The sequence below is a fragment of the Eublepharis macularius genome, chromosome 10 (assembly GCF_028583425.1).
Source record: "Eublepharis macularius isolate TG4126 chromosome 10, MPM_Emac_v1.0, whole genome shotgun sequence".
Classification (NCBI taxonomy): Eukaryota; Metazoa; Chordata; class Lepidosauria; order Squamata; family Eublepharidae; genus Eublepharis; species Eublepharis macularius.
The window spans coordinates 71,669,578-71,813,756 of record NC_072799.1 but is presented as its reverse complement, the minus strand read 5'-3'; the positions used below and the strand labels follow the sequence as shown (position 1 = coordinate 71,813,756).

The 144,179-nt window shown below is 41.3% G+C and overlaps 1 protein-coding gene across 2 annotated transcripts; it reads left to right on the top strand.

The window, feature by feature from the left end:
• Positions 1-71,382: 71,382 nt before the first annotated feature.
• On the top strand, positions 71,383-135,627 carry VEGFC (vascular endothelial growth factor C). 2 transcript variants are annotated; one of them, XM_054990189.1, is made up of 7 exons: positions 71,383-72,123; positions 109,780-109,999; positions 113,526-113,716; positions 119,535-119,686; positions 123,107-123,216; positions 123,499-123,832; positions 135,127-135,627. In XM_054990189.1, exons 1-7 carry the CDS (start codon positions 71,977-71,979, stop codon positions 135,239-135,241), a joined length of 1,269 nt encoding a protein of 422 aa, XP_054846164.1. In that variant the 5' UTR covers positions 71,383-71,976; the 3' UTR covers positions 135,242-135,627. The 2 variants fall into 2 exon arrangements, with proteins under 2 accessions (XP_054846164.1, XP_054846163.1); XM_054990188.1 differs by having other exon boundaries at positions 109,777-109,999.
• The last annotated feature ends 8,552 nt before the right edge of the window (positions 135,628-144,179 follow it).

Below are 144,179 nucleotides of genomic sequence, written 5' to 3'. Positions count from 1 at the left end.
CTTCCCCCTCCCTCCCCTGGGTGTCTTCTCCCAACTTGTGACTGCTTTGCTGCTTCATAGTTGGAAGGAAGCCCTGCTGATCAAGGAAAGCTGGGCTTCCATTCGGGTTTCCAGGGCGACAGAAGGAGGTCAAACAGAGCTCAGGCATTCCCCTGGTTCCGTTGCCAGGGGAATACATTGCTGGCGCCTGAGTGTCTGGATCCCTAGATCGAGCCCGAACACCCCCAATCCAGGCCTCTCCTGACCGCTGGATCATTGGCCATGGACGATCACAATCCGCCGGTTCACAATCGCGCGATCGCCATTATCGTGGGGGGTTTTCATTCATAATGCAGATCATGCCCATCTCTACGGCTTACCTTCTGAGATCTGATGAGATCAGGCTCTCCTAGTCTATCTGTCTAGAATAGCCCTCTTCAGTAATTCAGTCATTGGTTACATTGCCCAAATGATTGCCCTTATGCAATAGACCTTGTGTAGAGGATTCATGATTCCGTAAGTGTGAACTAGCCATTAGTACTGTTACCTCTAGAAGTGATATATTTTTTGCAGTTACAACTCAGCTGAATATAGGATATTCTTCCATTTTTGAGCTTCCACATTCTTTGGCTGCCCCCAAAAGTCCAACACTAAGGAAAAAACAACTGAGCAACTGATTGACCACTGTGTGAAATGGGGTGCTGGACCTTGTGGACCACTGGTCTGATCTGGTAGGGCTCTTCTTAAGTTCTGCTTAAAGACCTGCATACACCATTTTGTTAAACAAGAGAGACTGAGGAAAACTGAGAGACCAAATACATGAGATGCTGAAATCCTGTGATTTGGATTTCCAGAAGTAGAATTTGGCCCTAGAAACCAGTTGTGTGAGTCCAGTATGGACTGAGGCCATGGTGGTAGGAAAGGGGTAGTTTCACACTTCCTTTGCATTATTTCCTTGATCAAAAAAGAACCGCTCCGGTTGCTTTTAGCCCACATAGGGAGAAAAGACAGGCGTATGCATTGTACCTATTTCTCCGACAAAGTCTAAAGTGGTGGTGGAGGGTGACTGGGAAAAGGTGTTGGGGGGGGGGGAGAGTTAACATCTTCCTTCCCTGACGCTGCAACTTTGATCTATTACCTCCCTAGACCATTAGGTATTCAGCCCTAATATATGCATTTCATTCATGAATGTGCAGTTTTTGAAAATTCTTAGCATAAAACAATTCAGATATCTGGATCAAGGGGAAACGTGCAGGTATTCTGTCTCCTCTCCTTGAAAAACGCTAGTGGAAATACATACCGTTTCCATTGGCCTTTCAGTATTCTTGCAGCCGGTAGTGCATTTACATACAAATGAGGTGATATTAATGAACTTGCTGTGCTGAGGTTGGAAAGCCTATGCATTGTATAGCACAGGTTCATTTCCTGTAAACTCAATCCCACTGAGTTCTGGTTCATTAAGTGAAAGTTATGACACGCTGCTTGCTTTCACTGTTCCCACCAGTGTGGCAGAGCAAAAAAAGACTTGAGAGTGAAAGAAACCATGAATAAAAGGTCGCACATTCCAGAGCAAGGATGCACTTAAACATGGGGGGGGGGGGGAGAAGTTCTGTGTGTGTGTATGTGTGTGTGTGTGTGTGTGTGTGTGTGTGTGTGTGAGAGAGAGAGAGAGAGAGAGAGAGAGAGAGAGAGAGAGAGAGAGAGAGAGAGAAACATTTATTGCAGAGAAAACGCAGACCCTTTTAAAATGGAATTAGTTGGCTAAGAGCTGGGTTTTGTAACTACTGTAGTCCCAAAGCACAAGCACTCTATTTAATGAGAACGGAGTTTGAAAGCATTTGTGGAATGTGTGGAAGGATCAAGGCTGACGAAAGGGTTCAAATTGGCTGATGTTACCCTCTGTCATTTGACTCCAGCAACTTATGCATTGATCAAACCCAAGCACCCAAGGGCTTCTAAGCCATATCAATCCAGAACAAGACTTCAGATGCCAGCTTCACTGCAAGCTGGCTCACCCAAAAGGAAGATTTGTATGCTGAAGGAAAGGAAAGGAAAGGAAAGGAAAGGAAAGGAAAGGAAAGGAAAGGAAAGGAAAGGAAAGGAAAGGAAAGGAAAGGAAAGGAAAGGAAAGGAAAAAAGAGGGATTCTTTCTGGCCAGCAGGAATTGTGGAACAGTCTAGGAGTAAAACATCTATGCAAATTGCTTGTTTGTCTGATATATTTCTATAGGATGTGATTACTCCCTTTTATTCTTTTAGTGTAATATGTGACTATGGTCATTTCCCCATTGTCTAAAAATAGCACAAGACTCACATGATTTCTGGCGTTTTGTAAATGGATGGTGTCAAAAATCGTGCTAAGAAGCCGGCAGCCTTCTGTGAGTATCTTGCTATTTTTAGAAGCCCTATAGAGGAAACGGCCTATAACATGCTGACCCGCTCACTCCCCCACTGAGAGGCAGATTTTCCCTCCAAAACCGACAAAGTTGTTTGTTGGGGCCGGGAAGCCTCTGGTAGCATGTATCTGGGTGTAACTTAGAAGTCCTTTGGTCCCACTTTTAAATATATCTATGTAGATAAGCAGGGAAAAGAAAGCTGAGGTAAATTTTGTTTATGGAACAGAATACTTCACAAGCATTAGGTACAATAGTATTCTTAAAGCTGAGTTTCAGTACGTACAGATTTTAGAAATGAGAGGTTGGTAGTTTCAGACTTAAGTTACTTAAACTAGGTTCCTTCATAGACTTCACAGCTTAGGTATTCTGACTTCAACACAACACTCTTTTCCTTTTACTCCAGACCTGGGGCATTTCACAGAGCCAAAAACCCCTTTCCAGGCACTGGACAGGAATTATTCTTCCACACTGAAGACATAACTCTGTTCTCTTGGCTCAATGGGAGTCTCCTTTTACTACCCAGTTCCTTTGCAAACTACCCACTCCCAGTTCTATCTTGTCTGAGTAAAATTAGTGCTGACTTTCCCATTTTAGTTTATCAACTAAAGCCTTTTCATAAACCTTAAGCTGTCCCAGTTAGGGCAAACTTTCCTCCTTTTCTTCACCTAGAGGAATCTCAGTCTGACCCTCCCTGGTTAGATTCCAAGCTGACAATCCTGTCAGCTCCAATTTGTAACCTTCTCACTGGCCAATCACAGAGAGGGGGGAGCAGCATGTCAATCATCCTCCCTTCAGGCAGTTGTTTCAACCCTTTACCTTCCACCCTCTGGATGCAGCATTTGGTAATCTTTGCATTTAAACCCCATTCTGTCACAGTGACTCTTGAGGGAAGAGCTATGGTTCAATGGAACATGCATTGCATGTAGACGGTGCAGGTTCAATCCCCAGCATTTCCAGTTACAATTATTCAGTCATAGGTGATGTAAATAAATACTTCTACTTGAGATCCTACAGAACCACCACCAGTTGCATTAGACAATGGCCGTTTTCACACAGCCACATGCCTGGAAGATTGCGCGAAACTCACAACATAAAAGCGTCTTCCTAGTGCGATTTCCTGGCATGATCCCATTTAATGGCCCTTTTTCTGATGTCATCAGGCCATCAAAGGGGATCGTGCCAGGAGATCGTGCTAGGAAGACGCTTCATGCCATGAGTTTGAGTGATCTCCTGAGGTGCGTGTGAAAACGGCCAGTAACCAATCCTGATAAATGAGTGTCTGACTTTCTATAAAGCAAATTAATGTGTTCATGTATGTACTCTAATTTCAGTGGATCCTTGTGTTCAAAGCTGATAAAAGCATCTCTTGGGGGTGGGATACTGATAATGATGACAAGACTGTAGGATACAGTGATTCCCTTTTCACTTGAAGTGGCCTGTTTATTATAATACATATTCTTGTTGTAACATGTTCTTTGCCCTGTAAAATGCTTGTCCCATACAATGCCAGAGACTGTAACTTTCATGTTCTGTCCTAAACAAGAGACGCGGAGTAGGAGTGTGCAAAATGTGGAAAAAATGAGCCAAAAATACACCTGGAAGTTGTTGTTTCAGTTTGTTAGAACAGCTTCTGGAACAGTGAACCAAATCTGGGAAACCAACTTATTACAGCACATTACTTCTAAAAAGTTTGTGTGTTTCATTTCTGTTTGTATATTGGCAACAGCAGCACTAGGCACTGGGCTCACATGGCAGCATCTTTCTTTCCCAAACAGCATTCAACAATTGGATCCCAAGGGGAGAGTTATGAATTAACTCTGTTGGCAGGAAGGGGAATGAATGCAACCGTGCATGAGTGTATCTTTTCCCCCCCCATCGCTACCTGGAAATGGCATTGTCTCCCTGCCAATCAGGTCTTTGCAATGAGAGACACTCCTTCCCACCTATCAGCTTTGGAAACTTTTGAAAGGGGGGGTGGGACTCCAGATATCAATCATAGGCTGCAATTCTTAAGACATTTCCCTGGGAGTAAGCATAACTGAATAACATGGGACTTACATCTGAGCGAATCTGTTTAGGATTGCTTCCATACTCTTTCAGGGATCTCTCTTTTTCTGAGTCAAACGTGTTCCTACTCTGCCCTTTCAAAAACAATCTTGCCTGCCCCCACAGCAAAAGGAAAACTTACATGGAAAATATAGATCTGTTTGGAAAGGGTGAGGGGGTTCAAGCAATCAGTGTGCCTGCCTGCCTGCCCACCTGCCTGCACTTGGGCGATGGAGATTGTTGGTGAGGACACCCTGTTTTGGAGCAGGATGCTGAGCATCGAAAGGAAGGATTTGGATTTGCCCCTCATCTTGAAGACAAAACTATAAAGCATAAGGAAACATAACAGCAACAGGCAAAGGCAGAATGCAACGGTGATGATTTATTGGCACTACAGAAAAAGAAAAAAGTGAACATGATGCAGGATTGTTTTTAACTTTGCTGCCTTGCACTAGTTGGAGTTCTCTCCTGTTTGGAAAGAACTTGCCCATGAAACTTGCCTTCTACGGGTCTGGTGTGTGTGCGTATATGTGTTATTGTGCTGGAGGAAAATCTCACTGGCTCAATGATTTAGACTAGGAGAGGGACTAATAGTTGGGGTGGTTTCTGGTTAAACATTAAAACAGTTACCCCAGAGCCTCATTTCCCCACTCCACCCCTTGAAAAGAACAGTGATTGCATGTGAAGCTGCCCAAGACTCACCTCAATACTTTTCCCAAGCATTCTTCGGGGTCCATAAACACTGGACCCCATCGTTTTGTGTACTCAAACTCGGTGGCTCAATGGTTTAGAAGGAGGACAGTAGCCTGTGTGATTTTGGTGCCATTAGCTGCCAAAACAGCTGTTCCCAAGGGCTTGGAAACCTACATTGCAAAGAACGAGTCTGAAACTCTTGATAATAAAACACCCAAGTAGATTAAATCTAAGCCAGCAACACTCTAGCTAGAAAAAAAGACAGTAAAGGTGCATTGTTGGTGTGGAACACCTAGCTCTGAAACTGAAACTTAAATTTTTCAGTGCACACCCCTAATGCAGATTTTCAAATCAAGCAGACAGTGTGGGTAGATAAACAAGTGAACCCAAGAGATAAAGAAACACCATGTGATTTATCACTGCCCTTACATCAGAGTTCTTTTGTCTGCAAAGGTATTTAATGTGCTGAAAATGTGTATGGCACCTTACATCTTCTCAGGTTCCCTAGGCTGAAAAAGATGTGGGTTCGTAGCTGTGAAACTTTGTGTTTGTGTGTATTTCAGTCCCTTTGTGAATTTTGTTTATTTCTGAGCTTGCTCCTATTTTCAAATAAAAGGTCTTTCACCTATCACTGTTTTTGGGTTCGTGGGTTAAAATTGCCACAACAAATTTAATAAGTGATCCTAGGCAATTTGTTGACAGGCACATTGTGAGCCTGACCTCTACCTAACTCTCATTGGTCAAACAAGACCTATTCAAATATAGGTGTACTTATAAGCAACCCTCTCTCTCTCTGGCTCTCTCTCGCTCTATACTCAAATGGAGTAAACAATGACTTCATATTATCTGAGATGGTTGGCTTCTGAGTCACACAACAACTAGGCCTAGCTGCTATTGTACCCAGGGCTTTTTTTCAGGTGATGTGTGCAGGTATGCAGTACTGGCACCTCTTTCCACAGTACAGGCACCTCTTATGGCTGGCAGGCTTGGGCCCCAAAGGCAGAAAACATTATGAGTCTGGAATCTCTTCCTTTGGGAAAAAGACACTGATTGTACCAGAGACAAAAAGAGTCTCTACTCCAAGCAAACACTGAAGCTTCCATTCGCTCATGAAGACCCATGTCTACAGAACTCCATTCAAATACACAAAATTCCCCTTGTTTGGTGTCAGCCCCATCTCTTATACGCTCCAGCTCCATCTCTTATATGCTCCACCTCTGGAATGTTCCATTCATGGGGTATGGCCATCAGGAGGAGAGTAAAATAACCATTAAAAAGAATGATCACACACCATATAAAGTAGAGCCTTGCTGGATCAGACCAAATTCAATATCCTGTTTCTGACACTGACCAGCCAGAAGTTTCTTAGACATTTACCAGCCAGAAGTTTCTTGGAGCAGGAAGGCGACAGCCTGACTTTATTGCTTGTCTCCATCATTTAAAACTGTGAACAGAATAAACTGTCTGGGGAGGAAAAAGAAATAAACGAAAATCAATATGGAATAAGTCAAAGGTATCAAATTCCAAGGTTACTATGTATTTTCACAATGGAAACATATAAAGTATATGTTTAATTAATATAGTCAAGCAAACAAGCCACTCTTATGTAGCAATACAATATAGTAGACAATCCAACAGGTAAAGTCCCATAAGTCCAGTGATTCCAAATCAAAAATAGTCCCAAAGGTAAGTGCTCCACCAAGGGAGCTTCTACAATACCATTCCTGATGCATATGTGTTCAAGCAGGTGAATCTTTGTCTAGTTGTGCTGCCCATGTATTACACTTACATACTATCAAATATACCACACCCATGGAATGGCATGTAGTGAATCCATTAAGATGTACTGTAAAGCTAGTTTCGGGGATAGTAATGCGGTCCCCGGTTAATGCCAAAGGACACAAATGACAGTGTCCACATTTAAAGTGCCAGGAGAGCAGGATAGAGTCTCCATTACTGCTCTTAAAGTCTACCACAATGTCTTTAAGGTTATTGGTTCTCCTAAAGCCAATTACAGGTGGTGATTTGCAACCCTTGACTTCACTTAAAAGGAACCAAAATTTATAGACAATGTGTCTGATCTTCTGAGAAAGGGGTGTAAAGTCTAAGACCCATTTTAATATATTGTCTTGATTTCTAGGTTTCTTTGTAAAGAATTCACCTCTAAAGACTGAAGCCACTCGACTTTGAGCCCTCCTACGGGTGTGTTTAGGATAGCCTCTATTTTAAAAAGCCTGTAGCAAGGTTCTAGATTCCCTCATGTAGTTACATTCCTTGGAGGAATTTCGCTTGATGAGGAGAAGTTGGCTATAGGAGATGTTTTGTTTTAGCATTCTAGGATGATGGGAATTATAACTTAAATAAGAATTGCAGTCAGTAAGTTTACAAAAAGGTCTGACTGCAAGAGTATTGTTCTCAGTTTTGTACACAACAGTGTGTAAGAAATTGAGATTAGTCCCACTTGATGCCCAAGTAAGTTGAATATTATCATGGAGAGAACTCATCCACATACCTAAGTCCTCAAGTAGGTCTGATTGGTCCAGAATCAAGAAAATGTCATCTATATAGTGACAGTAATAAATGTCAGAGGTATAATATGGATTGGCAACAGAGTTATGTATGTGGTTCTCTTCCAAATGTGTGATAAAGACATTCACCACATTAGGTGCTGTAGTGCATCCCATGGCAACTCCTCTTATTTGAAAATAAAACTGATTCAAGAAACAAAAAAAGTTTTTTTCTACCACGAGATCAAAGAATTGTAACAAAAATTCAGTAGATGGTTCCTGGTTAGACTGAGATCTTAGGGCTGATTTTACGACCATATGTGCCCCCTCATGTGGGATAGAAGTATATAGGGATGAAACATCCATGGAAATTAGAATGGAGTCCGTCCCAACTTGTAATCCATCTATGTGCTGAATGAAATTGCCTATGTCCCTAATATAAGAAGGGGTCCTGGTCACCACCGGTTGCAAGAACTGATCCAAAAATATAGCCAGTGGTTCCAGTATAGAGTTACTCTCCAATATTATTGGGCGGCCAGGAGGGGGGGAAATATTGGCTGATTCCACACACATTGGATAATGCACTTTCAATGCACATTATCAGTCGTTTAATGTGGATTTTTTGTTCCACCCACACAAAAATCCGTTCCAAATGATCTATAAAGAGGATTGGAAGTGCATTATCCAACGTGTGCGGAATCACTCATTTTATGTATCTTCGGTAATATATAAAAGACGGGGTTCTGGAAGATGGATTCATTAAAGCCTTATGAAGATTATCATCTATTTCCCAATTCATCATCCAGAACCACCCAAATTAAATGCTCAATATGTGAAGCAGGATCTTGAGGAATCGTCAGATAGGATGTATCTGATAACTGGCGCTCAACTTATTAACATAGATTGTTGTATCCATAATTACAATCCTCCCTCCCTTGTTGGCTGGTGTATTGGGACCTGCTCCAATGAGTTTAGGGCATTCCAATATCTCTTGGACAAATTATACCAGAAGTGTAAATCTTGTTGTTCAAGCCTATCAATTTCACTGAGTACCAATCATTCATGTGTTTCTATCTTAGCATCCACTCCAGAGGGAATAAAGGTAGAGTGAGTTCTGAACTTCAAACAAGGTCTAGATGACTTTGTTCTGTCACCAAAAAACTTCCTTATTTTTATTAATTGAATCAGTTTGAATAAATCGATACACATTTGAAATGGTTTATACAAGGGAGTGGGATTGCTGGCCCTGATTGTCAGGCAGCCATGTGCATCTCCTTGAGCGATCCGTTTCTTCCTACACTACCTACACCTGTAAAAGAAGAAAGGAGAAAACACCTGTTATTCAGCATCATACAGAGTATCCTTGCTATCTTCATTTACTTACCTTTGGAACTATTTTTGATTTGGAATCACTGGACTTAGGGGACTTTGCCTGTTGGATTGTCTACTATATTGTATTGCTACATAAGAGCGGCTTGCCTTATGAAGATGTTTGCTTGACTATATTAAGCATATACTTTATATGTTTCCATTGTGAAAATACATAGTAACTTTGGAATTTGATACCTTTGACTTGTTCCATATTAATTTTGGTTTAATTCAGTTTATTCTGTTATTCATACAGTTTATTCTGTTCACAGTTTTACGTGTCTCCGTCATTTGGCATTCAGAGACTCCCTTTAGTCATCATAGCTCACAGCTATTGGGAAACCAGTCTTCGATTAATTGTTCTAAGCTTCTTAAAATGTCATTCAAGGTAATGGACATCTGGCAGCACATAAAGGACAAACCAGAACCTAATGGAGAAGATCCACTACTGAACTGCCACATAAATAGATGCATTGCTCCTTTGGTTTTTTAGAATACCAGCCTAATAGTATCTCAGTTGGCATTGCTTGGAAACACAATGAAGTAAATGCCATTCTGAGATTATGCGCAGTAATATTGACCAAGTAAGAGGCTCTAAGATGGTCTTTTTTATAAATCTGTACCACAGGGCAACCTTTGTCTGGGTAATTGACACATTGCCAATTAACTTGCCACCTTTATATACCCACTCCTGCAGGCCACAATTCTTCCCTGAGGGTTGGAGCAGATCATCTGGGACAGTGTAGTGGGCAATAATGTTATCAAGAAATCCTAACCGATCTTTAACCTTGCTTTGCAATAGCTGGTAGATGAGTTTACTAAATGAATCCTTATTTATTAGTGAAAGCCAGTTTGGTGTAGTGGTTAAGAGTGCAGTCCTCTAATCTGGAGAACCAGGTTTGATTCCCCACTCCTCCACTTGAAGCCAGCTGGGTGACCTTGGGCTAGTCACAGTTCTCTGGAGCTCTCTCAGCCCCACCCTCCTCACAGGGTGTTTTGTTGTGAGGATAATAGTAACATACTTTGTAAACCACTCTGAGTGGGTGTTAAGTCATCCTGAAGGGTGGTATATAAATCAAATGTTGTTGTTATTATTTGGGTCCCCCCCCCGCATGATTTTAATATAGCCAAGTGAGTGCAAGTCCTGATTTAGGGAAGGCCAAGTTCTGTCTGTAGCAGTGCTACTGCAGTGGCTGGTGCCAGGTAGAGCTTTTGGTCAGCAGGGCTTCTGGCTGGCTGTACAGATGAAAGGGCATCATGTTGAACAGAACTTTTGCCTGAAATGGTGGCTGGTTACTACTACATCTATTCATAACCTCACTACCTGACATTTTGTAATTGGCTCCACCTCCAATGGCAGCCATTTTGTGGTGGCACTCACCAACCTGTGCCAGAATTAATAAGGTGCCCACAAGCTCAAAGGGTTGGGGACTCTTGCCCTGAATCAGAAAATATTGAGGGGAGCAGTGCCACTACTTGGAACCCATAGGTACTCACATGCAAGAATCTGCAGGGGTAATGGCAGATCTCAGTAGATGTCTGTCTGACACCCAGTCCTGATTTATGATAAGGACCCAGTCTATCAAGCTAGACCTAACACTGAAATGTTTAGAAATGGATTTATGATCACAAGGGTTTTATCAAGTACAGCAACTCAGTATGGCTCACCTTTAGCCGCAGTATTTCACAAGCTGATTTCTCCCTGACGTCTTTGCATAATGCAACAGTTGGGTAGCATGTGGGTAGCATGTTAGCAGTCACTTTTCTGGGAGTCGCTTTTTACATAATTCATAGCCCACTTTAAAAGATATTTGTTGGGAAGGAAGTCTCATTGAGTTTAATGACACTTCCTTCTTGATAAACATGAGAAGGATTGTACTCTAGGTGTGGAATCAACAGAAACAAAAGTGTTTGTCATTTGCCATCAGACAGCATAGCCCAGTGGCCCTTTGCCTTCTTGGATTCCATATATTAGATACTAGGTTGGCTCCAGACTAAATTTTCTGTTCATGCAAGGCACCGCTGTCAGTGGAACAGAATGTCCCTGCCTCCTCCCTCTCCTGCTGCAGCCCACTGATCTCCCCAAAATACTGCTTTGGGTGGATAGAGGGCCCTCGGGGACATCATGAGAGACAAATTGGGGGGGTTGCAGCAGGAAGAAAGAACTGGTAAAAATTACCACACCCATTAAAACTGAGTTTGGATCAAACCCAATATTTTTGGGCTGAATCCTGACCCTGAGCAACTGTCTTGAACAGGGCTTTTTTTGTGGGAAAAGAGGTGGTGGAACTCAGTGGGTTGCCTTCAGAGAAAATGGTCACATGGCTGGTGGCCCCGCCCCCTGATCTCCAGACAGAGGGGAGTTTAGATGGCCCTCTGTGCCACCGAGCGGCATGGAGGGCAATCTAAACTCCCCTCTGTCTGGAGGTCAGGGGGCGGGGCCACCAGCCATGTGACCATTTTCAAGAGGTTCCGGAACTCCGTTCCCCCGCGTTCCCCCTGAAAAAAAGCCCTGCTCTTGAATATATTGTTATCATTTTAACAGGGCTACAAGTCCAAAGGGGTCATTTAATAAACTGATTCCCACAAAATAATCTCTAGTAGATTGCCTGGTATGTTAAATTCTTGGGTTGCATCATGAAACGAGTTTTATTTTGTCTCCCCAGTGAGCAAGTGAAACTGCCTGTTTCATAAACACAATCAGGTTGTTTTTATTACTATCACCATTTTCTCCTTAAGCGGAAATCTAAGAGCCAGATCTGCAGCATGCTGAGGTCATTACAAAAAAGAAAAGGTCAAAGGTCTTTGGGCATCAGGTCCAAAGCGCTGAGCTCATTTGTACCGCAAAACACATTCTGGTTTACAATAAAAATTCTCCAGCTGGGACGAGCTCAAATTCTTAAGACTGAAACTTAAGGACAAATTTAATATACATAAACAATATACAAGGATACATTTAATATCTTTAGTGTGGCAGTACTGAGATGTAGAACTATTGGACTATCTGCAAAGCAACAGAATTTGACAAAGATCTTCGTGCTTTTTTTTAAAAAAGTACAGAAATATGCAAGGTGCCAATCCAAAAGCAAAGTACTGTGTGTTCTGCCCTGCGAATAGTTTCAAGATACAACAGATATAAAATGGATAACATATGTCTTGTGCGTGCTGTTGCCTCAGCTTTCCTGAAACCATTAATTTATCAGCAGGTCATATATCAGCAACCTTGTAGCACTGCTGTTACTTTTTTTGACTTCAAACATCCTCTAGCGCTTAAAACATATAGGGCCTTTTTCTTGCATTACCTTTGCACCGAGGCACCACTGCAATGTGGTTCATTTCTGTGGTACAATGAGAATATCTGAAATCTGGTGGGGAGGGCAATGAACCTCTGAGCCAGCCCTTCGCACCTGCCCCAAGCTTAGGTTGACACCAGAAGGAACTACAGTGTAGCAGCTTCCACACATCAGATCCAGAAAGTGAAGGAACTCTAAAATGATGTCGACAGAATGTAAACATTTAAAATATACTTAAGGAAGAGAAAATGTGACAAAAATACTCCATTTAACCCCATTGGGGTGTAATATTTTATATTTGTCCATTGAGATGTATTTTATATCCATTCTACAGTCTTTATAAAAAGAAATAATGCAAGAGGGAGGGACTGGGAGTGTTTTGAAAGTGCAGGAGTCAAGAACAGGTTTCAAGAGATACTTAAAGGGAAAGTATGCAATTTTCTTTAAAAGGGCATCATGCAAGTTTCATCTTCTGTCATGCCACAAATAACAAATTCCTTGTACTTCTTGTTTAAATAATGCAGGTATGTTTGTGTTGTTTCTAAAGCAAACTATTCCAGTTATCTTGGCTTGCTTTCCTCTGATTTATAGCCATTCTTCTCCCCCAAAGTAAGTATCTTACTGTAATTCCTGACATATTGATTCCGTAAGTTAAAAAGTTGTTGCTTTCACTATTGTCAAAAAGTCCAGATAAAATTGTCATGCCACGAGTCTGTATAATAGTATCATTGCTAAGCAGAATTGTTCAGCTATTTTTCTTCAATACTCTATTGACTTTCTCCTTAAATCAATATGATTTTTAAGAATGTTTGTAAGGACTTAGTAGTAGCACCGATGCTTCCACTTCATGAACCCAATGCAACCTGCACTTTATAAAACTATACTACATTATCTGTGCATAGTGAAATAACAGGACAAAGATTTCATGTCTCAAACGAATAAACTGTCAAATTTTAGAGAGCATCATTTTACTTTTTGATATCTGCAGAAGGTGTTAGTATAAAGGATGCTGCAATTTACAGTGAAGTTTGATGGCCTAGGAAAGATGCATAGGATCAAAGGTGGGAGTTCTTTTTCCAACATATTATTGCCACAGAATAATTAGGGAAGAGTAGAATTTTTAGCTTGTTCTAAAAAGTCTTGACAGAAAGTATTCATTCCATTCCACTGAAACTCCAGAGGGGATTGTGACATCATGAATGGATTTCACATTCCACTCCAGACAAGCTTTGTGATGTCCCACTGTGCATGTTTAGATGCTTCCATAAGGCCAAGCAATAAATTACCCTATTACTCCTGGAACTTTTATAACAAATTATTCAAGACCTAGCACTGCTAGCAAGGTCCCCGTGGACTGCTTTAGGCCTCCACTCATACAGCTCCAAAGCTATTGACATACCAAGAAGGAAGATGGACAACAAGATTGAGGATAGGTATAAATGAGAGAGCTTCAGAGATCAAGTGTCAGCATTTGGAAAGGGAGTAGTCTGGTCTAGGAAGCAAGAAGCGGCAACTGGATCAGCACTGGTGCAGTTTCTGGTGGTAGGATTTGGGGATACTAAAAGGATCAAAGTTAGATTGCCCTTGGATGTAGAATTAGGAAAGCTGATACCATAAGCTGGGATAATCAAAAGGTCCAACTTTATTTTCATTGCAGAAGAGTGTGCCACATCTGATCCCTCTAGCCACAAGGTCTGTGGGCCAAGGAAAATGGCATCCCTCAAAGGGGTCCAGTCCCAAGTCCATAAAAGCACAGATGCCCCCGGTTTCTGGATCACCCCTTCATTTTCCCAAATGACACCTCACAAGGTGCTCACCTAAACTGTACCGTGTACTGCTCAAGCAATATTTCCCCTCACTGGTATCACCACAAGGAGAGACAAGCTCAGTGCTTGGTCCCCCTCTCCCTGCTGCCCCAGAGTAGATTGAATGACCAAGGAAGCTATTCTTTTTCTGAGGAAAGTCCAGATGAGTTAGGAGCCTATAGCCACTTCCTTCCTCCCCTCATCCTGATACTTATTCATTCTGTCTTCTCCAGGCTGTCCATGACTACGTACAGCCACAGTATCAGCTCAGGTTGGCCCTTACTTACAGCCCTCCCCCCAGTAGTGAGGTCAAACTCCCCCCTCCCCCCACTTGGAGTAGAGGGGGTGTAGAATGGACTTGGATGGCAAGTGCTATGTTTATAAATTAACCAGGATCCTGGGGGTGGAGGGAGATTAGTTAACATATTTGGGTATGGAACTTGCATATCTACTAGGTGGAAAATTTAACTTTGCCGCTTTTTCAGCAAATGTTTTTTAATTCAGAACAATTTAAGAAGCCCTTCAAGATCTCAAAATAGAAGAGTCCAGTAGTAGCTTTAAGACTAACAAACTTTACTGTAGCATAAGCTTTCGAGAACCACAGTTCTCTTTGTCAGATGCATAGAGGGTAAGAAGAAACTGGCCAGATATATAGGTGGGGAGGGGAGGGGGGAGTAGATGCAAATCAGTTGCTTTTGATAATGAGATCACTTTGCTTCTGTTAATGAAATCAGTTACTTCTGATAATGAGATAACCATGGCTTTTTTTCAGCTGGAACACGATGGAACGGAGTTCTGGCATCTCTTGAAAATGGTCATGTGGCTGGTGGCCCCACCCTCATATCTCCAGACAGAGGGGAGTTTAGATTGGAGCAGCACGGAAGGCAATCTAAACTCCCTTCTGTCTGGAGATCAGGGGGAGGGGCCCAGCCACATGACCATTTTCACCGAGGGCGATTTAAACTTTAAAAAAACTCCTCCCTTGTTCCAGCTGACCCAAAATAACATCATCGTGCAGTCCTGAGTTCCACCACCTCTTTTTCCAGAAATAAAGCCCTGGAGATAACTATTCATAGTTTCTATTCAATCCAAGTCTGACTGAGTCAAATTTACATATGAATTCCAATTCAGCAGCTTCCCATTGGATTTTGGTTTGAAAGAGAACACTTCAATCTACCAGGACATTCCATCAAGGACTTAAAGGTCACCATAGTTCAACAGAAACCTTTCAAAAACAAAATCCACACAGAAATCTGGAGTTCATCTACCACCACTTGTCCAAGCAGTTTGCAACAAAGTTTAACTTCAGACCAATAGTTTGATAAGCCCCGGACCAGGACTCACCTGGGGCCCTAGTTTGTGGCCCATGGGAGTGGAGGGATGTGGTGCGTGGCAGCCACAATTAATCTTAGAGCTTGGCCAATCAGCGGCAGGCTGGCCAGGCTTGAGCTGAAGGCTTTTCAGCCAGTGGACTGGGAGGATGCAGTTTCCCTCTAGTCTGCTGGCTGGGTTTATATTCAGGAGCCAGCCATGCCCCCTTGACGCTTGACTCTTAGCCAGCTTCCCACCCATTCCTCTTTCTCTGCACTGCTGGTGGTTGGAGGTTCTGTAAAATTAATCTTGTCGGGACATCATTCCTTGGCTGGTGGTTTCAATTCCTGTAACTTGCACTGGAGGGTTGGGTTTGCTAATAATTTTCTTGATTTGTCACAACTAAAGGTAGGGATGGTTTTTGGCATTGGACACAGATCCATTGGAGGAGGCAAGGGGATCATCAGCTGGCAGGCGAGTCAGCTGGTGCTTGGATACAAAATCTATGCATTGCCAAAGCTCCAGAAACTGTAAACCAATAAATTGAAGCCTTTCTAATTCCAGCAAGTCGTCTTGTGTCTTTTGTTGCCTTGTTCTCACCCCTCACCCCCTTGATGCTGGGCCCGCAAATTGTTACAGTACAAGGAGGGCTTTTTAAAGGAGTGCTCTTATTGCTGTCTCTTTTGATGCAAGCGTTATATCAAACTTTTAATAATCAGTATAAAATGCAAAAGTGCTCAGTGAAAATAGTCAATATCACAAATCAATATAATTGTCAACAAGTCCAACTGGTGGAAAAATACAATATCAATTTTATATAGTATCTAGAATGCACGCAGGCATTCAAAAGTAATGCCCAAAGAGAATTGTAGGCAACAGTCTCTGTAGCACATTCAAAAGCAATTTACAAATTGAATTGTAGGTAACAGTCTTTGTAGCATGCGCATCAGACCGTCCTGAGCTAACCGACATGGTGGTGTGCTTGTGAATGAAACATAATGAATTAATATTGCCTATGAAGAAGTGATTGGACGAAACGGGGTGGAGACTCTATGCTGGCAAAACCCGTAGGCGTGGCTTGGCGTGGCTTGTCCATATGCAGGTCTAAACGCTGACTTCTGTAGGTATATGCTACAAAGACTGTTACCTACAATTTGTAAATTGCTTTTGAATGCCTGCCTGCATTCTAGAGACTGTATGAAACTGACATTGTATTTTGGCATGATCTATCTAAATGCTGGTTTATACGCTGACCACTGCAGGCGTGTGCTACAGAGACTGTTGCCTACAATTCTCTTTGGGCATTACTTTTGAATGCCTGCGTACATTCTAGAGACTGTATGAAATTGATATTGTATTTTTCCACCAGTTGGACTCGTTGACAATTGTATTGATTTGTGATATTGACTATTTTCACTGAGCACTTCTGCACTGTATACTGATTATTAAAAGTTTGATACTTTATCTGCATTTCCGGAGCAGCTCTTGTGGTTGTTGGGTCTCTTTTGATGCAGCTAGGAAAATCAATTTGCGTTAGTAAAACATTTACCACTTTCTAGATCCATTTCATCACCTTACAAAATGTTGGAGGAGAGAACCAGTGTATTGATTAGCATGGTCTTTCCATGACTGTGATGGTATTTCCAAGATCCAGTTCCGGCTACTATGACTTTAATTTAGGTCTCTCTGTTTTTTCTCCTAGAGTTACAACCTTTTAAGATTTCAGTGGACATAGAAGGTATAACTCTGCTTAGGAGTACACTGTAAAAGTGGTATATCCAGGTCTCATTTTGAGGGGGAACGCACAGGAATGCAGTTCCGGTAGTTCCCCAAAGAGATCACGTCAGGTGGCCCCGCCCACCTGACTCTCAACCATTTGGGGCCCGTTTTGGCTTCAATTGGGGCCCAAACGGCCCGGATTGAGCCTCTGACATGTGCTGGATCACTCTCCCGCTCAGCAGCGGCCTGATCCTCACCATTTTGGGCCCCTTTTTGGCCTTTTTCAGCCCCCTTTTGCTATTTTGGGCCCAATTTCGGCCCTGAATGGCCAGGATTGGGTCCAAAACAGCCAGGATAGGTGATATCAGGGGGTGTGGCATATGCAAATCAGTTATGCTAGTAACACATTTCTGGTGATGTCAAGGGGCATTGCATATGCTAATAAGTCATGCTAATGAGTTCCTACAGCTCTTTTTCTACAAAATTACCCCTGGATATATCCTAGATTTGGATTACAATTTGCCAAATTACAAAGCTGGAAATGGAAAGTTTGGGGAAATAGGCTTTTTCTCTGCTGTTGCTAATGGGCACATGCATTGGGGTTACATGCATTGAAATAAAGCAAAATCAATGGATTTAAGGCCACCTCCCTCTGCATTGGATTATAGCCAGTTTTTGCAGCTGAGAAATAACAACACATTCACTTTCAAACTTTGTTCTGTTGCATTCAACTGGCAGAATTTCAGAGACAACAATTTAGTGATGAAAAAGATTTTTCTTATTCCATTTAACATAAACTTCATTGGGCAGCTGAAGCCAATAGAATATGGAAAATAACTCGTAGATCTCTGATCTTGCATACTGGGAATAGATCTGATATTTTATGAACTCTGTTACTGTCTCTCTTAGGGCTGATGTTAGTGGGAAAAATGATAAACCCTTTTGTTAATAAAAAAGGGATATTGACAATCATATTCTCCCTCTCGCTTTTCTGATATAAGAGGAAAATAGCTTCAAATTATGCAGCTACTGTGTATTTTTCATGCAACACAGAACTGATTCATTCTAAACATTGGCCATTTCACACACCTGTAACCCTCCAGAAAATCACACAAAACTCACAGCATGACGGTATCTTCATACCGCGATTTCCCATCATGATCCCATTTTATGGTGCGATTTCTGACATCATCGTGCCATTAAATGGGATCATGACAGGAAATTGCACTATGAAGATGTTGTCGTGCCATGAGTTTTGTGCTGTTTTCTGGAGAGTTACAGGCATGTGAAAATGGTCATTTGTTACTTAACATGAACCTATTCTAGGATGATTTTCTGCACCCTAAAGGCTCTTCTTACTTAGATTTTTGTGATGCAACATTAAAAAGAATATATGATAGATCAATATTGCAAAGTACATAAGATTAAACTTGTAAAATCTTACTATTAGGCAAAATGGCTGAGAGACTCTGATGACTTAAAGTAGCCTGTGTTGCCTCCTGATACAGCAGAAGTTAATTAATTGTCTATACAGCCTTTCTTGGAGCATGCAAGCCCCTTGTCCATTGGTGCTATAGTTGCAACTGAAATATTGCCCCTGCATGTCTGGGAAGTACAGAGCCCTGAGTGCATTTAATATTGTGTGAATCTACCTTTAGAAAGAAGAGAGAGAGATTGACCCACAGTAAACCAGTAAGCTTGGTGGATGAGTAGGAATTTAAACCTAGCCCTCCCCATTTCTACTCTGACATGCTAACCATTATGCTACAAAGGCTCTCTAACACTTTTCAAGGTGAGTAAGTCATCCAGATTTCTGTTCCATTAATTCACTCTGGGCTGCATGGAGGACACATTGCCACAGACAGACTTTACATCTCCATTTCCTGACTTGTATCCTGCAAGTACCGAGTAGAGGTGGGCACAATTCGAATTAGGATCCAAAAAAACCCACGATAATGGTGATTGCACGATCGTGACTCAGCAGATCGTGATCGGCCATGGCCAATGATCCAGCGATCGGGAGTGGGGCTGGATCGGGGCTGGATCGTGCTCGGATTGGGAAGCCAGACATTCAGGTGCCAGTAATCTATTCCTGGGGCAACAGAGCCAGGGGAATGCCTGAGCTGTGTTTCCCCTCCTTCTGTTGCCCTGGAAACCCGAATGGAAACCCAGCTTTCCTTGATCAGCAGGGCTTCCTTCCAACCACGGAGCAGCAAAGCAGTCACCAGTTGGGAGAAGACACCCAGGGGAGGGAGGGGGAAGGGGGTGTTCTTTAGCCATGGGCACTTCAATCTCATCCCTGCAAACCCTGATAGGCAGCTCTGACAGCCAAACACAGAAGGCCAAACACAAACACAGATGCCCCCGGCATCACCCACCATTCTTTTCTCACCAGCGCGCTCCCTTTTGGCCTGGTGGGCGGGCACATGGGGGGTGCCGCCAGTGAGCAGCCAGACCTCCTGCCCCCTGGGGGGAGGTGGCTCGTCACCATCTCCCCGTGCCCGGTGGCCGCCGCCAACTCTCACCTTCCCACATAGCTGGGAATAGCAGTGTGCCCCGCTTTGGCCTCCATGATCCACGATCCATGGATCGGGAACGGGAGATGATCGGTGTGGATTGTTTAGTTGGGATCATCACCGGCACCAATCCATGATCAGCTGGATCGGCAATTTTTTTTGGATCGTGACCATCTCTAGTACCGAGTATTGAGCAAAGTTTTTATGTAAAACATGTTTATGGCACCTTTCTACCCAAATTATGGATCTCAATGTGGCAATGAGAGCCAGTTTGGTGTAGTAGAGTGGCAGGACTTTAATCTGGAGAACCGGGTTTGATTCCCTACTGTCCTGCTTGATGCCAGCTGGGTGACTTTGGGTCCGTCACAGCTCTTCTAGAGCTCTCTTATCCCCATCCACCTCACAGGGTGATTGTTATGAGGATAATAATAACACACTTTATAAACCATTCTAAGTGGATGTTAAGTTGTCCTAAAGGGTGGTATATATGTTATCATTATCATTAAATAGTCAAAGCCATTAAAACAAGCTTTTAAAATTACACAGTATAAAAACAATTAAAAACAACAATTAAGCAAAGCACATAAAATCAAACAAAAAAAATAAAACAAACTTATCAGCTAAACAGGAAAGAGGATCTAGAAGGGAATGCCATTCAAAACAGATCAGTCTTTATCCACTGGAGGAAGACAATGAGAGAGAGAGAGGGATAGATAAATCTTCCCGGGGGGAGGGGGGCAGGTCCATAAAGATGAAGTCAGTGGATATGTCGATTATGGTTCTCAAACAGATCAGGGTGGATTTAGGGACCAACATAAAGTTAGGCTTGGGAGTGCTATAGCCCATAGGCCATACAGCATAAAATTTAAGAATTAAAAATAACAGTAAAACAAAGATTTGTCATGTCCACAATGCATCTTTTGCCAAAGCTACTCAGAAGTAATCTTAACCTTAAAAAATCAGGAATGGCTGAGTATTTCAATGGCCATTTTTAAAGAAATCTTTCTCTGGCTATTGCATGCTTTGGACCATGGAAAAAAGTATGAGACAATGAACCAACAGCCAAAGGGCAGTCACAGAAGTGCTGGGCTGAAGGGTTTCTTGAGAAATGGCCCTTCATCTGGGCTGTTGGCAACATGTTGCAACATGCAATCACATATGATTGCCTCAGTTTTGGGACTGCCAGCATAGTAAGATGATGTGGTGGGTCAAAATGGGTTAAATACTTAATTCCCACATGGAGTGGAGAGCATTTTCATGCAGCATCCTTTTGAAGATGGTCCCAGTCTTGTTTAAGCGCCTTCTCTATAAGTAATACTCACCTTCTTTCAGTCAAAATTCTTGAATTCTATGAACCTAGTCAGTTTATTTCCATGTCCAAAGTTCTGTTCCACTTTGACCAAGAGCTCTCATGGGCTGCTGATCTAGTTAAAACTGGAAGGTCTTCCTTGTTTTGCAGTCTGTATTTATTCTGTATTGGGGTGTTAATGTAGAAATCTATGTGCTCGACTTCTGAAACAAAATAAACAGTAGTTCATCTTTACTTGTAAAATTGGCCTGTGTAGGCAGTGTTGTGCCAACATTTGTTTATTGTTCTTTATGCGAAAATATAAATATTTGTGCCCATGCAACAACCAATATGTCTGTGGCTGGCTGTGATATCATAGATACCATAAAAGTAACCAAACATCAAGACATTAATAGACATAAAATACATATTAATGTTAATGCCCATTTTATACTTTTTGTCATAAGCAGCCCTCTCAGCTAATATGACAGGAATACATTATACAGGCAAATCATACATCCAAGTCATGCAATAGTCTACAAACACAATGGAAAATGCAGTATTCAAAAGGTGAACATATGGAGACCCAGGGCTTTTTTTCAGTGGGAACGCGGTGGAATGGAGTTCCAGAACCTCTTGAAAATGGTCACATGGCTGGTGGCTCCGCCCCCTGATCTCCAGACTGAGGGGAGTTTAGATTGCTCTCCACACCAGTGGCGCGGAGGGCAATCTAAACTCCCCTCTGTCTGGAGATCAGGGGGTGGAGCCACCAGCCATGTGACCATTTTCTCCGAGGGCAACCCACTGAGTTCCACCACCTCTTTTCCCAGAAAAAAACGGCCTGTGGAGAGCAATGCCAAAGACACTCTTTGCCTGGGATGTCAGTTGGTCTGGAGCCAACCCTAATGAAACCTTGTAAAGTCTCTCTCTAAAAGTTTTGGCGAGTTCTCCATAGTCATTCAGAACTTGATAAGCAATTTTTATCACATTATGCAGATCATGATGTTTTGGATCCAAGTAGGATGGCTCAACACGGCTTCTAAAAATACACTGAAAAATTGGCAATTAAAAAACATTTCAGTTCACCTCTGAACAGAGAAGAAATATTTTTCCTTGGTTTCTGGGGAGTTGGAGGTTGAAAACAATGTAAAACACTCTTGATTTCTGGCTCACTAACCATCCCTACAATTTACGAACTAGGCAAGAAGGAGAAACTGTTCAAGCAAATCTTTTTTTGCATGTTTCTTGGATTTACTGTAAAGAGTTGCCAAAGCCTGTAACCAAAATAACACACGAAGAAATTAATCAGGGCTTTAGGTTTTAATAATTTGGCTCTAGTTACAGAGAAATTCTCTTAAAAGAGATGATCCAGATAACCACTTCAAGGCCTTTCCCCATATCCGTACTTACACTCACACCAGACTCTCACTACCCCAGCACAGGCCAGTGAGTGTGATACCGCATCCCCGGTGTAATAGAACGGAAGGCAATCTTGTTGAAGGAGAAACAGCAGTGCTGCAGTTCACAGCTTTTTATGAATGGAGCCGGATGAACGCCCCGAAGATCTGTTAACACAACAGAGGAGCCTGGATTCCTGACACAGCAACCATGAAAGTGGAGAGACATGGAAATGAATTTGTGAAGTCACTTTATATTGAGTCACACCACTAAGCTATCTAGCCCCATATGTCTTCTTTGACTGGCAGCAGCTCTAAAAGGCAGAAGGCAGGGCTCCTCTGCATCTCTGCTACCTATTAATGAAAGATATTGTGATTTGAATTTTGGACTTTCTGAATGCTCTACCACAGAGCAATGGACCTCTGCTTAATTGTATATGTGTTGCTTGTTTTAATTTCTTTCTGAAACCCCAGTTTTTACCTGTTGATCTTTTTTCATATCAGTAGGACTTGTGGCAGAGTATTGCACATGCATCTTTGAAATAAATGTGGGACTTGTGGCAGAGTATTGCACATGCATCTTTGAAATAAATGCCATTTGTATTTCAGCAACACCAGACAGAATGTAGTCCTAGTCTGAAATAGCTGTCTGTGGCCCTTGGAATAAAGACTCAAGACATCACTAGGGGATCATTAAGACCACGACATTATTAATTAATAAAAATACCAGATCAACTACACTGCTTCCCCACTGATGCTTCAGAGACGTGTTAAGCTATGATATCTCTCACTCATCCAAACTACTTTGTGCTTTTTTGCATAGCCATTGTAGACCCCAGGACTGCCTAGTCTTCTCACATATCCTTAAGCCCTTGCATGCCAAACTCTTCTGATCACTGGCTATGAAAGGTTGCTTCAGGTAATCAGTTTGGGTAAACCCTCATCGTTCAAGTTTCTTAAGGTGCTCAATAGTGCATTACTATCTACATCCAAAATCTCTGTTGTACTGGATAGTAAGGACACCTAGCTTAGGCCTAATCAGTTGCATTCTTGGCCAAATTAAATAGGTCTACGACCATAAAATAGAGTAGGTTAAAAAAAAACTCTATGTAACAAAGCTGGAGTTGTTGTCTAAAATTGTGCTCAGCCCAATGATGATCAGCATAGCCTGTCCTGATTGGGTCGGCAAGGGAGGATTCCGTGGCCATTAGAAAGGGGTGAGAGAGAGCTATTGTAAGTAGGCACACAACAGCTCTTCCCATTAGACTGGCTGCACAGGACCTTCAGATTAGAGTTGATGAGATTAGAGTTGATGAGATCTCCTTCCCCCTGTGGGCCTTACCTGCCAGCACTCCAGCAGCTGGCAGGAGAAAGATAATTTTTTAAAAATCACTCTCAGAGAAGGCATGATGTCAGAATTGCTGGATAATCTATAGACTTTTTTGTAATTCTCAAAGAGCTGCGATGACTCATGCGGTCACTGATGGCTGTCCTCCCATGTCTCTATCCCACCTGGTCTCCCTCAGGCCTGGTAACCCTACTTCACATTGGCTGCCTCCAAGCCCCCAGCTGCCCCAAAGGCTCATGTTATGCAGGTTAGGGTGAAAATTGGGAGGGGAATGAAAAGTACAGTATAGAACTTGGAAAGAAAAAGCAATTATTAAAGGAGAACAGCACTGAGGAGGCCCTGGGCATGTGGGGTTGGTTCATGCCCATTCTGCTGCTGCTGTCCTTCGCTTAGGTGTCATCATGGCACCAAGGCCACCATTGTGACTAAAGAAATCCTCCAGAGATAGCAGGTGAAGGAGCACAAGGAGGAATTTTATCTTGCCCAGAAAACCTTCTGGCTTTTGAAGCTTTTCTGATTAAAACTGTTAACCCAGCGTTAAACAACAGGGAGGTAGCAGGCGTGGACACACAGACCTGAGTCTTTCGAGATCTGTATTCCATGAGGAAGGTCCAATCTGGTCAGATTTTTTTCTTTCTGCTTGTCTTCCTGTGATTTCTCCTTTTCCATTTTCATTCAGCTCTGGGTTAACAGTTTTAGTCGGAAAGGGAGACAGACAGCAACCTATCTAGCCTCCCATTTTTACCAGTAAAAGAAGAAAAGAGGAGCATCCTCCCTCTACTACTCTTCCCATGAAGGATAAGCAAACCTCTAACCCTCCCTTTCTGTGCGCTTTTACACAAAGTGCAAGGACAGGCCAACGGCCAGCAGGTTTATCCCAGGGCTGGCTGCTGCAAAGCAGATTAAGGTGAGACTGCCCCCATCATGGAAACGAAACTACAAAGCTCAGGGAAACATGGCATTACAGCAGGACTCAAAGGTAATAATTTATTGGCTTTGTCACTATCATAAAGAAGCAATTTTAAAATTTCTGGTTCTCTGATAATGGACCTTACATAATATCGATTTGTTCTATTTATTTAGAAAATTTCTAGGTCATTTTTTTACTTTGGAAGAGCAAAACTATATAATAATGCGCAAACGCCACAAAACAGTTACAAGCAAACAAGCCAGATAAAAACCAATAACATCAAAGATTAGTAAAAACAGGAGAAACAGACCAGTCTATAAAAACCCTGGAAAATCAGCCCTGAAAATCTTATCTTGGGGCCTAAATGCAAGCAATGTGGACATCTCATAAGCATCTATGAGAAGGTAACAGGGCATCACCATTGAAAAGTCACCATTCATGCTGTTAGGCAATAGAAGGACTTGCCTGACCCCTACTCTTCATAAGAGGGTAGCTGGTCCCTCAAGTATCATAGTCCCAAGTTGTCAGGTTTTAACTGCACCTTGGGTGAGGATTTGGATACAGACACAAAGTCTTCCCAGGTGCATGTATGTGTATCTGTGGTTTTGGCCTGATTGAAGATCTTGCTTTGTTGGGAGCAATATAATGTTCTTACATCTGTTTCCCTTATTTAGGGCGACCCTGGAGAACCAGGTGAGAGAGGAGAGCAGGGCCAGGGAGAGCAGGGCCTCCTGGACCAGGTGGCCTGCAAGGGAAAGAGGTAAGTCAATTTTTTTAAAAAAATTGCTGTGCTGTCTGGTTGGCAACGGAACTTGCACATTGTGCTGGCATGCTGTGCCAGCACCACTTTGCCAGTACGTTTCCCTTTATTGTGTGTGCCTGCCCACACTTGTCTTCTTTGGGGTGTGAGTTTTCATGTGCTTAAGGAGAAACTCATTGGACTGAAGAGGTTAGGGATGATGCAGGTTTTGGTTAAGCGTAAATACAGCCTTGTTTCCCCAATTCTTCCCTTTGAAAAAAAAACAGTGTGTATATGTGTGCACAGCCTCCCAACATTCTCCTTGAGATGAGTCATTCCTTCCCCAAGTATCCCTCGGGGTCCATAAAGACAGAACCCCATTGTTGCATGCTGTCAAACTTGGTGGGTCAGTGGTCTAGAGGGAGGACTGTGTTCTGTGTGGTTTTGGTGCTGTTGCATGCAAAAACAGCTGCTCCAGAAGCTCATTCCCCTCTGAAAAGAACAGTGTGTATCTGCGCATGTGCTGTGCAACAGACTGAAACTCATGAAAATGAAAAAAAAATAGAACATCAGATCAGTTCTGAGCTGGCACCATCTCAGCTGGAACAAACAGTAATGGAACAGAATTATTCTGGAACGCCTAGAACCTAAACTGAAACAGAAATTCTCTTGGCACACACCCCAACTCAGCACCTCTGCCAATTGGAATGCGCCCATGAGATTTAACTTTTGTGATAATGTCTCAGACAGGGTTTTGGCTTTAAGAGCACCACATTCTGAGGAGGAAAATGGCATTCACAGATCAAAGGCAAGAGACAGGCTTTAACTCTGCCTTCAACCCCACAAACGTTTTCCATGCATAAAATAAGAGGGTGTCCCAGAGGCTTCACAAAATCACATCACATTCTAGTGCATACTTTCTCACAAGAAAATGAACCTGCCAGCTGTGCTGTCATAGAACCATAGAATCAAAGAATTGGAAAAAGTATTATAGACCAGCTTGTTCAACTTTTTCTCATTGAAGAAAATATGAACTAGAGTATTCCTGCTTAAAAACCCTAAATCCCCTCAGCCTCTATTGTTAAAGTGCTCTTACTACTACTATCCTAATGTTCGTCTGAAATCTTCCTTCTTGTAATTTAAGTCTGTTAGATCTGTTCTTGCCTTCTGAAGCAGCAGAAATCAAGGCCTTCCCTTCTGCTGTGTTAGAACATTCAGGTATTTTCTTATAAGATTTGTTTGTGACCATCAATATTGGTTCTCTATATCCTTCTTAAAGAACAGCACCCAGAAAACGACTCCATAGACCCAATAAGCTCTCAGTTGTACATAAGAGAGAGGAACTATTACTTCTCAAGATTTACATACTATTGGAGCAACCCTAAGCAGGTCTATTCAGAAGCAAGTCCCATTTTAGTCAATGGCCCTTACTCCCAAGAAACCATTAACAACAACAACAACATTATACCACCCTTCAGGACAACTTAATCCCATACTCAGAGCGGTTTGCAAAGTGTGTTATTATTATCCTCACAACAATCACTCTGTGAGGTGGGTGGAGCTGAGAGAGCTCTAAAAAAGCTTTGACTGACCCAAGGTCAACCAGCTGGCTTCAAGCAGAGGAGTGAGGAATCAAACCTGGTTCTCCAGATTAGAGTCCTGCCACTCTTAACCACTACACCAAACTGGCTTTTTGAACTGCATCCTAAATTTCTATCAGTTTGAGTTCTCTATCCTTCTTTGTGGCAGATGGATACCCAAGAAGCATGGCAGGACTGAAAAAGTTGACCATCACCAGTTTATGCCACTGTAGACTGTAGAATTATTATTCATTGAAGGCTTCTTAAATAACAAGGTATAATTTAAAAAGATCCATTCAAATGCCAACGGATTGGAACTTGTTAGCTATTAGGCTCCTTAACTTCAGGACAATTTAATGCCCACTCAGAGTGGTTTACAAGGTATGTTACTATTATCCCCACAACAAAACACCCTGTGAGGTGGGTGGGGCTGAGAGAGCTCCAGAGAGCTGTGACTAGCCCAAGGTCACCCAGCTGGCTTCAAGAGGAAGAGTGGGGAATCAAACCCAGCTCTCCAGATTAGAGTCCCTCAATCTTAACCACTACACCAAACTGACTCACAAACTAAAAGGGAACTATAGCTCCTAGCCCACTGCCCTGCTTGTGAACTGTACCAGAAAGATCTTAAGATGATTTGCTGGATCATGTTATATATATATATATATGTTTACTGGATACTGCATATTGGTTTTCTCAACTGTGAGTCCACGCTAAGGAGTGGTTTTTATTACAGAGATACCATTCCAAAAAGCTGAATTAACAGTGAGCTAAGTAGATACATTTATTGACCTGGGACCACTGAACAGACATGCCCAGGGACCACAGTCAAATATCAAATCAATCACTTGTGAGCCATCATATTGAAGTGGTTAGAGTGCTGGACCAAGATTAGGGAGCTCCCATGTTCACATTCCTACTCAGCCATGAAGCTCACTGGGTCATCTTAGGCCACTCACACACCCTCCATTAATCTCGAAGAGCTATTGTGAAGATAGCATGCAAGGGGGAGAACTATGAGTGCCATCTTTTGATCCTTGGGAGCAGATGGCTGGACATACAGTATTTTAGTAAATGGGCAAGATATCTTTCACAATTACATGAAAGCAAAAACCCATTAATGCGTGTTTAAATCACAATAGAGCTTAGGACCTCAGCAGGCAAAAAAGCAAATCCTCAGACTCGTTCATTCATTTCCTTTTGACAATTGCACCAGCTACTGCTACTATTGCAATCTGAGAACTAATTTGTTGAGTGAGGGTACCTCCCACAGAAAAACAGGCTACTGAAATGGGAAGAAAAGTGAAAGAAACTGTTTACTTGAAGTGACAGTTGGTAACTGGAGAAAAACTAGTGGAGAAATCAAAGCAAAAGAGATTAGAAGAAATCAGATCCTCCTGTGAAAAATCTCCTACTTCAACAACATGAAAAATGGCTTTTTAAAAAGATCTTTTTCAAAGCTGGAGTCACCCTTCTTGATCAGCCAGCTTCTATATCATCTTCTAACGTTTCTTAAGAAATCTGTTGTAAGTGAATGCACACTTGATAAATCACTGTCCTGTATTGTCCTGGGCTAAATTCCAGTAAATGAACAGAGCCCTCAGTACGTTTTTGCAAAATGTATGTATAGCAATCTCTAGCCAAGAAGCTAGTCTTTTCTTTCACTTATAAGAAACTGATAAGAAATGTGTATGCTCGGACTCCTTATTGCATTTCCTATTGTCTTACTGCCTCTTACTGCTATTTTTTGCATGATTATGCACACAAATAGCACAGGGAAAACAAGACAGGGGGAGCAAATCTAAATCAAGTAAGCAAGTCTCATGTTATTCAATGGCACAGGAATGAGTCCATAGGATTGCAGCCAAAGAGTCATATACAAACCAAAGAGCACATATCAAGAAGTGGGCTACCATGCCCAGTGATGTTTTAATTTTACGGCTGTCACCCAGCGAAAGAATTTCTAATGAATTGAAATGAAACCTGCCTTCAAGTCACAGCTGACTTATGGTGACCCTTGGTGGGGTTTTCGTGGCAAGAGTCCATAACAGAGATGGTTTGCCATTGCCTGTCTCTGCAACCCTGGGTCAAATCCACATTACTCATTCTAAGTCGCATGTTCCCCGCATTCCCCACGCAATCCCGAGTGCCGGTCACATTACCTCATTAAACAGACGCATTTCATTCGCAGTTCTCCCGAATATGTGGTCACAGGTTTTCAACGGGAGTTTCACGGTGGCCGTGAATAGGCCAATGCGCAATTTACATGGTTTTTTTAAAAACCACCCCCCTTCCTGTCTCTCTGGCCGTTCCGAGAATTCCTATTGGCTGATTCAACTTGCAAGTGCTCTGTAGTCTGCAAAAGACTGTTTTTGACTTCATAGCATTGGATTTATTGATTATGCTGTTTCTGAATCAAATCTGGTAGTTTGAAAAATCATTTTGGGGTGAATCCATCTTCAGAACGGACTCGCGAAACTTCCTTTTTAACTGTTTTTTATTTTTTTATTTTATATTACTGTAATATCGAAATTATGAAATGTCGAAATAATGACACTCCAAGGAAGTGAAACTTCAGTAAAATTCAGGCACTGAACTGTCCTGCATAGGAAATGCCCACGAAAGCTTCCCACATGCTTCCAAATTTCCAAAAAAGAAACGGGAGAGAGCCATCAGTGCTGTCAGTGGGGGAAAGAGAGGCATCATTATCTTCAATGATGTTTCTTTATAAGGCAAGATCGAAATAACGGAAAAGTGAGCTCAAAAAATAAAAAAAAATGGGCAGGGAAAAGTCCCGCCCAAAAAAGCAGTTTTCGAGCGGCCCTGTGACCGGAGGGACGCGCGAGAAAGACGGATTGGAAGCAAGAATGTGAACGAAGAGGAAAAAATCGCGGATTGGAGGCAAACGGAAGATATCCGATAAACATGCAGGTAATGGGTGAATGTGGATTCGACCCTGGTCTTCATTGCAGGTCTCCCATCCAACTACTAACCAAGGCCAATCCTGCTTAGCTTCTGAGATCAAATGTACAAATATTCAGTGATGAATGGGATTGCCGGCTGGCTTGGAGAAAAGCATCCTGCGTTTTAAATAGAGGCTAAACAAGATGTTATTCCATTAAGCTCTATGCCATGAAAAGCTTCAACTGCTCATTTCCACACATTACACTTCTATTAAAAGGGCAGGACATTTTTTTTTTGTCCAAGCCGTTGGCAATCATAACAATGATTTGTTAACAAGTAAATCTACAAATGTGTATATGAATGAAACAATCATTTTGAAAACACAAGGATCATTTCTTTGATTTCTGATGCATGTATGTGTCTCAGCAGGTACAATCTCAGAAAAGAGGTATTCCTAATGGTATCAGAGAGTAGATGGAATGCCAACTGCCTTTTTAAAAAGAAGTAACTGTTTTAAAAATAATTAATACTTTGTGTTTGCGGTGCCAGCTTGAAGGGTAAGGGCAAGGGCAGAGAACAGACCACAGGAGATCAGTTTGGAGATTAAAAGGCCACAACTGTTATTGCTTACAGCTTATCAGAGCCTTGGCACTGCATGGGGCATGGATCCCGGATCAGCTGACCCGCCTGCCACCCATGACCCCCTTGCCCCCCCAGATTGCCGGCTGAGGGGGACACCATGGGATGACAGTAAGTAGGACCCACCCGGGTGAATGCCTCTGCATAGTTTCCCTTTCAATAGGGAGCGGGCATGCCTCAATAGCCTTCGAGCTGGGCTTCTCACTGCCCTGCATCACCCCCAAGATCCCACAAGGGTAATCCCCTGCTATGGAGAAACAGAACACGCAGGTCATGTTTTCCCCCAAATAGATCTGTGCCCAATGCCAAACCACCCCAAAGCTGTGATGAGAAGCTGACAACCTGAGAAACTCCCCAAAACTACGCACAATGAAGTGAATAGAAATACTCCAAGTGTTAGGGAGAAAGGGCGGACTGGGTCGGATTGCCAACTGTGGTGAGTCATGTGGTGGCCGGGAGGCTACACCTTATGTGTGTGCAGGGTGGACCTGAGGGGAAACTAGGCCACCAAGGCATGCCTCTTAACCCAGCCAACTGGTTCTGATTGGCCAACTGGGTATTCCAAACTTATTGGCTCCCACGTGGTCATGCGGGGCCAGAGGAGCTGCCCAGGCCGAGCTGCTGAGGCAGGACCCTTTGCTGCTTGCCCTCACCCTGTGGTTCCACAAACCGGCTCCCTAGTGAGTCGGGGAGCTGTAACTTCCTAATTAACCAGACACATTTTAGTACATTTCTTTCAGCCACTCTTCAATTGTATTGAGGGCCAGTATTATAGGAAAGACGGGGAAATTTCCCTGCAACATTTTATGAAGCTTTATTTTATCTTGTACCTTGCTTAGTATTTTTTTTTGCAAAATAATAATAAGAAATATTTTTCCTCTTTGGAAAAGTGTTGTAACCCCTGACCATTTTTGTTGCACTGCTTTGTTGTATCCCGCTCTACAGTATTCTTTCCAAAGCTATACATGTTTCAAAGCTATATACACTGTGGCCACATGATAGGCCTCACTATACTACCCATTTTATGGGTAGTAATGCTTAGCATTGATTTGCTTTTTCTGCCATTTTCCTTGAATTTTCCACCATGATTCCAAGCTTCTTTTCTTGGTTAGTTATAGCCAGTTCAGACCCCATCAGCTTATTTGTGTATAACTTCACATGTGCATGTTTGTTCTGATGTAGGTTACCAAATATCGTTTGCCACGTTGCCCGTTCACCTAGTTTGAAGACATCCTTTTAGTAAGAGTAGGATTACCTGCCTCAAGCTGAGAGTTCTCCCAGATTTACCACTTATATCCATTCTACAGCGATCAGTTCCCCTGCAGAAAATGGCAGCATTGGAGGGCAAACTCTAATGCAGTATATCTCCACTAAGCTCCCTCCCCTCCCATATACTGCTTTTCTCATGCACGGCCCTCAAATCTCCAGGAATTTCCCATACTGGAGTTGCCAATCCTACATAAGAGAGAAAGCAATGACAAAAGCCTCAATCTCTAACCAGACAAAAGCCTAACCAGAGGTATGACCCAGAAGGAGGAGTAGAATTCACCCATTATATATCCAGGGACATTTCCCTGTGAAATGGCTGATATGAATATAAATCTTCATACTTCATTTAACTTTTTCCGCATTATCTGTGTTCAAATATATTTTCTGTTAATGCAGAAGGGAAAGAAGAAGAGAGGGATTCACAGAGGCAAATAAGCCTTGGGACCAATGTAGGTTTTACCTTCTAATTACAAACAAATTGAAATAGGAGCCATACTTTAATACCTTTACTCTCTATACAGTAGGCAGGCATTATGCCAAATTCACTCAGGCCACTAAAACTACTCTTCAGTTTCTCTCTTACTCTTAGTGCACATTTTTTAAAAAAAGGAAAGAGTTTTAAATAGTCTAGTTTCTGAATCAACTGATGGCCATGCAGGAAAGTTGATTTGCAACTGCCTTCCAGCCTTCCCATTCTTTGTAATTCATGTGTGGTTTTCTCTGTAGTCTGTGTACCAAGCCAGTCGATAACCTTCTCCCAATGTCCTACAATCAAAACGCCTCTCTCCTTGCAATTTCTCAAAATAGTTTTATGCTTCAGAACAACTGTGATGTGGGAAATCACAGAGAAAGAGACACAAGTTATTTCCAAACCAAAACAAAAGCTCTAATTAATTTGGCCTGCCAAAATGGTTGGCTGCAGTTCAAATGGGAGATTACAACTCTTAAGCCATTTTCTTACAACCAGCTCTGAGATGCCATTCATCCTTCATTAGGTCACTTGATTATTGTAAACTGAAGGTACTGGATATTTGAAAACCACAAAAAAAATTTTTTTTAAGAGAGAGGTAAAAGAAAACTATGAAAACTGTTGTTTGGTGCTTATTGCCAGAAATATTTCCTTTGCACTCATTGCAGGAAAATTATATTGTGAAATTTTGAGCTCTTGCATTAAATTTTCTTTTTAAATGAGAATTTATTTGGATGGTCCAGTGCACTAGTAAGAATAAGGACTTCCTTCTGAATGGTCTTGCACATGCCTTTGTTCACATGTGTACACTTTATTTGCAAGTACATGTGTGCCCAGTTGTCTACAGGCAGAAGATTCTTAAGGAACTATGACATGAAATGGTTGATTTCCTACCAATAATACACAATTTCTTACTAAAATCAACATCCCTGCTGGAACAGTGGTAAATTTAAGACCAGTTTTTAAAAAGGGATCCAGAAGGGAACTGAGAAAGTGCAGGTGTGTTATCCTAACATGAGTTGTGGTAAATTGATGAAAAGTCTTAGTAAAGATAAGATTATGAAACATATCATATTGTAACATGTTGAGGATTAAGCCTTATTAAAAAGGAATCAGCACAGCTTCTGGAAAGAGAAGGCCTACCTTAACCAACTTTCAGAGTTCATTAATAGTAAACAATCAGGAATAAGAGGGATCTATGAAACGTTAGATTCTTGGATTTCTAAAAAGTCTTAGTAAAAAGTCCCTCACCAAAGCCTCATGAGTACACTTAATAATGATGGAATAAGAATACAGACTGGAGATTAGAGAGCCTGCTACATCTATTGTTACAACAGTATATCGATTAAAAAAAATGCCAATTCAACTTCAAATGTCATGTTTGTATTATCTTTTTTATGCACTTTCTATTCTCATATCTTTTAAATAAAATTTCTTTAAAAAAAATAGTGCCTTTTTTAAAAAATTGCAAATATCCTGGTGGCCCAGTGGAGCAGGAGGTTGGCCATTGCGTGCAAACCTTCCATGTGCAGGCCCAGCTGCTGCTGTGCTTTGGCATTGTTCCATCTTGTCAGCTTCCTAACTATTGTTCATCTCTGACTGTTCCTTAGTATAGCCATGCCTTTATGTTGGCATGCCTAAATGCCTTACCATCTAGAGTTTTGCCAGAGAGGTATCATAGGTATCATGAGGGCTTTTTTTCAGCTGGAACGTGGTGGAACAGAGTTCCGGAACCTCTTTTAAATGGTCACATGGCTGGTGGCCCCGCCCCCTGATCTCCAGACAGAGGGGAGTTCAGATTGCCCTCTGCGCCATTTGGCGGCACAGAGGGCAATCTAAACTCCGCTCTGTCTGGAGATCAGGGGGCGGGACCACCAGCCATGTGACCATTTTCTCTGAGGGTAACCCGCTGAGTTCCACCACCTCTTTTCCCAGAAAAAAAGCCCTGGGTATCATACTCTGACAGACTATGAGACTGTGGTATAAGTAGTGAGGACACTCTGTATCACCTGCATTTTGAATGCAGCTATTTTTCTGAGGCTAGGGATCTTTTAATTTTTCCTTTGCCCCAAAATATAGACCACATGGAGACATTCTTCTTTTATTAAAAGATAAGAGTAGACCCACTGTAGGCTCATCACTCTTTCAGTTGCAAAATTTTATGTGCTTAAATGTGATTAAATCGTATGCATTTAAATGTTGTCTAGTTTTTATATTTTAGTAGTCTGCCTAAAACTAGTAAGTTAAGAAGCAGTATGAGGGGGAGGGAAAGAGAGAGAGACTGTTTTCACACGTCTTACTGGCCGCGCAAAATCGTGCAAAACTCCCGGAACGACAGCATCTTCCTGGCACGATTTCCTGTCATGATTCCGGTTTATGGGACAAATTGTGCCACAAACCAGAGTCATGATGGGAAATCGCCCCAGGAAGACACAATCGTTCCGGGAGTTTTGCGTGATTTTGCGTGGCTGGTAAGACCTGTGAAAACAGCCAGTGAGAGAGAGAGAGAGAGAGAGAGAGAGAGAGAGAGAGAGAGAGAGAGAGAGAGAGAGAGAGCTGTGCTTTATCTACAGCAACAACAGCAATCACAGAGTCCCATCCTGGTGTAAGACACCAAAGGCTCATTAGATCTTCTAGAAAAGAAGAACACCCCTCACCCCCCATAAAATATAATAATGAACTGGGCTTGATTAGAACCAGGGCCGGCGCCAGAGGTTTTAGCGCCTGCGGTGGCGGGCGCACACGCGCCCCACGGGAGGCGTGATGATGTCATCGCAGACGTCATCACGCACCACAGGGGGGCTGGGCTGCGTGCGAACCGCCGAGCGCAGAAGCTGCGGGCTGCTGCTGGAGCAGCGCGTGGAGGCTGATCCGTGCGCTGCTCCAGCAGCAGCCCACAGCTTCTGCGTTCGGCTGGGGCGGAGCAGCGCGCAGCTGAGCTGGCGTGGCTGGCTGCAGCAGTAGCTGTAGCCAGCCAGGCAGCCCCGTGCCGCCGCCGCCACATGCCCCAGCCGAGCGCAGAAGCTGTGGGCTGCTGCTGGAGCAGCGCGTGGAGGCTGCTCTGTGCGCCACCCCAGCAGCAGCTCATGGCTTCTGCGCCCGGCTGGGGCGGAGGAGCGTGCAGCTGAGCTGGCGTGGCTGGCTACAGCTGCTGCTACAGCCAGCCAGCCAGCCAGCTCCGTGCTGCCGCCGCCGCGCACCCCAGCTGGGTGCAGAAGCCGCGAGCCGCTGCTCGAGCGGCGCACAGAGACTGCGCCCGGCTGAGGTGTGTGGCGGCGGCGGCGGCAAGGGGCTGGCTGGCTGCAGCAGTAGCTACAGGCGGCCCTGTCATGCCAGCTTCGCTGCGCGCGCCTCTGCCCCCAACGCCCCCTCCAGCGCCCCTCCAGTGCCCGCGCGCCCGAGGCCACCGCCTACCTGGCCTCCATGGGCGCGCCGGCCCTGATTAGAACAGGCTCAGAATAGAGCACATCATTGGCGATACCTTTCTTCTGTTAGGAATTATTTTGAGATCGCTAGAAACTGAGTATTGTCCCATTGAAAGGAGGTTACTTGCTTTACAAACAGAGCAGTGCAAGGCAACCAAGTTCAAAACAAGTTGGCTTTTACAACTATTAAGGGAATTTCTTTATATCTACATTAAACTGTGCTTTTATATAGGTAATGTAGTGGGAGTATTTAAAAAAACAAAACCAGCTTGATATATTGGAAGAGTAAACACACTTTTCCTTGTTTTGAAATTCAAACTCATTAAACCTTGCCAAAAGGGCCAAAACTTTGAAGGGGGGAAGTCTGCTTCATTTGTAGGAGGAGTATTGAAGGATGCTTTCACACAGAGATCTGTGTATTCACTTCAGTGGGTGCAAAGCAACCTAAATACATGTGTTATGAATTAAGCAGTGCATGAGGATTATGCCTTATTAGTTTGATGTAGAAGATCAAAAATCTCCAATTCTTGCACAAACTACTGTAGGTCAAGCAAGCAGGCGTCTCGGATGCTGGAAATTTGTCTTCTTAAATGTTAGCTGAACTTTGGCTTACAAATACAATTCAAATGAAGTAGTGTATCCATAAATGCAGACTCCTAGACTTAACTGGGGGGATCAGTTGCAGGCCGCCCAGGAGGAGGATGCAGGGCGGTCAGCTCATTCGGGACGGCATTGGCTTTCAGCAGCCTTAATGGGGGTGGAGCCCGTGCAGCCCGGATTCAAAGACCTGGGCCAGCCAATCAAATCAGGCTGCCCCAGGTGGAGAGGGGTGGGGAAGAGGACTATGGACCTGGGAGGTGCACTTTCTGCCCAGGGATGCTTCCCATTCTTAAGAGGGAGGCAGCCCCTGCCCCTCGGCAGTTGGCTGATGCCAGCATCCCACCCAGCCCTCCCTTTCGTCACAACTTTGGAGAGAGCAGGCAGTGTGGGCATTGGGCCTTGATCTGTTCGGGGGAAAATAGGGCCCGTGAGCTCTGTTTCCTCATTATGGGGAATGGGGCATGGAAGGTGCATGCTGAGCTCAAGGGCTGTCAGGTACGCCTCTCTCACAGGTGGCAAGGGATCCACACAGGAGTGCACACTCATGTGGTATCCCCCTAATTGTCATTCCATGGTTCCCCACCCCACCCCTCAATAGGGGCCTGAGGGGGCGTGGCAGTCATGGGCTGGCAGGCGGGTCAGCTGATGTTCAGATCAGTGCCCTATGCAGTGCCAATAAAGTTGTGGCCTATTTTAACTCCATCATGGTTGGAGTATTTTGTCACCTTGCCTCCTAGCTCTCCTCTCAGAGCGGGACCACAAGTGACGCCTGACACAGGTTGGACACTTGCCAGCTTCCCTCAATTTTTGATGGGAAATGTAGGCAGCTTGGCGGAATGTTGGACAAGTGACAGTTGAAAAGTCTATTGGACAGCAGTCAGAGAGTCAAGCTGCAAGACCAGGATGCCTACATTTCCCATCAAAACTTGAGGGAAGCTGACAAGTGTCCAACCTGTGTCAGGCATCACTTGTGGTCCCGCTCTCACTCTCAGCGCTGGCCTGCAATTATAGACTCCATTCACTGTACAGCTGCATGGTCTTAAAGTTGGTTTATATGAAATGAGAGGTCATTTTGTTAACCAGATTTCTTTGGCATTATAAAACACCCCTGAACAAATCCTTCCTGTTTTGCTTAGAAAGAGGTGATGGATATAAAGCCACAAGCGTATCAGCTACTTGAAGCGGCTTAAAATCTGGGATAAGCAGCAAATTACAGTTCAGCATTTAATAGCCGAGCTTAGATATATAATATGAGCCAAAGTGTACCAGGCACTCAAGACATCAAATGTCAAAGGGTCCCTTTAAGATTTTTATACAAATTGCCGCATGATTCTATGATTGGTAACAGATTTACAGAGATTGCAGCTGCTGCTGAAATGCCAGTATCTTTATCCTTTTATACCATGCAAAGGAAAAACTTTGCTGGATTCTGTGAAAACAAATGTTTCGTACTCTCACACATTATACAGAAAGAAAGAACCCCTGGTGCATTACTTAGAAGAAAATTACTTTTCCTAAATCAAAAGTGTTGTGTTCATGGCTAAATAGCCTCCAAAGCTGATCCACAGAAGACCATCATGCCTCAGATCATAGAAAAAGTCCACTTCTGTCATTGTCAAAAGTGAGAGATGAGCAAGCCCCATATCCCAGGGTCATGTAAAGGAAGAATTTGCTATTCTGAAGTCACTTCCATACCGGAACACCATGTGTTGCCATTGCCAATCTCAAGTGTGTAGCCATCTGTATGTATCATGGGAAGCTGCACTTGGAGGCAGTTTCCTTGGCCATATGTTGCAAATACACATAAGTGCACCTGTCAAAAGTCACACCTTTACATAGGAGTCACACGATTTCCTACAAGGTAGTACGGTGTGTGTTCTGATCTGGATAGCCCAGGCAAGCCAGATCTCTTCAGATCTCAGAAACTAAGCAGGGTTAGTAATTGGATGAGAGACCTCCAATGGAGACCAGGGCTGCAGAGGCAGGCAATGGCAAACCAGCTCTGTTAGTCTCTTGCCATGAAAACCGCACCAGGGTCACCATAAGTCAGCTATGATTTGATTTGTGAATCACGTATAGCAGGGCTTTTTTTCAGGGGGAACGCGGGGGAACGGAGTTCCAGAACCTCTTGAAAATGGTTGCATGGCTAGTGGCCCCGCCCCCTGATCTCCAGACAGAGGGGAGTTGAGATTGTCATCCACACCACCAAGCGGCGCGGAGGGCAATCTCAACTCCCTCTGTCTGGAGATCAGGGGGCGGGGCCACCAGCCATGTGACCATTTTCTCTGAGGGCAACCCACTGAGTTCCACCACCTCTTTTCCCAGAAAAAAGCCCTGATGTACAGGAATATTATGGTCCATGAATTACAGAGAACATTGCTTAGAAAAGAGGCGCAGTGGATTTTCACATTAAATAGCCTGAAACCGAAGGGTCTTAACAGCGAACTAGACCTCTCTTGCTTTTTATAATGTCCTTTATAACATTTCATGCAGTAGTTGTGATTTCTTAGCAGGCTAACACCTAGCGGGGCTCTTTAATTGCTTCCTGTATATAATTCCGCCCTGTTGTATTGGTCTGTGCGTGAGGACGCCAGATGAGACTCGTTTTGATTATTCAGAGATTGACTGTACTGAGCGACATGAATGAATATTTATGATTAGTAATTGGTAAGACTTTATTAACTCAATATTTATTGATTTTGTATGACACTTTTGATACTGTTTTATTGTATTCAGATGCAGTAGTTTTGAATAACTGCATGTTCTTTTTAGTTGTGGTGGATACATCTCGCCCCTGAGGAGGTTATCGATACGAAACAGCAGAATCAAGCCGGCGCTGCATATTGGACATCGTGGGCTCTGTCAACTGCATCCCACAGGTTACAGCTCCACCTAGAAAGAAAGAATATAAAAATTATTGACTTTATTTAGGATACTTACTTGTTGGATGTCTTCCTTTCTGTAGTATGTAGCACTACAATTTGTCTTGTGATTCTCATAGGTGCACTAAGTTTTGACTTTGATGTATGATTTATTGTTGATTTATTGTATGATTGATTGTATGATTTATTGTTATGGCTACTTTTGTGTTTCTTTGATTTTTGACATCGAAAGTTCCATACTCCAATATACTGTTTTGATTATTTTGTATTCATTGATTTACTATTACTTCCTACTTGTGTGTTTTCACAAGTAATATCAAGCAATATTGCTCTTATATTCTCACATTTTTAGTTGTACTCCATGCAAAGGTATAGAGATTTTTTTTTCATTAATTTATCAAATATATGTTTTAAAAAATTCTTCCTTTAATCATGCAATTGCTTTGAAGACCTAAGGGCATTGTGCAGCCAAAGTTAAGAGCTTCCAGGTTTCATTGATTTTAAGGGGAGCATTCCGCTCGTGTCTAAATCTTTTCACTGGAAATCTGCAGGACTTAAAAGTGTTTAACTTTACTTATCTTTTTAAAATGTGTTAATCATGTGTTAAAAACGTGTTAATCGTATTTTCCTATTTGCCTGTTTATTTTTATTGATGATGGCCATTGGATGGAATTCATTCCTGCAGCACGATCCAAATCTGGCTGGTTTACATTTTAAGCCTTCCTATTCAACCTTACTGCACATTTGGCTAAAGGAGAAAAATTACAATTTTTTACATCACATGTATTACATTGCACAATGAACTGATTTGTGGAAAGTGTTTAAAAAACCCTGTAGAGTTGCCAAATATCTTATATGCACTGACAAATAATCCAGACAAAATAATTAACTGAAATGTTAAGTGCGTCTGGCTGTTTACAGATGCTAGAAAATGGGATACTGTGCACAAGAATGAAACAAATAACAAAACAGCAAAAACTATTGGTCATTATAATGGCTTCAAAGGGATGTTGTGTTATCAAACAACGGCCATTTAACCACAAAGAGTGGAGTTTTTAAATCTGTTGAGCATTAAATCTCCCAAGAATTTATTCCCTTAATCCCTTTCTCCCATTTACAAAGTATTTATAGTTTCTAAAAGCTCTTCGTGGTCTGCTTTACCTCTTCCTGATGATCACCAATGGCCTGCCTGTTTCATACAATAAATCATCTCCTCGAATGAACATGCTGGCTGGTACCACACTTTATGGCAAGAAGAGATGGCAAGGAACAGATGGGGGAGGAGGAAGAAAACAGGAGATGACACTGAAGAAAAGAAGGGTAATGAAAAGGTGAGAAATAAAAAAAAAGATTGAAAAAACATTGCTAGGTTTACCATTCTTGTCTGTCTAAAAATACAATCACAGTCCATTTATGTACATCAAAATAACATAAAGTTGTGTGCTATCTTGGGAAGAATCCCCTTTTTACTACATTCCCGTAGGAAACATTGGGCTAGATTGAAGTAGCTTTTCGGTTAGTAAAAAGGAAAGAGTCCTTCTTTGACTACCCAAAACGTTGCGCTGGGGATCATGTGACCTGAATGGACAAAAGCCACATGGAACGGAGGCTATACTACTGTAGTAAGGACGGAAATTGGGCAAGATTATGTGAAAAAATCTAGCTGGATCGAATCCATTATAAAATATCAATTGAAAATAGGGACTTGAAGGCTGGAAAATTGGTGAATGGTGACATTGTTAGTTAAGGATGTTCACTTCTGGGTTAAGAAAAGATCTACTTATGGCCACCAATACCACTGCAGGTGACTCTTCCTGCAGGTATTTAACCTGGGTGGGGCCAGAGACAGAAGCCCTTGGCTGCAAGGTGAAGGGCAACAGCCAAAGGGCGACAGCCAGTGGCTTACTGCCTGGGACCTATCAGCTTGGCGGTTCTGGAGCAGCCCAGATTTATTTGCATTTCTTTGTCTATTTGTTCACATAATTCTGTAATTTGGATCTTTTCCCTTTTTAAAAACATTTTTGGGTCCCTCCAGGAAGAAATGCAGCCTAAAAATGCTTATATAGATAAATCTTTTTGAAAGCCATCCAACACATGGCCATATCATGTGATTTCTACAAGGTCCATCCAGTTTTAAAGCAGTCATTTCGTTAAAGGCCGCTTTCAATAGATCCACTTAGAACTTCTAGTTCTCATCTCAAATTAAGTATATTAGCTCTAAGGCCACCACTCAAGCATTATTTAAAAGGTTTAAACAAACTTTGTAAGGAAGCTCATTTCAATCCCAGCGAAGTTCTGCGCAAGCAGACCTACACCTTATTTGTAATGCCTGGTGGGGCACTTAAAGCTTCTATTGTTTATGAAGTAGTCCAGTGTAAGTAATTTGCTTGGGTAAGAGATCTATAGCTGGTAGGTTAAAGGTCCTGCTGGCCCGTGACCCAGAAACAAGAAATGCTCGGCCTTTGTGTGTACATATAGTTTGGCCACTTCAAATCCTTTTCAGTAATCATTCACGTGCCTTGGCCTCTGTAGCTTTGTGTCGTCTCAGTAATAATTGTTCTCCAGCATTCTTTTAAAAGAGCCCCTCACAGAAGCTGTTGCGCCTTTCAAGATGCAGTAACGTGGAAATAAATGTCATGTTTAGCTTAGCATTTGGGATTTCTGAGGTAAATGATATGCTGATTAATGCTGGCAGGGGCCCCAATGGATTAGGTAATCAAGCAGTAGCCCTGTCCATGCTCTGCTCAAAAGCAGCAGTTTTATTATAAATTGGACGATAAATTTAAAAAATAAGGCTGATTCACCTATAAAATCTCAGTGGACTGCTTCACTTTGGAACTTCTGGGCTCACATTATGCTAAGAAGATCATTGTAAAAGCAACAAGAAAATAGAAAACAGTTTGGATTAACTGCAATCATCCTTTTACAAGAAAATACTAGTTGTCTTGAAAACTTAACAGCCACGTAACACCTCCAGGGCATCTGTTAGATAATATAATGCAGGATGTCATCTGGAAATGATGCTTCTCATTTAAATGTAAGAGAGAACATTTGAATGGTCTTCTGTGAGATAGTAACACCTTCTATTGCATTTGCAGATGTCAGCTCTAGACCACAACATTTGATGCCACCATAAAGGTGTTGTACTGAAGTTTTTGAGGTATCACCATACTCTTCATTCTGTACAGACTAACGTGCCTTTTTTTCTTCAGTAGGGCGAATGCAAGCATATATCTGTCCTGGAAAAGGTAAGTGCAGAGGGGGAGACTTTTCCACCACTGTTTTTAAAACAAATTTAACAAGACCAGCCGCACAAGAAACTCTAAGCTGGAGAACTGGGTTCGATTCCTCACTCCTCCGTTTGAAGCCAGCTGGGTGACCTTGGGTCAGTCACAGCTCTCTGGAGCTCTCTAAGCCCCACTCACCTCACAGAGTGATTGTTGTGGAGATAATAATAACATACTTGACACTGAGAGATCTCTGTCTTTTGGTGCTACACCTCTGAAGATGCCAGCCACAGCTGCTGGCGAAACGTCAGGAACTACAATGCCAAGACCACGGCTATACAGCCCGGAAAATCCACAACAACCATCGTTCTCCAGCCGTGAAAGCCTTCGACAATATATCAATATAACATACTTTGTAAACCGCTCTGAGTGGGTGTTAAGTTGTCCTGAAGGGCGGTATTTAAAAATATACAGTTTGGTCTGCAGAATAACTAGTTTGGATCTCTAGCTTAGAAAATGTAGTTCCTTGACCAAATCCATTCATGAACAGAAAGTGAAGTCAAGCCTGTTGAGACCCAAGTACTGTAGAAACATTAAAATGGCACTTTTTGAATGACAGAGAAAAAGAATAAAAGAAAGACTGATCTGAATTTGTTCTAACACTAATAAGTTTATGCTTGAACATGTAACACTTGGAATTTACAGGATTCTTTGCAGTAGAGTTTGTCTTTCCATTCATCTCGCTGGGAATTAAATGTAGTCCTTTGAGAGGAAGTGCTGAAATGACCTTAACTACTGTGCTGTTAGAACAGTGAAAACTGAGCATTAATTCTTCTACTGAAATATAGAATGTCCTCCTGTCAATACACATATTGTAAAATGTCTATAAAAAGTCATCTGTTTATTTATTATGAACATATGGTTTGGATTAAGGCAAAGGCTATCCCCCCATGGTGTGCAACAATGTTCCAAAGACCTTTCATAACAGATATTTCAGTTTAAAAATAGCTAGATGCACTTTTTTCTCTGTCTAAAGAAGATCGTAAAACCGATTTGAAGGCCATTTTTAAAGGGAATTATAGCACATATCTTCGAGACTGTTCTCGTCTTGCCTAACTTTTCTGGAACAGTTTGAAGAAAAATTACATATTGCTTCCTGAACAGTCACTAAAAGAATTTTATCTGCAAAATAAGATCCCAGTTGTGCACCAAATCCCGTTGAAGAATGTTAAAGCACATCCAATTCAAAAAAACCTATAATTGAGCTACTTATTCCACCAAAACAATTCAGCTGACTGAAATGAGTTTATGCTGGAGTTAATGGTTGAAACTTGGTATATGCTGTGTGGTTTATTTCACATGCCAGGACCCATCACGGCAAGATGACATTTTATCATATTACTTTACGTTTATTTTTCATAGTAATTATTTGATTTTATTACTTTCAAATGTATTCATTTAGATGTAAATGACTTTTGTTGTTGTTGTTAGGAGCTAAGTCTGTTAGAATGTATAAAGTTAAATATATCCTTATGCGGCTTTTGGCACTTTATTGGCTTTTCTGCAATGAAAAAATGGATGATGTTGCATTCATATAAAAAAGGAACAAACAGCAATTATCTGTGAAAACTGGATCCTGTCTACCTGCCATATTTCACTTTACCCAAAAAAAAATTCCCCAGAAAAATAGTTTCTGTTGAAAACTATGGTTATAAGGATTTTGTTACTATAGGAATGTGAACACTAGCATGTTACGGCAAATATTATGCTGAACAGAACCCTTAATCAGTTTTCCTGAATGTTGCCTGATGTCAGCTTTTCTGGTTCTATAAAACATCTTAACAACTTATCTCAATAATTTAATGGCTGACAAGGGAAGTTTATACTCAGACACCATATATTGTATTTAGAAATGTAAGATTTGGGCAAAGAGAAATCTCTCACATCTGAAATTCTTGCCTGCTTTCTGTATTAAGTTATTCGCTGACATGTAAAGGCTCTTTTTATTTCAACAAATGGCAGAGAGAAGCACAGAAATCTATGGTCGGAAACCAGCTCTTAGAAGCAAATATGATGGATTATGATGGCTTGTTCATATCACCATTAAGGAAGTGCAAATGTGCTTGCCATAATGGGTCCTGTGGATATGTCAGGCAAATATTATGCTGAACAGAACCCTTAATCAGTTTTCCTGAATGTTGCCTGATGTCAGCTTTTCTGGTTCTATAAAACATCTTAACAACTTATCTCAATAATTTAATGGCTGACAAGGGAAGTTTATACTCAGACACCATATATTGTATTTAGAAATGTAAGATTTGGGCAAAGAGAAATCTCTCACATCTGAAATTCTTGCCTGCTTTCTGTATTAAGTTATTCGCTGACATGTAAAGGCTCTTTTTATTTCAACAAATGGCAGAGAGAAGCACAGAAATCTATGGTCGGAAACCAGCTCTTAGAAGCAAATATGATGGATTATGATGGCTTGTTCATATCACCATTAAGGAAGTGCAAATGTGCTTGCCATAATGGGTCCTGTGGATATGTCTTCGGGCACTTGCCGTGAGCCGAAAAATGGCTTGAAAATGCATGAACAAGCTGTGTGTATTCACAAAGTTCACTGTGCATGATAAATATTGTGATCTGTATTTGAGAATGGGGAATTGGAGTGTTCATAAATGGAAACACACTAACAGTGAAATTCTAAGCAGAGTTACGCTATTCTAAGCCCATTGATTTCAGTGGGCTTAGACTGGAGTAACTCAGTTTAGGATTGCACTGTAAAGGTATGCAAAACAAAAAGATGGATCCAGAGAAGGTGTATTTTTAAAAACTTGAATCAGATTCTTCAGTGCTATTATTAGGAAATCAATAGATATTCATTTTCATAATGGGAAACACATTTCCAGGTGTAACTTACACAGTCCAGCAGGGATGATATTTTCAAGGGAGCATCTGTCTCAAACTTCAGGCAGATAGGAGAAAGCGTCTCTGTTCTGTAAGCATTACCCTTCAAGCAGTTGTCCTCCCAGCTGTCTCATAAGTAGGTTTTCCAAGGAACTTAATGTTCAGTTTTTTTACAGCTTGGTCGTAGGAAAGCAAAACTAAATCCTGTGACTTCCTTTACAGCCAAGCATATGAAATGGACCAATCCCCACCGCCCCGCTCTAATATTTTGGAGAATTTGAGGAGGAACGCTGAGATTTTAAAAACTCTTTAAAAACTAAAAAGAACAAGCTCATTCCCAAGTGAAATAAGGCAGCTTGCCCATCTCAAGTTAAGGTATGGAAGACTCTGCCCAGATAGAAAACCAAACCAAAAATATCATCTCACTTGGCCATTAGCTTCCATATGCAATCAGAAGGTACTATTTCTGATCATAGTGTCAGGAGCTTTGTTTGCAGTTAACAGATTATTGGGTCCTTGGAGAAACCCTACAAAATATAAATCTGACTTTTTCCAGCTTTGCACTGACCTGAATTTATGATTGAGCAATGGACAGATACTGTAGAACAGATGGTGAATAGACATGGGCATGAATCGAAATATGAACCAAATTTCATGATAAATCAAGCTGATTCATGTTTTGCAAAACATGTTTCGTGGCGCTGCTGTTTGCATGAAATTCACAACTTTTTTGGGCCGATTTGTTCTATTCGTGAATGATTCGTGATGCCAGACAGGTTGGTGCCAATCCATTGATTCCCTAGGCAACATAGGCCCAGAATTTCTGCAGACCTTTCATTGCCATTGGAAACCCCAATTTTAGCCCACATAATCTTGATAGGCTGCTCTCCCTGCCAACTGGAGAGCTTCCACATACAGCAAGGAGCAGAGGAGTTAATCCCTAGGCAACTGAGGAGATGGGCCTTCTGTAGCCATGGAAACACCAATCTCATCCCTCTAAACCCTGTTAGGCAGGTCTGTCTGCCAACCAGAGACCTCCTGTTCTGCTCTATGTGAGCATTTCTTATATAAGGCACAGCATTCTGCCTCCTGCTTTTAGTTCCAGTAGACAGAGGGAGAGGAAGGATGTGTTGCTGGGATTTGGAGTGAGAGAGTGGAATTGGGAGCTTTTGGCTGGATTTGCTACTGCTTTAAAAGAGACTAAAAAACCTCTTTCTTATTTAATCCATTTCCCACAAGCTCTTGGCCATGCTGGGAAGGTCGTTGGGTGAGGGTGCCTTCTTTCCTCCACTCCATCCTACCCCAGTCTCAGGACATTGCCTGGCTCTGGGGCCTAGCTTGACTGAGGCCTACCTTTTTTTTCTTTAATTTTCTTTGCTTATATTCTTATTTAGAGTATTTTTTCTTGCTGGCTTGTTGGGTGAGGGTGGGTGGAGGACAGCCTGCTGAAGTCTCCCTGTGAGTTTGGCATCTCTGGGTATGAAGGGGACCATTGAAGTGCCCTGGGTTCTGACAAATCACGAAACTAATGAATAATTTCACGAAACAGGACAATTTCATGAAAGTTCGTGATTCATGGTATGCAACAAAACACGAAATGCTCATTTCATTTTTTTCCCATTTCATGCCCATCTCTAATGGTGAACTTAAGAGGACATAGGAATATGACGTCTGGAGCAGTTTGTTGCTTCCCTAAGCCACCAGTTGAATAAACAGTCACTTTTGCACGGAGCTGGAGACAGCTCTTGGGCTATATCAAGGGAACTTGCATGTCTTCTTCCATAATAAATCAATGTAGGACAGCACATACATTTGGCTGGCAATACTTCATTTAGAGAGGCTGCATGGCATAGTGATTAGAGTGTTGGACTAGACTCTCGGAGATTCTGCTTCAAATCCCCCTTCTGTCATAAAAGCTTGCTTCGGTGATCCTGAGCAAGTTACTGTTTGTCAGACCTCATGGGGTTGTTGTTGTGAGGGTAAAAGGAAGTGGAGAGAATGATACTGTAAGTTGTTTTGGGTCCCCATTGGGTAGAAAAATGGTGTATGAATAGATAAATAAATGTAATTACAGAAACTAATTTCTGAGTGATATAACAGATTGGGTTAGGAAAAATGGAATGAAGAAAGAGTTAAAAGATACTTTCCCCCTGTGCTCCAACTCCAATCTGAATTAAGATCTTCCAGAGCTGCTCTGTAAAAAGCTCAAGAGTGTATCATTTCTTAGATCTCTTGATGTTATGTCTAGTGGCCCCTCGGCACATTCTGTATGGCTTAATTTGTTGTATGCAGTCCAACTCTATGGTCCTTTGATACAGCCCTTTATAGTTGGCTTACTCATAATGTTACATTTACAGCTAATCCAGACTAATTCTGACTACTTTGACTAGCAGTACCTCTTTAATGTATCATACAGAGGTCTTTTCTAGAATCTCATAACCTGAAAGTAAATTTCAGAGATTAAAGTAAATTTCAGAGATTAAATGCACTCTGATGTTGTTTGTTACTAAAATAAGCGCAAGTGCCTTAACATTGAGAATGAGAGGTGCGGAGCCTTGAGCCTGTCAGTAAGTCCCACTCTCTGCTGGAAGCCTTTGAAGTTCATCAAAGATGTTTGGAGACTTCTGGGAGTCAACTAGAGTTTTATTTTCATTTCATTATTATTGCTATGGCTATTGGAACCAAAAGTTTGCTCCAAGTCTGAGCTCAGTCAGCCAAAACAGAAATAATACTGGGAATTTCAAGAATGAGATCCTAATCCCTTTTTTTTTCTTTTAAAAAAGCAGGTGCATTCAAACTGGGCTGCGACATGGATTAGGAGGATTGTCTGTCCACTCAGGGCAGTTCCTTACTTGGAGATATTATCTGTCCCTTTGGAGTAATCATATTTGGAGTAATCATAGAGAGCTACTGTAGCACAGTGGTTAAGTGGTTCAGATGCGAATCAGTACTCTACTGGTTCGAATCCCACTACAGCCATGAGCTCAGTAGGGGGCCTTGGGTAAGCCACTCTTCTCAGCCCCAGCTCCCCAGCTGTATTGTGGAGATAATAATAACATTAACTTGTTAACCGCTCTGGGTGAGGCACTAATCTGTCTAGAAGAATGGTATATAAGCACAGTTATTATTATAAGGGTTCTTATGCTTGTCTCAATTAGGTCAAGTCTGTTTACCGAAGAAGGGCTAATGGGAACTTGGAAGGACCATTTTCATGAGCAAAAGAAGATTTAAACCCCTGCTCCCCCAGTGCCACAGTCCTAATTGGAATAGGCGCCATCTTTTTTTTTAACTGTTTAGTATATCATTACACAAGAACATAAGAAGACCGCTACTGGATTAGATTAGTGGTCCATCTTGTCCGACATCCTGTCTTATACAGTGGCTAAGCAATTGCTATGGAGGACCAATGAAAAGGCATAGAGGCTGTTTACAGAACAGCATCGTATCTGATTTTATGTTTAGTCACACAAGTTGATTACATGGCACGGAAGTACAGAGCTGATCACTGTCATTTTTTAGGACAGTCATTTTCAGCTGTAACTTTTGATATGGCTGATTTTGAAAACTTCATAGAATCCATATTTCCAAAGGTCTTTATGGCAGCACCGCTTTTGTATTTATACTGCAAGTTACTTTTATAAATGCTTATGATTTTGAAAACTGCTTTGGCATAGTCGCCTGCAAATCTGGATAACTGCAATGGCACCAGATGTCATGTCTGGAACATTACCTATGGGGCAGATTTCAGAATACATCATTCTTGGCACTTGCTCATAAGTACAGCAAATCTTTAGACCACGGCATAAATAAACAGACACAGAAAGCAGGAAAGAGTAGGAATATATAATGGAAGGAAAGGCATCTTGCTGTTGTTACACTTCTGTTGATATGATACGTTAGCATCTTACAACAGAAGGAAAATATTATATCATCGTTTTTATTATTGCTATACACTTAAAAGTTAAGTTTGAACACTCTTGCCAAACACAGAAGCAGAAAAACTAATGGGTTCTGTATACTCAGAGGATTTCTCAAACATGAAGAAAATACAACTTTGTAAATTCATTAAAAGAAAAAGGACAGCACTCTCACCCACCTACCCCATAACTAGATGAGAACATATGAAGAACCCTGCTAGATCAGACAAGTGCTCCTTCGCCCAGCATACTGTTTCACACAGTGGCCCACCAGTTGCCCTAGAGGGTCAACAAACAGGGTATAGAGTCCAAGGCCTTCCCCTGACATTGCCTCCTCTCACAGATATTCAAAGTTCTGCTGTCTCTTTGGTTATAAACAGGCGGAAGTTTTTAACAAAAGAAGAGACTGAAGATAGCTCTATTTTTTAGGATATATCTGCAGAGTATGAATATAGTTTTAACTAGATCTCCTGTGTAGATAGAAATTGTGGTTTGTATTTGTGAGCTTTTCCTTTTATTGTTATTGCTGGTCAATTGACCGTAATAAATTTGAATTTGAATGTGCTGTCTCTGAACTTTGAGGTTCCCTTTAGTCACCATGGATATTAGTCATTGATGGACCTGTCCTCCATAGGTTTACCACCCCTTGAATGGTGGCTTTCAAGAGACTGGGGGACAGAGGCTTACCAAAACAGTGTTGTGTGATGCCATGATATCACTTTCAACTGCGTAACCATAAGTGATATCACAGAGTTGCTGGAAGCTCTAGGATTTCCCGAAAACTTTATGGGAAAGACCATAGAGTTCCAGGGGAAAACTAGAGTATCCTGCAATAAAGACACTTTTGGTTATGCAGCCAGAAGTGAAGTTATGGCTTTGCAGGATGCCATCCTGTCCCCCACCCCCCAGTTTCTTCTACTGCCCTATCAAGTGGCAGCAGGGGACCAAGGCATACATAGTGTGAGAAGTTGCGGGAAACCTGGCTACCCTAATCCTCCATAAATCTGTCTTTTGAATCTATTTATGTTTGTGGTCATCACTATATCCACTGGCAGTGAATTTCACAATTTAATTAATGAGTTATTGAATAAAGTATTTCCTTCCTTGACCTGTTGCTCATCATAGAAGCCATGAATCAAGTTTGAACTGATTTGTATCTTCCAAAATTTCACTTTTCCTCTCTTTTATTGTTATTATCATTGTTTTTATTTTATATCCCAACCTTCCCCAAGAAGCTCAGGGTAGCATACACAGTTCCTTTATTTTATCATTTCAATAAACCTGTAAGGCAGGTTAGGCTGATAAAGAGATTTTGACTCAAGTGGCTTTGTTTTCAAAATGTCTAGATATAAATTAACATTTGTTAAGTAAAACAATCTGAAATGCTGAGAAACAGAATGTTAAAAAATAAACTGTGACTCAAAATTATCTTATTCTTTCTACAAAAGTATGGTAACTATCTGGATATTTAATGGTTGCTATGCTGTCTTTGTTGATTTTTGGAGCCCAATAAATATGACACTGATGTATTTGGTTCTATTATATTTACTACATTTAGAATAAGACATTAGACATATTTAAACAAACCAAGAGGTAAAGCTGCCTGGGAACATGAGATTTAAATGTCTAGAAAAGATCAAGCTTTCTCCACTTGATCTTTGGTGAAATAAAGTTGAACTGAGATGTTTCAAAGCTGACAAGTCCCGGTGAATTCTGCTTTATGTTGGTATTACTGAATCGGAGAGCAGAGGCCATAGGCCTTATGGCCCTTTTATTCTTCCACGGTTCCGCTGAGTTGAGTCTGATGTGACCAGTTCTATTACACATATCTACTGAATAGCTAAGGCCTTGCTAATCGTGTTGCAGTTTATAATGGCTGTCTGCCAACCCTATTGACTCCTTCTGGCTATTGGAAAGACCCAAGTCCCTATGATTAATAGCATGTGACATTTGATTTTTTTGAAAAAATATCATGATAAAACAAAAACATTACAAGGCAATCACAATGCAGAAATCTCCTATATATTTGTTCCATTTCACCTGTTTAACTATCACAATCTATCTAACATACACTTCTTGAGAAAGTTCCATTAAGACTAGAAGGTTTTGGTTGATTAAATGTATTTTACTTTATTTATATTTAATAAAATTTATATCCTGCTTTTCTTTCCTCATATAGACCACCAATGTGGCTAACAATTTAAAACAAACATACTAAAATCACATTAAAAAACCATTTAAATCTACCAAAACACATCATTAAAACAGTTAAAACCAGAGCTTAAAACCATGCAAATACATAAAAATAATTAAAAGTTTAAAATAATTAAAATATTGGGCACAAAGGAGGAATCACTGAGGATATGCCAAACAAAATAAAATGTCTTCACACTAAGAAAACTACAGTCACTCCTGCTACTAGTCATATGCATTTGCTTCAAACAAAGTATCTCTCTTTATGTTGTTTAGTTTGAGACTGGAAAATTCTGAAACATTTAGAGCTATTAATAAAAAAACCATGAACTATTTACCAGTCAAGGCAACATGAGCTGTAAAATGACACATGAATTATAATTCAGTTGTAGGTAAAAAAAATTATATTCACCTGCCACAGGTTGTACAGTCTGTCATTAAACTTATAGCATTTACTCACCAAATTTCCATTTAGCTGTTTGACATTATGATTGGTCTTGGTCCAAATACTCTGACTTCAATTATTTGTGTGTTAGAGTTTAAGTTATCACAAGCATATTGAAACCATCACACTTATGACCTATTCTGAAACCAATACGCTTATGAACTACTCTGAAACTGTTATGTGAATGTACTCTATTTCTGGTCAAGCAAAGCGTCTATTTCCCTCATAACCACCCCTAAATGCTGACTGTTCTGTCATTCTACCATCTATAACTAAGCCTTCCTATACTAAAAGTCAAACTGAGGGAGAAGTAAGGTTAGAGCCTTTGGTGGCAGCAAAAATGTAAGGGAACACTAAGAAAGATAGCGAGGTTGGCTGATGGCTGGAAGGAATGACTGAGGAATGGAAGAAAGCAGGAAAAAAGAACAGGCTATAAGGACTACCAGGGGTAGGAAAAAGTTGGCAGGGTGGAGATACAGAGGAAAATGTGATGGTCCCTACAAGTCCTCTATTTGGGTCTCTATTTGTAATCACAAAAACAGGAAGAGAATAAGAAGCCTCTATCACCATTACACCTCAATTAGGCTGGGAGGAAACATTGAACAGATTACAGGTTCCCTCACTAGTGACAGCTTTCATACATTTAAAATCCATGCACATCAAAAGAAATTTATTTGACTATTTGGATTGGTTTATTCCAGCTGTATAAGTGGTTGGGGTGGCTGCCTACAACATTTGTAACATGCTACTCACTACATTTATACCTATATTATACTGATACTCATCACATCAAGCTACTCTGTTTTGAGAGTGCTAGGGGAATTCCTGCCTTAATTGTGAGACCCAGCTTTTAATATCAAATGGGATTCATTTCTCACACATTTGGCAGCTGAAGGCTAAAGGATCTTGGGACACCAGTGGAGAATCCGAACATCCTGTGGAGTAACACATTCTAATACTCTAGATATACTTGGGGGGTGGGGTATGGAGAGCATTCAGTTACATAAGCCTCCACCTGAAACCTAGAATGGAAGATGCCAGATAAAGTTTTTACCAATTCAATGCAGACAAAACTCATGTCTATGGCTAAGATGAGCACTCCCAAATGAAGTTTTTACCCTGTAAAAACTGAAGAAATCATGAAGGATTTCAGGGAGACCCATGCCTTTCGCAGGGCTGGTTCCAGGATTTGGGGGACCCCAGGCAGAGCTGTCTTCCCTTCCTCTTCCTTCCTTCCCCGTATCTGTGACCACCTTCCCTCCCACTCATCTGTATGCCTCCCACCTGCCGGTAAGTCCTACTCCTGCCCCTGCTCACAGCTTCCTGCACAGTCAAAAATGCTTTCCTGGGGGCACTGGGCAGAGCATGCAGCTGGAAGCATATGTGGTGGAGCTACGGAAAGTGAGATGGGCCAGGGGGGCAGCAGCAGTGGGCCTTGTCAGAAACCCTGAGCCCTGGAAGCTGCCTCACATCAGGTTATGCTGCACCAACCTTGGTCCCACTAATGGTTGTACCTCTTCTGCCAAATTATATGACTTTAGGAAATTGGATTCAATTCACTATCACTTCTACAGCTGGAATAAAATGTACGGCTGAGTTGGGAAAAAAGAAAGAAACCCATCAAGTTTTCCCTTGCCCATGGTAAACCTCCCTCTGTGTTTCTATTAACAACACTGCCTTCTTCCCCACTGTGAAGGGCAAAGGTTAAATATGCTCTGAAGTTTTTAATTTATGGTCCTTGATTTTGTTACAGGGGTTTTCAAAAGATATTAAAATGATATTGCTAACATTAAAATGATTGAGTTTGATACACACTGGAGGAGAAAGAAACCTCATATAAGGTCAAGTGGTTGAACCAAACTGAAAAAATGAACAATGCTGTTATAATAATCTCATCAATACATCAAACTGAACAAGTACTGAAATGCTGGATATCCTCCTCTAGCACTGAACTCTATATTATGTGAACAAGAGCCATTTCCCCACGTCTTAAAAACAGTGCCCCACTGATGGAATACTGGCGACTCTTTCGCGCTATTTCTGACATCAATGTTTCCAAAACAGAGGCAAGCAGTTACGATTTCATTTTTGTGGCACCATGAAAACAGAATTATAACTGCCTGCCTCCATTTTGGAAATGGTGATGTTAGAAATCGCACAAAACAGCCTTCAGCGTTCTGTCAGTAGGGCGCTATTTTTAAGACACAGGGAAACAGTGAAGGAGAAGGGTTTTTTTGTTTTTTTAAAAAGCTGTGTTTGTCTTAGACCATTGATGGAGCAGAGTCAGTAAAGTTGTTTTCCTCTCTCTTACCCAGTAGGACTGCTAAACACATTCTGTTATTACCATATATAGTGTAATGGGGGAGGCAATCCTTAAAAGTGAAGCTAGAAGTGGGTATGATCCGCAAAACGGACCTAAATTTGACATGGTCCCACCTGGTTCATGGTTTGCGAACACGTGGTTTGTGGGACTCATGTTTTTCACCAACTTTGGTCCATTTGGGCCAGTCCGTCAGTCCGTGGTCTGTGAGTCCAGACATCCTGGCGCCGATCTATCAATTCCTTGGGCAATAGAATGGATGTTCACAGACCTTCTGCAGCCCTTGGATCACACCAATCCAAGCCTTCAAAACCTTGATAGGCAGCTCTGGCTGCTAACCAACAAGAGAGCTCCCATTCTTCTCTATGCGAGCAAGTAGCAAGAATTGATTCCCTAGGCAAAGGGGGGAGGGACATTCTGCAGCCCTGGGAACACATCAATCCTAGCCCTTCAAAACTTGATAGGCAGTTCTTGGCTGCCAACCAGAGAGCTCCCATTCTTCTCTATGCAAGCAAAGAGTAAGAATTAATTCCCTAGGCAACGGAGGCAGCCCTGGGAAAACACCAATCCTATCCCTCAAGAACGTGATAGGCAGCTCTGGCTGCCAACCAGAGAGCTCCCATTCTTCTCTATGCAAGCAAGGAGTAAGAATTAATTCCCTAGGCAACGGAGGCAGCCCTGGGAAAACACCAATCCTATCCCTCAAGAATGTGATAGGCAGCTCTGGCTGCCAACCAGAGAGCTCCCATTCTTCTCTATGCGAGCAAGGAACAAGAATCAGTTCCCTAGGCAATGGCTGGGAAGGTGTCTGTGTGGTGAGTGAGGGGGCTCTTTCCACACCCTTTTCTGTTTGAGTTTGCTTCATTGCAACTTTTTGGTGCTGAAGTCAATGCAAGTCAATTGGCATGTGTCTCCTAGTATTTACTGGAAGTTTCCTGGGGGCGGCTGCTTTGGGGGGGTCTGTAACTCGACCTCTGAAATGCAATCTTGGCCAAACTTGGAGGGTAGCTGGAGGAGAGCCTGCTGACGCCTCGCTGTGAATTTGGCATCTCTGAATGTGAAGGGGGTGGTTCTAGAGCCCCTGGAAGTGACAACCATGGACCAATGATCTGGTCCCTGAATGGTGCGGGTCCATGAAAAGTTTGTGGTCCATGGTCCATGAAACATGATGGACCACGGGCCGATGGTCCATGGGGTTTTTCCTGTCCATGCCCACCTCTAAATAAAGCATATGACCATTTTAGACTACATTATTTGCTTTTTTATAGTGTGTGTGTGTGTGGGGGGGTTCTATTGAGATATGGCTGTAGCAAAAGAAAATATTTCCATATATATTCAAAGTAATGTTTTTGTATAAATATGCACATCTATATATCTAACTGAACTTGGCTCTGGATTTAGGCTTCCCATTTAGCTGATGGTGGTAGGCAATCCCCCTCGGGGTTTGCCCCATTGCCGGCAATCGCTGGCAATCGGTGGGAGGTGGAGAATGCCCACCACCGGTATGCAATCTGGAAAGGTGCACACCAGGTGTGCTCCTGGAGGAGTGCACACCAGGAGTGCACACCAGGTGTGCTCCTGGAGGAGTGAGACAAAATCACTTCCTGAACTAATGTCGTCATGCCAGCAACAGGCGTGCTCCCTGATCTCACTGGGGTCAATTTTGGCACCACATGGGTCAGAATTAGTTATGCCTGTGGCCGGCATGATGACATCATTCCCCAGAAGTGACATCATTGCACCTTTCCAGGAGTGTGCATGTGCTTCATGTGAGTGGGTGTTAAGAGCTCAGAGCACATAAGTCCCAGGGTATCTCCCCTCCTTTATCCACATAAACATTCATGCAATACAATTGCAGGGCCTAATACCATCAGCTACATCATCTTGGGCTCATCTACTAACTAACCTGTATAATATATGCCATCTTATGTCAGCAATGCAATCTACTCCCTATATTTGAAAATAGGGAAGTCTCTATGCAAAAGAATAAATGGACACAAATTGGACAATAAAATTGCAATATTCAGAGAAACCATCTGAATATTTTAGGGCATTCTGTTGGTGAAATAAAAGCCACTGTTCTCCTGTAAAAGAAATACAAAGTGAGAATCCAATATGGAACTGCTGAATCAAGAAGTTCAACACTATTTCTACTCCAGATCTGAAGAGGAATTTGGAATTTTTCACTCCGTGTTGGTACTCATATCTTAGGCTATCCCACCACTTATAAACTTTAATTACTTCTGCTAAATCTTTCTATTTTTTAAATTGGGTCTGTGTATTATGTCTCACGTTGCGCTTTTCTAGGTTAGATCTGATTTTATGTTAATCCTAGTTTGTCTTCTGATTTACGTTTAGAAGTGGTCCTAACCTACTCAGAGTGGATTGGTTACTTTTTTGATAGGATCTTGTTTTAAACTGGCCTCTCTTTTTAACATCTCCCCACTGGTGCGACAGGGGAACATGGGAGCTCGCACACTATGCTGTCCCTACCCCACAGCCCCTGGCAACCCTACCTGTTCCTTTAATAGAAGTTTGATGTCTGAAAATTGGTAGCTGAAACTTTTCATGCCATAGAGGTAAATACCCATTTAAACCCCTGTTAACGGTATAGGACATTTGTTTCACCAGGCAGTTGGCATCCCTGAATACTATAATTTCATTATAACTGCTATGTTCATGCCACATGAACAATAACAATAACATCAAGCATGAAAATAGATTTAGAATATATTAAAAGGTTCTAATAATTTTTTTGGTTCTAATAAATCTAGAATCTATATTAAACAATACGTTTAACTGAGAATAGTTATGCAGGTTATGTGACATAATCTCCTAAATGTTCAGTGGCTTTGGCGCAGACTGTATAGGAGTTCATGTTTTCATTTGCAACAAGATTAGCTAATTTCTTGCTATTCCTTTTGTATTTTGTCCATGATCCACAACACAGTAGTCAAAGCATTAGCTCATCACATCTTTATTGAAGTGTAAGGAGTGGCATCGTTGGTGATCTGTAGGAACTTGCTTCATTTTTTTAAAAGAATCACATTTAATCCCTGATATGAATTCTTTCTATAGTGGTGACTTCTTACTTGTTCCTTTACAGATCAACCTCTGCCTTGTTTAAAAATCAACATCTTCCTACTAAATATCAACTTCTAAAATACCAACTACTAAAAAAAGGTGTTGCCCAAGCACAAGAGAACAGTAACAAAAACTGGGACCCGAAGAGGGAATGTAGACGCACAGAGAAAATTATTCGTGCAAATAAAGCTCTGTTTGCTGCTTTCTACAGAGCAATTTTCACGAAAGAAGACACAAGCCACCATTGTGGCTAATAAAACAAAAGGCAAAAATTTAACCAGGCACACAGTTTTCTTTTGTGCACATTTAGGGCTGACAACTTTTAAACTGTTCCTTCTAGCTCTCCCTTCAGTATCATCCGTGAAAAACATCAACTGCCCATTTCAATATATCAAACCTCTATTAAAGTGATAGGACATTTCCCCCCTGGCCAGTGTTAACCCATGTCTAGGTCATGGGGACCTTAGAAATCTGATTAGGGTTGCCAGGGGCCCAAGAGGGGTGCAGGAGGCAGGTGGCAGCAGGGTAATAATGCTCCCACACTCCTCCATTGCACCAGAAAATGACATCATTTTCCAGCACAACAAGGGAGCCGCGGGTCATTCTGAAGCCCAGTTCCTAAAAATCACTTGTTTGGAGGTGAGTTTTACTCAACTGGGCTTCAGCTTACCCCATGGCTCCTCCATAGCCAGCACGATGGGGGACTGTGGGAGCACATGCACACATTTCTCCCCACCCTGGTGCCTCTCCCTGCCAACCCGGTGAATGGGGCCAGGGGGCAGCAGAAACAGTGGGGTGGTGGTGGCAAACTTAAATCTGATGTACTTATATACGAGTCCAAAATCTAGCACCATAAACTGTCAAGAAGAAAAGATGGGAGGGAGACAAGCACTTAAGCAGCAAGTAACTTTATTGCCCTATCCAAGATACAGGAGTAGGAAGCAGAAAACCAGGAGAAGAGTACAAGATAGTGCAGTTGCAAAGGTAACTTGGGAGTTTACTTATGGAAATCTTTAAAAAAAGCTTTATATGTTTGAAGAAATCCTCATTGCATTGCAATGAGCTAGGGTCTAATAGAAAATGACTATAAAAAAGGCCATCTAGAAGTAAGCCAGACAGGCTTGGAACCAGGAATAGGGACGCTTAAACTGCAGGGAAAGGAGGCGTGGTAAAGTGGGAGAAATAAAATACGTAGCCAGTCCTAAAGAGAAGGGCATGGCACTTTTGTGTGTGTGTGGAGGGTGGTGGTAATTCTGTGATTTTCACGATGGAAGAAGGCTTGGAAGCAGAGCTTACTACTGTAAATTGAGCAGTGGCAAAGGTCTAGGTGCAGAACCAACTGCCAGGAAGGTTTCTTGCAATTCCAGCAGTGGAAAAGGTTCAGAAGCAGAAAGATAGTATAAAGTCTTGAGATGACCTTTATATGTATTTAGAGTCACTGGGCTCCAATGGAAGAACAATATGGTTGGCCAAATTTAGTGAAAAACTAGGATCTGCAATGGTATTGGACCAAAGTGAAGAGTTTTATTTCCTGTTGGTGAATTTGAATTTTTTGTAAAGGTACTCAGGTAAACTAAGAGCAGAACTACAAGTGACAAAGGGCACAGGTTGGACACTTGTCAGCTTCCCTCAAGTTTTGATGGGAAATGTAGGCATCCTAGTCTTGCAGCTTGGCTCTCTGACTGCTGTCCAATGGACTTTTCAACTGTCACTTGTCCAACATTCCGCCAAGCTGCCTACATTTCCCATCAAAACTTGAGGGAAGCTGACAAGTGTCCAACCTGTGCCTTTTGTCACTTGTAGTTCTGCTCTAAGATGATATGTACCCAGGGGAACTAGAAGTCCAAACACAGACATGCCAGGCAAAGCAACCAGGGGACACCGGGATGATTTAGGTAGGATGAGTGAATTATCTCTGCATCAGGCCAGTTCAGTAAAGGCTGAGCAGTGGCTTGATGGCCTTCTGTGGGACTGTGATTGAATTCCTGGAGAAGGTTGTGCTGTGAAGGAAGCTCTGGGACCTCAAGTTATTGGGCTGCAAACTTGAGCTATTGCTTGAAGATGCGGATGTCAGGGAGCTCCAAAGGAGTAAATTAAGGGACTTTGAATGCTGTTCTCCTAGAACACTCAGGCTACTCCTTTAGGACAACTCCCTAAGGGTAATTCCTGTCAGTCTCAGAACCCTGTTTTAATAGGTTGCCAAACTGAGCCTAGCAACCATTGGGAGGGTTGCGGGGAGGACTTAAGGGGCTGTGTGACATCACTGACATTACCATATCACTTCCAGGTACATGCCACTTCCAGCTCTAGGAACTGCCAAAAACTGTATGGTTTTAACATATGATTCTATCATAAACTTTCCAGTGATTCCTAGAGCTACCCATTGTCATTTCTGGCTTGTATCCAGAAGTGAATCACTAACACAGAGACTGGCAGCATTTTTATGTTGCTGGCTGCAGGCAACAGCAGTGGTCAGTGGGAGACCCCCCATAGCAGGATGCCTGACAACTTTATTTAATTTCAAACTGGATATTTTATCCAGGCTTCCAACATTTTAAAGCTTGAGGATCTTAGGGTACATGCATATACAGGGGCTCTGGGAGTGAGGTTGCCTTGTAGGCAACACCAGATGGCAACCTTACACATTAATTCCAGTGTTCAGTTATAAAAATGGCTTGCCTCTTTGAAAACTATTGCTGAGTGAACAGTAAAGCTCTGGGTGTGTTTCACAATTCTTTTCCTCCCTTGGATCCCAACCTAACTTGCTTCCCTTGATAGTGTCTAGTAAGTGTACCACCACAAAACAAAGAAGCAATCCTAAACAGGTCTATTCAGAACTCATGTTATGCAACAGGGCTTAATCCCAGGAGAGTGACTTTAGGATTGCAGCCAAAACTTATAAATAGGAATAGGTTCAAACAAAACTAGATTTAAATGGTGCTTTATGACCAAGCAATGCAACAGAGGTTGTTTGTATAGTGGAAAGAGAATAAGACAAAGAATATTGTTAAAGACAGGCCTGGAGAAAAATGTCCTATCCCTTTAATAGAGGTTTAATATGTGGAAATGGTCAGCTGACGTTTTTCATGGCATGGAATTTTTTTTTTTAAAAAAAAGGTAAATAAAATCCCATTAAGCTATTAAAGGAACAGAACATTTTTTTTTCTCCAAACAGCTGGCAACCAAATAAACAGATGTTTTTCTCTCCCGAGGTCAAGTTTGAATTTAGTTTTTGTTTAATACTTAAATGAAAATTTTGTCCTGATTTTACTATAGTATGGACGCTAGCAGGAAAGTAATCTTCAAGCCAGTAATTTGTATGTTTGAAGAGTTGTAAAATGTTCTGGGAGAATATGTGTTCTTATAGTGACTTAAACATATTTTCCTGCAGAATCTGGAGCTATTTATAATTGTATGGATCTGATTATGGGACGCAGAGATTGTGCATATCTTTTCAGGAAAAAAGAACTATACTTCAAGCTTTAGTTTTATTGCTTTTATTTAGGAATTTTGATTCTGAACTGCAACACTATGTAAAAAATTTAACTGGCTTTGAGGAAATGAAACCATCCATTCAAGAAACATACCAGAACTTGTACAGGGTTTCTTACTTCACTAGGGAAAGCCTATGTTAGTGGATATTTTAAGATGTCACAAAAGTCAGCGGCATGTTGGCCAATAAAATAAAATCTTTGGCAAACTCCATGACAGAAAAATCAGAAGCAGTTGCCTACATCTGATCATATTTACCAAAGACTAACTGATGTTATGCAGTACAAATTGTAGAAATATGAACTTGTTTCATTTTCAGTTTGTTTTATTATTTTAGTTATTAATATTTTTTACAGATTCTTTTTTGTTGCCATTGATTTAAATGGAAAACACATTTTTTCATCTGTAACTATTTTTCTCTATCAAATTTGGATGAAATTATAAGAGATTGTACCCCTCATTCAGTCTATCCACTCTGCTAGATTGGAAGCTGATAGGAAAAAGTGGCCTCATTGTATAGACAATTTGGCAACCTAATAAAGAAATGAGATGGTAACAACAACAACATCATCGACAACAATAATAATAGGCAGGGCTTCTTTTCAGGGGGAACACGGGGGAACAGAGTTCCGGAACTTCTTGAAAATGGTCACATGGCTGGTGGCTGCGCCCCCTGATCTCCAGACAGAGGGGAGTTTAGATCGCCCTCTGCGCCGCTGAGCAGCACGGAGGGCAATCTCAACTCCCCTCTGTCTGGAAAAGCCCTAATAATAGGGAATCCTTGTGACGGTGCCTCCCACAAAGCCTCCTACTGCGAGCCACCCTTGTCTCTCTCTGGGTGGACAGGTTGAGTCAACTTTATTCTTCACAAACTCTTTTCTTCACAGTTCTTTTTTCTCATTTTATTCAGCGGTTGCTCCTCATCTCGGCCCAGCTTTCCTCCTAATGGGTCCTTACACAGCTGTTCCCTTGGGCAGAGAAAGATCTCCCAGTAAGTGCTGGCTCCTCCATGTGGGCTTCTTTCAGCCCTGACTTGTTCCCTTCCCAACCAGCTCCAGGCTCCTTACAAGTATTTTTACTGTGTTTTACCATGGTCCTGAAAGAATCAGAGTGCAGAAGGTAAGATATGAGAAAGGGCAGGGCACAGTTGCCCTCACCTACATGCTTAAGCCTTGCCCTTCCCCACACTATTTTATACATAAACAGCAGTCATTACATGAAGATGCCTCCTCTTTCCCCATGACATCTAGTTAGGCCCTTATTTTAATTAACTAAAAAAAGTTCGTCTTTCCAGCCTACTAGGGTTAATAATAGAGATGGGTGGGAGGTTTCTCATCTTCTGGAAATGGCATAGGTTTCCAGAAGATCCCATCCCGCCTACCCCCAGCAGCTGCTTTTAAGGGGAGTTAAAGATGCCATATACAACAATAACAACAACATCCGATTTATATACCACCCTTCAGGACAACTTAATACCCACTCAGAGCGGTTTACAAAGTATGTTATTATTATCTCCACAACAAACACCCTCTAAGGTAGGTGGGGCTGAGAGAGCTCCAGAGAACTGTGACTAGCCCAAGGTCATATGATCTTAGATTCTTCTCACTGAGCTCTTGCAGCTTGTTTGGGTTGGCCAAAGGCTGCAGTCAGATGTCACATCCAGGTGACGTTTAGCTTACACACTTGTATTCAACCCTCTTGTCGCCTTTCAAGTGCAAAGCACAATGAAGAAGTGCTAGTTTAAAACTTACCCCTGGCAATGTAAGCACATAGCTTAACAGTTAATTTTCATAAAAACATGGATGCCCAGATTCAGCTCTAACCAGCATTCCTTCATTGTGCTTTGTGCAAGAAGGGAGAGAGGAGGAGACGGGAGAGGGGTATGTATGCACACAGAGCAACTTGCCAGATCCATGCACATTCAGGCTTAACGTTAGTGGGCTATGATACTTGAACACAGCCTAAGTTTGATTCTCTCTCATATTATTGTCACTAATCTCCATGCATGCATATTAAACACTTCACTAAATATGCTGCATGGCATCCAAAGGCAGGAAGTAAGTATAAAGTTCTACCCTGCCCCTTTCTGATCAACAAGTTCTGTCTACTTGCACAGCAACATGGTGCAAGTAACATTTTTTGTCTAGCCAGTTTGGTGTAGTGGTTAAGAGCGCAGGACTCTAATCTGGAGAGCACGGTTTGATTCTCCACTCCAGGTTTGAAGCCAGCTGGGTGACTTTGGGCTAGTCACAGCTCTCTGGAGCTCTCTCAGCCCCACCCACCTCACACACTGCTGGCACCAGGGTTTCTGGTGACTGTAGCCACCATCCCACGCATGCACGCAGTGCGCATGCGTGGCCCCGGACTGCGTGATGACATCATCATGTGATGACATCATCATGCAGTAAAGCTGGGGCCATTGGCAAGTGGGTGTCTGGGGTGGCATAAGGAGGCTGCCTGCACTCCACACGCTGCCCCAGCTGCCTGCTGTCCCTGGCCTGCTGCAGCCGCGCCAGGCACTGGAAGGCGTGCCACTGCTGGAAGGCCAGGAAAAGCCACAGCGCCCGGTGGAACTCCTGCACCCACACGCCGCTCAGCCCTACCACCGCCCACGCCGCTACCCACAGGTTGATGCGCCACTGCACCTTGCACTCCCGCAGCTGCCTGGCCGCCCCTCCAAAGCACTGCAGCTGCGCCACGAAGGCCCAGAACTCGGCCCGCTATTTGGCCCTGGCACCCACAGGGAAGTGGGCCTCCTCCAGCAGAGCCGGCACCACCATTGATGTGGCGGCAGTGGCGGTGCAGGGCTGGCCAGCAGTGGCGTGGGCCTGTGGGAATTTAGCGTTTTCATTTCAGTCATGAAAGAGTTAAACTGTTTGTGTTACCTACTTAATTAGTAAACATACTTTGAATGTAACCATTAGAGCTTCGAATAAGATTCCTGCCATAGAAAGGGGAGTCACTAAGCATAATGAAGTAGGATTAGGATTTTCTATTAGGCAGTTTGTTTATTGGGGGCTATTAATTGATGCTATGTACTGAAGTTTTATTGCTTTTTGTTCACTTCTTTTTTGTCTCTAGTCTTCTCTAACTTACCTTTCTAGCAAGATGTAGTCAGCTTAGCAATTTATTATTTGCTCCAAATGTAACCCTATTTTTATCCTTTAGTAAAGTATTCTTACAGAGCTACACTGGAGTGTGTGTGAGTCTATTCTCATTACTTCCAATGAGCAATCTTTGCACAATCTCTGCTATATTTTCCTACAGGGCCAGGCAAGCCAGCTCCGTGGCATGTGCCTCTGCCCCTGGCACCCTCTCCGGCCCCGCGGCGCCCACGGCGCCCGCAGCCCCTGCCTCACCGCCTCAATGGTGGCACCAGCCCTGACCTCATAGTGTGTTTGTTGTGGGGATAATAATAACATACTTTGTAAACCACTCTGAGTGAGCATTAAGTTGTCATGAAGGGCGGTATATAAATCAAATATTATTTATTATTATTATTATATCTGAGCACCAATGTTGCCTTTTACCAGCAGATATCATGTCTTATCCCATCCCCATCTGCATGCTTGTATACCAGTCTGTGCGTGCAAAATGTTTGTCCATGTGCCTAGCAGGCAGACCCCAGAAGAAAAACAACCAAAATAGCAGTCAAGCAAATGAGAAGCACTACTTATGTAGAATTAGTTCACAGTCTGCTGCCCAAAGTGAGCCATGAATATGTTTGAAGTAAACACTATTTTGGAAAGTGTTCAGCGTAACCCTCTAAAGTGGGAAGATCTGTTTGTAACCCTGCTGATTGGTAACCATCCCTGTCAGTTACATTTCAGCTAAATCATTCCTCCTCTCTGATATCTATGAACCCTTAACTAGACAGCCAGGTGCCATAATAATGATCAGATCTGAAAATGGCCAATTATTACAGGCTTTTGTTAATTAACACATACAGGCTTTTAGAATCTGGTTTTGATTAATATCTGAATAAACATCCTTGCAAAACAGGACCAAATACTTTCCTGCTCCATTCTGAATTAGTCTAGACATTTCTAATCATTGTCTTAAAAAAAAACACTTATAGGTCTGGTTTGTTGTGATTCTTTAGAAGGCTGTTCTTTAAAATAGGTTTCCTTAAGGCAGAGGTGGGCAACTTCAAAGTGGAGTATTGCAAACAAATTATCTGTTGTTGATAATTTCCATATTTTAGTTTCTGGCCAAAGTGTGGGCAAGAAAGTTTATATTATTTATGGTAAGCATATTGCATTTATTTAATAGTATTGTTGTCTGCTTTCAAATGTGGAAAATATGAGCACACTCTTGGAAAAACTTGACACATAACTGCAAATAAGGAACAAAGGGGATAGAATTAATTGGGGCCTTTAAGTACTTCATTTTTTAAATAAGAGCCCTTAGCAAACTTTGAAATAATTTTTAAGCACTAAGGTCAGATGATCTAGAAACACTTTTCAAAAGCTAAACATTTGAATTTTACCAAGAACTTGCAAAATTTCTAAAATTGCCCTTCACTGCTATAAACATTTCAGGTAGAACCCCCCGAAAAATCTTTACTTTCCCTTATATTTGTTGTAAATAAAAGTATTTACAATTGTTCTCAAAATAGTTTTCCTTAGAGTATGTCAAGAGAACCACTGGAGGCAACATGAATAAGATGATTCCCTGCTGATAGTTTTCTCAGTGATAGACAGGGCTTTTTTTCATCTGGAACGTGGTGGAACGGAGTTCCAAAACCTCTCAAAAATGTTCACATGGCTGGTGGCCCTGCCCCCTGATCTCCAGACAGAGAGGAGTTTAGATTGCCCTCTGTGCCGCTCCAGTGGCGCTGAGAGCAATCTAAACTCCCCTCTGTCTGGAGATCAGGGGGTGGGGCCACCAGTCATGTGACCATTTTCGCTGAGGGCAACCCACTGAGTTCCACCACCTCTTTTCCCAGAAAAAAAGCCCTTGTGATAGAAGTACCATCTCGAAGAAGAAGTATCAGCTAGCATTGGGTGTGGGATTGGTTGGAATCTTCACGAGTTTACTAACATAGTTATTGTGCTATAAATTATGCCATAAATATTGTGTGATGTGGACCTAGAAGCTATCATGGTTGTTGTGGATTTTCCGGGCTGTATAGCCGTGGTCTTGGCATTGACCACGGCTATACAGCCCGGAAAATCCACAACAACCATTGTTCTCCATCCGTGAAAGCCTTCGACAATATACAAGAAGCTATCAGTTTGACAATTTACACTATCATATATACTGTAATGTTTTGCCAATAAATTCTTGTATTTTTTTCTGCTGGTTAATATGGTGTTTTAATATTTGTTATTGTGGTCTTAAATGCAGGCCTCTGAGGTGAGGAGAAGGGCCCAGCGGATTAATGGAGTGTGATACGATTGTACAGTAACTGTACCCTAGGAGGTGATATGAACTGCAGTTTTAGTCTGAGAACAGAGGGGAAGGTTTGCAGTCAGTCTTTATGTACCTTAGAGAGGTTGTTCTAGCTATGTGAGGTAAACTGACAGGCAAGCTGTGTGGAAAGGCCTGAGTGAATCTGTATCTGTGTGGATGAGAGGAGTGTATATTCTGTTAGTGATGATCTGTGTGAAAAATTTGTGACTAATTAGTCTCCGTGAATATAAAATTAGTATCTGTGATTATCACTTTAAGAATATAACTATTTTTCATATAACTATTTTGAAACTGCCAAGCTTATGAAGCTATTCTGAAACTAATATGCTTATCAAAACTCTGCAGCCATCACACTTATGTACCTATAAAGTCTACTTCTGATTAAGCAAAAAAGGATCTCTTTTTTTACCTCAGTCACCTCCATGAACTGACTGTTGTCATACTACCATCTATAACAAGGCCTTCCTATAATACCAATTAAATGGAAGAGATCTAAGGCAAAATCCTTTGATGGCAGTGAAAACTTTTTGGGAATGCTGAGGAAGTCATGGAGGCAGCCAAAATAGGGTTGCTAGGTCTCCCTGGCAGCTGACAGACGTGGGGAGCAGAACTTACCAGGCTTCTCCAGTGCTCTCCCTCCATGTGCAATGAAATTGTTTCTGAAAGCAATGTCATCACATTGGCCGGCAGACTACTTCTGCACTTTGTGTAGGGCTGATTCTTTAACAATTGGACTGCTGGGGACAGAAATTGGCCCTGTGCAAAGCTCAGGAGCACTTCTGCAGCCAGTGCAATGACATCCCTTCCAGAAGTGACATCATCACACCTGCCAGGGAGTGCGCATTTGCCGTTGTTGCATGCCAGTAATTTGCCACAATAGGCAAGCAGAGGGGTAAACCTCTGGGAGTTTGCCTGCCACCGGTGGACACCTGGAAATCTTAAATATATAGGTTACATAAGGAGGGCAAAATGCCGCTGGTGATGTAGGGTACGATTCAACCTCCAAAGAGAAGGTATTCTCAAGGTTAAAAAAAACTAGATAGAGAACACCTGAAGCTCTGTGTTTGTGAAAATAAAAAGATTGTCAGTTGTAACCAGGGCCCTCCTGAAGTAAAACTGTAATAAAGGTCCAAGGCAGTTAAAACTAAATTTCAGATTCAGACATTTTGAATCCACGCACCTTACATTTTTAGATTTCTCCATCTGGAAGCTCCTGAAAATACTGCCAACTTTGGGAGCAACTTCAAAGTGTCCTAAAATATCAGTCAACCAAGGAAGGAAGGAAGGAAGGAAGGAAGGAAGGAAGGAAGGAAGGAAGGAAGGAAGGAAGGAAGGAAGGAAGGAAGGAAGGAAGGAAGGAAGGTTAACAAAATTTTACTTTAGCATAAATTTTTGTGGACTGGTCCCCAATTTCATCAAATACAACTCTAGTTCACAAAAGTTTATGCTAGAATAAAAATGTGTGTGTGTTTAAGGTATCATAAGATTCCATAATATGCTAAGAACTGTGGAGCAAAATAAACAAGCTGTGCTCTATACATTACATTTTACGTGTAATCAGTATGGAACTTAAATAAGGCTCAAACCTTCGTATGAAACAAATGTAAAATGGCACCAGATGGTAATTTTAAAGTGCTATATATTTTTCAGCATTGTGCCCCATATGTGCTGCAAATGAAAAAAACCCAAAAAACAGTAATAACAGTGCCACTACTACAGTTGATATGTCTCCTCACATCTCACCCCTGCCCTTTCAGCTCATGTTTCCTTATTTCTTTACCCATCTGACATTTCCTATCAGTAATATGCTTCTGATACGGCTCTATGTCTCAACAACCATTTTCTGTCTTTATGCATTGTACAAAACATGTGGTCCTATCAGGTACGTCTAGACAGTACAGAGGAATGTGCTTGATAGACGTACCTTGTACATTACAATGCAAACATGATTAAGAAGTTGAGACCTGGATTTTAGTAACAGTGCTTCATGATTGCGTTGAGAAAACTGCTCGAAATTATTCAATTTAAGACTCACTTCTGCTAATAACAGAAGTTATAATAGAATGTGCAATGCTTTCTAGAAATGTGTTTATCTAGTTTTACCAAACGCGGAGCCTGTGTTCTTATAAGAACTGGCAGTGCCCTTGTGCACGAGGTTCAGTTACAGGTATACTATTACAATTACTATTACTATTGTTATTTTATAGTCTGCCTTTCTCATTGAAACCCAAGGCAGATTACACAGTGCAAGTGAAATACAATATAATCAACAGATAGAACATTCACTGAGCAAAATACAATAATGGACAACAAGACATTCCGTGAGCAAATATTGTATGGTTTGGTTGCAGAAAATTTGGAAACAAGCAAAAAGCTGAGCAGAGAGAGGAAATATTTCTAAAACAAAGCATAACTAATTAACAACATGGAAACTTCCTAGTAGGAGCATATCTACATCAGCAGATGGTACCCAATAGCATAGTCTATAGTCCCTGTCCCTAGTATGAGCTATTTATGACACAGTCCTATAATCTGGGTAGAAAGCCCCCTTGAATAATTCAGTTTTGCCAAGTTTTCAAAAGTCAGGAGAGTGGGGGCTTTCCTGACTTCCTCAGACAGGCCATTCCATAAGGTGGGAGCTACCACAGAGAAAGCACTTTTATGGGCAGCTGTATTTATTTCACTATATTATGTTTCATTTTATTTCTATTCCACCTTCTCACAATGGGCTCAGGGTGGATTGATTTTGCCCAACTGAAAGGTGGTATCTGCGGAAGGCCCTGTTCAGATGAATGAAGCTGCCATGGGTGAAACATTGGGGGAGAGGCAGTTGCACAGAGAGAAGGGACCAAGGCTGTGAAGGGCTTTGATTGTGATAGACATGACCTTGAATTATGTTCAACATTACTTAACATTTATTTTCTTACAGATTATACTTCTCAATATTTTCAAGAAGAAATTAGTGAAAAGATTGCTTTTAGGTGGGTTGCATGAATTTATTTACTGTATTTATAGTCTGCCAAAGCAGATTACACTGTTTAAGTCAATGATGGTCCATATAAAGATATACGTAATAACAGTGTAGGTTGATACAATCAGTATGAACAAACATCTAATGAGCAATGTACTAGGACTATGATTACCAAAGTCCAAATGATCAAAGCATATTAAACATGATAAACAGTGCAGACACAATGCAGAAAAAATGGTATTACATCAGTAAAAAACAATGAAACAATAGAGTAATATGTGCAGCAGACTGATAATATGACCTCTACACAGCATTATGCCCTGACCTGGAAGGCCCAGGTTAGCCTGATCTCATCAGATCTCAGAAGCTAAACAGGGTTAGCCTTGCTTAGTAATTGCATGTGAGATCTCCAAAGACGACCAGGGTTGCAAAGCCAGGCAATGGCAAACCACCTCTGTTAGTCTCTTGCCATGAGTACCCTACCAGGGGTTGCCATAAGTCAGCTATGACTTGAGGGGACTATCTACCACCCACACGATATTATAATCCACAGTCCCTTTTAGGGTTCCCAGGTGCCGATGGCAGGCAGACTCCTGCGTGCCAGGCACACACTCCCAACAAGCACGCCGAAATCACTTCTGGAGCATTTCCGCGCTTTGTTTGGGGCTGATTTGGGCCCCAGCATGATATCACTTCTGGAAGTGTGTCAACATGCCAGTTTTGGGGTGCGCACATGCAAACCCTCATGCTACGCACAAGGTAAGTTCCAGGTACTCCTCTCTCCCAACAGAAGGTGCTGAATACCTGGCATTCCTAGTCCCTTTCCTTTTTATAAAGCACCTTCTTTAACTATTCTGTTATAGTACAGCCTTATTACCTTTATAGAAAGGCTGGCTTGAACAACTCCGGTTTAAATAGCTTGGCAAATGACAGCAGCGTGGAAGCCCACCTGACCCCCTCAGGCAGGGACACAACTGTTACATACAAGGTGGGAGGGACACAACTGTTACATATAATTTGTCTTTAGTATCTTTGAACTGTAACTATTTAATTATTCATTTTTATTTTAAGGAGTAACATTTTATTCCAGCATAAACTTTGGTGCATGAAATAAGACTTTGAAGAAGTAGTTCTGGTCCATGAAAGTTTATGATGGACTATATGCCACAAAGTCACCAGTTTATTCTCAGAAAGGAGTCTTGTAGCACTTTAAAAACTAACAATTTTCTATACTATTAGAGTTTCTGGTAATATCCAATAATTGGGAGACAGGAAGACTTGTGTCACTGCAGACAAAGATCAAGATAATCCACACTCTGGTAATTCTCCATTACTATGTATAGATGTGAAAGTTGGACAATGATAAAAGTTGATAGGAAGAAAACGGATTGATTCAAAACGTGGTGTTAAGAGTTTTACGGATACCATCTACTACCAAAAAGATCAATAAGTGGGTTTTAGATCAAGCCAAGCATGAATTCTCCCTAGAAGCTAAAATGACTAAATTGAGGCTATTGTACTGTGGTCACATCATGATGAGACTCACTGGAAAAGACAGTAATGCTAGGAAAAGTGGAAGGCAGTAGGAATTGACTCAGTAAAGGAAGCCATAGCCTTTAATGTGCAAGACCTGAGCAAGGCTATCAATGAATGATAGGACATTTTGGAGGTCATTAGTTCATATGATTGCTGTAACTTTGAAGAGACTTGACAGCAGGCACACACTCATATAATCCAGTAAAAATGTTTGCTTTGGAACAAATTCAGAACATGCCACCTGTACACGTGGTCCAAGTCAGCACACGTGTCTCTGGCACTGGCAATCGTGTGAAGGACATAATGTGCCCGTGCCTTGTCTGCGAGCAGTTTACTAGTGCAAGGGGGCTCTTCTTGTAGCTTGGGGACTCTTACGACGAGGCGCCTATTCGGCCGCTCGTGTGGTGGAAGAATTAATCATGGTTGCGAACGAGCACCTCGTTTTCTGGCGTTTCCAAGCGGGGACTTTATCCAAGGAAAGATGTGTTTTTATTCTGGGAGAAATATTCGAGGTGCGCGGCGATCCTCTCCTAGGGTGGCGCCAGCTTCATCCGAGGCGCCCCTCTCCTCACGGCTCCGCGGCGGGAAAGCGCGGGAAGGAAGCGCGGCAGCGGCTCGCGCTCCTCGGGCGGCTCAGCCGGGCGAGGGGGGCAGCCGCAGAGAACCGGCGCGCCTCCCGCCTCCTCCAAGGGCCAGCGGCTACTTGTGGGGGAAAGGAGGGAGGGCGCGATGTGAGGGGGAAGGAGGGGAAGGGGAGGGGACGCGGACGACGACATCGCCCCGGGCGCCCTCCGTCCTTCCCTCCCTTTCCCTTCCCTCGCCAACCACTCGCTGTCTCCGAGGTGCAGGCAGAGGGCGCCTCAGCCATGCCCGCTCCCTGCGGTCGCTGTTGCCGCCGCCGCCGCTCCTGCTCCGCTCCACGCGCTGAAGAGGCTCCCGCTGCCCGGCCCCTGCCGCTGCCCCTGGCAGACGCCCGGGGGAGCCCGGAGGAGGCGAAAGCGCGCCGCTGCCCCTCTCCGGCCCCGCTCCTCGCCGGCATCGCGTCCCCCCAGGGGGGCTGCTGACCGCGGAGGAAGCCTTCTCTCCCCCCCCCCCGCCCCATTGGCTCGGGCACTCCCGCAGCCTCCCTGCGCTCCCGAGGGCGCCCCGCTCGGATGTCCGGTTTCCTGGTGCTTTTCTGTGCTCTTTCACACACCGATTCCTTCTTCACCTGACAGCCCCCGAGTCAACTTGCGGGCGAGCGGAGGGGAGGGCAGGGAGGGACCTGCGGCGCCTCCGTCTCGGGGCAGTTCCTGCCGTGAGTGGCCGGGGCTTGAGGGAGCCCCGCCGCGGCGCCCGCACCGGCCGCCGTCTCCCTCCACCCCGCCCGCCCCGCCGCCCTCTCTGCACAATGCACTTGCTGGGATTCTGCTCTCTGCGTTGCTATCTGGCCGCCGCCGCCGTGATGCTGCTGGGACCCCGCGAGCCGGCCACCGCCGCCGCCTACGAGTCCGGGCAGGGCTACTACGAGGAGGAGCCCGAGCTGGGGGAGGCGAAGGTAAGCGCGCGCCCCCCGCGGATCCCGGGCTGGCCCGCAGGCTCGAGGTGGCGTCCCTCCGCTCCGTCTCCCCGGGCGTCATGTGACTCGATCACTTGATGGGGATTAGTTTCGTTGCACCCCCCCCCTTTAACCCACCCTGTCATAGCTGGGTGATCAAAGTGCGGCAAAAAGGTGGATTTCCCACGAGCACCGTCTGTGCGTGGTCTGGAGAGGTCCAATCCACTCACCTCATTTGGGGGGCCAGGTTAACCAATGCAGAGCTGACTATTGCCTTGTGTGTGCAGCGCAAGATGCTTGCGGCTGACTGTTGCTCTCTGCTGCGGAGGGTGCGTTTGGCTGACTGTTACGCAAGAAGTGTGGGATTTCTGTGGCAATTTTAATTCTGAAACTTTTGACCGTCTGATTTGAGGTTGAAGATCTGTATTCGCCCCTTCTCCTTCTTCTTTAAGTTTAGAGTTGATCTTCCCGGTCCCTACAGTCTTGTCATTACAGTGGGATAAAACAAACGCAATAGGTGACTTCTGACATGCGCAATTAAAACAAGTTTTTCAGCCCCTGAGGATGTGCGGATCAGTAACCGTTGTTATTTCTCTTCTTATCTAATGTTTGCATAGGACTTTAAAGTACTGCAGGGACAGATAAGGGCTTGGAGCTCCGTTGCTTCCCAGGAAATGCACAATCTAGCCTACATGCTGGCAAAGGAGGGACTTGGTCTGGGGAACTGCAGTGTTAGTGGAACATTGGAGGTAGTAGGGTTTCCTAGTTTCTTTATCAAGGGCAACTATGTGGAACTGCCTGTACGGCTGTGTCCTTGAGAGAGGAAAGTGTGTGTTCCTGAAGCTTTCCAGTTTGGTTCTGAAGAGCTGTTGGCTAAAATCTGTGAAAGGGTTTTGAAACGGGTGTGTTTGGCAGCTTAAGTGCAGTGAAGATTCACAAAGTGAAACAATAACATCAGAGTGTGTTTTCATTTTCTTAAGTTGGGCTTTGGTGTTTCTGAAAATAGTCATCGTTTCTAAAGAGCAACATGGTTTTCAGGAAATTAACTTGACCTTTCTGTATGAAAGTGCTGTCCAGAAAATTCTTAGTTGCCAACCACAGGTTCTTGAAGTTAGATTAACAATTTGACTTTAGAATGTAAGTGTAGCAAGATGGTGAGTGAAATACATGAGCCTTAATTTTAATTTAATTTGCTTTCACTTTATAAAAGTTTTTAAAAAGAAGTTTATAAAAGAAGTTTCTGTGCACACTGTAACTAGGTTTTAAGCACAGAATATTTCCATAGGCACCTGGACATTTCAAACTATTGCTGTCAGTTTTAAACTTAACAGCTGATCACTCCACAACACAGAATAAAGATTTGCTTGGTGTTTTTTTTCTGCAGTCCTCATGTGTGTAGACATGCAGCGAGCTTCTCACAAAAGGCTATTTCCCAAACTTGTTGCCTGATTGTAAAAATAGAAAGAACCTGCAGAAACTCTTGTTACTTGTAAGCATGCATGTCAGTTGGCAGAGGCTGAACTTGATTGTTTTAGTTATAATGACTTTCTAAGTAATTTGCTGGGAACGCTACATTCTTACAAAACCTGTTGCAAAATCTGAAGGGTATAAGACAGGGCACATTTTGCAAGCATTTCTTGCAGTTCTGAGGTAATAAATTTGCATCAGCAATGTAGGAACTTGTCTGCCTCACTGTACTCCATACTCTTCTGAAATTCAGAATCTATGTGAAATCCTGGAATAATAAAGCAAAGGAAGTGACATGTATATGAACTAAGAAGGCAGTGGAATAGATCGCATGTTTTTTGTTTAAGATGAAAAATCAGTGTTCTCTGTATGTGTTGGGAGGTATACACACATTCCTTTAGGTGTTTATAGGGCAAATTTTACTACCTTAGCTGACATGCGTGTGAGTAGGTTAACTGATTTTAGTACAACAATTCAAGTAACAACAATTGAAATGATTTTGGCCCTTTTGAATCTGCATATTTGTCCCAGTGTGATGAGAGAAGGCTGAAGGGAAATTCTGAAGGCATTAAAAAAAGGTTAGATAGGTAAACTGTAAGTAATTATTTCAAGGAAAATGTAATTATGCTGCCCACATAAAAGTCATTTTTCTCAGTTCATTTTTTTAAAAATTACTGCTTCAGGACTTTGTGTGTTTATTGAAATCATGCTCTCCTTATTACCTTTTCCTCATGCCATATTTTTAGTTGTTAAAATAAAAAGGGATATGTGTAACCATATAACCTGCCTTGTGTAGCATTTAGAGCATTGGATTAGGCCGATGGAGACATGGGGTCACTATGAAAATCACTGGATATCCTGTACAGTTACACTCTCAGCCTAATCTACTCTCAAGGGTTATCGTGACCATGTATGCTGTCCTGAGCTCCTTGGAGGAAGACCAAAATTAACAGTGAAATCCTAAACAGAGTTACTCCAGTCTAAGCTCATTAATTTCAATAGGCTTAGAGTGGCATAACTCTGTTTAGGATTTCACTGCAAATGTACTAATTAAATAAAACCTTCTCATATTATACCTTCTATACATTTAATAGCAAGTAGTTTATTCCCATTGGTGTAAATATATTGGCTATCAGAACTTAGCTATTGCTGAAGCTGGAGAAGCATCCTGGGTGGTATCAAAGTTGCAGCTTCTTTAATATAGAAATGGAATTTAGTAGATCTGCTTTCTTAAACATTAAACTATTCATTGCAATTAAAAGTTTAAGCCAACCAATTTTTCTACTGTTGAAAAAGGAGGATGGGGACCCCTTTGACCAGCAAAAAGGCTGTGGTGGGGCTCGTGGGATCTGCATAAACAAAAGCCATGTAGGACAGCAGTTGGAGGAGAATTGGGTGGGACTGAGGAAAGAAGCTGCCTGGACCAGCTCTCTGTTTTGCATAATAATAGTAGTTTTCAGGTATCACCGTCTAACACTCTAACCACTATACCATATTTTTCAAAAGCCATTCTCCGAAGCTGCTGTTTTGCTTGGGAAACCAAGTTTGGTAAACCAGCTTGGCTCCCTGGACCCAACTCATTAAAAGCCTGAAGTTGTAGCTTGGCTGCGAGAAACAAGAGCCAGCATTGTATAGTAGTTAGAGTGTCAGACTAGGATCTTGGAGGACCTGATTGGAATCCCCACTCTGCCATGGAAGGTTGCTGGGTGTCCTTGCACCAGTTGCACATTCTTAGCCTAAAGTACCTTACAGGGTTGTTGTGAGGATAAAATAGAGGAGAGGAGACTAATGTAAGCCAGCTGGATCTCCATTGAGGAGAAAAGTGGGTGTGAATGAAATAAATAAATCCCAAAGAGAAGGATGAATAAAAATCTTACTAGCAATTTCTTACTAGTTAAAATGTATCTCTTTTAAAACCTTGAGACAGTACCTTATAGAGGAGGTGCTCGGAATAGCAGAGTTTAAAAAGAGCAGAAACTATTTGTTATCTCTTCTGAATGGTATCTCCAAATTCCATAGGGCAATATCTCATCAGGTTAGAAAACAACATATTTAGTTTTTATTTATTTCTTATACTTCCATCTTGTACTGGTGTCCCATCCTGGGACTGGTTGGGTCACTGCCTGTTTGACTTCAATAATGCAGTTACCTCAGGATTAGAGGTGGGCAAGAACTGAAATACGAACCAAAATTCATCACGAACTGGGCCGGTTCGTGATTTGCGAACTGGTGATTAATCAGAGCCCATTTCTGACAAACCACCACAAACTTTAGGCCGCTTCATTTGATTCGTTTTTCGGTTAGTCACTGCAGACAGCCAGGTGCCGATCAGTCAGTTTGCTAGGCAACGGCAAGATGGGCTTTCTGCTGCCCTGGAAGTGACGCTTTCACAAACTGATTAATCAGTTTCCTAGGCAATAGCAGGATGGGCTTTCTGCTGCCCCGGAAGTGACATTTTCACAAACTAAACAAACCGGTTTGCGAAGCGGGGCATGTTCGTGAAAGTTCATGGTTCATGAAACATGACGAACTACAAATTGCCAGTTAGGTATTTTCCCAGTTCGTGCCCACTTCTACTCAGGACCATTCACCAAACCATTCTTTTACACCCTCTGTTGCTCGGTTCCTTTGAAGAGAGTTGCTTCCTGAGACACAGCCCATTTATTATAGTATCTATTAAAGAAAGTTTCATCCAGCTATTATTCTGCATTAGGGCTGGGGCAGGACTCATGAAGCTGTAGATGGTTGATAGTTTTAGTTCTGCTTTTCTTCTCAACCTCAGTCTTGAGGTTTGAGGTTTGTGTATCCAATGTTTGAATAGTGTGTGAAGAGCAGAGGTTGAAGGTAGGGTTGCCAGCCTCCAGGTGGTGGCTGGAGATCTCCCGGAATTACAACTGGTCTCCAGTCCGCAGAGATCAGGTCACCTGGAGAAAAGGGCTACTTTTGGGGGTGGACTCTTTGGAATTATGCCATGCTGAGGTCCTTTCCCTCCCCAAACCCCACTTTCTCCAGGTTTCTCCAGGTTTCACCCACCAGATCTCCAGGAATTTCCCAACATGGAGCTGGCAACCCTAGTTGAAGGCCAAACTACACATTTGGGTTTTTGAATTGGGTCTGGATTTCCCAGACCCGACTTGGTCCCCAACAGCTGGGAAATAGCTTTTAAAAATAAAGGACCTATACGTGCTCAGAACACAGGAGGGGGGGACTCCTGTCTTTTCCTGGGCCTTTTTCTCCACACCAAAATAGCACCGGGAGGGGGGGAAATTACCCATTACTGCTGCATGTGGAGTATCCTATGCACATCGAACTGCATAAACAGGGAAATAACCCCTCCCACCAGCACTGTTTGGGTGCATGAAAACACTGGGGGAGGGGAAGGCCCTTTCCTCTTCCTGTGGCAATCTACTGAACCCATTTGAGCTTTATTTTTAAAAGCCATTCCCTACACCTGCTGTGTTGCTGTGGAAACACGAGTTGGGTCTGGGGAAACTGAACCCAACTTGTTAAATACCTGAATTTGTAGTTTGGCTCTGAGAAACGAGCAACTGATGAACTTGTACAGCACACTGATACTAAAATCTAATTTTGTTTTTATTAAACAATGATTATATTTAATATAACTGGATTAATATTAAAGTTTAGAAATCACTAAAATATATGTTTACTTAAAAAAATTGGAGCCAATGTGGCAGTGGCAGATTTGATTTGGAAATGCAGATCGGATCCAGTGTTATGGAATCAGCTTCCTGGTTTTAAAAGCAGGATTTAGAGATTTTAAGCACTGAATCACCAGCCTTGATTTACCTCCTACTGTCTTTGTTTCTATAGGCATCATTCTTTCAGCTGGACTAAGTCTTGAAAAGACTAAGTCTGGGAGAAAAAATATTTGTATACTCCTTTTAATTCAGAATCCACCCTTGTTTTATAGTATATCTGATCGGGGCAGATCTACGTTAAAAAGCATAGATTGTCGCATGTAGTTCTGCCTTAATTCACTCTACAAATTGTACCTATTTTTCTTATTTTGCTGTTTTGGAGATTTTATTAGGCTAGAATTACAATCCTCTACACAGTTTCTGGGAATTAAATCTCTTTCATATCAGTGGGACTTATTTTTGAGGAAACATTCCCAACAGCATGCTGAATTTTACCTATATTTATACATTATTTATGTTAATTATATATGCCTTAATAACAGTGAAGTTCCATAACAATGAGGAAAAACTGATACTTCACAGTTAATTACAAAGTTATACAACTAGAATTGGTAACACATTTAAACAAAAGCAGCAGTTTATAATTTTTAAAGGTCATTTTGAAGCAGATAAACATTAACTTAATTTAACATCAGGTAAAAAGTGGTTATTAAATTAGAAAACAAAACTAAAACTAATTGCATGTGCTCAGAGAAAACCTCAAAAGAAAATCACTAAAAGCCTGGGAGCATAAAAATGTTTCACCTGGTCCTAACATGGAAGTACCAGGTGAATAGTTACTGGGAGGAAGTTTCATAGATATGAAAAGCCTTTGACACATCTCACCTCAAAACATGTGGCTCTCTGATACAGGTTAAAACATGCAGGCAAGTGTGGTTATAGTAGTTAGGATGTCAGCCAGACTCAGAACAGGAAACCCAGGGTCAAGACCCCACTTGGCCAAGGGACTCGCTGGGTGACCGTGGGCCAGCCTTTCTCTTTTAGGGTATATCTGCATGTTACAGAGTCTTTGGATCGGGTCGATGTCACCATGAGAACTTTCTATCAGACTTGCACCCCTCTTTGAAACTCGGTTCCAGGCCCACAGGGGCCAAATTTTGTTGCACAAGAAGACAAGTACTTACACCTTTCCATAATGCCATTTCCAGCCAGAAATGGCCTTGGGGGTGCTATTTGCCCCATTGGTGCTCCTCTTATGTGGATGGAGTATACTGTGGTTTCCTCAAGGGGCAAATAACACCCCCAGGCTGTTTCGGGCTAGTAAAATTGCATGAGACCTCACCTCATGTGCCGTAATTACAGCTGGGCTCCCGTGTGTCTAGAACTAGTGTTCCAAGCAGAATCAGGCGCCAATCAAAGACTTTGTAAAGTGTGGTTAGACGTTTAGTCTGCTCTTCCTCACAGGGATGCTGTATTGATGAACTACAGGAGGAGAGAATAATGTACATCACTGTGAGACTCTGGAAGTAGAGCAAAATTAAAATAAATAATTAAAAGGCAAGAAGGCGGCAAAGGTTAAAGTACACAAGCCGACATCATTTAGGAGTTAAAAGTACTCCCTGGTGCTTCAGACTGTGCTCGGAAATAAAGCAGCAGTCCGCATCGGTCCTGCAGGACTTGTGAGATGAGTTTTCGACCCAGTGTATCAGTCAGCAAGGAATCGTGCTACTCCATTCTCTACTCATTGAAGTTCGCTGGCAGTCTTCCGTGGCAGGCCCATGCAGTATGCACTGCAGTGATTAAGTCTGAGTATGATCAGAGCTCCTTTCACCATAGATGAGACTTATATGTCCATCTGGAGCAACTGATTTAGCTGCAAACCGTATCTTTTAAACAGGTGCTGCCCAACCCAAAAAATAGCACTCATTGGTGCTTGCTGGCCAGTGGTGTGTCAGGAGTCAATTTATACCTATTCAGAATGTCTGCTGTCTTACTTGCTGAAAAGGAAAAGTGTCAGCAGTGTACTAATGACACCAAATCCTCACATGACCTCTCTCAGTGATTTCATGCAACTGTTGAGCAGACGGGGTACAGGATAGAACTGTGCAGGGCCCTATGAGACTTTTGCTCAAGTATTAGTCCTCTGGCACCTTTTGCTATCAGCCAGACAGATGAAATCTGACCCACTTGAGCATGGTGTTCAATACTCATCTTGAGCAACAAGTCCAAGTTCTCCAAGGTCTTACAGTCAACTTTTTGAGCATAACGGGGGTTGTCAGGTTCTCTTTCGAAGGAAAGACAAAACATTATTTCTTTTCCACAGCAGTGTAAGTTTATCTCTCCGTTGCTTAAACAACAGAGTCAACCATTGTTGTTATATGTGTTTTTATTCTGTAAGCTGTTTTAAGAACTCACAGTTGGGCTATACATTGGAGGGAAAATCATCTGCCATTAAAACCCTAAAATCGTGCATCCTTGTAGAAGGAGGGAAACATTATATTTTCATTTAAAGTGCAGTTACAGTTAATAGGCCTTATCCTTCCTTCTTCCTGGAATGATATCTGTGGACACCCTTGCTTATGGGGTTGAGAATTATTAGGCTATTTTGTTCTTGTGTAGTATAAAAAGTAAATTAATAAACTGTGGGAAAGAAACTACCAAGTTCCGTTTATTTCTGACACTCTTTAGATAATGTATTTTATCTCTGATTATCTTTATGACAGCATGATGATATATTGTAGTGCAAACAGTGCAGTAGGATCTAGGATGGAAGCTTCATACTCAACCAAATTTCCATTAAAACTTTATGAAGCAAAACAATATGGGTATTTTAATTTGACTTCTTGATCCTTTTAATTAAAATATCATTTGCAAGCCTGAATGTGTGATTCTTATGACTGATGCCATGGCTGTCGGTTTCAGAGGAAGGTTAAAAAGTCTAAGGTATTCCAATTTAACTGAAGCTCAGGATATATTTTTTTTTTACTTAATTCATCTTTTTTGTTTTCTTAATCACTACAGCCATTGATATGGAATGTGTACGTCATCTAGTCCAACAGTGGCCTACATTGGTAAAATTAACCGACCTCCTCAATTCATTTTGTTGTAATTGTTTTGTTACCCATTGAAATCCCTCCGGATTACAGTCTTCTTATCAGCTTCCTGAGCAAGTTCATAGTTCATGGACAATTAATATTTTTATGTTAATGGTCTGCAATTATAGAGTGCCAATTTACAGAGTGTGCTATAGAGTTTCAGACTAGGATCTGGGAGACTCAGGTTTGAATAACCACTCTGCTATGGAAGCTCATTGAGTGACCGTAAGGCCAGTTACACATTCTTAGCCTAACTTACCTCAAAGGATTGTTGTGAGGATCAAATGCAGGAGTGGGAAATTATGTAAGCTGCTTTGCGTCCCAATTGTGGAGAACAGCTGATATAAATAAATGAAATAATGTAGCTTAAAGATGGCGGGGGGGGGCAGATTAAAAGGTAGGTTGGTTGATAGGTGCAAAGGGGAGAAGGAAGCAGGGAAAAGTTACCAGACTAAGTAAAAGTGAAAAAAATTGAGGGGGGTGGAATGTAGATTAAAGTGAAGCGTCCCCCTACAAAACCTTGCTGGTTCTCTATCTCACAACTGAGCCTGGCCTGTCAGCTGGCACTGTGCACCTGAGCCATAATCTTCGAAGGTAGAGGCTACCAGGTGGGAGGGAAGGAAGAAAGCTGAAGTGGGGTGGGGAGCAGAAGAAGATGAGTTGGCTGGTGGATGAGAAACAGGAAAAGGGGGAGAGACTGTGAAGGGAAAGAAGGGGGAAACGAGATGCTCCTATAAGTCCTTGTGGGTCCTCCATTTGTGTATAGTATATAATTTATATTCTGCTGTTCTCCCAAGTGGAGACCCAAAGTATAGAGAGGAAAACTACAACACAAGAAACAAGAGAGGGAGGGGAAGCTTCTACATGCCAAGCAGGTCTTGTCTCTGCTAGCTGATCTTCTTCCCATCACTAGGCTCTCACACACAGGCTAAGAGGCAAAGGAAAAGAGCCCTTTGGCTTGTGACTGTGGGCATGCCCCGTCCTTAAATATTTGTGTGTGAAAAGGAGAGCTGATTTGTTGAGATGTTACTCGTTGCGGGATCTTCCCTGCTTTCCTTCCTTCATTTTTGTTCAAGTTTCAAATCCAGCTGCTCACTTGTTTCCTTTCTGTCAGCTTTGCCAATAAAATTCGTGGCCACTTTTTAGCGTCAACATATTTAGCATGCATTTATATGCCACTTCATCTTTGATGAAGGTGATGATGATGATATACAGCACCATCTGTCCATGTCGCTTTACAGAGCATCGTAGGTTTAAATAAATAATGCTTCAGCCCCTGTCCCCAAGTATCTTACAATTTAGAACAGATAAAGGAAAGGCAGAATTAGTCAGGAGTTCAGAAGGATCTTAAAAACTAACATTTATGTCAGCATGAGCTTTCATGAGTCAGAGCTCATTTCCTTAGATTTCTGTTCTGTACGGTTAAGTGCCACACTTTCCGTGTTGCTAATTCCAGAGAGACTGCAGTGTTAGTTTGTTACAGAAAAATTGTTCATTAGTCCGGTAGCACCTTAAAGACTAAAAAAATGGAAATACAGATCTCTTTGGGTCCTTTTCTTAGAGCTTGGAACTGCCTTTTCTATTTAAACATATCCAAGTTGCCACAAGTCTAGCAGCTGTTAACAGTTTGGCCTCAAACACCTTCCTTGTCTATACTGGCTAGTCTACTATAACCATGCTTTCTATCTAATATTCTTTTGCCAGAGGAGTGCCCCCTGGTGGCTAATGAAGCCATGGTGCCTGCATCTTCGGACAATTCTAATTACAGTTATTTGGGGAAATAAATTCCCTGCAGCTAAACACATACGTAGAATCATACAAGTGTGTACATGCATCTCTAAGTATTTATATACAAATGTCTCAGAACTGGATGGTAGAGTAGATGGATCTATGGTTGAATCCAGCAGACCTGCTCTTAAATATAGCTGTTAGAGAGGGGTATGCACTTTTAAAAAAAAATTGTTTTATTCTATATTTGTGATTGCACAAATATTTTGCAACAAGTAAAAGAAAAGTGGAAAACTGCTTCATAACCCCAGACACCTCTGTACATATTTCAGAATGAAATTCCCTGTAGGTTTTTGGCTAAAATATTCTGCAGATATTTTGGCTTTATCCTTTACTTGTGTTGTAATGTAGCTTTTTAACCCATTTCATCATTCCGGAATGTTTTAAATTTGGAACAGTTACAAGAGAAGTTGCTTTTTGGTTCTAAAGTGGAACCTGTATGACCTGAAACTATTCAGATTATTACTTTTATTGGGCTAGTGGTGTTGATAGAATATGGTTAGCAGGCTCTGCTCCACTGAAGTCTGCTTTCCTGGCCAGGATGAGGCAGAACAGTCTGCAAAGTAGCAACAGGCAATCCTGGCTTTCTCTGTAAACTGTCCAGATTTTAGAAAACAGCAAGCACAGACATCAAGTTCTAAGGTTACCTGCATAGAATGGCACAGCAAAGTGCAATGTTGGCTGCTAATAACTTTAAGAGCTTAGAATAGTGGTGTTGACATTGAGGAAAGATCGCAGCCTAGCAGGCAGAATGAGTCAATGGCAGTGATCAGAAAAAATAGGAAAAGCAGCCCAGGTGTAGGATGCTGAAGCAGGTGACTGCTCCCCCCATGTTTGAATGGGTGTTCTGTAGTTATTTTCCTTCTACCAGCTTAGGCAGTTTGTTTCGGAGCTTATATGGTTTTACCAGGGAAAACCAACCAATATAAAATTAATTACATATTTGGTTATTGCAACTCGTGTTTGCTGCATCATGCCAGGAACTTAAAATTTGGTCAACCCCCCCCTCCCCCAAACACCAGTCTTATCCTGGTAGAGAATATTGGGTTTTGGGTTGTTTTTGTATTGTAGGTCTGCCCATTTTGTATTCAGTCACTGTGCTAAACTCAACCCACCAGCTATTTGCCAATTAATTTGCAAATTCTGTGATAGTTAGAAAAGGTAGTTCAGAAGAACAGAAACCAATTTAATGTGTTATTTGTTTGTTTTATTTAGAGAATATGTATGTTGTCTCTGCAGGTGAAATGTTTGCTAAAGGCCTTAAATAGTAGAGGGTATCGTAGTTTTTGGAATCAATGGATTGGGTCCTGCTATGTGATACTGGAAGAGACATTATACTTAATACAGTTCCATTTGTTTGTTCAATTTGGATGTGTGATATGATTTGATCAAAGAAAGCCTTTATCAAAGGCAGGAGTTGTAAAATATATCTTACACCATTTCTTCTGCATGCAGAAACACAAGGTGGGATACAATCAAACTGAGTGCAAGGGCTATGTGTGGTGACTTGTATTTATAGTCACTACTGTGGGAGTGGAAATGTTCTGTGAGATCCAACTCATGTCTTTGCTGTCCCATGGTCACTTTGTCCCATGTATTCCTCTGCTTGATGCTCAACTACACAGCTGGTTCTAAGAATAAAGAAGAGGAGGTAGAGTATTTCAGGTTTCACATCTTGGAAACATGTTCAAATGGATGTGCAAATGGCTTCACAGCTGGATTCTTCATCTATCCCATAATGCAAATTTCATTTGTGGTTTAGTTGTGATTACAACAGCGCAAAAATAAATAGAATCCCTTCATCTCAAGGTGTTGCTGCTGCTGCAATATGGGTTTCTGAATTAAGATCTTGCCTACTTTTGGCCCAGATGTTCAGTATAAATGCAACTTGTTTTATGATGACTACGTTCCTTTGTATTACATCGTAAACATTTTTGTCAGTTAACAGTTTATACTCGGTAACTAGTGTTGTCTAAAACAACTGAATTATGGTCCTGACAGGCAGTTCCACCGTTTGATAGACATATCACCTCTTTCTAGAGTAATGATATTTCCAAATGAATGTAAAGCCTATAGAACTTCTCTCAATTGCACTTTAACATAACACAGCTATTTGTGATTGTTACTAATATACTAATGTACTAATTGATTAAACAGGAGTTTGCCTATGAAAATGCATGCTACCATAACCTGATAGTAATTAGTCCTTTTTCTCAATAGAAAATTTGAGAGGAATTTGTGTTTAATTTATTTTGTTAACAAGCATTTTTCATAATTTGGCCTTTCCTTTTCCAAATCAGCAGTTCAGTAGTTCTCTTGAATTGCCAGAATATACTGAGATTTCCAGTCAATAAGCAACAGACTCTTGACAATCAAAGCTGCTTGAGATAGAAATGGTTTCTGCCCTTCTATACTTCAACTGATATGTAATTTACAGTGCCGGAATATGAAGGTGCAGGTATTTCCAAGGGTTGTATTAATGAATATAGCAACATACATTCATAATGGAATAGTTACCTTACAATTCCCAGTCGTAAGGGTCACTTGTATTCAGGGCTTTTTTTCAGCAGGAACGCAGTGGAACGGAGTTCCGGCACCTCTTAAAAATGATCACATGGCCGGGAGCCCCGCCCCTGATCTCCAGACAGAGGGGAGTTTAGACTCCCCTCTGTCTGAAGATCAGGGGGCGGGGCCCACGGCCATGTGACCATTTTTGCAGAGAGCAATTTAAACTTTAAAAAACTCCCCCCTTATTCCAGCTGACCCAAAGTTACATCATTGTGTGGTCTTGAGTTCCACCACCTCTTTTCCCAGAAAAAAAGCCCTGCTTGTATTATGGGTAGAATAAAGAATGGCATCTTATAAAATATTAAGGGCAGAACTATATATTTCTGTTTCTCCTTACTGTAAAGATACTGGTTGGACTTCATGTGTAATGCTGTGTCTTGTTATAAGGATACTTTTTTTAAAGCAGTGTGAATTCATACTGAACGAAAGAGAATGTGACTGTGGCACCTTCACTACCAAGAGTTCATTATGGTAGGCTTGAGGTAGACAGTGTGCTTTACCCAAGAAAATAGCTCTGACTTCTCACATACACATCTATGCAATCCCTCTTTCTCTCACTGACACACATATGCATAAATACATGTATTTTCTGAGTGTACCCCAGACATTTAAATGTGTACATGTAATCTTTATTACCATTGTCTGATCCAGATTTCCAAAGAGTAGCTGTAAAAATGAAACTGTTTATGAGTATGGAAGGAGGAAGGAAGAACTCACTTTTGTGTTTGCTTTGGTGGGGGGCGGGGGAGGTGTCTAAATCTTAACACAGCCCATTTCCATTCAATTAAAAGTGAAATTATTTTTGCCATACATCTTTCCACATCTCAGGATGTAGCATTGCTATCTGAAGAACCAAAATCAGGGATACATTGTAATAATGTAAGAAAATTATGTTTTAAATGAATCAGAACAAAATAGGGTGGGGACCACTACAGAGAATGCATGTGTGTGTGCAGCTGTTGATTTTACCCATATGCAAGGTAGCATTCACAGAAGGCCCTGTTAAGATGAGCAAAGCTGCCATTGGAACGTAGGTAGAGATGCAGTCCCGTCAATATGCTAGACTAAGGCTAGGAAGAGCTTTGTATGTGATAACCAAAACTTTGAATTGAGCCTGGTAGCTGATAGGCAGCCAGTGGAGTGACTGGAGACTGGGAATCATATTCATGCTCCTCCTAGCTCTCAATAATAAACAAGCTACAGCATTCTGCACCAACTGGAGTGTCCAAGTTAACTTAGAGGGGAGACTTGTGTACACTACATTACAGTAACCAAGTCTTGACTTTCCCAGAATTTATTCTTCCTATAATATATTAAAGGTTCTTTTTGCTGTTGTGCATCTCATCTTTTCCATGATTTTGCTGTGTTTCTAAAACAATATATAAGGAGTAGTTTAATCAAAAAAAGAACAGGTGGCAAACCTGGTGGGATGGTATGTACCATTCAAGACATATAATGGCTCTAAATTCCTTATGCTTTCAGCATTCGGATAGATCTTAACAAGCAAATTCAGTACTTGAAATCATTTAATAATGCATAATAGCTGTGCAAAACAAAAAGTCTTAATTACTCACATTTAAACTTGGATAGGTGGCCTGGAGATCTGCCAGAATTACAGCTGATCTCCAGATGACAAAAATCAGTTCCCCTGGGGAAAAAAATGGCTGCTTTGGAGCATGGAATCTATGGCATTATACCCTGCCGAGGTTCCTCCCCTCCGCAAATCCTTCCTTCCCCAGGCTCCATCCCCCAAATCTCCAGGAATTTCCCAACCCACAGTTGGCAACCCTAGCTGTCACAGTTTTCAGAGCAGAAATACACGAAACCTAAACCTAACAAAAGAGTCAGCTTAGCAGGCTGAATATAGAGTGACCTCATTGCTTCCAGATATGAGATGAAATGTCTGGAATTTTAATGTAGATTTCTGTCATATGATAGAACCCAGCTTTGTCACAGGGAAGATAAATTTAGAGATAAACATGTGTGATATTTATTGTTGCTATTTATTAATTATGGAATTTGATCGTTTACTAAGCATAAATTATGTTTAAAATAATTTGAGAGAAATTTTGCACGTCATGGATGTAGCCATTCTTGGCCATCACCTAATTAAAAAAAAACTTGTATGTTTTCAAATGAAATCATTGTATGAAATGTGATGGTCTTACATGTTTACTTATGTTTGCAAATAGATTTAGGAAAAATTATCCCTTTCATTTTTGTATGCAGTTCCTGCTTTATGACTTTGCTATTATTATGGACACTCTCAGCCCTATCCACTGTCAGAACAAATTCCCTCACAATGTTGTTATATATTCTCAAACAGTGATCAAGAGGAAAATACCGTCTTTACCTGAAAGGAAAACTAGTTTCTTGTTTACATGTACAGTCAAGAAAGGAGGGGCGACTGTCTTAAAGTTATGTACAAGTTACAGTTATATATAGTGATTAAATGTCATTTAATCACTATATATAATGCCCCCTATCACTCGACCCATGATTTAACTACAGTGATTCAGGCAATGGTCACTTCTAGGTTAGACTACTGTAACACGCTCTATGCAGGGCTTCCCTTGGGTCTGATCTGGCGTTTGCAACTGGTCCAAAATGCAGCGGCATGTGTCATCACTGGAGTGCCTTGTAATGCACATATAACACCGGTATTGCGCCAGCTGCATTGGCTGCAAGTGGAGTACCGAATCAGATTCAAGGTTTTGGTACTAACCTATAAAACCCTATGCAGACTGGGACCAGTGTATCTGCAGGACCACCTCTCCCTATATGTGCCCCAGAGGACACTCCGTTCAGGTGCTAAACAACTACTAGTGGTCCCTGGCCCCAGGGAGGCCCGCTTAACCTCGACCAGAGCCAGGGCCTTTTTGGTTCTGGCTCCAACCTGGTGAAATGCTCTGTCCAATGAGTCCAGGGCCCAGCATGATTTGTTATCTTTCCACCGGGCCTGTAAGATGGAGCTGTTCCACCAGGTATATGGTTGGGGCTGAGCTGGGCCTCCACCGGCTGAATAGAGGAGAACGGGTCCTCCCTACTAGAAAGCATCCACTGTCTAATTTTCTAAGCACTTTTTAAGTCAACGGTTTGGTGACAGAACTGAACTGATTATTTCTGTGCTGCTCTTTTGTATCTTTTGTATTTTTTAAATAATTATATTATATTACTGTTGTTTTAAATTGTTAATATGTAAGTTTTATTGAAATGCTTTTATGGAATGTAATCCGCCCTGAGCCTGCTGGTGTGGGAAGGGTGCAATAGAAATCAAAACAAACAAACAAACATTTTCAGTTGGCTCTTGATGGCTGTATCAATTTTTTTTAAAAAATTGCCTCACTTTGATCCAGTAGAAGAAATAAAATTGTTTTCAGAAGTTCTAAGACTCAATGATGTTCCATATTTTAATGTTAACTAATGTCTGTCTTTTGGGTTTGTAATCCTTCCACATTTCTTATATAATTGTGAAGCATTTGCTTTTAGATGGAATCAACTTTATTATAGCACCTTGCAGGGCTTTTTTTCAGGGGGAACGTGGGGGAACGGAGTTCCGGAACCTCTTGGAAATGGTCACATGGCTGGTGGCCCCGCCCCCTGATCTCCAGACAGAGGGGAGTTGAGATTGCTTTCTGCGCTGCTCCAGCGGCGCGGAGGGCAATCTAAACTCCCCTCTGTCTGGAGATCAGGGGGCGGGGCCACCAGCCATGTGACCGTTTTCTCCAAGGGCAACCCACTGAGTTCCACCACCTCTTTTCCCAGAAAAAAAGCCCTGGCACCTTGCAAGTTTGTATGGCAAAATACATTTTTGATCTCTAGGAAATCTCTTTGAGAATACAAAAGTTGATCACACTTGGATTAGGTCAAAAGAAGAAAGAGGTATTTCATATCTCATCACATACAAAGCTATTCTCTTCCATTTTTCTTTACATCAGATCTAGACTGATTTCTTTAAGTACTTGATACGATCTTATATGTAAAAATTAATCCACCAAAGCGATTCTCCTCTTGTCTCTCCCCATTCATCTACAATGTTAAGGAATCTTTTCTTTGCCATTCAGGATTTTATTTAATAAAATTTATTTCATAAAATAAAGGTTATGTCTACATGAAACATTCTATTCTCGTTTAGTTATAGCAGAAATAATAATAGTATAGCACTGTATTTGATCTCTTAAATTTTGCATTGTGAATTTTATACTGTCTTCTAAACTTGACCAGATTTAGAAAGATAATTACCAGCACAGCAGGACGGCATATCACAGATACAAATGGGGCTCTCCAGCGAAACATCAAGTACCTTCTGGTAAATGCAGACGTGACAGATTTGTAAAAATTATTAAGTATTTTAGAATGCTTTCTCTGGTTTTTTTCTTGTATTGCATTTTTTCTGTATGCTTATTCTCAGAAATTGCTAAATAGTTCTGTTTAAAAAAATTTTTTACCAAAGCAATGGCAATGCATTTGGACCAATCTAGTCTGGTGATGGGAAAACTTCCCAGGGTCATGCATGAGGATTCACTGTTTCTCCCTTTCTGCCTACACATACAGGCTGCAGCTTTCATATTGCTATCCAGCTATCCCTGTCTGTGCCAAATAACTAGCATGGTTTAGTGATGTGGCAGGTGCTCATAGTATTTGGTCTTCCTGCAAAATATCCAGCCTTGAAATTTACCCTTAATATTTATATAGCAGTTTTCCTTAAGCGTTCAAAGGATTTCACATTATCTTAGTAATAATGCAACTATAAGAGAGAGTAGTGTCACTATAATACAAAGGATCTGAGATTAAGAGAGAGTGACTTGATGGAGACCAACCAGCAAACACATGGTTGAACTGAGGCTCCCAGCTCAATGCTCAGGCTTATTTTAGGTGAGTAGTCATGTTGGTCTGCAGTAGAACAACAGGATTTAAATCCATGTACAATGCAAATTGATACAGCAGAAATTAGCATCTGTAGTATGATAAGAATCTTCTGTTCAGCACCGGATGGGGGGGCGGGGGGGTCCATTGATCTCAATTTGTGAATAAACTCCATTTCAGCAATCTCATCTTGTAATCTCTCTGTGAAGTTTTTTGTTTGAGGACCACTGCTTTTAGGTAAGCAATGGAATGTTCTGGAAGATTAAAATGTTCTCCCACTGGTTTTAGATTTCTAATGTCAGATTTATGTCTATAAGGACTGACCTGTTTATCCTATGTACAGAGAAGGGCACTGCAGACACTTAATAACATATATAACATTGGAACATGAACAAGTGAATGAACCTGAGATCGTTTAACAGGTGTTGTTAGGTCCAGTGAACGTGCTGTTGGAATAAATCTGGGAACAGAACTGGCATCTTGGTTATTGCAGGAATTGTTGGGAATTATATTACTATGAGTGAGAAGTTGTTTAAGGTTAGGGGGCTGTCTGTGAGCAAGAAAAGATTTGCCTCCCAGTGCTTGTGAGAGAAGAATATCATTGACCAGCACAGGTTGCAAGTCATTCATGATGCGTCAACTGATTTGAGCTGAGAGCTGTATGTGACCACCAGTGATGTTCTATTTTTGTTTCTTTGGGGCCTGTCTTGTAGCCAGTTATCCCTTGGTATCATTCTGGTTTTGTTGGTCTAATTCCTTACTATTTCAGTTAGGTACTATAGCTCCAAAAATATCTGTTGTAGATCTTGCTGTTGAGAATCTCTGTTAAAGGGGTTGGGATAGATACTGTTGTAACATAAAGCTTGGCTGTAGAGGATAGATTATTTGATGTGTTTAGGATAGTAACTGAAGACATGTAGATATGTTTGCCAATCGGTAGGTTTCCGGTATAAGATGGTTCAGTGGTGTCTAGAAAATGTATTTCCTGCATGGATCAATTCATGGTCAGGTTGATGATGGGTTCAAAGTTGCTGAAGGCCTCCAGTGTTTCTTTCCCATGTGTCTAGATAATGAAAATGTCACCAATAAATCTCAAGTACAGGAGATGTTAGTGGGTGGGAGCTGAGAAAACTCAGTTCCAAGCCAGCCATGAAAATGTTGGCATATTGTGGTGCCATGCATGTGCCTATGGCTGTATTGTAGATTTGAAGGAATAAAACTTCACCAGATCTGAAGTCATCGTGGGCAAGGACCAACTGGCAGAGCTTGGTAGCAAGGTCAGCTGTGGTGTTGTCAGTGATGTTAATGGTGTTACTGATGGCTTGTAGTCCATCTTTGTGGACTTTGTGAGACATGTTGGTGTACAGAGAGCTCTGACTCTCGAAAGCTTACACCCTGTAAATCTTGTTGGTCTCCAAGGTGCTACTGGACTCAGGTTGTTAAACAGTAGGCTATAGCAGCTTTCAAAATAGGTTAAAGTTTTATAAGCAGCACAGAATTTCAAGTGCTCTGTACCCTTTACTATAGACATTATTATCACGACTTTATTCTGGCATTTTATAGCATCCATGCTAGCTAGGAGTGTTGAACTAATTATGTATACCAAACAAATGTCAGCAGACAGGTGGCATAAATCTTACATACTAGCTGAATCAAATCTGTTTTCTTGGTAATACAGACTTCCTTTTTTCCTCTGTCAACATATATTGAGCTATGTCTTTATTGGAGTGTTATTAAAAGAAAGGAAAATATGTATCTGTCACAATAATGTCCATGAAGGAGGGATATTTCAAACATGGAAACATTATATTCTGGAAAAGTGCTAAGGGGGGGGGGGGGTGTTATATCACTTCATTTCATGAAAATGTGGTTTGTTTTCTCCATTATATTTGAAATGTTTGTTAAATTCCAGTGGTACTGAATTAAATCCCTCATGGATTATTTTAAGATACTGTTTAGTTTTCAATCTCTTTTTTTTGGAATAGGGAGAGGAAGCATTTTTGCAGAATTTAAAAATCAGAATTAATCAGGATAGGTTTGGGGGAAAGACATGTTGGATTCAGAATATTTTCATATTTACTAGGGCCCTTATCCAAGCAGATACTAAAAAAGCCATGTTGACAGCATGCACTGAGTTAAACTTTGTAGCCCAACTTTAATTTCTGCCTGCACAAGACAAGTAGGTATTACAGTATATCCAGCACTATTTCTTGCAGAAGCAGAACTGCATTAAGTTTGTATTTCAGCTCATGGCTTCATGCATCACTAGATCAAACGCATGGAAAGTTTATTGGACAGAAATGGTGACTCGGTTTGGCTGTGACTCTTCACTTTTATCTCAAGTGCCATTTTTTCACTCTTCTCCCTGCCTCTACCAGGCCCTTCCTGCCAATGATGAAGGCATTGAAGGGAGAGGAGAGTATGTTCTGTGCATGCACAGAAAACTCTGTTTTTTGGTGTTCCCCTCCCCTGGTCCTCCCCTTTTTTTTACTGTATTCACATTTTTATGCAACCCTGGAGGGTGTCCCAAGGTTGCACAAACATCTGTTTTGTTCTCAGGTGTCCCCAGTCAGTGGGTTTAAATCTCCACAGATCAGGTCCTCTTGGCTATTAGTATATAAGATAAATGTAATTGACTTCTGGCTAGCAGGAACCACACCTATTTTTACCTGTAGCTGCAGAGCAGCAACAACTTATTTCATTCTGCTTAGCACAGTGAGCGATCAATTCACTTTCCATGAGTTCTGCATGAACCAATGATAGTCTAGAAGCAGGAAGGTTTAAAGAAGCTCTCAGAGAGTTTTCCAAGGTAAGGCTTCTGTCCTCCTAACCCCAGCATGGGGATAATAAAAAACCATGATATCAACCCCAGCATGGGGATGATAAAAACCATGGTGATTGGGGAGATTCTTAGACCATTGTGGATGCAACAATGGAAAATGATGTTGTGTGTCTTCAATGTCACAAACACACCTGTGTTCTCCCAAGAGTGGGGGAGAGCAAGTAGAGTCAGGGCAGGCAACCTGCTACCATACCCCAGCAGGAGATAAGGGCTAATCTTTTCCAATTTCATAACAGAAGAGATCTTCTCAATACTGTAGCTTTAAAAATATAATTTAGAGATATCTGTGACAATATTTATTTACTAAAACATTTTACTCCACCTTTCCTTGTGGTTCAAGGCGGCTTATAGTAATAGACTAGAAAAATTTCAGTTAAAACCAAAATAAAATAACCCCCAAACATATACCTCATTAAGATCATCAGTGCTAGAAAGTAAAAATAATATTTGAATGTTTGAAAGAAAGAATGTGATGTTTCAGATACATAAGGTATCAAGGCTCAGTTCAGTCCAAACATAGACACTGCATCTGTTCATAGAAGTTTCTTACAGGATTCAATATAACCCTGTTCATTTTATGCCTTCTGCCCTTGATGTGGCCACAGGTAGCTCAAGAAGAAAGGGACATCTGTATGTCTATATCCCATATGGACATTCCAAGGCATTCCCTAACTAATCAACTGTTATGACCTCCTTTCTTTTTCAGTTAGATTTTGCCTTTAACCCTCTTCTTAAACCCTCTAGGTAGATTACTGCCACCAAGAATTATATTCCAAGACAGTTAATTTAAATTTCCCCTTTAATAATGTGCCTGAGTGTCAGGCTCCTTCGTGGGACTATGTGGCCCTGAGGAAAGGAACAGGATATAGGAATAACGTATACTCTGGGATGAAAAACAAACAAACAAAATAAACTTATTTTTACAAGAAGCGTATCAGTTTCACGATAGTACTTAAGTGTAATGGTTTCAAAGATAGTTCTCAGTTCTTAAAGTTTGTTTACATAGGCTCAGTCTAGCAGCAGTAGGTTTAATTGTATATGGCCAAAGGCCATCACAATACAAAGTTAAAAAACAGTAAAAATAGAAATCTATCTTACAAGCATAAAATACAGTTATGAAAATAATAAAAATAAAATACAATTAAAATGGGACCTTAATAAATACCAGATAGTTATGAGAAAAGTTAGGTTTCTGAGGAAACAATCTTGGCTCATAGGCTCAGTCACACACACACATACACATATATATACACCTTTCTCAGGCACCCGTACAGTTTGCCTGCTTCAGAAAGATCAATCTCTCGCTCAAATATACATAGACTTTCTCTCTCAGCACGCACACAGTTTACCTGCTTTAGTCAGATTAATCTCTCACTCAAATATACAATCCCCTCAGGCTTCCACACAGGTTGCCTAACTGAACTAGAATGAGAATCCCCTCAGGCTTCCACACTGATTGCCTGCTTTGCCAGACTGAATATTTTCTCTCCACTCAGTAACTAAAAATTGCAGTTCACTCTGCCCACACTCTCAGTCATCAACCAATCATCTCTCACTCACCCCGCTCTTTCACTCCCACTCTTCATCTGTACCATACCAAGCATTTAAACACACACACTTAAAATAATCACATCAACAAACAAGGTTTAATCAAGTAATTGATTTTGTTGAAATTTGAAGTATCTTCAGCCTTTTTTTTTTTAATCTCTCGCTGGAGGCAAGGTCACAGCACTCCAGATATTTATTCAAGGTCACAAATATGTACTCATTCTTCTTTTAAATGTGTTTTACTTATTAGTGCAAAACAAAACAAAGGCAAAAAACAAGAAAAATAATGCTGGTGCAAAAAGAGTGTTAGCAAATCTGTTCATAAGCTTCTATAAAAGGTTTTCAGATATCTAAAAATAAGTCCATACACAATTGTGATATGTTCAAATGTTGATATGTTCATAATGTGCTCAGTATAGGAATTAATTAGCAGAGTTGAGTATTGTGCATTGGAATAATAAAAACAGACTCGGGTATTTAGCTCTAGAAAAATACTACATATTAGGGTAAAAACGTTAAATTGGTTATAAAATAAAGAATAGCTATCTAACGGGCTACATCTTCGTGCTTAGACTTAGTACTTAGAGAGTGAGCACATAGTGACTGCAGAGTAGAGAGGGGCACAAAGTAAAATACAAACCAAACTTCGTGACGAACCGGGCTGGTTCGTAGATCGCAAACGGGCGGTTCGTCAGAGCCCATTTCTGATGAACCGCCATGAACTTTAGGGTGGTTCATTTTTTTGGTTCATCACTGCAGACAGCCTGGTGCCCATCAATCAGTTTCCTAGGCAACAGGGGATGGGCTTCCTGCAGACCTTCTGCTGACCCAGAAATGACAATTTGCTGACCTGGATGTGAAATTTTCACAAACCAAACGAACCGGTTCATGAACCAGGGCAGGTTTGTGAAAATTCATGGTTCGTGAAATGCAACGAACCACCAACTGCACGGTTCAGTTTTTTTCTGGTTCATGCCTATCTCTACTGCAGAGTGAACAAAGGGCAATAAAACTTTAGTATGTGTTTCTAGCTAATTGCCTCCCAATAAAATGGTTACCCAATAGTGAATCTCAGATCTTCTTCATTAAATATAAAGACTTCCCTTTCTACTGGCAAGAAACTTAACTCAACAGCTAAACTAGTTGACTGTCTAAGTAACACAATAACAGTTTAACACTTTCATGACTGAGTGTAGAACACTTGCTAAATCCCAACATTCAGTCCAGTGAATTACAGATAGTAGGGTTTTTTTTTCAGTGTTGTAGTATAAGGCGTCTGTAGACCAAACAAGAAAGAAATCTACTATGTATAAATCAATATAATATAAATGCTTTGCTAGGAAGCAGCAGTTTGCATCTTTCTCTCTCATATTCAAATATTAACAATTTTGCATGCAGAAAATTAAGGCATTTATATTTTTAAACTTAATAAATATGCCAAATATTGCAGTTAGGATTGTCAGCTATGTGTAGGAAAATTCCTGGAGATTTGGGGGTACCTGAGGAGGGCAGAGATTGGAGAAAGGATGGAGCTCAGCAGCCATGTTGTGACCGACATACCTCATTCTAGCTTCTCCTCTCCAAAGAAACAGCCAATGAGAGCTTGTGGAATGCTGGGTAGGCTTGCTATCCCTCCACCCGGGAGCAAGGGAACCCTGGCCCCGTTCACCTAGCCAGTGGGAGATGGGAGTCATGGAGTGTGGAGAACTGCATGCATCTGTTCCCACACTCCCCCTTTGCAGAGGAATCCCAGTGCACGTTGAAATGGAGGCGAGTGAAAACCATCCCATTGGAAGCACTTTTCACCCAGCTCATCTTCAGCATGCACGCAGGCATGCACCACTACTCCTTTCATCCTCAGGTTGGAAAATGAGCACAACAGAGGAGGGAGGAGTCACTCTCCTCCATTGTACTCATTTTTCAATGGGATGAAGGAAGGATTCGTGGTGCATGCATGTGTGCACTGAAGATAAGCTGCGTGAAACCTACCTCCAAAAGGGTGGTTTTCAGTCACCTCCATTTCAACGTGCACCGGAATTCCTCTGAAGGGAGAGTGTGGGAGAGCATGCACTCTATGCTTGCGCGCCCCAGCCCCCGCTTGGGCCCCTGGAACTCCTGGCAACTCTAATGCTGGGGCAAGTGACACTTGGAAGAAATGTTAAGGCAGTTAGCGAGAACCGGTGAAGGTTTTGGAGCTTCTAAGAAATAGCTGCAGATAATATCTGGCTGTTGACACCTGTTAATGTATATTATTATGAACCTTCACTTTTATAAGAGTGTGAGTTATATGTGCTCCTCTCTCCTTCACTCATTCACACACTCATTCACATATTCACACACGTACGCACTCGCACACACTCACACACTAGTGTCGTTGTATAGAGGGAGTAAACACTGAGTTCCTTTTCTCCAGTAGCCATGGACAGTAGCTAGGTGAAGGATAGTGAATATAGGGAGCTGGTAGCCTGTCTGGAGGAGCCTCTGGAAGGAGAGAGAGGGACTAGTATAGATTTGGGTAAGGGTTCTCTGCCTGATAAATAGAGGTTAGACAGGTAGTGTGTTGTGACTGCCCTTAACTGCCTGTGAAGCCCCAACCTTTGAAGGCAGGTTTACAGTGTGAAAGGGGGTCACATGTGTGACACCCTCTGAAGTTGGTATTTCCTCCAGGGGAACTGATCTCTGTACTTCCAGGATAACTCCAGGCCCAACCTTTAGGTCGGTAGCATACAATTTTATGTGCGAAGTTATAGATTATTCATTTAATGTTGTTAAATCAGTAAAATAAGCTTATGCTTGATATATAGTATATAAATTCATTTTCTCTCCGAACTGTTTTTTCCCCCTCATAGCTTCAAAATTTCCAAAAGTTTTATATTTTTACTTCTATCAAGCATTCTCTGTTCCTGTTGTACTCCATAATACCTCCAGTTTCCATTCATGTGTGTTAGGCCTGTTTCTTGTATCCCCTGTTCTTTTTCTTTAGGGCAAGTTACTTTATGTTTGGGATTAAATCACAAGTTTAAAACTGTTCTGAATCTGGAATTATGTATATATCTTCATTTCATTCAAGAGCTTTAGATGTCTGTGCACTGATGTGGAATTTCAGTATTGTATGTATTTGGAAACCTTAAGTAGATTTTACACTGAGTATAAACATGAGATGCCTCTAAATTGAATACATGAATTTTTTATTGATATATTTTGTCTCAAATATTATTTGCAATGTCTAGGTCCTTAGATGAGTAAAAAGATATACTACAATTTAATGTAAACTTAATATTTCATAAATGTTATTTTCAAGTGAAAGCTACCATCAGTTTGAAGTAATTTACAGCCACTTAACTATGGAAATTTTGCAGGAGATAAAATTATAATTCACAGCATGGTAGAAAGCATCTTTTTAGCTATATGTGACAGACACCTGCAAAATCTTACTGAATAATATCATTTCACTCAGAATATATTGTGAGCTCCCCCCTTCCCCAAATCTGTTCAGTTATGAGAAACAGACACAGATTAATGTAATTTCTAATGAGCATGGAGAAATTTAGGTAAATAGAGGACTTTATCCTCCAAAGAGTATTGTTGGGGAAATGAAGTTCCCACTTGCTGGGAATACCTGCTATCTTCATCTTTGGATCTTCACGGTCTTGACTGCCAAATCCTGATTCACCTTTGTCCCCTTTACTTGACATGCTGATGGCACAATTTGTTTGGATTTATGAAACCAGTTTATTGTATAATAATGTGTATGATATTATATATACAAAGCAGAAGACCTGCAAAGACTTGTAGGGAGCATCTCATTTTTTCCAACCCAACAGGTGCATGCAATTTGGGTGTTAGCAAGTAGATTAGTGGTTGCTAACAGGCCTAGCTGCGATGAGTCCTCCCCCAAAGGCCAAAATAGCTCTGGAAAGGGTCCTTTGGGGAAGGGGGTATAGGGGGGAAATGAAGTGCTCCCTGCAAGTCCTTATGGATTCCTGACAGCCCAGCAGCTAGCACTGGGCTACTGGGCCATAGTTTTTCCCATCAGAGGCTGCCAAAGAGAGGGAAGAAAAGCTAAAGGGAGGGGGGTTAAATAAAGGTTAAGTTGGCTGGTGGGTGGGAACAAGGAAGGAAGCAGAAAAGGGGGAGAGGTTATAGAGGCTTTCAGGAAAAGTCAAGAGGAAATAGCAGGGGAGGAGCAGTGAGAGTCCCCCACAAGTTCTTGTGGGTTGCTCACTTTTTTACAACTAGTTTGTAAGCAGGGGTCATTTTGTAGAAAAAGAGCTGGAGGGACTCATTAGCATGATCCATTAGCATAACCCATTAGCATATACCATGCCCCCTTACCATCACCAGAAGTGTGTCATTAGCATAAGTGATTTGCATATGCCACACTCCCTGACATCACCTATCCTGGCTGTTTTGGACCCAATCCTGGCCATTGAGGGCCCAAAATGGCAAAAGGGGCTGAAAAGGGGCCCCAAATGGTCAGGATCGGGCCACTACTGAGTAGGAGAGTGATCTACCACCTGTCAGAGGCCCGATCTGGGCCATTTCGGCCCCAATCCAGGCTGAAATGGGCCCAAAATGGCTGAGAGTCAGGTGGGCGGGGCCACCTGACATGTGACCTCTTTGGGGAACTGCCAGAACTGTGTTCCTGCGCGTTCCCCCTCAAAATGAGCCCTGTTTGTAAGTATATTTACTGTATAAGACACATAATTAAGGACGTAGAAGAGAATTTAGGAGTTTGATTTTATAAACAGTAGCCTATCTTGAGAGCGGCAAAATGTAGTGACCAGCTGGTGACAGGGAAAATGCAACTTTTCTTAAGAGGGACGCTTTACATCTCTTTCAGATCAGATCAGTATTTATTACGGTCATTGACCAGCATAACTTAGAATCAAACATTATTGATGGTAATGTTCAAAATAGTGTTCTTGCTGGAAAGATCCTAAGATATTACCTATTAGCTTTGGTATCCAATCCAGGATGCACCTAGATAGCAGCTTTTTTAAAAAAAAAATTTTATTAGGTGAGTATATATTACAAATAACATTTTTATTTAAAACCTAAATATCTATTTTCCCCCACCCTTTCCCTCCCCCCTTCTTCTCAGACTTCCAACAGCTTTCCAACCCTTATCTTATTCTATTCCTTACTTATCTATTCCATTTATATGTTATTATCTCATATTTCCCTAATAAACTAAATTATATCTATTAAATTCATATCTATTCAAAACTTATACTTAACAATAATTAAAACTTCACTTTAAATGGTAAAAATCCCTATCTCCAATATTTTCCCTAATTAATAACTATCAAATTGCCATAATTGTCCCTTCAGATCCCATACCTAGATAGCAGCTTGATATGGCTGTTAACTTGGTGTAGGATTAAACTAGAAGTGCAGGTTACTGTACCTAAGAGTTTTGCAGGGTAGTCATCGTTCAGTCCCACATTTGATCCTTGCTACTTAAACTTGTCTTTTCCTTTTATCAGGGGTAAGTATGACGGTCAACACAATCTTGCATTTTGGGAGTGTTTGCTGCAGTACACTTGTACATCTAATACCTGAAAAATTTGGATCCAGTTGTGTGCTTTAAACTCCCATAAATGATGAGAAGTTTTCATGTGGGCAAAATCTCCTCTGTGTTCTTACCAACCTGTAAGAGCATCACAGTTCTCATGCTTTTTTACTCTCTGTGCAGAGTCACAGCTGTATGGTGATACTACCCAAAGTTAATACAAGCATAACATAAATATGTACTCTAAATTATAGGTAGTAACTTTGTTCACTGAAGTAATGTGACCTACTGCTACGTAGAATAATGTATTCCAGATTTTTTAGACTTTCCTTCAAAATTTCCAGCCTAAAGGAACATAATTTCTCTTTAAGATGAATTATAGAAATGTTGAGTGATCTTGTTTAAGCTATACCACAGTTCGAAAGCAAAGTGTGGGATAGATCCCTACATACTTCATTTCTTGTTCTAAATATAATTCTAGTTTTTGTGTGATTGGTAACTGACATCACATTTTTTGTATTTTTATAAATGAATTTCTGGTGTAATTTTTTTTCTTTTTAAATAACGTGTTCTGCTGGTGTTCTAAGTGAACTGTAGCTTTCATTTTGTTTGAACAGTTGTTTGGATTTTGAAATTTCTTCCACAAATTTGTGGAGAATCAGGAAGGACATATGATAATTTCTAGGTATATGTAGCATCAGGGCGTTTTTTCAGCTGGAACGCGGTGGAACGGAGTTCTGGAACCTCTTGAAAATGGTCACATGGCTGGTGGCCCCACCCCCGATCTCCAGACAGTGGGGAGTTTAGATTGCCCTCCGTGCCACTGAGCCGCATGGAGGGCAATGTAAACTCCCCTCTGTCTGGAGATCAGGGGGCGGGGCCACCAGCCATGTGACCATTTTCTCTAAGGGCAACCCACTGAGTTCCACCACCTCTTTTCCCAGAAAAAAGCCCTGTGTAGCATATATGTATTCACCCCTTAACCCCAGATAAAATATCCCAGTAGAAAGTCTTACCCTGTTTATGAAATATGAAGGATCCTTAGAAAGCAAGCCTAAGCAGAACTAAGAAACAAGTCCCATTTTATTCAGTGGGACTTACCCCCAAGAAAATGTGCTTAGGATTGCAGCCTTATGCTTTAGATTTGCTTCTTTTGAGAGTATCTGGGAACAGGCTACTGCAAACACCTCCCTCTCTCCCTCTCTCTGTACTGTTACCATTGATAGGAGGAAGAGACTGCCATCTAAGTGATGCTGATTTTATAGAGGTTACCAGTGTACCTAAAAAGGCCAGTCTTAATAGCAGTTAACAGTGAATGTTTCAGTTCTTTAGACAGTTGAAACCATTTTATTAGCTGTATACTACTAGAAGAGATCCACGTAAATGTATCGATGAGGTTTCTTTCAGATGGGTAGCTGTGTTGGTTTGAAGTAGCAGAGAAATCCAATAGCACTTTAAAGACCAACAAATTTTCCAGAGTGTAAGCTTTCAAGTTTTCCCTGTTTAACAAAGGGAGTTTGACCCTGGAAATTTTGTTGGTCTTCAAGGTGCTTGATGAGTTTTATATCCATGTGCAATACTTTCTTCGTGTCTGTTCCACTTCCCCACACAGTCTCCCAATCAAATACACAGAAATTTCTGTTCTCATAACGCACACAATGTGTGCATGCATGTGCATGCACGCGCACACACACATACACATGCATACTACACTCACATACTATTCACATATTGCTCTCATACACAAACACAGTAAAAACTGATCAACACTCGGTTAATGCTGCGGACTTCCTTCTCTGCTGCACGTTTTCCTCCTTCAAGATCTGTCTCTAGGCTTTGTGTGGTGACCCTTTTTTGTTAACTTCTGTCCATAATAAATTTACCAATAGCTGAGTTTGTGGCTGGAGTACAAGTCTGTGCATGTTATTTAAATATTCTGAAATCATAGCTTGCGGGGTGGGGGCGGGGGAGAGAATGGGTTCGATTATACAAACAGTCTTTACCTAAGACATTTGTCTTTCACTAATTTCATTATATTGTGAGGAAATTAGTGAAACTGCTGCTTTTCTGAGAGTCTCTGCTTTAATCTGATTTAATTACACAGTATTTTGTTAGTCAAGAAAAGTGCCAAAGTTCACACCACTGCTTCCCTTAAATCTCAGATCAGGCTGTGAGTTATTGAGTCATTTGATTTAACATAAACCAGTGAACTTCATACAAATAACTTCTTCAAAAGCCTACTTGTTCTTCACTTGATAAATATCATTTTTTTGAATCCAAGCTAGCAGATTTGTAAAAAGATGCTTACTAAACAATTTTCACAAGAATTGTTAAAGTCTAATTGGTCTATAAGAACTCTAGATCCATTTATTTCTCTTCCTAAATACTGAAATAATTACATTCCTTTCCAGGATTGTGAAAGATTATAACTTGTGAAGCAAAGTGAGACCTTTTGGTTCAACATGACTGTTCAGCATTCCAAGTTTGTAATGTGATAATTCTGTGGAATACTGAAATCTCAAAAGAAAATTTAGCACATATGTTTAAGGTTTAATTTTATAACTCGAATTCAGATACCAGTTCAACCCTGCATCTATTTTCATATGGAAGAAGGGGGACCTGGAAAATGTAAAATACACACCCTTAGATGGAGATGTTGAAATGAATATTGTGCATATTCAGGGCAACATTCTGCATTTCAAGGATGTAACCTAACTCTCATTTTAAGGGAGCAAAGAAAAATGAAAGAGAGAAGGCAGTGGAGCATCTCACTTGAAGACTGAAACATGGCAATGTATGCTGTATATTTGATGTTGAAATCCAAACTCCACCCCTGTACTGATTTTCAAGAGAACTAGGAGTGAGCAGGGCCTCTCAAACACTGACCATTATTAATAAAACACTAGTAAACTCAAGATTTACCGGGGGTGGGGCAGAATCCAAGTGACAGTGACTCCCCTTGTCACACACTTCCCTGCATACTACCAACTGCTCTGCCTAGCCACCTGCTCACCTTCAGCTCTATCATCTCCAGGGGCCTGGCTGCTGGGCTCCCACTAGGGGTGCCATTCCCCTACCCGGGGCAGGGGATCCCCTGCACCCACCCTCCCCCCTGTTCCCATTTACCTTGCTGGTGGGGGGATTCTCGGGGTGTCCCCAGGTGGTGTGTCCCTGGGCAGCTCGGCACATTCCCGTGCCCACAGCGGCCTGATTCGGGCCAAATTACATCCATAGCAGGCCCAATTCAGGCCAAATCACATCCCGCAGCAAGCCAATTTGGCCTCCTGGTGAGTACAGGCCCTCTCCCAGGCCACCCTTTGACCCGCATGATGATGTCACTTCCCAGAAGTGACATCATCACACAAGCCAGGAACGCTGCAAGGTAGGTACCAGGCTCCTCATCTCCCGCTGGGGGGAGTCAGGGGACCTGGCAACCCTAGCTCCCACTTCTCTCCCACCCAGGCACACTCATGGGGAGAGGGAATCTCAAGATGATTTTAACCCAAAATGATTTTAAAAAGCAATCCCAGTCTAGTCCCAAGACATAATCAAGACCACCAGCCGCTGAATCACAGAATACAGTCCCATACAAAAGTAGCTCACATGGAGTCAGAGACTGCCAATAGAGACTCTAATGCCAAAAAGACTATGATAGGAGGTGCACCTTCAACCATTTGAGAACATCTTGGCCAACAACTTCACAGACAGTTGGGTAAAGGAAACAGAGTTGTTAGGCTGTTTCCTCAAGTTCCTAAGTTTTCTCCACGCAGACTTCTGGCTTCACCTAAGTTCTCACAACCTGTCAAACCCCTGTGGAACTATAATACCAAGGAATCAATTTTTCACTCCTGTTGATAACAAAATGAGTCTCATTTACATATAAACTGACTTATTGCATATTTATGGAATGCACTGATTATTTATTACTTTTGGACTAGTTTAGGATAAATCTGAATCAGTTGTTACATGACATATATATATATATATATATATATGCACTATGTCACTTTATATGTAAATGAGACTCATTTTGTTATCAACAGGAGTGAGAAATTGATTCCTTGGTATTATAGTTGCCTTTAGCCAGGGTTGTTGCTTGTCCACTTTTGGATCTGACTCCTGGGGCTACCTCTTTTGTTTATCTTAAACCCCTGTGGAAGACAAAGATCATAAGATACCTTTCTTCTCTCTGAGCAATAGAATCAATTCAGTCTCATAAGGAATGTTTTGATATCTGTTCCATGCTCTTTACAAATCCCCAAAAGATCAGGGACTAGAGAGCAAGATTGCACTTAAATGATGCAAACAAATTTCTCATATATCATGGTTTTTAAAGAGAAATCATAAAAAGGAATAGTTGAAGCCTTTTGACCGAGAGAGTTCATGGCCTCTGTACACCTAACAGATGCTCATCTACTTCGCTTAATTTTCCTGCCTCATTGGGACTTTGGCTGATTCCGCACCTGTTGGATAATGCACTTTCAATGCACTTTATCAATCGTTTGAGGTGGATTTTTTGTTCCGCACACAAAAAAATCCATTCCAAATGATGTATAAAGAGGATTGGAAGTGCATTATCCAACATGTGCGGAGTCACTCATTGTCACATTCCTCTACTAAGAACAACACTTTCAGTTCAGAACTCTTGCCATTTAACATCATGTTAGTACTAAGAGTGTTTCTCAAGGATCACTATCACAGAGGTGGCGCACCGCAGGACACAGAAGGTTCTTTTACCACTGTATCGAGATAACAGTAAACCATCGTGCATCACTTATATGAGTTATCATAGATTGTCTCAGATAAAATATTCGTGTATCAAGAATGGAAACAGAAACTGAAGAAGGTGGCAAAAGAATGTCTCCTCAAAGACGGTGAAGTGATACTCCTAGCACACTGACAGGGCACCATCTCTTGAACAGACTGTATCCTATGGGCTTGTTTTCATTCAGCAACATCTGCTACCAGAAACACTAATGTATCAATCAAAGAATCTGCAAAACTGCAACAAGTCGTTGTAACATTGTCATCCTACATTAGGTGTTATAAACTAGATTCTTGGCTGCCATGGCTTTTCTCCAAAAGGTGTTCTATCAAGTTCTACCTCAATAGTAATCAATTGGATATCCCATATGGTACTTTTTGAGTCTGCAAGCAGCTCTGGAATACTGACAGGGTGGTGCGCATAACCACAAAATGGCTGCTGCAGAAGGCAAAACCAACCACAAAATAAATATCAGGGTTCTGCATAGAAAGTCTTCAACATTTCAGGCAAAATGCTGTTTAATAGGATGTCTTTTTAAATAAAAATGAACATACTGTTTTAAAATATTTTCTTGTATGCACACAAAGTAAGTATGCATATTTAGCTAGTTAGAAACCCCCATCTGGCAGTATCTGTCTTCATTTTTCAGGCATCTTACCTGGCTATCTCTATTATACGAACTGGGCAACAGTCATGCCTGGCCCAGCCCACTTTCTAAAAACAAGCAAACTCCAGGAAAGATGTTGATAGATGCCATGGTGCCCATGGACAGCACATTGGGAACCTCTGCAATATGTCAAGAATATTCTACTGCTGTGAGTGAGGATGAACTACTGGACTTGGTGTTAATGTTCCTTCTACTAAGAGGTATGAAGGATATCCTTGCCCCGCCCTGATTTAGGAAAGGGAGATGTTGACTGCCAGGATAACATAATTAGTTTATACACTGTTGGTTCAGTCTGTAACTGTTGGTCATCTTGCACTGTTTTCTTATGGTAGTTAAGCCTTAGTTTATTCTAAAAATGTGTAGCACTGTGAATAGTTTGCTGAGGAAGTCCCTAAACTGAGAAAAGCAGGTCCCTCCTAGCAGTTTCCTGTCTCTACATCTAAACCTGGCAGAAAGAATCTTCTATACATTATGAATGCCCTCCGTATCTCCAGGTAGAAGGAACATGGTAATTTCAGTTGCTTTGTTCTGGAGGTTTAGTATTAATGTTTACAGCCAAACATAAGCCACCTGTCTTATTTTCTTATTTATCCATTTTAGCTTTATCACCATTTTACCTTTACATTCCCATTATTCATTGAATTGTATGCTGAATAATTGGGAATAGTGTGAATGAATTTATATTATTGGCCTGTTCCGCTTTGTTTGAACTGACCTATTCATCTTTCTGATAATTCTTTATCTATGTTTTTATTCATTGCCTAATATGTTTTAAATTGAAATTTTTGTTAGAATAGGGAACATAACAAGATAGGTGGTCTTCTAATTAATATCACTGATGAGGTCTATAAACTTACTAGGATTGTTTAACAATTCTGAATTCATGCTCTCTGACTTGAGGCCATTTGTTTTTGGAATAAAGTTCAGCCTTTTTTTGCAGCACTATTGCAGATTACTTCATGGAGTATGAGTATTATTTATTCTCAAGAATTGTTCTTTATGTATGACTAGTTCGTGTAGTTTCTGTTGTCCCTTGTTAAATATTTAGATTGTAGTTTACTTTTGTTTACTCAGAGTTCTAACTAATAATGTGCAAACATTTGTCAGAAGAAGAATGTTGCTTATTAATCTGAAACATATTATAAACAGAGGTAAGAAGTGAGATCAGTTTACACAACTGATTCCATCATTTAAAAAGTAAGATGTTGTCAAATTCAGTGAAAACAGAGAATACTAGGAAAGTCACAGTAACATAGTCAAACCATTACTTAGTCAGGCACTTGTTTGAGATGTCATTTTTAAATTACAGGCAAATTAAAACCAAAATTGTATGTAATTGTTTACAAGGAATAAAGCTATCATCATAAAGAAAATGCAATATTAGTATTGCACTAGTTAGTAATTTGGATTGACCAAGAACAGGAGGTCCCTTTTTCATTTCACCAGGTCACTAATTAAAGGTTCAAGCTATTTATCAAGACCATCTTCCATCAAGTGGATGGAATATTCTTGCTCACTCTGACAAGGTACTTTGCCCAACTAGCAATATGTACTTGGCCAATACGTAAGACAGCCCCCTGGCGTGTAATTTGAGACTGGAATGTGACTGCGTTGGAGAGATCTATCTCACTGTAAACTTAACTAGGGAGGGTTTTTTACAGCTCAGGCTCTGTATCACATGTTTTGCCTAAGTATTTCTGTAGACTGGGGGATACTCTAAGTTGATATGATAGGGAGAGAATATTAAAGAATAGGGTGCCCATTTCTGGAGGATGGGATCATCTGTATACATCCAACAGTTGTAAGATCTCCTTGTAATGACTTTGTAATGATTTTCTGTAGTGATTTTGAATAGTAATTTCTTCTGTGACATCCTGGTCTTCAGCTGGTTCTTGATCTTGCTATTTTAACTCTGGTTCTGCCAGATGTTTCTGTTTGCCTGTCTAACATGGAGTTTATCTTCTTGTAAAATGCCACAAAGATATGGATCTGACATGTGTGCCATTGCTTGGCTGAGATTAGATACGTTTTTAAAGAACTGTTGTATAAATAAGCCGTTTTTGTGATTATATGTCATTGAAACATAATTACTTTTATGTGTTACTAGCAACAAAGCCCGTTGTGGGCAAAAAATACAACGGGCTCTAGAAAGGGGAGGGTGGGCAGGCAGGCATTTGCTCCTCCTCCGTCACTCATTCCAGCTGGTGAAGGAGGGGGGGTGGGCATTGTCATCTGCTCCATGCCTGATCTGCCTGATCTCGGCCATGTGAAGGGATGGTTGGCTTTGCTTCCTGCTCCATGCCTGATACATGCTGGGTAAAGGGGGGGCATTGCCTCCTGTTCTGCGCCTGACTGCGTCTGGGTGAAGGGGGGCAGGCATTGGCACCTGCTCCGAGCCTGATCCCAGCTGAGTGAAGGGGGGTGGGCATTGCTACCTGCTCCGCTGCTGATACTAGCTGGGTTAAGGCCCACTCCTGATACCAGCTGGTTAATATGAGGGGGTGAGCATTGCCATCTGCTCTGCTCCTATTACCAGCTGAGTTAAGGCGGGTGGTGGGCATTGCCACCTGCTCCGCTCCTGATCCCAGATGGTTCAAAGGGGGGCAGGGATTGCTACCTGCTCCGCTGCTGATACCAGCTGGGTTAAGGTGGGGGTTAGGCACTGCCACATGGTCCGCTCCTAATACCAGCTGGGTTAAGGTGAGGAGAGGGCATTGCTGCCTGCTTCGCTCCTAATACCAACTGGGTTAATGTGGGGGTGGGCATTGCCACCTGCTCCACTCTTAATACCAGCTGTGTTAAGGTGGGGGTGGGCATTGCCCCCTGTTCTGCTCCTAACACCAGCTGGGTGAAGGCAAGGGGTGGGCATTGCCACCTGCTCCACTCCTAACATCAGCTGGGTGGAGGCAGGAGCGGGCATTTGCCACCTGCTCCCATCCTCCTCCTGGCCTGGGTTTCCCACCATGGCACGTTTTCTGGAGGGACATGGTGCCTTGCCTAGGCTTCCCTCCATGGCAGCACCCTCTGGTGGTGCACCAGGGTATAAAGTGGGTTGTCTGATATACACTTACTCGATTAATATAGTAAGATATGAACTCAGATAAAAAGTATGATGGCATTTAAATTTAGGAAACTTCAGTGAATAAATGACATAATGTACACATTCAAATCTAAATCACCTATAAATCACATTGTATGTTGACTGCATACAACACAATAAAAGAACAAGCAGTTTTCATTAGTTTATTGTTTAGCTTTCTATTGTTACTGTTTTTCAGCACAGCTTTTTATCAGATTAAGCTGTATATTTCTGTTCTATGCCAGCTAAATTCTTGTCATGGTGAATCTCCCCAAAACAAGAAAGAGCATTTGGAGCCTCTCTTAAATTTAAATAATAGTTTCCCTTTTTTCCTCCCATTTTTCTTTTTGTTTCATATTAGGGACAGGTGGATTAAAGAAAAGTAAGGGAACACGGCCCTACATTTCAAGGAATCAGATATCTTCCCATTGATAACCCAGAACACAAGTCATAAACCCCAAAGATGAGATATAATTTCATGTATTGATTTTAAGATTATATATTGAGCAAAATGTAATGGCAAAGTGTGAATGCTAGACTTGGGCTGGACAAGCTTAGGTTCAGATCCTTATTCAAACTTTAAAGCTTATTGATTGACCTTGAATCAATCTTACTTGCCTCGTAGTGCTGCATATACAGCATGTGAGGCCTTAGGGTAATTTACAGTGCAATCAAGGGACCTAAAAATCGCACTATTAGAGCCCACTGAGCTAGAGAGTGAGCAACAGTGCAGGGTGAAAGAAACAGGCCAGTGCATACACTTGGTTGCCTCCCATAGCTAGGTCCATGGATTGTTCTGCTCCTGACCAATAACAATATAAATTTCTGATGCCTATGGCATTGGTAGTACCTATGCTGCAGGAGACCTTTCATAACAATGAGTGAAATGGATCTTTTTTAAAATGCAGGCTCAACTCTGGGTCATAAGCTATCTGACAAGGTTGTTGGGAGGATAAAACAGGATAATGCCATTCTATCCTGAGCTCTGTGTAGACTGAAAAATGGTTTGAGCTTCAGAACCTGATTCTGACCTATGTTTACTTATAACCAGAACTTTTTTTCAGTGGGAACGCAGTGGAACGGAGTTCCGGCACCTCTTAAAAATGGTCACATGGCTGGTGGCCCCACCCCCCTGATCTCCAGACAGAGGGGAGTTTAGATTGCCTTCCATGCCACTGGAACAGCACGGAGGGCAATGTAAACTCCCCTCTGTCTGGAGATCGGGGTGGGGGCATGGACCATGTGACAATTTTTGCCGAGGGCAATTTAAACTTTAAAAAACTATCCCCTTGTTCCAGCTGAACCAAAGTGTCATCATTGTGCGGTCTTGAGTTCCACCGCTGAGTTCCACCACCTCTTTTCCCAGAAAAAAAGCCCTGCTTGTAACAACACTGAATTCAGCTGGTCTTGCTGAGTTTAGTGGAGTTTTGTTTCCAAGTCAGTGTATACAGGATTGAAGCCTAAGATACACTGGAAGATTACTGCATGTATCCCATTAATTCTATGCCTAAAGCTAATTTAGGTGTTAATGCTTAGCTCTCAGTGACCTGGCTGACAGTCTTTTAGGGTTATTAATGTGATAAAATTGCCATAATCAAGCATATCTTTTTTTTCCCTTGAGCATTTCTGTCAAAGCCAACAAGCACGATTCAAGAATGTAAAAGAATACATCAATTTAATCTGAAGACAGTACGCTTTTTGCAGGGGAGGGATTAAATATAAAAGGACATCAGATTAATATCTTATCAACCTTTGTGTGATATGAAAAGTAATTCTTTTTGCATATTTTCTTAGCAGATTTATGCAAGCAAAGAGCTGGAAGAACAGTTGCGATCTGTATCCAGTGTGGATGAACTCATGACAGTACTTTATCCAGAATACTGGAAAATGTTCAAATGTCAGTTAAGAAAAGGGAGCTGGCAACATAATAGGGAACAGTCCAGCTTCGATGCAAGATCAGAAGATTCAAATCCAATAAAATTTGCTGCAGCACATTATAATGCAGAGATCTTGAAAAGTAAGTGTTGAAATCTAATCTTCCAAAACGCCTTCTACTGTCTTACTGTAAATCAAAATGCTAGAAGATATCAGTTCTGTCAAATGTGTTTAATACTGAAGCACTTAAAAATGGCTGACATGTTAATTCTTGATTTAGTGTTCTCAGAACTTCAAAACTCTAATGACAAGAAATGTCTTTAAATTTATAAGGTTTTTAGATGTATTTTTAAAAATGTTGATAAGAGGAGAATATTGGTGAAGCAAATCAACGTTTTCTGGTGGTTTAATTTCTTACGGTGCTTCTCAAAAAACAGTTGCCGCTATGGCTGTTTACAACTCTCAGATTCATTGAATGAGGGTTCTACTCAAGAAATCCCCTTTCCCAGCACAGGATGGGGGCTTGAGGGTCTGCGAGATTCCTATCACCAGAACTTTCCACTTCTACAACCAAAAATGTTGGTACATGAGGTAGCATGAGGACAATCTTTCTTGTATTATATTTTGCTTCAGTTTAACTATCTTTGATGCTTTTCTTGATGGTTTGTTTTCTGTGCTGAACGTTACTTGGAAAGAGAAAGAGGAAGAGAGCTGGGAGAGCAATTGACGGTCATTGATGCCTCAGAGTCACTTGATATACATGAAATGACAACTCCAGCTCCTGTCTCCAGCCTCTAGACGAAGCAGTTGAGTTGTGGGTGTCCCGTGTCTGTTCTAGAAACAGAATGTAGCATCTTGTTTTTTTTGTAAGCCCCAGCTTAAGACGTGTAGAAAGATACAAGCAAGGAACGCTTTAATGTGCTTGGATCCCAAATTATTTTCATTCTGATGCTGTTCTTCTTTGTGGTCTGTATTCTGCACCTGTACAGAGCATCATTTGTGAACTTTGTAAAGCTTAATTGGAAATAGCACTCATGCCGATAAGGCTGACAGACCTTGCCCCTGAGACTCAGGTTTGGATTCTCATTCTCAGGTTATAGCAGGCTGGAATCTCAGTGCATCAGCTAGTGCACACATTTGAGGGTTATGAATGAAGGTGTAAATTGGTGGTGGGAGGCAATACATTGAGCACTAGCAGCTCAATCACATTGTACGTTTAGCATATACTTAGAACTATAGAGCTAGAAGGGTGGTTCTAGTGCATCATCTAGTCATCTAGTGCAAACTCTGCACAATGCAGGAAATTCAGAGCTTAAGAGGTTTTTTTAGCTTGCTCGCGGTCAGGGTTTTTTTTTTCAGCCAGAACACAGTGGAACAGTGTTTCAGCAGCTCTTAAAAATACCCATGTGACTGGGTATTTTTTTTTTAAATGGCCATTTGGGGCCCATTTGGGGCCAATTTGGGACTGAATCAGCATGGAACGGGCTGCTGCTGTGCGAGGGAACCCTCCTTGCCCAGTAACAGTCCATTCTACACTAGTTTGGACCTGATCCCGGCTGTTTTGGGCCCATTTTAGCCATTTTTGACCCATTTTGGCCCAATTCAGGCCTCAAACAGCAAGTATCAGGCCACTGTTGGGGGGGGGTGTTTCCCTGCATGGCAAAATCCTGTTCCAGGCCAATTTAGGCCCAATCTGGGCTCAATCTGGGCTGTTTGGGGTCCATTTGGGCCATTTTGGGCCTGTTTTGGCCCAATTCGTGCCCGAAACAGCCAAGATCGGGCTGCTGCTGGGCAGGGGAGGGTTCCCCCACGTTCCAGGCTGATTTTGGCCCAATCTGGGCTGTTTTAGGCCCATTTTGGCCATTTTGGGCCTGTTTTGGCACCTCTTAAAAATACCCACGTGACTGGGTATTTTAAAGAATTTTTTTGGCCATTTGGGGCCCCCCTTTGGTCCAATTCAGGCCTGAATCAGCATGGAATGGACTGCTGCCATGCAGGGAAACCCTCCTTGCCCAGTAGCAGTCCATTCTACACCAGTTCAGACCTGATCTGGGCTGTTTGAGGCCCATTTTGGGCCCATTTGGGCCCAATTCAGGCCCGAAACGGCAAGTATCAGGCTGCTACTGGGGGGGGGGGTGCCCCTGCATGGCAAAAGCCTGTTCCAGGCCAATTTGGGCCCAATCCGGGCTGTTTTGTGTCCATGTGGGCTGTTTTGGGCCTGTTTTGGCCCAATTTGGGCCCAAAACAGCCAGGATCGGGCCACTGCCGGGGGGGGGGGTTTCCCTCATGCAGCAGCAGCCCATTCCAGGTTGATTTGGGCCTGATCTGGGCCTCTTTGGGCCCAGTTTGGCCCAATTTGGGCCCAAAATGACCAGGATCAGGCCGCTGCCGATCAGGGGAGTGGTCTCCTGTGCGGCAGTGATGTGTTCCAGGCTGATTTGGACCCAAATCGAGCCCCCTGTGGAGTGCGGGAGTGTTCTTGGGGTGGCTACAGCCTGCGAGATGACGACACTTCCTGGAAGTGACCTCATTGCGTGGTCCCGGGAGTGCATGTGCGCATGCGTATAGTACCCAGTGAGTTCCACCACCTTTTTTCTCAGGAAAAAAGTCCTGCTAGTGGCACATTTAAAAATTTAAGGAAAAGGGTTCTTTCAGCCAGAGCTAAAATGCACAGCCTCTAGAGAGTCCTGTACCCATTTCTTATTCCTATAATCATTGTGTCCTCTGGCCTGGAGGAAAATTCTTTCCTCATCCCAAAGTGGCAATCGGCATAAGCCGGGGCACATAAGAAAGGGCCACAAGAGCCAAGTTCTGACTTACCTCTTTCTGCGCTCCCTCTCATAATCTGCCTAAATTCATACTGAGTCAAGCATTGCTGACAGATAGCCATCTAGTCTCTGCTTTAAAACCTCCAAAGGAGAGTCTGCCTCATCCCAAGGATTCCTGTTCCACTGAAGAACCACTGTAACTGTCAGGAAGTTCTTCCTAATGTTTAGCCGAAAACTATTTTGGTTTGACTATAATCTGTTGGTTTTAGTCTGACCCTCTAGAGCAACAGAAAACAACTCTGCTTAATTTCTGTTTTGTTTATATTGCAGTAGTGAATAGTTTATCTTTTCAAAGCCACATGATTACGACTGCACACATTTATAAATACCATACAGTACATTTCCCAGAAGTGTGCTGAAGTACTACCTTAGTGTGACAGTACCAGGAGCCACTCCATGAGTCTCAGTGCTGCGGACCTAGTAATCCTTGCCTCTTCCCCTCGAGGAATGGGCTTCATGTTTACCTCATGGGGTAGGGCTCTTGTTTATCTACAGTTTTCTTTGTGGAAGGTTCTTCTAAAAATTTACGAGAGTCCTTTTTACCAGCCACTTTTTGCTTTCTAGTTTTAATTAGGTAGCGGCTGTCTTTGTGTTTTTGTTTGTTTGGATTACCCTTTAATTTTTCTTGCCCATTTTTACAGCTAGTCTCTTCTTAAAAGTGCTAGCTTTATGGGAATAAAGTTCTCACCTCTGATGGTCACGGCCACTGTCTAATCTTTGCATTATCACAGCCCGTTTCATAAGATAAGCAAGTTTTAAATGAATTTTAGGAGAAACTGATTTTGAACTCTCTTTAAAAAACTGTTTTGTAACCTATGAGCTTTCCCTGTGACTTGGCAGGTATTGATAATGAGTGGAGAAAAACTCAATGCATGCCACGTGAGGTATGTGTAGATGTGGGGAAAGAATTTGGAGCAACAACAAACACCTTCTTTAAACCTCCATGTGTGTCCATCTACAGATGTGGAGGTTGCTGCAATAGCGAGGGCCTGCAGTGTATGAATATCAGCACAAGCTACATCAGCAAAACGGTAGGTGGTGATCCCAGCTGCTGGAGTCTCAAAGCAGGTTTCCATTTCTAAGAGTGTGCAATTCATTTTTGGTATTCATTGTTAAGTTGATGTAGTTTAAAGGAAATAAGTTGTTCTATTGTTGAATTATAAAATTTAGCGTGAAGAAATTCATTGAAGAACTATGACATGCTTTGTGTTAATAGCACAGTATACTAAGTTGAACAGGTGGATTTTGTGGGGATCCCACAATCTTGGCCAATGGTTCTAGCACCCTGGGGATTCCAGTTTTGATTGTTAAGCTTTCATGGATCCCAAGCCGCCTATTCTCCATCTCCAGAACCCACCATTCACTGGACAGTCTCTTTGCAAACTGTGTCACCAGCAGTGCATGCCTTGCAGAGGTCTCTGTCCTCTAGTGTCTTCAAAACAATACAGTGAGAACCAAATTTGCTACACTTGAAAAGTAAGTTTGTATTGTCTGTACATGGCCTTCAAGATTAGGTCTCTCAGGGTGGCTGACTATACAGCCATGATTCAAAATGCCTTCGCTCAAGTTCTAATCATTCTTACCACTAGACTGGAAAGGATTTCAACCTGATGAAGGCAAGAAATGTAGCTGAACTGAAGTTTGAAGATGCCTAAAAAACTTTCATAGTGGCTCGTAGAAACAGAAAAAGATCAGTATGACACAGACACTGAACTTCCAGTATTCAGTTAGAAAGCTGCTGTTGGTTGTAACTGTTTATGGATCTATGGATGCTGAGTGGTATTCCTCTGCATTGGAAAATAGAATGAAAGCTGGTCAGTTTAAATCTGAAGTAACTGTTATATTAGGACTGTATCTTCTTGGTGACATTCAACGGCTTAGCAGACCTGTGGCTGAGCTGCTGGAGCCCAGCAGCTAATCAGCATGTTTTCTGCTAGTGTTCATATGTGATCCAGAAACTAGGGAAGGTTGATTCCTTCCTCTTCCAGAGAATTCCTTGTTCCCATTGCTAAAAAGATGAGAGGGCTGCATTTTTGCATTAGCTGAATGGACACAAGAGGGGCTCACTATTTGTACACACAGTCTCTGTACACACAAAGGACTGTTGGACCCCAAGAATATCCTCATAAACTCCTAGTGATCCCCAAACTCCATTTTGAGAAAGATTGCGGTAATCACATTCTCATAGAAAATTAGAATAGTATTCAGTAGTATCCAATTGTTCTGAGACGTCACAAGCATTGTCTAAGTAATGGGACTGGCAAGTCCTGAGCTTTTTCTGGCACTGCAGAGCACCCACATTTAAGAGCTTCCCCCCAAATGGTAGATTTTGTATGAAACAGCAAATAGCCACAGATAAATTGTTGGAATCTGGGAGATTTTTTTTATGAGCAAAGGCAAAATGAAATTGACCTGGGAACCATCCAGTGCTCCAAGGAATATACTGAAAAAATTCCAGCAAGCTAAGGGCCTAGGTTTTCCCATCAGTTGTTCACTAGATAGGAGAGATGTCCTGATGCAGCTTGTAGCTGGCACACAAGCCATTGACTTTCCTGTATGTTGCCTTTGAGTGGCAGTGACTAGCCTGTTTAGAATAGAAGGCTCCATGGCTCGTTGATGATCGGCCAAAGAATCACAGTTATTTTAGCTATATTTAATGATTTACAAATATACTTTGTATAAAAATTTCCATAAACAAGCTGGATGCCAGGATGTGTCTGGGGGGCATGTTGTCCTTCTTTGGCTGTTATTGAGATATTTTATTAGACCTCAGCCCTCTTAAGTACACAAAGTACACAGTGAATATTTAATGTGGTTAGCATCCAGAAGAATTCCAACATGAGATCAAACAGCAATAGAAGTGGCCACACACTTTCTAAACCTCCCTCATAAATCATTCCATCAAAATGCTATGTTTGTAGAAGTCAGTGAATAAGGAACTTCAAAGAATTTGCATATCTCTTTTTTAATTAGTCTTCATTTTTGTGAAAGTGTGGGTTATACTTGTTATATTTTAGTATTATTTCTGCAACTGTGGCTATTACAAAAAAATTTTTAAACCGAGTCTGAGAATCTTCACTCACCGTGCAAAAGTTTACAGGGAACCAGTATGGCCCCTAAACTCACCAAACGCTGACTTGCCTGCTTTCAGACTTAAGCATCACGCAGATCACTGGAAGGATATAAATATCAGTCTCCGTGTCTTCTGTCTTAACCTTAGCAGGGAAAACATCTCAAAATAGATTTAAAGAAATTTGTGAAATATTTTCTCAGAGAAGCAGGCAGACAGATTCTGAGTGGCATGTAACGTTTGAGACATACATTGTGTTCACACTCACGATGTAAAGATATATGCATTGATGGAATGCTTAAGTCATTTCTGAAGTATGGAACCATTTTCCCATGCATTTTTGTTCCTGTAGTGTAATAACACAGATGATTTAGTAAGTGTTGTTACAATTGGCATGTATATTAAATACAGGCTTTCATTCTCTAGTACAGCATTTTGATTTCTATCCATGTTTAACAGTGCATCTTGGTTTCATTGAGAGAAGGCAGCACAGCAACCTTGTAGAATGCACGATTCGTATTTCCGTTTAGAAATACTATCAGTACATATATAAACTGAAGAATCTATTTAAGGGAACAATTCAGCCAAAGTTCAACAAATATTGGTCATGCAAATTTCAATAGGAGCATTAATCACATACTTATATCTTTAACACTTAAGTAAATACAATTCAAAAGTCTTAATTATGGGTGTATCATACCACAACTTTATAGAAGAAACAGACAAGTCAGGCTAGCAAACTAAATCTTAATCAAACTTTTAAATTATATTTTTCTTAGTATGTTTCAGTTACGCTTCTAAAACAAAAAACTTCTACAAACTTAGAGAAAACACTTTTGTTTTTATTTACATAATTATGGCTTGAATAAATATAGATCCAAACATCCAAATGTATCATCTTACAGGGATGGAAGTCTTGCTAAAAATGAAATAAAACCTACTGAACTGAGTGGTTAAAACTGGGCTGTAGATTGAAGGGATTAATGTATTAGGCTGCTCTCCAAATCACCCAATAGTTTGTAGTGTTAATAGTTGATGTACAGCTAAACAGAAACACGTGTGTTTTGAAGCAGTCATGTTTACAATCTACTTTAGAGACTCAAAAAGCAATATGCTATTGATGAAGCAGTGTATAAATTAAAACCTGAATAGTTTAAGATTTAGGAATAATTTTTGGATTGCCTGTTGGATTAATCTGGTACTGCTCCATTTACATTATGACAGGTTAAAGATTACTCTGAATATTTATTGTGTATGTTCATTTCCTGAAGCAGTAGGTTATATTTCATATTTTGTTAATAAGGAAGTATCTGAACGGTAGTATGACTGTTCATGGAAAATAAATTAGAGATCTTGTTATGGCTGTATTTTATATATCAGGACATGTTTTTAAATAATAAACTACCCTTTCAACACCAGAAGTCTGAAGCAAGACAGGCCACTGTATTAAGTATCATATCAAGACAAATTATTCATTTCAAGTTATATCATTTTACAGCATGCAATATACAAAGATTATATAATCATTTTCTAATCCATATTATGTAACTGGCAACCATTAATATTTTTTATTACACTTACAACCAGCTCTTTCTTTGGGAATCTCAGAATCCTATCTAGAAGTTCCCACTAGGAATACTTTTCAAATTCTTCCCAGCTGAAAATATTCTTTGGATTTTGGGTTCTGAATTATCAGAACTTTTTGCCAGAGCAGCACTGATAATGTCAGAAACCACAGTTCTTCCAGATTTGTATCTCTAGAATTTATGCTGTAAGTAAAAATTAATGAACTTCAGTGAGAGGGAAGGAAGTACTGGGGGTTGTGCGAAAAGAAAGAAAAAGTTCAAAGAAAGAAAACAGTTTTCTTCTGTCAACAATGGGAGTCTCTGAATATTTTTATTTAAATAAACTTTTTTTCTATTGGTGTATGGATGGAGAGAGGCAGTTTTTTAAAGGCTGTTGTAAATTTTGTAATTTTTTAAAACTCTCTGCTGATGTGAAAGTTAAAAATATTATCTGTAACTGCAAACCATCACTATAAATAAATACCAGTTCTAAAGATCCCAGTGAACTTTAGCATCAACAGAGAGAACCTAGGTTGAGGCTATGCCCATCCAGAAGTAGGAATGTGAAATTTGGAGCTGGATCCATTCTCAGTGGTTTCTATTGAGTCTTACAGAACAAAATAAATAGAAAGGTGCTGCCATCTGCAACAGAACTGAGCGGAGACACAGCCAGTCCCTCATTTAAACGCTGTGATTCCCATGGACAAGGGAACAGGTGTGCACCTTTGTCAGAGGTGTTACTGAATCTTTTACTGTTAATTGCATAAATAATTGAGGCTTCGTTATAAAGTTGTATTGGGGACAAAAGTTGCACATCACCCTTGACATTGCATGACCTGGACCTCATCAACAAGTGCTCCATGCTGGGAGGAGGTACCATGTGTCTCTTGCACAGAACACCAAGACATACTGTAGTAAATCTTAAGTTGTCTTTTACTCATGCAAGCAGAGCTTCTGTTTCCATGAGATTCCTGCTGATTCCCGCCTTCTACTGCAGACCTCCACATTGGTCCAGTTCAAAGGATTCATTAACCCTTGCTACCATGTGCTGCATTTTGGAAACATGACAGGCTGCAATGGGAAGAGTGAGAAAGTTCTTCCATGAGCATATCTCTTGCTCTTGGTACATAAGATATAACCCATCGTTCCTTCCCCAGAGGTCTTCTAGCCACATACTTCCTAACAAGAATTTTACTAGTCTCTGTGTATTGAAAAGCCCCTTACCAGTATTCCCTCCCTTTTCCCCAATGGTATGGCAAAGAAACAGCAGCCAGGACTGGGCTAAATGCTGACAGGGACTTGCTTGGTAGTCAGTGGTTCTCATTGAGCCTCTGAGAGGTTGGTATACAGTGATGCATGTTGGGGTACAGTGGAAAAGAGATAACTTCACACCAGCTAATGGGGGTCACTTGGGGAAAAGGCACATTTTCTTCCATTTGTATTCCTATCTAAACTTCAAGCTGTACTGAAGTTTAGACCTTCAAGATCACATTTGTGATGTGAATGGCTTGGAGAAACTGGAAGTTCAAACCTTTAGCGCAACATGCAGAAAGTATCAATCAGAGATAGAAGGCCAGGCTGTTAAAATTTATACAAGATACTATCAATACAAAGACCAGTTGCAGGCCGATGGGCAAATCTCATTGTCTTCTGCAGCTAAAGAGCTCTGAGGCATGAGCTCTCATTCCTCTGTGGTTGACTAGGCTGCATCTGTGGATCCCAGCTGAAGCCTTACGTGGTTTGACATCTTGACTTACATTTCTTTGTAAATGAATTGTTTATTCCTGCTAGGAAAAGAACTGTTAATTGCGGTAGTTAAAAAGCAAAAGTGCTATGTTAGGTCCATGCTGTATTTATAATACAGTGCCACCTACAAAATGGGACCTGGTAGTGGAGCAATAATTTACCACCTTGTTTAGCATTGCAGTCCTAAGGACTTCTACTCAGAATCCTACTCGGGTATATTCCATGGGCTTACTCCCAGAAGAGTGTTCTTTGGATGGCACTGTAAGGAACTCACCTTTCATACCAATAGCTTATTGAGCAGTTTGTGCAGCATAGTCAGGAAATACACCTTTTTCAGGTTTAAGCATAACCACTGTGTAAAATATTCATGAAGAATAATTTGTGTGATAAATCATTTACTCCCATTTTTGCTTTTAGCATAGGCTTGATTTTAAGTACGAGTTTTCTTCTTCTTTCCCTTTTATGTAGTTGTTTGAAATAACCGTGCCACTCTCTCATGGCCCAAAACCCGTAACAATCAGTTTTGCCAATCATACATCCTGCCGATGCATGTCTAAACTGGATGTCTACAGGCAAGTTCATGCCATCATTAGACGCTCCTTGCCAGTGACACAACCACTGTAAGTATACACTGTAATTTGTATAAGTCTAACACATTTCTTCCCATATTATTAGAAAGCTTGTAAAGAATTAACATTGTTGTGTTCATTTTGACAGTAAAACTTAAGTAAATCATTCATGTGATTAGAATATAGCATAAAGCATGTCATGGCACTTAACCAGTTCCAGAACTTTACTCATCACCCTTTAGTTTCAGTAGGACTTTTCAAGTGTGTCTAGATGTTAACATGCGGGGTATAAAAAAAACCCTGCAATGGTAAGTAATACTTGTTGGAGTCCCAGAACTTTGGCCAGATTCCAGGGTGTACAGTAATCTGTAATCTAGTCCATTTTCTCTGCCTAGGAACAGAGTGAATCTATACATTTCCTTTATCTCACTTTCTCAGTAGTAAATGTTGAATACCTATTAATTCACCCTAGAAAGCCTGAAATAGTGACCTAGTACTCATTTCTCTATATCCCAACCAGACTTTATTTATAATTAAGGTTACAAAATTTGAAGTTTGGTTTTCCAATCTTGCAATGCATCTTGCTGCAACCCTGTCTTGTATCTAATCTCTCAAACGTATTTGAAGTAATTCTTTAAAATATATGAAAATATATTCTGTCCAATTGTTCCCACTGAGAAGCCCACCGCAGTTAAAATTTCTTTATTTTTAAATATTTTATCTGTTACTAAATCGTCAGTAAATTGCAATACAGGATACCAGTCCAATATGAAAAATGTCAAAGTGGTAATTTTTTAAAAAAATCAATTTCTTTTGTAAACCACATATAGGGATATAGACAGTGAGATGTGATAATTTCATTTTCTTGAATTTTTAGAGCATTTTAATAAATCATGTAAGAACGGTCTGTAAGAATAATGTTTTCTTTTCTGCATTATTACAATATTTGTTTCCTCAGCATAATCACTCTTAGAAAGAAAATACTGTAAAGAATCAGAGGAGTTAGCCGTGTTAGTCTGTAGTAGCAAAATCAAAAAGAGTCCAGTAGCACCTTTAAGACTAACCAATTTTATTGCAGCATAAGCTTTCAAGAATCAAGTTCTCTTCGTCAGATGCATGATACAAACTGGTCAAATACAGAAGAGGAGGGGGGAGAGGGGAGAGAAGGAGAGGAGGGACAAGATGCAATTAGGAGGGAGGCAACCAAAACATTCCTTTGCTAGTAAATGTAAACATCTCCTTTTGGTGTGTAGTCAGTTTGCCGTGTTAGTTTGCAGCAGTAAAAGCATCCAATTTCTATGTAGTATAAGCCCTCGATAACCACAGCTCTCCCTGCCAGATGCATCTGACAAAGAGAACTGTGGTCCCCAAAAGCCCACACCAGGCGTCACTGGGCTCCCCCAGACCACGCTGCTGTAAAGGAAATCTGTTACCTGTGATAATGTGATAACCATTCATAGTCTCTATTCAGTCCCAGCTTGACAGAGTCAAATTTGCATATGAATTCCAATTCAGCAGCCTCCCGTTGGATTTTGTTTTTGAAAGGTTTCTGGTGAACCACAGCAACTTTTAAGTCTTTGGTGGAATGTCCTGGTAGATTGAAGTGTTCTCCCACTGGTTTTTGGACGTTTCCATTTCTAATGTCAGATTTGTGTCCATTTATTCTTTTGCGTAGAGGTTGGCTGGTTTGTCCAATGAACAGAGCAGAAGGACATTGTTGGCACATGAGGGCATATATCAGATTGGAGGATGAGCAGCTGTAAGAGCCAGAGACAGTGTAGTTGATGCCATTGGGTCCTGTAATTGTACCTCTCTCCCCTCTCCCCCCTCCTCTTCTGTATTTGACCAGTTTGAATCATGCATCTGACGAAGAGAACTTGATTCTCAAAAGCTTATGCTGCAATAAAATTGGTTAGTCTTAAAGGTGCTATTGGACTCTTTTTGATTTTACTGTAAAGAATGGCTCATCACAGGATTAACTTGTGTTATTTCCTTCTGTAGGAGAGATACACATAAGACGTCTTCCACATGCATGTCGCATATTGAATAATTCATTTCTATTCAGAACCAACTTTTAAATGTTTCATTTTCTTAAAAACAAATTTTAAAAAATTACATTAAATGGGCATGAATCGAAATACGGAACAAATTTCATCACGAAATGGGCCATTTTGTGTATCGTGAAACAGCGTTTTGTGGGGCCATGGTTATCACGAAATTCACAACTTTTTGGCCTTTTCGTTTGCTTCATGAACGATTCGTAATTGCAGACAGGCTGGCGCCGATCCATTGATTCCCTAGGCAACAATTGGCCCAAACCTTTTGTTGCCATTGGAAACCCCAATCATAGCCCACTTACCCTTGATTGGCAGCTCTCCTAGTCATCTGGAGAGCTTCCATTCTGCCCTATACAGCCAGGAGCTGGGGGTCAATCCCCTAGGCAACCAAGAAGGTGGGCCTTCTGTAGCCATGGGCACAATCTCACCCCTCCAAACCCTGTTAGGCAGGTCTGTCAGCCAACCACAGACCTCTTGTTCTCGGGATGAAAAGAGAACAAGGTGGATGTTTTAGAAAAACATCCACCTCATCCTCCACATCCCAAAGTCTTGGGACTGTTCCTGCCTGCCATCCAACCCTCAGTCCATCTTCCCTGCCCAGCTCCACACCACAGCCGGTCCCTTGTCCTCCCCTGATCCAGCAACTCCCGGTCCCCATTTCAGTCATGCACTCTGGCAGCACTTCCCTTCCCTCTCTTCCCGTTGACCTTCCCGATCAACATATTGCAAACTGAGAGGGTGGGTGGAGGAGAGCCTGCTGAAGTCTCCCTGCGAGTTTGGCATCTCCGGGTATGAAGGAGTCCATTGAAATGCCCTGAGTTCTGATGATTCACAAACGTGTCAATTTTGTGAAGTTTCGTGATTTGTGATTCGTGGATCGTGACAAAACATGAAACTCTCATTTCGGGTTTTTTCTGTTTTGTGCCCATTCCTAATGTGAAGAAAGTTTTCCAGAATGCAAGGAAAATCATTAGCAAGTTAGAAATGAGTTTTGTTTGGACAGGAGTTAATTCACTTAAAATGTTAAATAGTTAGCGTCAGTGCTAATCATTCCCATTCTTGTCCTTTTACAGAATTCTTGTCTTGTCCTTTTACAGAATAGCTGTTAAAACTTGGATATGGTTTTGTACTTGAAACTTTTTAGTAAAGCAGAGAATGGCATTTTCATTTTGGAATGCATAAATCACAGACTTTGCAGTATTGTATATTCTGGTTTAGATTAAATTGGATCTCATATCCTAGCAAGCTTTATAGCACTTTTTTCCACACTTGAAAAACAGTTTGCAACAGACGTATAAAATGTGAATGAAATCAAAGATTTTTAAACTAGTGTTCATCTGCCGAAACATCTGTGGCCAAACGCACTTGTCCTGCATTTTCATTGTAATAAATCAATAGTATATTTTATCCATAGGTGTCATGTGTCAAACAAAACTTGTCCAAAAAGCTATATCTGGAATAACCACGTTTGCAGATGTCTGGCACAACATGACTTCAGTTTCTCTTCCTACCTTGGTGATACAGGTAAGCTGATATGCTCTAAAGGATTATATGCACTTATTTGGATTTATACATGTAAAACAAAATTTACATTACAACAAAGGTCCTAAAATTAAGACTTCTTTAATCCTTTGTAATCTGTAGTTAATAGAACATGCCACAATTTATCCATGTTCATCCCCTCTGCATTATGGGATTATGAAAATAACTCATAGCTAAAAAAATGGGAAATTGTCAGGTATGTGTTCTATTTTTTGCAATGACTGGAGAATAATTCATTTATCCCAATGCGTGCTGTGCTCATAGACACTACCGAAGGATTCCATGACATCTGTGGACCTAACAAAGAGCTTGATGAAGAAACATGTCAGTGTGTCTGCAAAGGAGGCGTGAGACCTTCCAGCTGTGGAGCCCACAAAGAATTAGACAGAACATCCTGCCAGTGCACATGTAAAAATAAGCTGCTGCCTAGCTCATGTGGACCCAACAAGGATTTTGATGAAGAAAGATGTCACTGTGTATGTAAAAAGACATGCCCTAAACATCAGCCACTAAATCCTGCAAAGTGTATCTGTGAATGTGTAGAATCTCCAAACAAATGCTTCTTGAAAGGAAAAAGATTTCACCAGCAAACGTGCAGGTAAGTTATTTCTTAAAAAAACTATTTTTTTTAAGTGTTGCAGTAGGTGTAGTATAAGAATTATTTTCCTCATGGCTTTTTTTCTGGGAAAAGAGGTGGTGGAACTCAAGACTGTTAAATGACGTCACTTTGGGTCAGCTGGAATAAGGGGGAAGTTTTTTAAAGTTTAAATCACCCTCGGCAAAAATGGTCACATGGTCGGTGGCCCCACCCCCTGATCTCCAGACAGAGGAGAGTTTAGATTGCCCTCCGCGCCACTCTATCTGGAGATCAGGGGGCGGGGCCACCGACCATGTGACCATTTTTAGGAGGTTCCGGAACTCCGTTCCACTCCGTTCCCCCTGAAAAAAAGCCCTGATTTTCCTTCATGGTTTATGGAACTAATGCCTGTTAAAGAGATCTTGCCACCAAAAAAATGACATCAACATACACATAAAGACAACAATAAACATTGATAAAATTATATAGATTTCCAACTTTTAAAATAGGCTTTAACCAGCTTGGTAAATTTAAGACTTGATTTTTCACAAGATAGGACAACATGAGAGTGATTGAAACAAAAGAGTCGGCATCTTATGAAATCATTACCCTGTATTTGTTAAACTGGCTTAACCAAAATTGGGTATCTATGATGGCAAAAATGGTATGGGTGAAAGAGCGCCACTCGATGCTGTACAGTCTGCAACAGGAGAATCTCATTGTGCTGTGAATGGCTCCGTACAGCAAACCAGTGGAGGACTTAATGCAGGGATGACTTCATAAAAAAGACAGAAGGGTTATTTATGCTGCTGTGTGCAGTCTCTGCTTGTGGGGTCAGGAAATTTATTGTTATACACTTCATAGCCCAAAATAAAACTTGAAACCAGGAAAGCAAATCAACAATAACTAACTAAACTTACCTCACACAATGGTTCTTATTAATAGAATTTGTTCTGCGATCCGCTCTCCTGCAGGTTTTATTTCCAAAACAGCTTATTTCTTATTTCTCATCCAAGACTTCCTTGCAAGTGCTTTTCCTTTCCTTTTTTTTAAACCTTGAACGAAGTCAGACCACGTTAAGGGACTGCCTACTCCCCCATCATCCCCTCCCCCAGGGCTTTAATTTGAATAACAAATGGCACTCAGCTACGCCTCACAGTTGAAAAGCAATGTGTCTGAGGTAATCTGAGGAGACGGGAAAGTTCCATAAAGTAGCTGATTTTTAAAGTATATGGAAATTAACTCAATACCTAGGCTAACAAAAACATTTTTGCCTGACACCTAAAGCCAGTCAAACTTCTTAGGGAGGGTGTTGCACAGCTAAGATGCCAGCACAATAAAGGACCACTCTTGGGTATAAGCCTGGTGGACACACAGAGCAAGGACTCTGTTGATTCATTCACACATGAATGCCGTCTGTGCTGCAGTCAGGAAGTAAGAAGGATACATATGTAAAAGGGTCCAATTAAAAAATAATTGTGCTCTGAAGATTATTTTAAAAATTACACTTAATCATTATAGTAACCACTTTGTCTGAAGCTAAGTTGTTACTTAAAAAAAATTAGATTGGATGCTGTGGATATATATCATAGGAAAAAACTGCAGGGTGAACATTCATAGCGGAACAATTAATCCATCATGGATTATTTTCCCTGTCAGCCTAGACTTTAAGGAATACTCCATGATTATGTTTATGCCAAATAGCTTTGTGTTCCAACAGGCATGATGTAACTTGAGGCAAATCGGTATAAGACATTCAGTTGAGGTGAGCCTGTTGTACAGAGAACTTTACACAAGATGTAGCAGGCTGGCCCATAGGGACTGTAAATTCCTGCATCTTCCCCATTCTGTGCTGATTTCCTCCTAGCCATGTGCATTTGTTAGAAGACTGGGCTCTAACGTAACCGTAATCGTGTTGTAAATCTGGACTGCTCATTTTGGTTTTGCACAATACACACATCAAAACCTCATTTTTTGTGAGACACCCAGCATTTTCCATTACCAGCAGCCCTGGGAAACAACATGTTAATAACAGTCAAATCTCTTACTTGTTATCTACCACCATTTTCAGCTTCTCAGACAGCAGAAACTTCAGTTTAAGAAAAGCACTTTAAATCCTTAATGCTTTAAACTCCTGTTCTGTTTATAGCGAAAGAACAGCCTCAAAGACAGAATTTTTACTTATGTCCCTTTTCTAAAGAGGAGCAATGCCCAGCACGGTTTGTGTATTATGTGCATGGTGTATGATGTGTCCATCTGTCATACAGATTGCAGCCGTTTTCTGCTGTAGGAAACATAATAGAGGGAAAAATTGGAATATTCCACATGACTTAACACTGAATACAATTCTCTGGTAGATAAAACAGCATGATACAGTCCTGTATACCAATATTATGGAAGTGTGACATATCCCCTATAAATATAGTTAGTGCTGTGAGCTTCATGAGAAAAGTTCATTGTAAATGTATGACTGATGGTCCTAAGGGTCAACCACAACAACCCCTTTACTGTGTGAATTTGACAACTATTTATGAAACAGCAGGGTATAAATAAACAACTCTGTAACTTGGCAGTTTCTTTCTTCCTGATACTTTTCAAGGAGTCATGCCTGTATCCCGACTTTTCCTAAATGCTTTGCTTATTAATCCTTCCTGAAGAAGCCCTCTACCAGACAGCTCCCTTCATTTATCAAGCCATTTGGTGATAACCATTTGTCTTGCTTCTGCTACTGCTGTGGCTTATAACAGACACAGTAACCTCAAGCCAGTGTTACATTCAACAGAGGTTTGTCCATGACAGCTTGTAGCCATGCTTGGGAAATTGCCTTGTTCCTCCTCCCATTTCATAAAAAGTGCAATTGAAGCTTTCTGGTTTGAGGAAGCTTCCAAATTGCCATGATGTCCAAATGCAGATGCCTGGTAAAAAGGCATTCGTTTCCCATATACAAACTAGGATTCTAAACCTTGATTTAATCCCATTTGGAGGGAGGGGGTAAATTTTATTTGTCCAGGCATCTGCATTTAGACCACAAATGGGTTTGATTTCCAAATCTTAAGGGAAGAGAAATGAAGCCAACACATGAGCGTGACGCCAAACTGTGGTTCTGTCCATCCCAGACAAACCCCTTTTTATTGTGTCATCGCAAGGAGCAAAAAATTTTTAACCCAGCCAGTATATACCAGGGAAATTTCATTCCTTGTGGCTCTTTCCCTCATTCCAGGCTATCATTCCTTTCCATGGTTTCGGCCCGATTAATGATTTCATCTGGGTTTATAAAATTCTACATGACAGAAGTGTTGATCTGGATGTAGTCTAGGAATCTCTAACTCCAATATTACAAAATTGCAAATCTCTAATGCAGCATTACATAATTGCAAGAAATATTATATGAAGATCTGTTAGATGTTCATGTGAAACTCTGTACATTCCTAAGAGCACTTTCCTGAGAGTAAGCCCCAGTGAGTAGACCTGAGTAGGATTCTGAGCAGACATGCTTAGGATTGCACAATTAGGGTAGTAATGCCCACAGCAGTGACAGTCCTTGCTGTGTAGACAGATACATTGTGTACCAGAAAAAATTAGGGCTCTCAGAACATATAGTACAATGATTTACATACATAAAGGATCATTGCATATAATTTGTACTCAAACATATTCTAAGTGCCTTTCATGCAGGAATTTTGTAACATGTTAGTGGCTCTGAACCTCACTTTTCACCTTCAATTAAACTAATTAAAAGGAGAGAAAATGGTCCAGGATGAAGGTATTGAAAATATCTCTATTAAGACAATGTCACTCCCTCTATTAATCAAGTGAATGTCATCTGCACAGGACAAGCCATGAGTGGGCATCCCATATACTTGTTAAAAAAAAAGCAAGCATGCACACCCAAAAGGGAAGGGTTCAAGAACTTCTTATTCATCCTGCCTTCCAGATGACCCTGGACATTGGCTGTAGAGAGCATCTAGTAGGCTCAAGTTCATCTTTGTGGCTTCTGTGCAGGTACACATTGGGACTGTGCAGGTGCAGGCTTGCCATAGAAAAGACTTCCAGAGCTTTCTAGAAGGCTACAAGTGCCCTCCCCATTTCGTACTTTCCTGCCAAAACCATCACACGACCAGGAGGGACGCTGTTCCCTCAGTTGTCTTTTTGCTGCCATGGAGAGAGAATCTCCAATGCTGTTCTCCATTTTTTCTCACCTATTTTTTACTATCAGAGTGTGATATCCTCTACCAGCTCATAAAGGAAGCATTGTATGAGGATACTTCCAAGTCTCTCTTAGAGCCTGAATGACTAATACAACTGATAATATTGTAAGACATTCTCATTGTCTCCGTCTCATTGCTGTAAGATCCAGCAGACATTTAAGATTGTGCAGAGGGTCTCCTTTAGTCATCACAGAGTAACTTTATTCTGCATAAACAAAGGAAAGAACACAATGCCTAACACTGGCCTTCTCTAGCTGTCCTTCATCCTGCTTACACAGAAATGAGTAAACCCTGGTCTGGAACTGCTCCAGATTCTAGAATCCAAGAACTAACATAAAACATGAAACAAACTTCAAATCATTACAATCATTACTACTGGGAGAGCATTTTATTTCGATTGTGTTCATCCTGTTTCTGGAGTCATTCCTATGTGACACTGTTTCTAACAAGAGCCAGTTAGGTATAGTGCTTAGAGCATTGGGCTAAGGTCTGGGAAAGGTAAAAGGTACAAGCACTGAGTCATTACTGACCCATGGGGGGACGTCACATCACAGTGTTTTCTTGGCAGACTTTTTACCGGGTGGTTTGCCATTGCCTTCGCCAGTCATCTACACTTTACCCCCAGGAAACTGGGTACTCATTTTACCGACCTCAGAAGGATGGAAGGCTGGGTCAACCTTGAGCCGGTTACCTGAACCCGGCTTCTGCCAAGATTGAACTCAGGTCATGAGCAGAGCTTGGGCTGCAGTGCTGCAGCTTATTGCTCTGCACCACAGGGCTCTTAAGGGTCTGGAAAATCCAGATTCAAATGCCTTTGTGCCTGAAAGGCATGCCTGTTACCTTGGGCCTATTTCAATTGTCTCAGCCTGGCCTGCTTTGCAGGGTTGTTGTTTGGATGGAATGGAAATATATGAAATATTACAGCCATTTTGAGTCTCCATTGCTGCTAAAAGGTGTAGTTTAGATAGACTCCACACCCATCTTTTTAAAGGATGTCTTACGTTTCTACTCAGAACTCATTTTCCCAGGGCAAGAAGTCCTTGACACACAAACTTTCATTAAATTGGGTGCTGTCAGGGCCCCTACTGCAATCCTTTAGCAAATCTATCCTTGATTCCAGTGGTCATTGTTATTGTTGTTGTTGGCCTGCAGGTTAAATAACATTTCATCACTAATTCAGTCACTGTAGAGTGTGAATGCTGTAAACTGTTAACCAACACGAGAAGCAGAATTCCCCTGCTACAATTTCCCTTCATGTTGCTAATCAGCAGACCATTATGATCCTTTCACCATCCCCTTTGAAAGGAGTATGACATACATTTTAACCCCATCCTGGGGCATAAAGAGTATTGGTTGAAGTGTTATAAATTGAGGCCACTGAACATCTCCAATGGCAGATTGTCTCTGGGTATAGTTGGCTAAAAGTCCAGTGACTCTCTAAGGAATAACATTTATTTTATATGAGCTTTCAAAAGATTTCTGTGGAACGATTTGATATGAGCTTTCTGAGAGCTGAATTGGGCAAAATATCGATGGAAGCTAAGGCATGGATAAAAGCATTTATTTTTAAAGTAAAGATTTTAAAATCTGAGCGAGGGCCCACTCTACTTGGACTCATCCAAGCAGATAAAGATAATAGTCAATGGGATCAACTAAAAATGAAATGTCTAGGAATAACAAACAATATGGTCAAGACTACAGAGACCAAAGATATAATTAGGCAAATAAAAATGTGTATCAGGAAGTTGGACATTACTAGTATGTCTGTTAGGGCACAGAGGATATGTTCGACTCTTTACTTAGGTATTGCCCTCCTGATGCAACAGCCAAAGTATTTTTATCATTTGACAGTACCAAAGCTCAGAAGATCATTTACTCTGGCAAGAATGAATGCTCTTCTCTCAGCAGTTTTGAAGGGTAGATACAGGAAAGTACCATATGCTAACAGAACATGCCATATGATAAAATTGAAACCATTGAACATATGATTATAGAGTGTCTCATATTTAATGAGCTGAGGGCCAACTTAATCATCCCTCTACTTAAAAATATGGAACTACCTAATATGAGAACACAGGTGACATGGTTATTCCGTTACTCTTTCTGTGGCAAAATATATAGGGGAAATAATTAAACATCACAGAAATGATATTAACTAAGATTCTTCCTATTTTAATTTCTGCTTAAGGCAATAGCCATATGAGCAGAGAGAGAGGGGGGGTGGGGGGGTGGATGGATGGATGGATGGATGGATACTTCAAATATCTGTAACTGTATGTTTGTGACAAGTCTGTTAATCTGGGCCCGAGTTCTAGACTGCCCTAGTCCAGGCTAGAACTTAAATGATGTTGGTGGTTTTTTTTTTAAGTGGTGGTTGTTACTGTGACTTTGCATACAGATTCTGAATTCTACAGTCCAGTTGATCAACACTTTATTTGGAGGAACAGGCTTGCTGTTAAGTCCTTAAAAGCCATTTCTTCCTGTCCGTCAAATAACTTGGTGTCTCAGGATAGTGCACGTGTTTTGCATGTGTAAGAGCTAAACTACACGAGACAAATTACATGAGGATGCTCAAGTGAAGCCCGCAATGTTAGCCAGGAAGCCGAGTTTTAAAAGACAGATTGGAAGGCTCTGTCAATTTCCCCTCTACAGAGTCAGCAAAGATTGCTCCTCAGCGGGTTTGTTTATTTCCTCTTCGCCTCCTAGAAGGGGAGGTGAAACTGGCAGAGCCTTCTGGAGGTGAATAGAAAATAAACAAACCCTCAGAGGAGCAATCTTTACTGGCTCTATAAAGAGGGGAAATTGACAAAGCCTTCCGATCTGTCCGTCTGTCTATCTTTTTATTTTGATACAAAATCAGCTCTGGAGAGTAAAGAAGAATAGAATAAAAGACAATAAAAATTAGCAAAATCAAAAAGAGTCCAGTAGCACCTTTAAGACTAACCAATTTTATTGTAGCATAAGCTTTCGAGAATCAAGTTCTCTTCGTCAGATGCATGATACAGAGACAGTCTGTCTCTGTATCATGCATCTGACGAAGAGAACTTGATTCTCGAAAGCTTATGTTACAATAAAATTGGTTAGTCTTAAAGGTGCTACTGGACTCTTTTTGATTTTGCTACCACAGACTAACACGGCTAACTCCTCTGCATCTATAATAAAAATTAGAATAGGGTTCACCTGTCTCTACAGAGCCAGCAAAGATCGCTCCTCAGAGGGTTTGTTAATTTCACCTTTCTACAGAGCAGGCAAAGTTCTCTCTTCAGAGGGTTTAATTTCCTCTTTGCCTCCTCCAAGGCTTTGTCAGTTATTAACAAACCCTCTGCAAGGAAGACCACTCAATGAACAACAGTTACAGATAACTGCAACTCTGTTTTCTCAGTTGATCAAGTTAGGAATTAGACTGAAGAAGTAGATACCTCCAGATGTGCATGTTCTAAGATCAATAGCCCTTTCCACTTTAACCTAATTGCAAGGTGTGTTGTAGAGAGATGATAGGGCCTTGGAGCACATGTATTTTTAGATGTTTGTCTCCTGAGATAACCCTCCACATACCCATGCATGCTCACACACAAATGGGAGACCTGCCATATGCTCAAGCACAAAAACAGAGCTGGAATGGCTCCAAGGGTCATGTTCACCCCCCTGCACAATGCAGGACCTTCACAGTTACCTTCCCTCAACTTCCCCAGTGACCCCTGCTCTGTGCCCAAAAGGAGATAAAAACCTCCAAGATTCTTGGTCAGTCTTCCTGGCCCCAAAGCGGTGATTGGCATTACCCTGGGGATATAAGAAAGGCCCACGATGGCTCAACTCTGCCTCATCCCTTTCTGCCCTCCTTCTTATGACCTGCCTAAATTCATACTGAGCATAATGCTTCTCAGATTAAGGAGAGTGGATGCATAAGCCATGTCCTCTGATCCACTTTAGGGGATCCATAGACAAGAGGGCTTTTCAGCATGCTCTACTAATCTGTGCCCAGCTGTTTATGAATTCCATTGCCAACGATTAAGACTAGTTTTGTGCCACCAATAAAGCCCAGTTCTGTGCAGCCACCATGAAGTGCAGCAGGGCCAACCATAGTGAATGCTCTGCGTGAGTGTGTCTGTGTGTGCACACAGAGGGGACAAATTGTTCAACCAGCACCTTCCCCTCCCCCATCACCACCACTCCTCCCTGCCCCCCACTTCCCATGGAAGCTTACTGTTTTGCAAAAATCCATTCTGTATAATATAAAAAGGCAGAAAATGAATTTATGTTGCCCTTGGTAGAAACCATACTCAACACAGGGAGCTGGAAAGAGTGAATAGAAAAAAGGAGAGGTATGCAAAGAGAAATAAATTGAAAAAATAAAAAGCTGGAAAAGAAGTGCAAAAGGAGAAAAGCAAACATGAATCATACATGACATCTGAGCAGGAAGGCAAACAGGTGGGAGGAGTGGTGGAGAGGAAAAAAAGAAGAGAAAAATACTAAGGTAAAAGGGAAGCAGCCCAAATAATCACATTGGAACTCATTAAAGGGCACGACCAGATGAAAATGAACTCCAGAGTGAAACTTCCCAGTCATGCTGTTTAGGGATTCTGAAAAGCAAGAAAGGGGGATGCTCGAATATGAGAATCACCGTGATGGCGGTTCTCTAATTGGTAGTAGATAAATGCTCATATATGTGAACTGCCACAATGGAAATCCTCTCGTTGGTAGTAGATAAATGCTGACACACAAGAATTTTCAATGATGGTGATTCTCTGATTGGTAGTAAATAAATGTGCATGTTCAAGAATTGCCATGTGCTCCCCACTCAAAACAGAAAGTGATAGAAAGCTTCAGAACATGAGAAAAGTGGGGGAAGAGCGGAAGGCGTGGATGATGACAAGAAAGACCAATCATCAAAAAGTGGGTGCAGAACAAATCAAAAAGAAACATTACACTCAAAAGGGCAACTCAAAATCAGCTTCTGAAAAAGGATCAGGGTAAAAGGGGTCTCAAAAGCAGAAGGAAAACTTAAGAGAAAGAACAAAACAAACAAACTGAAGACACACAAAATGCAAGCAGAAATCGGAGGAAACACAGAAGCAGTGTTGAGATAGAGGAGACGACAAAACCCTGTGCGGAACAGCCCCCAAAACCGGCCTTTCGGGCATATATCTGCTTTCTTGCCTATCCACATGCAATTAAGATGAGGGCTGAAAGGGGGGGGGGGAGAGATAAAAGGAACCTGGAAATCCTCCTCTTCCCCCTGCCTCTTTTCTCTCCCTTTCCACATATTTCTTTTGCAGGTTCACACTTGAAATGCTTTGTTTGTAAATGAGTGAGGTGGGATGTTACCCAAGGATCATCATACTGCTATTTTTTAGAAGGGAGACACATTTAAATAGAAATCTAACATATAACTCTGTTGAAACTTGAAACATACAGTTTTTGCTCTTGGTTCTCTGCCAGTGTTTGAAAAAGCCAAAGACTATTACTTTCTACATTACATACCAAAGGCTATTCGGCATTGTTAGTGAGAGGTTATGTGAGGTCACCCTATTTCAAAAACAACCACAAGAAATTATCAGGGGATGACATATTTGTTTATTACTGTTGTTCTGCAAGCCTTGTAGAAACAAGCTATTCATTGGTGCAAAATATTTATATTGTAAGCATGCTGGCTAATGAAATATTTGATTACTTTTCTGACTGGCATGCTATAAATTAGTGTTTTCTTTTCATCCTTTTCAAGTTGTCGTGCATGTAAGCTCTGAAAGTACACACCCATTCAACTCTAAACATGCACATTGCTCTCACTGATGTCACAGAAACAGAAATGTGTCTGTGTTTAGTATAGGCTCAAGGTCATGTTATGGAACTAAGGCTTTTCAAGAAAAAATTATTGGGAAACTTGTAAAAAGAAAATAATTTTGATCTATAGAATAACACGCACACATTTTCCAGACTAGCATATTCTGTAAGTAGAACCACAATACAGAAGAATTATATCTTATAACATTAATGTAGGTTAAATATTTGCCAAACGTTGAGAGTAATATACACTTGATTAATAATGGGTGGTGATTTATTACAGAAGCACATCTGCCTCAAATTATGTTAGTGATTTTTTGGAATTATTTGCTTCAGTTAAATTCTGTACTCATAATCCCCATACACACCACCACTACCACCACCACCACCCACAATATGTCTAGGTATGTAATAACTTTTCTGCACAATTTATTTAAGCAGTCTCATGTCATCTTTCTGTCACAACAGTATAACAGATACTCCGTAGTGCCCCGTCTGCAAGAATCAACATCTGTTTGGTCACAAAATAGCAAGGAATCCAGTAGCACCTTTAAGGCTAACCAACTTTATTGAGGCATAAGCTCTCAAGAATCACAGCTCTCTTCGTCAGATACATCTGATGAAGGGTGCTGTGGTTCTCGAAAGCTTATGCTACAATAAAGTTGGTTAGTCTTAAAGGTGCTACTGGATTCTTTGCTATTTAGCTACTGCAGACTAATACGGCTAACTCCTCTGGATGTTTGGTCACACTGTCCTGTCTTATATCTATCTTTTTGTAATTATGAAATACAATGTAAGTCAGTATTGCAAAAATATCCATCATGGTGAGGGTTATGATAATGGGCCAGTTAAGTAAGTGGGTGCTAAAAAGTCATGTCTGGTGTCCTGCTGACCTTTGCAGTTATGAAATGATGCAAGTTAGTAAAGCAAAGTTTGTAAATTGCTTGCTTTCTTTTTACATTATGTTCTGTTCTGCTTTCATTCTTTTACTTTATCGAAATATACCTCAGTCACCTATACTAGAGTACCACAGTCCCAGCTCACAATTTTTAAACATTCATTAACATGCTATAGGTGGCTTAAAATAGCCCTGTGAAAGGTAAGAGGTTGTGAGAGCACTAAGAGGACTTCAGATTTGCTACTATTACATCCATTTCATAATTCATACTACTTTACAGAGGTCTTCTATAGAATATTATTGAGTACATTTATCAGCTTTTATCAGCGTGTATTTTACATCCTATGGAGTCTGAAAATCAAGCGAATGTAAGTGTTCATGCAAAGTCTCTATCTTTTCCCATTTTTCTTTTCCCATCTTTTTTTCAGTTGCTACAGACCACCATGTACAGTCCGAACAAAACGTTGTGAGTCTGGATTTTATTACAGTGAAGAAGTGTGCCGTTGTGTTCCCATATATTGGAAAAGACCGCTTATCAATTAGTGAGGAAACTATCATCTGATATTTTGGTGTAAAATTTTCCTTTTTTAAAAAAAGACTTCTAACATTTTGAACTTGCTGTGCACCAGAGACACTATGGGCTTGTAAGAGACAGACTTATTTGTGCTCTTCCTGAGACCCACGAAAAGCAAATGTAGGAAAAAATGGACCGTCTTCATATAAAGAATTCACTAAGGACTTGATTTTTGCCAGTGACCAAACAGCCTAGGTTTTTTCCCTTGTAATTTTTTAAAAGATAATGACTATATAATTTATTTCCGTAAAAATATTGTTCTGCATTCCTGTTTATAGCAGTAACAATTGTTAAATTTCACGGTGATCAATATTTTTATATCATGCAAAATACGTTTAAAATAAAATGAAATTGTATTATATGCTGCTAAGAATGTTCAGTCTGCTATCTCATTACCCAATCTTTATAGCTGTAGGTCAAGAAGAAGAATGCTGGTTTTAAAGTATTCTTCTGGAATCTTTGCTAGGATTCTTAGTAAAAACAAATGATTGAGTGAAAGGAGAGCAGCACCTTTTCGTATGATCTTAGACCCTATAAAAAGTTACAGTATGTCCAATGAACCTTCACAATTCATCTTGGCACTAGCCAGTGAGTGCTCATTATTTTCAGGGTATTGTTGGAAGGTACGAGGTGCAGCATCATTGCTGAAGCTAAGCAGTTCAAAGGCTATTGAATGGATAATGCTTTGAGTTCCATGATGGAAGAGAGGTGGATATCAGTGTAATGAATAAATAATGTTTCCCCACGAGCAAAGGCTGCAGCCCTGTGCTGATGAATGAGACAGTGAAAAGCAGAAAGGCAGGTGAGGTTTCTGCATATTCAGGGGACTCTTCAGGTATGTAGATAATTATTTCTTGTTTTAATGAGAGAGAGACCTTGACCGTTTTCACACTGATTACCGGCTACGGAACATCGTGCCAAACTCCTGGAACGACAGCGTCTTCCTGGCGCGATTTCGCCAGGAAGATGCCCTTCCCAACATTCACTAGGACCCTTCATCAGGTTGGATGAAACTCTTCTAAAACTTTTTTAAAAAATTATTACATCCAGCCTGATGTAAGTTTCTAGTGAACCTGAAAAGTTCGCACACTGTTACATATCATTTGGTGGGTCCTAATAAAACGTATTATGGAGATTGTGTACTGATTGTTTGCATCACAGTCCCTGTGACTCACTCCACCGATCTGAGCCCCAATTAAAGCTCTAGTTGCTGGTAAAGGAAACATTTTATTCTGAAGGGTGCTTTTCTTTTCCATTGGCATAGACTGTGGGGCTATTTGTTGTTGAAGCTCCCTGCCTTTTTGCAGGAGTATCTGTTGTGCTTGAGTGGTGAGGGGGAGGGAGTAAATGCACTCTGGACAATTCCGGTGTCAGCTCACATTCGCATGAGTCTTGAGCAGCTTCTGCAGTCCTGTCCCTTTTTAGCCAACTCTATGACATGGGGCAGGCTGGGGACCAGGCAAATGAGCCAGAGATGGGCTGTTCCAATTTGGCTCCTGGTGGACTTTTTAAAAAGAGGAGACTGCAAGAAGGTTGGGCATTTAGAGCCCTAAATCTGAATCTTCAACACCATCTAAACTGCAGTGTTTTTCTAGGTGAATTTCTGGGTATACATGGAAATGTGCCTCTCCTTCCCATACTGGTCCTTTTTTAAAATTGATGCAAACATACATTCATGTTGATCAGAGCATATACTAACCATATAAAATAGTGCTGTTTTATTACAATTGTTACTGCGTGTGGATTTGTTCCAGAGAAAAAATTAAAATAAGCAAATAAAAGCAAACTCTGCATGCCCCAATTCTGAAATAAATAAGACATTTTCCATATGAAATAAAAATTGGAATAAAATGCAGGTCAGTCCATAGAAGTGTAAATCCATTAATTCCTAGTTGCCATGGGGAAATGTACGTGCCAATGGTTAACTCATTTTGTGAAGTGGGTTGTTTTTTAGACATTCAGAACAACAACACCTGAAAGATTTCCATAACTGCAAGTAGAGACGTGTGGGATTTATAAAGCGTTATGATTTCATTGGAAGCAAAAAATAAACATTCTAACTGGCAGTTTTTGCGATATATCAATCACATAATCTTGAAAATAGTGTAGAATTCAGTTGTCTCTTTTTTGTCTCTTTTTCTTAGTTAAGAAAACTGTGTAAAATACTTTAAAACTGTTGCTCACATGCAACTTTCTGTACACAATAGGAAACCTCAAAATAGTGTGATACCTGAAAAATCTGAGAAAATGGTAACAACATCTATAATACTTCCCCATTACTACAGTTATGCAAATAACCACTGCCTAGTCATTTAAGTAAATTATGCCTAGGCAAAGTTTTCTTAGAGCCCATCGCTTAACATTCTCAGCGCAAGTCTCCGCCTTAAAATTAAAAATGCATTAAAGAAAATTGCTTAGTCAACCAACAACGGCCATGCAATTGAAGCAAGAATACATCAAAGTCCAGAAGTAAAATACAGAACTTGTCTCAAGATTTCAATGGCAGATAATATACAGCAAACTCTAATTTTGCTTTGTTCATATAATCAAATATCTTCCTTACATTAGAAATGCTTCAGTTCTTAGATGGTAGCGCTTGTTAATGAAGCTACAAATGGCTTCTGTAGAAGAACAGATGTGAAAGTACAAAATACCCGCAAGGATGAAACATTGCTTGAAGCAAGTAAGGGAATGGCTTTTGTTTATACTTTGAACAGAAAGTCCAATAAAATAAACAGCTGTTTTTTGAACCACACTTTTTCTTGCTCATTTTGTTGTTCTCAAGAAATCTCTATAGAGCAGTTTTCTTTTGCCTTTTAGTTTCTTTCATCAGAACACCTCTGCAGATAGGTTGACAGTAATTGTGTTATTTCATTCAAACATTGTGCTTTTTAAGAAACAGACTGGCACATGCAGGATTTACATATACTTTACTATAGGGCCATCTCACTCCTGTCTTGTTTCATATACACTGGTTTCATATACACTGGCTTTGAATGCATTTGGGACCCATTCAAGATAATGGTATTGACTTTCAAAGCCCTATATAGCTTAGGGCCAGCATATCATAAAGATCACTTACCCCGTATTAACCTACCCTACAACTGGTAATCTTCAAAGGCCCTGCTTCAGATGCTCTTGCCATCTGAGGCCAAATGGGTGGCAAACCCAAGCAAGGGCCTTCTTGGTCATGACACCGAAATTTTGGAACTCTTTTCCCAAGAAGATTAACCTGCTTCCCACTATTGTCTTTTGCCAGCAGATGAAGAATTTTTTGTTTTGTTTTGTATCCTCTCACAAATTGTTATATATCTTGAATTGTTTAAATATTTTATATGTAATTATATTTTAAATGTTGCTTTAACGTTTTGATATTTTAACAATGAAATGTTTTTGATGTTTGCCACCTTGTGGACCTTATTTAGGTGGAACGGCAGCATAGAAATGTTTTACATACATATATACATACAATACATACATACTACTACAAGTTATAGACAAATCTATGGAAAATATAACAGAAAGAGCACAGGTAATTCCTTGTCAAGCTCATATCGCTTGGTTGCCTTGTCCCTCATTGGTTTATTGTATGTTGTCTTACACCACATAAAATCATTGTATAAACACAGATTAACCTGATTGGTTTACAGAAACGAGGATATATAGTTAGTAATTGGAAGAAGTGATTTGGAAATATTAGACTTGCAATGTATAATATTATTTATATGAAGCCATCCCTACTTGCTTTTTTTCTTTTTTCTCTCCTGTTTTCCTTCTTGTCATTTCTTTAGGATTCATACCAGTCTATCCTCCCCCTCCCATATATCTTCTATTTGTTCACCTTCTCCCTCATTGTCCCGCTCTCCTTTCCTTGTTTTATTTCTTTTTTTTTTAAGTTCAATGTAAAACATAAGAAGTGTTGTATAAAAAAATTAAGAATAAAGGATTATAGAAGTTTGGTAATTAATTTCATAATTACAGCAGAAGTGACGATAGTGTAGATACAGAGACAACATGTTATACCGAGGAGAAAGGAATGGTCTAAAAGAGGACGGCAATTGATGTTGCATGATAAAATCACAGCTTACAAATACATGGGGGATGACTGAAAATTGATTTCAGCAAGAATTCGTTGAATATTAGAATAAACATAAAACTCACCGGATGGAGTTAAAGAAGTAATAATACTTCTTTCTTTGGTGTGAATGTAAAAGTGAACGCACAGATAGCACAAGGAAGCACTGCACTGAATTGAATGTCCAAGCATGAGTATTCCAGACACCAATCCTCCTCTCCGACATGAAGCATCCCAACATCACCTTTTTCTTCCATTTTTAGTTCTAGTATCTATTTTAGAGCTGCTGTATAGAGTTTTTTGGAACTTGCATGTTTTGCCTTAATATGAAATCTCAAGCAGAGTTACAGTCTTCTAAGGCCACTGAAGTCAGTGCATTGAAGAAGGTTGTAATTCTGTTTAGGATGCTGTTCTTAGATTACTAACCTTTAGAGAAAAAAAGTGTTCATTGTGGAGAAAAAAGTACATTGTCAAGAAAAGGTTTTAGAAAGAAGTGTGGCCTCTTTTTGGATTTTATCCCAATGATGATTCCACCTATTCCCTTTGTTTCAGGTGTGTGCTTCCCCTTCAAACTAAATTAATTATCATGATGTAGTCTAGGTGGTAAGTGGACTTTCTTTGGGTCTCAGAAAGAGGCGTTAGAGGAAATGATCTGGGACACTGCCAATACAGTCCTAGGTGGAGTATGATTGCGGGGCAAGCTTAAGGCAGGTGTCTAGTGTGGGAAAAATTTACACAACAGCTTTGTTGGATGAAAACAGGCCACAACTTTATTGGTTACAGAAAGGAAAAGGAGCGTTGGCAGCGTAGGGCACGGATCCCAGCATCGGGTGACCCGCCTGTCAGCCGATGACCCTCTCACCCCCTCAGCCCGCCTGCTGAAGGGGGACACCCCGGGATGACTCTTGAGGGGTCCACACCGGGCGGAAGCCTCTGTGTGGTTCCCCCATCACCTGGAAGCAGGCATGCCCTGGCAGCCCCCCGAGCTGGGCCTGCTGCTGTCATGCCTGGTCCAAGATCCCTTATGGGGATCCCCATCTATGGGAAAACAGTGCCTGCAGGCCTTGATTTTCCCCACAGGGATCGGTGCCCAACGCCCAACCGCCACCCCAAGTTGTGACAACTTTATTGTAACAGCGAGACTGTTCCAACGAGTCTCTTCATTTAACAAATAGTTTCAACAGTATATTAGACATTAACACAAAACGCTAGCCGTATGCTAATACATAGCCAAACCTAACAGCAATGGAACCAGAGAGCCACTGACCACTGATGAAAAATAGCGGAGAGTGGGAGGGGTTCGCAGCTCCGGAGCCGACTGCCGTGCGCGCGCTCCGGCCCCGGCTTAAATGGGTTATGTGAGGACCTGAGGGAAAACTCCTTCCCTCAGGTCCTGCAACGGACCCACTTTCAAACTCCCAGCCAGCGCCTGATTGGCTGGCCGGGAAACAATTTCACGCGGCTCGTAACAGAGCCGCGCGAGTCAGAGCCGGGGCCGGAGAGGAAGGAGACGCTCCAGCACGTCTCCTGCCTGCAAGCCCCGCAAATGCCAGCCCCGGTAAGAGCGGGGCCGGGGGCTTTCAGTGTGCTTCGAACTGAGTAATTCTAAATAGGGTTGCACTACATGTTAGCTATATCAGTTCCTGTAACACACAGTGCTCTGAATGAGGGATGAATGAAAGAAGAATCTTTATCTGAAAGATAATGCTATAATATTCCAAAGATAAAGTGCTAAAGTTAAATAGGATTAGCAAGGAAGCAAATGTATAGGAGGTACATAGTGGAGGTTACAGTCATGGAGATAACATACATTTTTAAACGAAACCTCTCACAGAAAACAACACTGAGGGAGCAATCCTATACAGGTCCTCTCAGAAGTATGGCACACTTTAGTCAATGGGGGACTTACTCCCAGGAAACTGCCCATAGGATTGCAGCCAGATCTTTCACAGAGAAATTCTAAAAATGGAAAATTATACCAGCTTAATCGTGGAAGTCCGCATTGTATTCAGTCAGCAGAAGTTACAACATATGTTGGTGAAACTCCTACAAGAAAGGAACTTGACTCATATTTTAAACATTTTAGAAACCACAGCACGCCTCAGCAGAAGACTGAAAATTAGTGAGGCAATAGGCTAGGCTTCATATCTCTCATTCCTGAAACAGTTTTGATAAATTGCAGCATGTTTTTTACACTAATGTTGCTATCCTATGCTAAGTTACTCCAGGCTAAGTCCATTGGCTTCAGGAAGGAATTTCTCTAGCCTTCTTGATGGGACTTACTTGGTTTCTTATTTATATTTGACTTACTGTTTAATAAATCAGTTTTCTGTTCTTGGAAAGCAAAGTTTACATCTTCAGTAAATTCTCTTCATTCAACTGAAACCTAGCAGGTTTTTGTAATATTACCAAATATATACGTCACATGTCTTTAATTTAAATGTCCATTAAATCTTATTCACATGACAGCTATAATGTGCGTGCAGGGGGCGGAATATTTAGACTACTGTCTTACCATATTGGGATGCTGAAGTTAAATTGAAAGAAAATAGTACAGGCAGCAGAGCTGAGCAACAATTTGAATCACAAGTCAGATTTAGGTATATTTACAAGGAACAGAAGCGGTAACGGAGAAAGAAACCTAGAGGCCGAGCGAGAGAATCAAACAGAAACAGTAGTGAAAACAGAAAGCTATCCGTTAAGACCAAATTATGTCTGAAATAAATGAAAGACTAAAAAGATAATAGCTTTCTTAATATATATTTGTTAACTTCAAAATATTTCAACGTCAACACAGATTTTTGCAGTGTTAGGAATAAACAGAAAACGATAACGTGTTACGCTGGAGGGATAGTGTCATGTCTGTATTCAGCCATGCCATGATTGGTTGGTTGTTATGTCACTGATGCCACAGTATATTGAATGTTTAATGCTAACCTAATGTATTCTCTCCTTAGCCATGTTCTTTCCATATTATAATTGTTACTTTCCCAGACCCAGAATGGGCCTCTCATGTTATCTCACAGAACTATGCATCTCCGAGCTAGAGATGACCTTGCCAGACACTGGGAACTTATTATTGTGTACTCACTGTTTAGCCATAACTATAAAGGGTTCTCACAGGACCCGTGTAACCTTGCGCGCCAAAACCTTAACAGTTGCTGGAGCGCGGGAAACTCAAGTATAATATAGACTTTTTGTTTTGCCTTGTCACTTCTACCAAGCTCCGTGATGGAGTTCAGACCTGAATTGTAAAGATCCTAATAAAGCTTTTCTAGTGGAATCAATGTGTGTTCACTGGAGAGGGGCTGAGGGATTTACCTGCCAGGAACTGACAGATAGCCCACTTCTATTACTGTGGCCTAAAACTCTCAGAAAAACACAGGAACACATTTATATGTCACTCTTAGGTCTTAAGAAAAATTAATATATATATAATACATCAGGGCTTTTTTCTGGGAAAAGAGGTGGTGGAACTCAGTGGGCTGCCCTCAGAGAAAATGGTTACATGGCTGGTGGCCCCACCCCCTGATCTCCAGACAAAGGGGAATTTAGATTGCCCTCCGCACCGCTTGGTGGCGCAGAGGGCAATCTAAACTTCCCTCTATCTGGAGATCGGGGCGGGGCCACCAGCCATGTGACCATTTTCAAGAGGTTCCGGAACTCCGTTCCACCGCGTTCCTGCTGAAAAAAAGCCCTGTAATACATACAACTGTCTTCAGGTCAACTGTCCAATACAAGAGTAAGACATTGGCCTTGGCAGCAGTTGCATTTCTTTTTATTTAAAATAAAAATAGATTTCTAGTCCCTACAGTAGATGAAAAAAAATTATATACCACTGTTTTTCCCAACGAGGACACAAAGTGGCTTTCAACATCATTCTCCTTTGCCTTTTTAAACCTATTGACTTCAATTGGCATGGAAAGGTATATATGCTTCAAAGGTATTGTGCTTTACATCTCACAAAGCAAGTCTAGTCAAGCCATATGATAGTGGAATTCCAAATAAATGCAAATGAAGTGTGATTAATGAAACCCCAGAGTGATACCACATTTCAGCTTCAGCCATATTTTTTAAAAAAATATTTATATATTACCAGTGTTAAAAGCCCCCAGTCGGGACATGAGATCCCTCATTGCCTGTCACCACGCCAAGTAATCACTGGGGAAGATTTTAAAAAGCTCCCCAGTGTCTGAAGCATGATGATGTCACTTTCAAGGAAAACTCAGACACGATGGCAGTAGCTCTAGGAAATCCTGGCATCTCTATGGGCTAGCTGCCGAATTTCCAGCAATTCCTAAAGCTACTATCATCGCTTCCTGGTTTCCCCAGAAGTGACATCATCACACTGATTGTGTCATCACTTCCTGGTTTCTTCAGAAGTGACACTGGCCCTTCTACCATGTCCCTGCCCCCAACCCCATCTGCATCCATCCCATTGTAAACACACAGCATCCATACTTGGACGTAGTGGCCCATTCTGATACTCATTTGGATATGCCTAGTCCCTTACGAACCCCCATAGACCCACCTCACTACTGTGATCATCTTCAGAGGCCCTGCTTTGGGTACCTCCACTTTCCAAGATTAGGTGGGTGGCCTTCTGAATAGTGGCACCAAAAGTATGAAACTCTCCCTAGGGAGCTTTGCCCATTCCCTTCTGTTGCTGTCTTCTGCCAGTGGGTGAAGACTTTTTGTTTCACTTGACACTCCCTTAACAATCCCTTCTCCCTCCCCAGTGTTTTAACTGCAGTCTTTATCTGTTGTGTTCATTTTAAGCTCTGATCTTACATTGTTTAAATGATATATTGGTATGCTGGTTTTAATGGTTT

Excerpts from the sequence above, each read along its gene's own strand:
- VEGFC (XM_054990188.1), top strand. The coding sequence starts at position 71,977 with ATGCACTTGCTGGGATTCTGCTCTCTGCGTTGCTATCTGGCCGCCGCC. Across the intron at positions 72,124-109,776 it reads CCGAGCTGGGGGAGGCGAAG|CAGATTTATGCAAGCAAAGA; the intron begins GTAAGCGCGCGC and ends ATATTTTCTTAG. Across the intron at positions 113,717-119,534 it reads CAAGCTACATCAGCAAAACG|TTGTTTGAAATAACCGTGCC; the intron begins GTAGGTGGTGAT and ends CCTTTTATGTAG.